Source organism: Bombina bombina, chromosome 6 (assembly GCF_027579735.1).
Source record: "Bombina bombina isolate aBomBom1 chromosome 6, aBomBom1.pri, whole genome shotgun sequence".
Classification (NCBI taxonomy): Eukaryota; Metazoa; Chordata; class Amphibia; order Anura; family Bombinatoridae; genus Bombina; species Bombina bombina.
This window is the reverse complement of record NC_069504.1, coordinates 382862689-383006867: the sequence shown is the minus strand read 5'-3', so window position 1 is coordinate 383006867 and position 144179 is coordinate 382862689.

The window sequence follows — 144179 nt, the reverse complement described above, 5'->3', positions numbered from 1 at the left end:
AATCCTCTTCCAGCATTGCTGCAGGTCCAGCAAACAATGCTGATAAGGCTGTTTCTGGTGGTGATGGTGACCACAACCCTTCCTCTTCCTCTTCACGCTCACCTACGGCCTGATCCAGCACTCTTCGAAGGGCACGCTCCAGGAAGAAAACAAATATGATGTATGGTATGATGTCGCTGATGGTGCCTTCGGTGCAACTGACTAGGTTTGTCACCTCCTCAAAAGGACGCATGAGCCTACAGGCATTGCGCATGAGCGTCCAGTAACGTGGCAAAAAATTCCCAGCTCCGCAGAGACTGTCCTAGCACCCCAGTCATACAAATAGTCGTTAACGGCTTTTTCTTGTTGTCGGGCTGTCGCAAATCAAGCACCTCACTGGCATGTTGTTTCGCCGCTGGATATCTGAAAAGTGCACCATGGCCGTGTAGCAATGCCTGAAATGGCCACACACCTTCCTGGCCTGCTTCAGGACGTCCTGTAAGCCTGGGTACTTATGCACAAAGCGTTGTACGATCAGATTACACACATGTGCCATGCATGGCACATGTGTCAACTTGCCCAAATTCAATGCCGCCAAAAAATTTCTTCCATTGTCACAAACCACTTTGCCGATCTCCAGTTGCTGCGGAGTCAGCCACTGATCCACTTGTGTGTTCAGGGCGGACAGGAGTGCTGGTCCAGTGTGACTCTCTGCTTTCAGGCAAGTCAACCCCAAGACGACGTGACATTGCTGTACCCGGGATGTGGAATAGTACCTGGGGAGCTGGGGGGGTGCCGTTGATGTGGAGAAAGACGCAGCAGCAGAAGAGGACTCACCCGAGGAGGTTATGGAAGAGGATGGAGTAGGAGGAGTAGAGGAGGTGGCAGCAGGCCTGCCTGCAAGTCGTGGCGGTGTAACCAACTCCTCTGCAGAAACACGCATTTCATGGTTGGCAGCCGTCAGCAGGTTTACCCAATGCGCAGTGTAGGTGATATACGTGCCTTGACCATGCTTTGCAGACCAGGTATTAGTGGTCAGATGGGCTCTTGCCCCAACACTGTGTGCCAGATGTGCCATTACTTCCTTTTGCACAATCGAGTACAGGTTGGGGATTGCCTTTTTTGCAATGAAATTTCGGCTGGGTACCTTCCACTGCGGTGTCCCAAAAGCTACAAATCTTTGGAACGCCTCAGACTCCACCAGCTTGTATGGTAAAAGCTGGCAGGCTAAGAGTTCAGACAAGCCAGCTGTCAGATGCCAGGCAAGGGGGTGACTTTGTGACATTGGCTTCTTATGCTCAAACATGTGCTTGACAGACACCTGACTGTGAGACGGGGTGGTGGATGGTTGAGAGGGGTCAAGGAGGACAGCAATGGTTGACGTGGCTGAAGATGCTGGACCAGGAGGAGGATGGCGGCTTTGAGTTTGTGTGCTGCTTGTACTCATGTGTTGATCCCATAGGCGTTTGTGATGTGCGATCATGTGTCTTCGCAAAGCAGTTGTACCTAGGTGGGTGTTAGACTTCCCATGACTCAGTTACTTTTGGCCCAGGTTGCAAATGGCATTGCTGTTGTCAGAGGCAGACACACAAAAAAATGCCACACTGCTGAGCTCTGCAATGACGGCATTCTTGTGGTGGCAACAGCATGCATTGATTGGCGTGCTGTCTGGCTGACCTGGGGTGCCGATGCATGCTGTCTGACTGTGCCACTAGCTCCTTGCGATGACCTCCCCCTGCTTCCAACTCGTCTCCTTCTCCTCTCTGTCTCCACATCTGAACTTTCCCCCTGTTCTTCTTCTCTTCTAGAGGGCACCCACGTGACATCCATGGACGCATCGTCATCATCAACCGCTTCACTTGTATCTGACAACTCAGCAAAGGAAGCAGCAGCGGGTACAACATCATCATCATCATCACACCGTACGTCCATGTGTGTAATGCTGCCTGACTGAGACATATCCCTGTTATCTACATCCTCTGGCAATAATGGTTGCACGTCACTCATTTCTTCCAACTGTTGTGTAAATAACTCCTCTGACAGATTAATTAAAGTGGCTGTGGTGCTAGTGTTGGTTGTGGCAGCAGGCAGGTGAGTAGTAACTTGAGAGGTGCCCGAAGCTAAGCTGGAGGAGGATGGTGCGTCAAGGTTCTGAGCGGAAGCTGTCGAAGATTGGGTGTCCTGTGTTAGCCAGTCAACTATGTCCTCAGAACTTTTCGAGTTCAGGGTACATGGCCTCTGAACACTGGGCATTATTCTAGGGCCAAAGGGAATCACAGCACCATGACCACGAGAGTAGACGCTGTAGGCCTGACACACACGCTTGCAGACAACTAACTAACTGCTATTCAATCTATTACAGTCAAAATTGTATTTTTTTTTAAATGTACACTACTGTTACACCAGATATGAGTTGCACTGGTGTGACACTGTGCCCTGGCAGGCCCTGAAACGCACACGTGTGAAGGAAACTGACTGCTATTATTTCCCAGACAAATTTCTAGTTTTCTTTTTAATGTACACTACTGTTACACAAGATATGAGTTGCACTGGTGTGACACTGTGCCCTGGCAGGCCGTAAAACGCACACGCGTGAAGGAAACTGACTGCTATTATTTCACAGTCAAATTTCTATTTTTTTTTTAATGTACACTACTGTTACAACAGATATGAGTTGCACTGGTGGGACACTGTGCCCTGGCAGGCCCTGAAACGCACACGTGTGAAGGAAACTGACTGCTATTATTTCACAGTCAAAAAAGTGTTGTTTTTTTTTTTAAATGTACACTACTGTTACACCAGATATGAGTTGCACTGGTGTGACACTGTGCCCTGGCAGGCCCTGAAACGCACACGTGTGAAGGAAACTGACTGCTATTATTTCACAGTCAAATTTCTAGTTTTTTTTTTAATGTACACTACTGTTACACCAGATATGAGTTGCACTGGTGTGACACTGTGTCCTGGCAGGCCCTGAAATGCACACATGTGAAGGAAACTGATTGCTATTATTTCACAGACAAAAAAGTGTTGTTTTTTTTTTTTAAATGTACACTACTGTTACACCAGATATGAGTGGCGGCACTGGGCAAGTGGGTACAGTATACGCTGTGAGCCTGACACACACACACACGCTGGCAGGCAGGCAGGCAACTGCAATTAGATTACACAGGAAAAAAAAAAAAAGCAGACTGATGTTCTAGCCCTAAAAAGGGCTTTTTGGGGTGCTGTCCTTACAGCAGAGATCAGATGAGTCCTTCAGGACTGTAGTGGACACTGAATACACTAGCCTAGCTATTGATTTCCCTATTAAATCAGCAGCAGCTACGCTGTCCCTCCTCTCACTAAGAATGCAGCTTCCGAATGAATCTAAAATGGATGCTGTTCAGGAGGTGGGAGGGTCTAGGAGGGAGGGTCTGCTGATGATTGGCTGGAATGTGTCTGCTGACTGTGAGGTACAGGGTCAAAGTTTACTCAATGATGATGAATAGGGGCAGACCGAACATCGTATATGTTCGCCCGCCCGCTGTGAATGCGAACATGCTATGTTCGCAGGGAACTATTCACCGGCGAACTATTCGCAACATCTCTATTTGTAACCCCTTTGTTTGAATCTTGCTGTCATCTCATCCAGTTGTGTTCATCTCTGTGGGTCTGTATTATTTCTAATCACTCTCTGATATTGGGCTTTCGGAATGTTTCGTATCAATGAAGGTGGATGGCAGCTTTTTTGCCTGGAGGATTGAGTTTCTGTTGGCACTTTTTCTATATAAAGTTGTACCTAGTCTGTTGCAATCTTTAAACACCCTGACATCTAGAAAGTCAATCATCTCTAAATTAGCCTGAAGTTGGAACCTGATTGTGCTGTCAATATTATTCAGGTCATTGACCAAAGAGGTAAGCAATTGTTCATCACCATCCAACACAAGGAACAGATTGTTGATATAGCGACAATAAAAACTAATCTGTTTATTAGAAATTCGCTAAAGACATTTGACCCTATCACGGTCGTGAGATCTGGAGATAGTAGGGTTTTTTTGAAGACAAAGTAGTTTTTTGACAAACAGTCAGTGAATAACTCAATCAGAACATCTTTGATAGGTCCCACATATGGGATACGTCTGAGACATCTCCTGACTGTGGCAATCCCAAGATCCTGTGGGATTACTGTGTAAAGGATGGAGACATCAAGAGTCACAAGGAGATCAGTAGCTCTTATGTTAGTGAGTGTTGTGATCAATTTGATGGAGGATGAATCCTGAATTTAAAACTGCATCTGTTTAACCCAGGGTTGGAGATGAAAGTCTACAAACTGTGCCAAAGTTTGTAGCAGGGACCCTCTGGCCAAGACTATGGGTCTCCCTGGTGGTTTGTGGTCATCCTTGTGCACTTTAGGTAGCGTGTAAAGCACTGGCATTATGGGATGATCTTGTTTAAGAAATTTCAATTCATGATCTGCGATCCAATCCAATTGGAGCCACATATTGGAGTTTATGATCAATCTCCTGTTTGAATGTCATAGTCAGATCTTTCGGCAGAATGCTTTGTCATCCTTCAATTGGCATAATACCTCTTCTCTGTAATCAGAGAGGTCCATAATTACCACTGTACCACCTTATTGGCCGGTCTGATCACTATGGCCAATCTTTCATTAGTGGTGAGATAATCATTCCAAGGGATCTTGTTTGTTTCAAGATCTGTTGGGTCAGGAAGTTGGTAATGGTAGAAAAAATGAAGGTGGATGGCAGCTCTCTATCCGGAGGATTGAAATAGAAGGATTTTGAGTATTTGGATCAAAATAACCTCTCACCCTGAAAGGGGATGGATCAGAAGCGTCATCTTTAAAGAATTCTTTGAGTCTCAAGTTCTTACCAAATCTTTGGACATCAATAAAAGTATATTTTTTAATGTACATGATAAACCTATTTCTCCCACCTCCGCACCTGTAGAAATCTCCACACTGTGGATCCTCTCCAACTTTCTAACCTTATTCAAAAATATTATGTATATTGAGCAATTAAATAGTAGTAAGCATGTAAAGCTCATCCAATTTCTTGCATGACCAATTGTGCATGAGAAGGGACTTGCATTCCCCCCTGAGTGAACAAGCTCTCTGTGATTTATCTTTGTCACCTCTAATAATTGATGCTTTTTACATTGCGGGAAGTAGGCTCGCATGTGCGAACCTGCCCCACAAGGGCTCCGTAGCACCTTACATGGAGCCATAAATGTCACTTCCTCTTGAATGATGTTGTACCTTCCTAATTGCTAATACTTTCTTTATGAATTTAGGATCTGAATTGTGTTTCATTTTAAAATGTTGGGATGCTGTTTTTTTTTTTTTTTTAAAAGCCCTTCTTAATATTGTAGACGTGTTCTTCCAAGCAATCTATTAGTGGTCTTGATGAGCGACTTACATATTGTAGTATGCAAGAACACTCTAATAGATAAATTAAATTTTTAAGTATTGCAGGTCAACATTTGGTTAATATCAAACATTTTCTTGCCCGCACAAGACATGAAGGTCTGAGTACTTTTTACATCATAACCAAATTATCTGCAACCAAGACAGCTTCCACATTTAAAAATGCCTAAAAGAATATTAATTAACCAAGTTAAGTTTTTATTTGTATCCTTTAGATAACTTTTAGTTAATTTATCTTTCAAATTGGGAGCTTTTTTAAATATTATGTCACCTTTAACTTCAGATTAGGGTTGCACTTTAGAACCCTAAAGTGCAACCATGATACAGTTCATGATACAGCAGACATGAAAAGTATCAGGAAGAACACCATGACAAAAAAAAGAGGCATTACATAAAAATTAAAAATACATAATCACATTCTCAAGTACATAACATAAAGAAATACACATGACTCCTAGTCAATTATCTCAAGATAAACTTAATCACAAAACCTAAAACCAAATGACATAATCAGGAACTTTGTGCTGAAACTTGATTTCTCTCTTGTGTCAGGGTTCGATTAAACCTGGCTAAACCTTACTCATGAAATGGAAGTTTTCAGAAGTATATAATAAAATAAAAAAAATAATAATAATAAATAAGGGGGAGGAGGAGAAAATGATTTACATACCTAAATTCCTGGTTGCCCCCAATGTGGAGGATGACAATTTAAAAGTATCAGCTGGAGAGGAGAGGCACAGAGTGGATACAAAATCTGTGACTGAGTATCTAAAGGGAGAGACATGATGACATTTTCCCATTTAGCCAAGAAGGTTCTTAATTTATCATCTAAATGAACCAAAGGGTCTTGTTGATCTACTGCTAGCTGAAATAACTTATTCTTAATAAATGCTTCTTGTTGGTATTCTATACAATTAGGTCTTTCTGGATTTTTTATGTATCATGTATATTTATTCTTTAATTGATTGGCTAACTGTATCTCTCTTCTCCCAATATTTTAATTTTCATTTTGGATATGTAGGCATTAATCTCTCCTTTGAGAAAGGCTTTTGCCATCTACCAGAAGATTTCAGTTTTTGGGAGATAATCTTTGTAAAAATGTTTAAACTCCCTCCATTTGTGAGGTAACCAGTTTCTAAATCTTGTATTGGTAAGTAGGTATGAGGAAAAAAAAAAAGTTCCCATATTGATTCTTCCAGTTCTGACTAACTAGTATAGTTAATAAAATAATTGCATGGTCTGAGATCTGAATATTAAGAATATTAGATGAGATTTCCACTCCCAGAAGAGATTCACTCACCAAGAACATATCAATTCTGGATAGAGTCTTATATGACCTTGATTTACACGTATACAATTGTTCATTTGGGTTCTGCAGCATATATCTTTTAATTTTAGATTTTTAGTAAAATTAGTTATAGTCCTAGATTCTTTTTTATATCTATTTACTTTTAATGTTTTGAGACGATCTAGGCAGGGATTGAATACACTATTAAAATCTCCCACCCTACTATCACTTGCGAGTCTATGTAGTTTACAAGGTTGGAGTAAAAGTTTTCCCAAAAAGCTGGTTCATCATATTCATTATGAGAATACAGATTGCAGAGTATATAAACAAGACCATTTATTTCTATTTCCACATTTAAAAATCTCCCTTCTTTATCCTTGTGCTTAGAGATGAACTTATATTCTAAAAACACATGCCACCCCTCTCTTCCTCCCAACTGCAGGGGTAGAAATCACCACTCTGATTCATCCAAATCTTAATTTATCTGCCTCAACACTGTTTAATTGTGTTTCTTGTAAAAAGACAATATCTTGAGATAATTTTTTGAGATATTGTACAATTATCTTCCTTTTTTTTTACGAGAGAAGATTGGGGGAAATGTCAATAGACAGGGTAATATTATAGGAGAGGGAGGGGTAGGTAAGAAAAAAAAAAGGGAGCAAACCACTAAAAGTAGTACAATTCACCATGTGTTTTAGATAAAAAAAAAAGAGAATGTATACTGAGTGCCCCCAATAATGAGAGTAGTTTGACCTAATATAACACAAAAATGAGTCAATGTATAAAAATATATAGACATGTATCAATATATACAAAAAGTATCAACATCAATATGGTAAAACAAAATATAAGGCACAAAGTAACAAATTATACAATGTGCTGATCTTTATTCAATCAGACAGTGAGTATAAATAAAGCCCAACTATTGTAGGATCTGTAGTCAATAGAAGTGTGACTGTATAAAGTAAATTACCCCCAGTGTTCATAGGGTGATTCTCAAAGGTTAATAAGTCCTTCCCGTTGCTGGATCAAAATTGTTTTTTGTGCTGTCCTTCAAGTATGGTTATGAAAAAACCCAGGGAAGCTGCTTCATCCTTAAGGAGACTTTCATTGATGTATCCTTAAGGACAAAGCAGCTATCCTGGGTCTTTTCACAACCATACTTGAAGGACAGCACAAAAACAATTTTGATGTCCTGGTGTTCTCCTCTGATGTCAGTCCGCCATGAGAAGCTGTTCATCTGGAAGCTACAGGATCTGTGGTTTGCACTAAACCAAATGGACAGCCAAGTTACTCAGCGTCTGATGCGGACGCGAGAACCAGAGCACATGACTCGTGACCTTTGGCCTCTACGTGTTTTGTCTGGCAATGTCCAGACTTTCTCAAGAGGAAATTTAGATTCAACAATCTTAAAATAAATTTTAATTTTAACTAGTCCATTCTCAATGTATATTCCAAAATTTAAAAAAGGTTAAAGATGTTTTGACTACAATCCCAAATTTGTCAATCATTATCATTCAAATAATTCATGTATGTTTCTAACTCAGTTTTTTCCCCTTGCCATATGAAAAACAAAATCAGCTATGTATCTGCTATGGGTCACCAAATTTGTACTCCAGCCATGCCAATTAAAGTCTTGATGCAAATCTAGTGTCCATAGAAGTACCATTTGTTTGGAGATAATATTCATCTCCATACCAGAAAAAGTTAACCTCTTCTATTAGTTGGATCCCTTCTAAAATAAAATTAATTTGTGTTTTTGATAAAGTGGCTTCTTTGCTTAACAACCGTTTATGTTCTTGCATAGGGTTAAATTTCGGTTTATAGTTTATATGTACTCTCATCTTTTAATCGCTTTACACATTCTACTTCATATTTATTTCTATCCATAATAACTAACTCCCTCCCTTGTCTGCATATTTTATTTCTTTGTTTTTGTGTAATTTATTTAATTATTCCCTCTTGTTATTTGTTAAAATTAAGTTTATAACTTTTTAGATTTTACGAATATCTTAATTTATGAGTTTAAGAAACATTTCCATGAGGGACGATCTCAAACTCACAGAATAGACCTTAAGCTTATTTTTCAAATCTACATGTTTAACTTCTGAATGTATCTGATATTTTGGTTGAATGTTTTAATGTGATTCTTTTGAAAGCATTTTTAATAGTTAAACTTTGCACAAACTTATTGAGTACAAATTTAAGACCCTTTTCAAAACCTTCTCCTGACTATTAGTATGTTTGTTATTATTTGAATACTTATTTTCACTTTCAATTGTTATCTTTCTCTTCTGTAATTCATTTCATTGTTGATTTTTTCCTGGGAGTATATTCCTTCTTCCTCACTAATTTCTTTTTGCCTCTCTCTCTAAAAAAAGTTCTTTTTAATTAGTTACTTGTTTGAATTTTAAATCTTTCTTCCTCAAACTTACTTTGCAGATACTTATCAGTCTTCATATTATTCCTATCTTGTCTCCTTGTAACAATCTCCTATCCATCATTTTTAGATTTTAATTCATCTCTGTTTCTTCTTGTCCCTTCCTGTTTGTTTTAACTTTGAACACAGTTTGAATCCTAAATTCATAACAGATATGTTAGCAATGAGGAGATTGGAGAGGAAGTGACATTAAGAATGATTTAGGAAAGACAGAAATGAAATTAATCTATATATTGGGAGCATTAATTCCAGTATATATATATATACATTTGATTCTAAATTATTTATCTAAATCCACTGATGTATTTATCATTCTGTTTTTTTTGTTTTTTTTTATTTCTGTTTTTAAAATACACTTATACTAAGTGATTTAAATCTGTTGTGTAAGGAGTTTAATGGACAGACTAATGAGACTGTGCATTGACATAAAAATACTGAATGGATCCGGGGGGGCGGAGCTACGCCGTGCTGGTGCATGGACGCACTGTAAAGGAGCTCCGGAGCTGTTTGGGGCCTTTGGGCAACTAGAATGGCATTTCAGCTACCAACTACCACTTTTATTTTGCCTTAATCAGTGCCTTACTATCCTGGCACATCGCTCACTATGCGGATCTAGAGGAAGAGCTCTAGGCAGAGATTTCCCGAAGTCACTAACACAGAAGTTACGGCCGCCATCTTGCCATCACATAGACCCATCTCGCAGAGCCTCAGTCAGCGAAACTCATCGCCTTCTCTGTTAGACCTGAAAAACTTTTCTTCATACCCCACACAGGATCCAATCTTCACAGAATACCTGCTATCTTCTCCCCAAGCAGCCATACTCGCAACGGCCTCCCACGTGGCACCAGGTATCAAACAAAAGTGAACCCAGCCTGAGAACTGTGTTATCCCTGGGGACAGACCCTACTCTCCTAAAACCCTTTATCACCGGGGGCAATCTTATCTCACCCACACATACAACATTTGCATAACATTTTAAAACGGATCTGTTTCCTTTTTCATTATCCCAGTGTGGCCAGCATACTTTGACTTTCTCTGGGGACACGCCACATCCTATTGCTACCAAGACCATCTATATACCTGTGAAACATTACGGCACCACATTTGACTATTACACATGTTCTAGCCTTTGTTTATTGGGCCCTTGTGTCAGACCTTTGCTTACACTAAATGGGCCTGTGCCGCGGCCTGCGGCCCACCTGACACCCTAACACAAAGGGCTGCTCCTATTTGCAGACAGCGGGTACTAGAGATTGCTGATTAAAAAGGCACCTACTGGTGAGGCCACACTATCCCCATATACCTAACATCTAAACCGTGCTCTGTTGTTCTGTGTGGGAGCTACCAGGAAAATGCTCTCTTATCCCAAGCCTATACTACTATAGACTCTCCATCATTACAATAACCTCTCTCGATATGGCAAGCAGGAAAGGGAGTAAATCTGATAAACCTATAAAACCACTACCTCTGGGCCCCTCAGTAACATCGTATTTCCACCCCCATGAGGCTGTGACTATGGACAATACACAATCTCCAGAGCCACCCTCCACCAACCTTAATCCCACCTCATCCCAAGATTCTCTGCAATCTATTCAATCCCAGATAGCGGGACTCCCCTCTAAATCTGACATAGAGTCCTTGAAAAAATTTATTAAGGATGAGATTAAGGATCTTAAAAAGACCTTAATGAATTAGGCTCCAGAATGGAATTTCTAGAAGATGGACAGGATCATCTAAATAACATGGTCAGCACCAACACTCAACAATTATCACTGCATGACTCCATGATCCAGAACCTAAACGACAAAATTGAAGACCTCGAAAATCGAGGAAGAAGGAATAACCTACGTCTGAGAGGGATCCCAGAGGATATTTCTGCTGAACAACTCAGGGCCTACGTTACAGAGTTTTTTCATTTCCTCTTGCCACAAACCCCACCACTCCAGAATGAGGAAATTGAGAGAGTCCACAGGGCTCTTAGACCCCCAGCTAAACCTCCCGCCCCACCCAGGGATGTTATCCTCCGATTCCTTAAATACACCACGAAAGAGGAGATCTGGCAATCCGCCAGAACCAGACGGTCCATTCAATTCCACAATCACTCCCTGCAGGTATATCAAGATCTTTGCCCACAGACGATCCAACGCAGGAGAGAAGTCCGCTTTATCACCAAAACATTGCAAGAAAACAACATCAGGTACCGTTGGGGCTTTCCATTCAGCCTTGTCATCTCTCATAATGGTGGCCAAATTGTTTATAAAAACTTTTCGGATTTGGATCACATTTCCAAGAAACTCAACCTTACATTTGAACATCCTCCTGAGAAGATCATCAATGCCCCACGTCACCTGATGCAATCGAATGAAGAGACACCAAAAGAACAAAGACCTGAATGGTCCAGAGTGGAATCTAAGAGACGCAAAACAGGCTCAGCCTCCACATCCTCCGGATCCTGATCTGTCCACCTAATTATGCACCACCGAAATCCTCCTATTTGCCCCATTCCCAGGTTCACCGAACCTTGGACACACTCCTTGCCATGTAGCCTTTGAAGTGTTCTTTTTGAGTCCTCTCCTTCGAAGACAATCCGCAAGTGACTTTCACACTGGACTGGTACAGTATAGCCCCATTACACCAAGGCTTTTAGTTATCTACCCTTCAGCCTTTCATCATATGCTGATTAGCCCATGTGTGTGTTATGTCTATGTTCTAATATGCCATCAATTTATGATTACAAATCAAAGTTTCTCCCCTTAGGTTCCCTAACATCATTCCACCCCCCTGGTTTACTGCTGTGGCCTGGATCAGGTTGTTTGTTTTTTCTTCTTGATGTTTATTCAGTTTACTTTTTCAAGATTTACTGTAAATGTTTATGTCTGTTTTTGCATGCCTTGTTCTAGAAATATTATGTTCAATTCCACACGCATTCACTGTATTATTATGGGTCATTATGGTTGTGTCATTATCACCTCTATCCAAGTTCCCTCCAGATACATCAGGGTGGTAGAGGTTCACACATATCATTTTGTTTTACAATGTAAACCTAACCCCTCTTTCGCCACCTTCCCCTCCTTATGTCATCGGCTCCTTGTAGTCTTCCTATATTGCTTTTACAACAGACTTGTCCCCCTGGACCCAATTCTCCTACTTTTGACTTCAGCACATATCTTTACTCATAGACATGGATAAGACCCCCAGATCCATTACCATCGTTTTCCACAATGTCAAGGGCCTTAATATCCCCCAGAAAAGGTCAAGGGCTATGAGGGAATTTCAAAAACTCAAATATGATATCATCTTGCTCCAAGAAACCCACTTCAGGAAACTCATCGCCTTCTCTGTTAGACCTGAAAAACTTTTCTTCATACCCCACACAGGATCCGATCTTCACAGAATACCTGCTATCTTCTCCCCAAGCAGCCATACTCGCAACGGCCTCCCACGTGGCACCAGGTATCAAACAAAAGTGAACCCAGCCTGAGCCCTGTGTTATCCCTGGGGACAGACCCTACTCTCCTAAACCCCTTTATCACCGGGGGCAATCTTATCTCACCCACACATACAACATTTGCATAACATTTTAAAACGGATCTGTTTCCTTTTTCATTATCCCAGTGTGGCCAGCATACTTTGACTTTCTCTGGGGACACGCCACATCCTATTGCTACCAAGACCATCTATATACCTGTGAAACATTACGGCACCACATTTGACTATTACACATGTTCTAGCCTTTGTTTATTGGGCCCTTGCGTCAGACCTTTGCTTACACTAAATGGGCTTGTGCCGCGGCCTGCGGCCCACCTGACACCCTAACACAAAGGGCTGCTCCTATTTGCAGACAGCGGGTACTAGAGATTGCTGATTAAAAAGGCACCTACTGGTGAGGCCACACTATCCCCATATACCTAACATCTAAACCGTGCTCTGTTGTTCTGTGTGGGAGCTACCAGGAAAATGCTCTCTCATCCCAAGCCTATACTACTATAGACTCTCCATCATTACAATAACCTCTCTCGATATGGCAAGCAGGAAAGGGAGTAAATCTGATAAACCTATAAAACCACTACCTCTGGGCCCCTCAGTAACATCGTATTTCCACCCCCATGAGGCTGTGACTATGGACAATACACAATCTCCAGAGCCACCCTCCACCAACCTTAATCCCACCTCATCCCAAAATTCTCTGCAATCTATTCAATCCCAGATAGCGGGACTCCCCTCTAAATCTGACATAGAGTCCTTGAAAAAATTTATTAAGGATGAGATTAAGGATCTTAAAAAGACCTTAATGAATTAGGCTCCAGAATTGAATTTCTAGAAGATGGACAGGATCATCTAAATAACATGGTCAGCACCAACACTCAACAATTATCACTGCATGACTCCATGATCCAGAACCTAAACGACAAAATTGAAGACCTCGAAAATCGAGGAAGAAGGAATAACCTACGTCTGAGAGGGATCCCAGAGGATATTTCTGCTGAACAACTCCGGGCCTACGTTACAGAGTTTTTTCATTTCCTCTTGCCACAAACCCCACCACTCCAGAATGAGGAAATTGAGAGAGTCCACAGGGCTCTTAGACCCCCAGCTAAACCTCCCGCCCCACCCAGGGATGTTATCCTCCGATTCCTTAAATACACCACGAAAGAGGAGATCTGGCAATCCGCCAGAACCAGACGGTCCATTCAATTCCACAATCACTCCCTGCAGGTATACCAAGATCTTTGCCCACAGACGATCCAACGCAGGAGAGAAGTCCGCTTTATCACCAAAACATTGCAAGAAAACAACATCAGGTACCGTTGGGGCTTTCCATTCAGCCTTGTCATCTCTCATAATGGTGGCCAAATTGTTTATAAAAAGTTTTCGGATTTGGATCACATTTCCAAGAAACTCAACCTTACATTTGAACATCCTCCTGAGAAGATCATCAATGCCCCACGTCACCTGATGCAATCGGATGAAGAGACACCAAAAGAACAAAGACCTGGATGGTCCAGAGTGGAATCTAAGAGACGCAAAACAGGCTCAGCCTCCACATCCTCCGGATCCTGATCTGTCCACCTAATTATGCACCACCGAAATCCTCCTATTTGCCCCATTCCCAGGTTCACCGAACCTTGGACACTCTCCTTGCCATGTAGCCTTTGAAGTGTTCTTTTTGAGTCCTCTCCTTCGAAGACAATCCGCAAGTGACTTTCACACTGGACTGGTACAGTATAGCCCCATTACACCAAGGCTTTTAGTTATCTACCCTTCAGCCTTTCATCATATGCTGATTAGCCCATGTGTGTGTTATGTCTATGTTCTAATATGCCATCAATTTATGATTACAAATCAAAGTTTCTCCCCTTAGGTTCCCTAACATCATTCCACCCCCCTGGTTTACTGCTGTGGCCTGGATCAGGTTGTTTGTTTTTTCTTCTTGATGTTTATTCAGTTTACTTTTTCAAGATTTACTGTAAATGTTTATGTCTGTTTTTGCATGCCTTGTTCTAGAAATATTATGTTCAATTCCACACGCATTCACTGTATTATTATGGGTCATTATGGTTGTGTCATTATCACCTCTATCCAAGTTCCCTCCAGATACATCAGGGTGGTAGAGGTTCACACATATCATTTTGTTTTACAATGTAAACCTAACCCCTCTTTCGCCACCTTCCCCTCCTTATGTCATCGGCTCCTTGTAGTCTTCCTATATTGCTTTTACAACAGACTTGTCCCCCTGGGCCCAATTCTCCTACTTTTGACTTCAGCACATATCTTTACTCATAGACATGGATAAGACCCCCAGATCCATTACCATCATTTTCCACAATGTCAAGGGCCTTAATATCCCCCAGAAAAGGTCAAGGGCTATGAGGGAATTTCAAAAACTCAAATATGATATCATCTTGCTCCAAGAAACCCACTTCAGGAAGGGTAGGGAACCCTTGCTATCCCTCAGGAAATATGGCCAGGTATATTTATCCTCAAACACAACAAAACATAACGGGGTGGGCATACTGATAAGAAAACAAATCCCTTTTACCCCCTCCAATGTCTACAGGGATAAAGAAGGTAGATTGGTGATTATCACTGGTCGGCTCTTTAATAAAGTTGTCACCATAGCCAACATGTATGCCCCCAACTCCAACCCTACCAGATTTTTCCACCAGTCCTGTAACATCATATCAGAACTATCCAGAGGCACCTTGATAGTGGGAGGTGATTTTAATGTAGCTTTTGACCCTGGTCTTGATTGCTCGTCTGGCCTCTCATCAATCCCCCAGAAAACCCTAAAATCTGTGAAGTCCTCCCTGTCAAAACTTAACTTACATGACACGTGGAGGATCTACCATCCCCAAGAAAAGGATTTCTCATTTTATTCATACCCTCATCAAAGCTACTCACGTATCGACTATATAATGATTGACGTCTCTAGTTTGGCATTAGTGCAATCTACTAAAATCTCCCCTATAACTTGGTCCGATCATGCTATGATTAGTTGCACATTGTCATGGCCCACCTCCCAGAGACAAGACCGCACTTGGAAAATAGATGAGTCCCTATTGTCCGACCCTATGGCTAAATTACAAATACAAGATAAACTGGAAACCTATTTCAGATTAAATTCCACACCAGGGGTCTCCCCCCTTACTATCTGGGAGGCACATAAGTGCATCATCAGAGGTGACCTTATTGCGCTTAAAGCAGACAAAAAGAGACAACACTCATTAATTCTCAAGAATTTACTAGAGGAGCTGACAAAGCTTCAAGACTCCCATAAGAGACACCCCAAATCCCACTCCCTTCTCGAACATATCCAGCATAAACAAAAACAGCTAGACCTTCTTTTGGGAGGTGAGGCTAAACGTAGGGCCCTCTTCCTTAGGAGGAGATTCTATGAGGGTGGGAATAAGCAAGGTAGAATGTTAGCGAGGCTCCTTCGTAATAAATCCTCTAAGAAATATATCATGCACATAAAAGATTCTAGAGGACATACTTGGCACGCCACTTCTGACATTGCTGACAAATTTAGAGCCTACTATGAGGAGTTATACAATCTACACAGAGGGTCTGAGACCCCTCCACAGGAAGCCATCATAGAGTATTTACAATCCATTGGTCTCCCCTCCCTTTCTATAGACCAAAAATCTGACCTAGACTCCCCTTTTACTTTGAAAGAACTACAGTCGGCCATTCGCTCCTTCCCTTCCGGTAAGGCTCCTGGCCCAGATGGATTTACACACTCATACTACTCTAAATTTATAGATATCCTGGCCCCTCCCCTTCTGGCTCACTTCTTAGATATTGACAACGACGCCTCCTTCCCACCCCTGTCCCTCCAGGCCCATATCTCTGTTATCCCAAAACCTAATAAGTCCCCTGACAGCATTTCCAACTATAGACCAATATCCCTATTGAATGCAGATATTAAAATCTATGCGAAATTGATAGCCACTAGATTAAATCACTATCTCCCAGATCTAATCCACCAAGATCAGGTTGGCTTCATCCCCCACAGAGAGGCAAGAGACAATACTGTCTGTAACCTCTTCCTCCTTTGGCACACTGAAAAACAAAATCTCCCCTCAATATTTCTCTCCACCGACGCGGAGAAAGCTTTTGACCGCATCGTTTGGCCGTTTCTCAGAGCCACCCTCCAATCCCTGGGCATTGGAGATTCTATGCTTCATAGAATCTTTGCCCTATACAACCGCCCAAGTGCCCGAATATCCATCAACAATACTCTCTCCTCCCCCTTCCAGATTTCAAACGGTACCAGACAAGGGTGCCCCTTGTCCCCCTTATTATTTGTTTGCCTCTTGGAAACATTTGCAACCAGAATTCGGCAGAATCCAAATATCCAGGGTATTACGATCAGAGATGAAACCTACAAACTTTCCCTGTTTGCGGATGATGTGCTATTCACCCTCACTAATCCTATAACATCCATCCCCGCCCTCCTAGAGGAACTTACACTCTTTAATAATCTGTCCAACTTCCTGATTAATCACTCCAAATCGGAATATATAGGTGTAGCCCTCCCACCTGTCCTTAGTCAACAACTTAGCTCGTCCTGTCCCTTCCGCCACTGCACAACTCACCTAAAATATTTAGGTACCTTCCTCACCGATGAGATAGACTCCATATACGACTTAAATTTCACCCCTTTAAAGCTCTCCCTAGAACGTGAACTATCATCCTGGCACTCCAGACACCTCTCCTGGATAGGTAGAATCAATGCCATAAAAATGACTGCCTTCCCCAAAATTCTTTATTTACTGCAAACCCTTCCTATTCCTCTCCCTCCCCGATTTCTCACCAACCTACAAAAATTATTTACTTCCTTCATCTGGGGGGGAAAACATTCAAGAATTAATGAGAAAGTCATGTTGAATCCCCGTATCCATGGCGGCCTGGGCGTTCCAGACTTAAGTCAATATAATCATGCCATTTTTATCCAGAGAATTCTAGACTGGAGACTCCACAGATCCCAGAAAAGATGGGTTGTTCTGGAGGAACTCATTAATACTGGGCTTAACTTACAGTCTTGTTGCTGGGACCCGGGTGGCGGGGTCGGGCTGGGGGGGATTGATAACCCAATTACCAATGAGACCCTGTCCCAATGGGAAAAGGTCAATAGACTCAACCCCTACCTCTCTTCTAGGCCTTCTCCGCTGACCTCCCTACTTTTTAATCATGAGTTTTCTCTGACAAATTGTGAAAGACTCTCAGTGACCCCCTTTCCCCCGGCAGATGTTTCCATACACCACATTTCTGAAAACGAACACCTTCTGTCACAAGCACAACTTATTGATTTAGGTTACACCTGGGCCCTAAACTGGTTCTCCTACAGGAGACTCCAGCATTACATTATGACTCACAACCACCACCTTAATATGCTGAGACCCCTGACCAACTTAGAAAAATTATTCTCTGCTACTTCTACACTCAGTCACACCCTTTCCAAAATATACTCCATTTTAACCTATCCCCCCCCAGGCAGCTTGCCTCCCTCTGTGGAATCCTGGGAGAGGGAGTTGGGGGTCATTATCCTCCCGCAGATGGCCTCCTCTATGTTTATTAATACTAAATCCTCCTCCTCATCTGCCGGCTTATTAGAACTGAATTATAAAGTACTTCATAATTGGTATCTCACGCCACGTAGACTGCATAAACTGTACCCCACGACCACTAACCGCTGTTGGCGCTGTGGACATGTAGGCAGTGGTATGGGTCACATGTGGTGGTGGTGCAGTGCTATCAACTCCTTTTGGAGATCTATCATTGGGGAAATAGAGTCAGTTTTCCAAAAAGTACTACCCTGCGACCGATTACTATTTCTCTTAAATAAAAATATCAAGCTTCCCTCCAAATCACACATTACCCTGTTTCGCATCTTCACGAACAGTGCCAAATCCCTTATTGCTAAAAATTGGAAGTCCCCAGACCCACCCACTCTTATACAATGGAGAGCTAAAGTTTCAGACCTTTTAGAACTAGAGGAATACAGGGCATACATACTAGACAACAGAGACCATTTTATAATCGCTCAAAACATGTGGGAACAGTACCTTAATCCCATTTTTGACACAACAGTTGCACACGATGACACGGCTCTACCACCCCCCAACAATTTATCTATTGAGACCTAACCACGATTTTACATTTTTTGACTCAGACACAATCTTAACCCCAACCCCAACAACTTTGTATGACCTTTGCTGATACAGATGTGAACTAATAACATCTATACCTTATTTTATTTAATCTTGTGTATACTTTTCCTCCCGCCCCTCTCCTCCCCCTCTCTATTTTCGTTTTTATCCATCTACCCCCTCTCTTTTTTGCCAGCCTTACATGTATATTGGTTATTTGTATTCTGATATTGTACATGATCCAGACTGTTTGTACCAATTTTATATTGGCTGATTATGTTATGTATGTTTTTTCTAACTTCCTTAATAAAAAAGAACTTGGAATAGAAATACTGAATGGATCCAAATAGAGTATCCTTGAAAAAGCCATTGGACATTGGATTATGCACAGAGGAACGTGATGTGGAAAGGTGAATACCAGTCAAGATATAAGCACTGTAGGAATACTGTAACATTGTTGGAACATGTATAAATGGTTCTTTAGATGTATACATTGTATATGAATAGAGATTATTTTTAAAGTTATATCTGTTAACTAGACCCTCTTGTGATTGTTAAAGCCTCCTTTAAAATTCAATTTTTATTATTTATATTTTGAGAAGATATCTGAATTGCCAGTGGATTGTTATAATGCTTTGAACGCAGAGCTATAATTGCTCTGATTAATGTGAGTGCCAGCTGCTTTTTTTTCTAGAATATATATTGAAACAATATTTCACTATGTTTCTGCTTTTTTTTTCTTTGAGGAAATGCTACTAATTGGAAGATCATAGTGAATAAATTGGACTTTTTCTTCTGCCTAATAGTACTCTGTGATAATTGTATTTATACTTATTATTTGGTGCATTGTGTTTTGTTACTTTTACACATTTTTCACAGGGTGAATTACACTATATTTTTTATATTCACACGTACACACACACGCACATATATATATGTGTGTATATGTATACGTGTGTGTATATATATATATATATATATATTTATATATATATATATATATATATATATATATACACACGCACACACTTTGGAGTCCTTTCCACTCAAATACCTTAAAAACTTACAAACCATTTTTATTAATTTTTCATATTTATTTAATGTGTTTTACTATGTATTTAAAGTACATATTTATTTATGCATATTAATATATACATGTCTATATAGGAATAAGAAGGTGGTAGCGATATCCGAAGACCTTTGTTTAGTGAACATCGGGTTTTGCTTGCGTGCAAAACTTTTCCTTGTAGTATGAGCACTATCTCTCACACACAAAAAGTTTACATCTGAAGGTGTTAGAGCTCGAGCAAAAAGTGTTAATTAATGCTCGACTCTGGAACTTCATGTGTTAAGAAAATAAATCAATTTCACCTCTACTTTACCCAATGAGAAGGCAAGGTAACCCCCTTGCCTTTGTGGCAATACTGTCCTAATTCCCATATACATAATAATTTATTAAAGGATTTTATTAAATACTCCCCTAAAATGTTCAGTTAAGATATGTTTAGTAAATCTTTCTTTTAATGTTGTTAACATGTTTCTGAATCCTAATGGATAAATTCCTTGTAGTACATCACACATACTGTCACATTTTTGTATGTAATAAATTAATTAGGCAATTGTTATTGTTTTAGTTAAATAAACTGTGGTGCAATAACTTCAATATATAGATAAATTATATATCAATTAGAAAGAGAATTAATTGTGTTTTTTTCCATCTTTTTAGTATCCAATATGATACAAATCTATAATTTTAGGAATATTTGCTAAATATACAGTGCATCTATGCAGTATAAAGATAAATGTAAAGATAATGATAAATGTAATTATTCTTTAACTTTTAGTCTGCAAATCAGCCACCTTTTAAATGTCAAATATAATCTTATTCTATAGCTAAATGTAATAGATTAAGATGCTCAATCCATCTTTGATGGACAATCAAATATTAAAGATAGCACAAAATAAGCACAAATGCAAACAATATGTGAGGACCTATTCATATTAAGTCTTCTTTAAAAGAAGAGCAAACAAAAAAATATTATTCTTTGCCATTTTTTTCCTTTTAATTGTAATATAAGAACCAAAGTAGGACAACAAATATGTCAAAAACGTCTATGTTTAATGTCAGATAATGATGTAAGCACATTCTTACAGTATATATAAGGTTGTTCTAGATGGGCTTTTCACATCAGAACCTTAGATCCTTGTGTTCTTCAACTGAAGAAGATTATTAACAATCTCCTTCAAAATGAAATTTGCTGTTGTATTTTTCTTTATGGCCATAAGCTCCTGCTTTGGTAAGTTAATATCTGAACATCTAGTATAACAAGATATTTTTACAAAACGATAACCCATTAAATCTGACTGGATAACAAATAATGGGATGCTCTTTGTTAAACAGTATTGTATATAAAAGTACAATACTGGGTTTATAAATAAGACTACATATAAAACTTAAGCTGAAAATATTCCATCATAGATAATAATATAGTGTGACTGTCAATATATATTATGAATTTGACTATATTCATATACTTAAACATAAAAAAATAATAAAATGCTGCAATTTACATTTTCATTAACTCAATAACTTTTACATAGTACAAAATATATATGTAAAATACTATTATAGAATCATGATTTTTTTAAAACATTTAACTTTGTGTTGTAGGACCTTCCACTGCCTTAAAGCTTAACATCAAAACAGAATGTCTTCAAAAACTACTGCAGGTATGTTAATTTATATTTAATATTTCCTTTTGAATTTAAATGCATTCCAGGAGCAGAAATGATATAAACTATGATATAAAAAATAATTAATCCATCAATTAATTAAATCTTAACTGACTCTCAAAATCAAATTAGCTGTAGATGTGCAAATAAAGGCATGCATCATAAATACTGTATGTCAAACATTTCAGCTTAATAATAGTTTTAGTTTTTAATTTGTATTTTTTTTGTGTGTTTATTAGAGATTTCCTTTGTATTTTTGAATATACGATTTATTTTAAGCAACAAACAATAATGCAAACTTGATAAATTATATTTTTGAGTATGGTACATGAGTTATGCTTTTATGTGTTTGTATAAAAGAAAACAATGCTGTATTTTTTTTTTTTACACAAATAATATTAAATATGCATCTTTTGTATCAAATATAGAATATGCCTCAAAGTGGCTAGTTACTGTTTCTCTAATCATATCACATTCTATAAAGAGATATGATTTTTTTTTATAATATCGATCCAATGTAATGCAAAATGTCATTGTTTTTTCTTTCCCTTTCTTGTTTTATAGACTGATCTTCCCCAAACTCTAATTAGAGTTCATGATCTGCTTTGTTTATATGTTCAAGGAAAGGTAATACATATTATTATTTTTGTCATCTACATATTTTTTTTTTATAAAACAACAAACATAAAATGTACTCAGAAGTTCAATACTTTGCTTTATTGTTAACTATGACCGAATGCAAATTAAATTTTGTAGCTTATTTTTATATCTTGACAATACAATGTGACGGCTAAAATCAGCAATTACCTGAAATTGATTGATTATGACCAAGACTGGAGGATAATCATGTAGTATTTTTTTAATATGTATTAGATATCCTTTACATAGATTGTTTTAGTTAATACTTTATTTGAAAAAAAAATATAAGATAACTCCAGATAATATCTGTTTTACAGGGTTAACAGAAAATACTGGATATAGACAAATAGAAATATTAATTGTTGCTTTCTGTGTTATTATGTAAAACAAAACTATTGACATATGGTCAATAATATTTATATATGAGATGCCAGAATGACTAAACAGTTATCATTAAATATACATTATTAAATCACATTCTTGAGCTATTCCACTATTATTGGCAGATTTTGAGGTAGAATATACAATATATATGGTAGAAGGAGCTAATTATATTTTTATAACTATATTTACAGGATGCACATAATGAAGTACTATACAAACGATTTCTAAAGGAGCTCAATGAAGTTTTGGTAACAAATGTCTTTTTTTCCCATTATCCTAATTTAAGTTTTTATAATTAAATTTGAGTCCCCTTCGGAAGAAAAACGTAGAATTATTTCAAATTGTATTAAAACTTTAGTAGTATTGTAAATATAATTTTCTTCAAAATTTATTTTGATAAATATTATTAAGAAATACTTCATATCTGGTTTAAAAATAATTGTTAACATTTAGAGTTAAACAGTTTATAAAAGATAATATCCTTGTTTTGTGATACCTCATGTTAATATATTGTTTTGTCCTTTCTAGAAAGATGCAGGCTGTACACTTGATGAGCTTCTGAACACAAAAAATGCATTGGTAATATTTATATTATAATTTATATAAAGTTGGGAGCTTTGGGTGTTTGGTAGATTTTTGGGGATACCAGGTTCATATTATGAGCAGTATATATATATATATATATATATATATATATATATATATATATATATATATATATATATATATATATATATATAAACACATATGAACAAATTATTGATTGTAAAAGGGATAGCTTGGAAAAATATAATCATACTAATAAGCTCATATTCTTACTTTTAATCTTGTTTGAAATGAAATGGGGAAATATGTTTATGCCATTATCATATGTATTTATTATCATTTGTAAAAAATTATATTTTATATATTTCTCAAGTGAAAGCCTCCATATTAATTGCTAATTTGCAATTTAATTCAAGTTTACTCTTACCATAGCAATACTAAATGGTTTTATATAGAAATGCAATTCTACTAAAGGAAACAAACAACACAATGAGGCTAAAATGCCTGTGAAGATTATTTTTCATTTGTTTATTCTTCTCATGATCCACTATCTGTGCTACCTGTGATGGTCATTATTTTTATAATTTCAATTAAAGATATAGGGTCATTTATATATTAAAATAGCACACTTATTGAGCAATAACATTCTAATTGCCAGCTTTTTGCACAATCTTTATTACTAAAATAATCATTATATTTACAAAAGGAAAGCATATATTATACTTTTTTGCATATCACATTGTCTTTTATTCTTCTTCTTACATATCATACATATCAATATTTGCCCTGTTGTAGATACCAGGGGGAGAACATTACTCCTTCATTTATTAGTTATAGGGATTCTCCACTAGCCTGACAGCTAATACGACAGTATTGTGAATACAGTCACTTTATGAATTTCTGATACATATTTACACATTTTTTTATACTGGGAAACTATTTATTTGAACTATGAAGTTAATGAATTTAGTAAAGCATTTGTGGTTTAATAAATATGCTTTTAATAATTAAATCCACTAACACAAAAAAGATTTTGGAAATTCAGTGATTTATAAATATTTAGTTTGTCCTTAATTGTTTAAATGTCAACAAAGGCCTTTCTGGAAAATTTCTTTAAAACCAACATAAAATTTGCTTTACTAGATTGGTCTTTTTTTTTTTGGTTTGGTCATTTTTTTTTAGCACTATCTTTTAATTTGTCTAGGCTTTTTTTTCAGTAGGTGTTAACGTATATTCCTTAAACATTTACATTTATAATATATATATATACAATTGTGTGTGGAAATATTAGTTCTTTAGGAGCAACGTTATTTGGCTTAGCTCATTTTGACTCAATTTTATGTTTACCTAAATAGTAAATAGATTTGAGTCCCACATCATTAGACGTCAATAGAATCTAAATAATTGTCATACAACCTACTTTTACAATACAAAGTAAATGTAATCTTGAAGTGAATTATCTTTATATACATATCCTTCTCTCTTTCAGGAAACACTTGGTGATGAAATTGGAAAAGTTGCTGATCAAGTTGCCTTTGAAATTCTTAAAACTGTGGTATGAAACCTCAATAGAAATAATTATATTGTGGGTATATTGGTTATACTGGTTTAATTTTTATATAAACTTTATTCGCTGAATTAAGCTTAATTTATTAAATACGTATGATTGAGAAACAAAGCAACATTTAAATTTACATTACGTTAATGGGCAATCACTACAATCAACATCCGATGTACTGTATCAAACTTCTTATGCATATAGAAATACATTAATAGTTTAATTACTAATTGTGTTCTTCTTCATATGGGAATGCATACATTTAATCCATTAGATAAAGTGAGAAAAAAATAATAACACATCATAAGCAGTGGAGGTTTTAATTCATATAAATAATACATATTAAATAAAGAAATAGAATTATGTTCAAGGCACAAACATATTTCCTTGTCCAAATGAAAAAGTGATATAATGTTCCACATTTAATTCCCAGTATCCAAAAGCCACATTTAGGTTCATTGCAGATAAAAAACAATAATTAATGAACCAATCAATAAAGACTTAATCATCTAGATATAGATACACAAATATTTTATCTCAGTTCTTTTGACAGACTTGCATTTTAGCCAACTAATGCTTATTTCTAGGTAACTCCATGGGAATTAGCACTAACTCTGTTTAGCAGTTCAAAGGTTTCAATACGCAAAGGCTTAGAAATTAGTATATTAGCCTACCTAGGTTTAGCTTTTAACAAAGAATACCAAGAGAACAAAGCAAATTTAAAAATTGGAAAGTTGTTTACAATTGCATGCCCTGTCAATTGAAACCAATTTATATGTGAAGTTTATCCATTCTGCTATTCCTTCAAAATATTAAGTTCATTAGTTATTTAATGAATGCTAACTTGTATTTCTGGTTGAATTCTTGTAATTGCACTTTTTTACATTTTAGGATGATCTTGAAATAACAGGGAAAGTACTTGACCTTGGATGCCAATTAGTGGTAAGAAAATATTAAATTTTACGTTTATTAGAAAACAAAATAAAATAATATTAAAATAATAAACAATAAAAATATACTGAATATCATATTGATTTTATCTTATTAGTATTATAATTGTTTAAATAATTTATTTTATAATGTATTGTATAATATTCCATAGAAATATCCACTGTAATTTAACTTTATTTTCATGCTTTATTAGGGGAAAACTCTCATTTCTTTGAGTGATGCACTGGTAAGAGATACTTGAACATTTTTACTTTGATACTTTAAAATAAATATTAATATATAAATACGTGAATCATAAAATCATTTAAAATGTTAAAGCAATAACATTTCCTTTCTTAAATATTTTTTCTAATTTAAACTCAGTACTCAAATCAAATCATTAAAACAAAAGTTCAAAGAAACCAAACAAAACAAAAATAAATAAATCAATTTTAATTGAAGAAATATACAATAACATTCATTTGATAGATGCAGATTGCTATTCCTAAATGCTTTGAGAGGCAAAGGAAAGAAAACATAAATAAATTATATAATACCAGACATTTGGGTCTAGATTACAAGAGGTACACTATTGTATTGTAAGCGTGGGTGCAATGTTGCAATAAAGCACCCACAATAATTGTGCATGTTTTGCAAGTTGAAAGTAAACATGACCGCAAGGGTGTTTAAAGTCCTCACGTAAAGGATTAGGGCTAAATAAAAATGTGCATTTATGTGTATATATGTATATACTTACCTTAATGCACATTTAAACACACATATATATATATATATATATATATATATATATGCACATACACATGTATACACATATATGCATTAGTATATATACTTTGGATCCCTTTGTACTAAAATAACTAAAACCAAGATTTTTTTTTTTAATATGAATTATGTTTTTTTTATGTAAATGTTTTACATTCTAATAGTCTTCCCTTAGATTAGTTTTAAATGTTTATATATATATATAAATATATATATATATATATATATATATATATATATATATAAATAAAAAAAAATCTGTATGTATATCTATACCTGTATATATACCTGTATTTATTTACTTATACACAAAGTAAAACAGACTATTAATACTGTGTTATTAAGCACATTTGTGTGTTGAGTTACCTTTGTATTAATATTAATTAACACAAAAGTAATATTAATATACAAAATTAAACAGGTGGTAGAAAAAAATGACCTTCACTTGTGCACTGCATCCCTTAACTGCAAAATAAACTGGACATCTTCCTAATTGAAGATGTCCTGTTCATTTTGCAGTTAATTGATACAGTGCACACGTGAAGGTCATTTTTTTCTACCCCCTGTTTAATTTTGAAAGTATGAAAAACTGTCAAATGCATTAAAATAAGAAGCGGTCTTCAAGGACTTAGAAATTAGCATATGAGCCTACCTAGGTTTAAACTAAGTATACCAAGAGAACAAAGCAAATTATGTGATACAAGTGAAATGGAAAGTTGTTTAAAATTGCATGCCCTAGCTGAATCATAAAAGTTTATTTTTGACTAGACTGTCTCTTCAATATGCCTTAACCAAAAAGAGTGTAATTGAACTATTAATAGATTCAGATCATATCATTTTATGTTATTGTTTTTTTTTTAATTGCAAACAAAAATAATTTCAGTAAAAAATGTATAACTCCAAATAAAAAATCTAAATGCAATACTTAATATTTCTGTACAACATTAAATTAAATTAAATGAACATTTCGGACATTAATTTGAAAACAATGTGTAATATTTATTTCTAGTCATAAATCTTTTTTTATCTGTATAATTCAGGTTGTCGTTCCCCCCCCCCCCAAAATATTAATATGCCAAAAATAAGGAAATTAAAAAATATTTCCCCAAAAATGAATGATAAATAAGTAACAGGATGCTGAGTTTACCGGCAGTGTTGTATCAATAAACACTTTGTAGACTTTTAACTAATATGTAGCTGAATCCTTTTGTCTAACTGAACTTTTTTCTTTCTAATATCTCTATAGAGCAAGTTAAATTTGCTCCCTGTGAAAAATGTTGTTGGAAAAGTTCTGAAATTGTAAAGCAGTTAAGCAGCTTTGGTATGCAGTTTTGTTTCATTTATACTTTTTCTAGTATATATTCTACTGTGTTCCTCTTGTCGTCTGTGTGTGTGTTTGTGCGTGTCTGTGTGTATTCAGATTGAGTTTTGATTGTAATGTCATTAGTGTGTAATTTAATATTGACTTTCTTTTTGTTTTTGTTCTATTTTAGGAAATGTACGGAACCACAGATTTCCTAAGTTTCAAATCTCATTTTTCACTTGTTCTGGATTTTCGATAAGGTGTTTCATCTTCATTCATTAAGCAGATTCAGGAATCTATAACTAAGTAATCCTTTGTAGAATTACTTCAATAAATCAACTATATAGCAAACTTCTTTTTGTTTATTTAATTATTGTAATTGTATTAAAAGCTTTAGTCTTTAACTGTGGGGTAGATTCTCTAAACAAATTGTCCATCATCTTGTAGACTTTATAAGGGACAGAGCTCACTGAATACTCAGAGAAAAGGGTCTAAACCTTGAAGTCCCAGCAATCTGTGAGCTACCTCCATTGAAAGTAATGAAGCTCCCTGTAAAGCAGAATCAGGGGAGAGTCAGTTTACCTGGAAGCAAAAACAAATCACATTTAGCAGAATAGACTTAGGTTTATATGAGAGCAAAACACAAATCTTACAAGGGATAGTGAGTTTAACATGGGAGCAAACAAATTATATTGTAGTGTTTTCAGAATGTTTTAATGTCTAATTTAACCAGTTTTTCTTTTCTACCATGTAAATGTGTGTATTGGGAAATTACACAGCAAACAGTTGCAAAGATAAATCAGTATGACTGCAGGTGTAAAATATTAAATAATATATTATATAAAGTTCATAAGTGCAGGTTGGAAGGCTGTAACTCCCAATGATAAACCAAATATTAAAAAGTCCACAGCACTTAAAAATGTATTCAAACATATGACTGCAGATACACATGAATATGCAATGTTTCAGGCTCATAGGTCACTTTTTATGCAAGGTTCATAATTACACCTGTGTCTCTTTTAAACATAAATCAACCAATGACAACCAATATTAAATGAATCCCTTAAACACCACAGTAAAACATAGAGTGCTAGATTACAAGCGGAGCACAAATTTATCATGCGTCTGTGAACAGGGCAAATTTGCAAGATAAATAACCAGCCACACCAAGTGATGGTTAATGTTACCGCGAACTCGTGGTAGCAAATTAGAGCTCTAAAAATTAACCAGAGATCAGATCTCTGGCTTATTTTAAAAATGGCCCCCAATTGCCCTCAAACTTAAGTGTGAGGTTCCTTATAAATTAAAAAATAGTAGCATCTTTAATTTTTTTTTTTAAATTTACCACACAAAGCAGTTTTTTGGGGTTGAAGTGTGCGGATGTGTGGTGTTAGAAAAGAAAATAACACTAAAAAGTGCCTTTACATTGTGGTCTATGGGGACTGTTTGTTTACTGTAAATATATACGTATATGCATATATAATTTATTTTTATGTGTTAATATGTGTATATACACATATAAACACATAAATATATATGTATATGTTCATATATATTTACCTTTGTTGACCATTGTCGCACAACTTACACCCTTCTCTGTTCTAGGTTCCCTGCTGTGTTTCAAAGCATGAGAACGAGGCTCCCATATGTAAGGGTGCTTTTATGAGCGCAAAGCTTCCATGCATTGTGAACATGAGCTTGCATTTGCATTGCTCTTCACTTTTAATACCAGTACATGTGCTGGTATTACAAGTGCAGCACAAATATTGCACAAGCATAAGTGCAATTTTGCACTTTACTGATTTAAAAGAACTTTAGCAAGGAATTACTTTTCCAGGCCATTGGGTTTTCTTGCCCTGTCCATTCTATGAAACATTGAATTTCATTTAACATGGGGATTTTATTTATTTATATTTTTAAAGATAAACTGGTTATATAATATTTCAAAATGGCACAGAAATATATATAATTACAGTGAGAATATTAACAACCTAAATGCATTGCTATATGCAGTGTATAAAATGCATAGAATAAAATTATGCATTAAAGCAAAAAGTAAAAATAAAGAAAAAATAAAATACAAATACCTAACTTACAATTCAAATGGTAATGATTGCTCAAGACATCTTAGTTTTCATTTAGATTTTTAATTATAGACTGATTGGGTATTACAAGTCTAAGAAGACTTTCATACATGTTGTATCATGTTTCAAACCTCCTATGCTTATATTGTGAAGTGCCAATTAGCATTCTAGCTACAATTTCCTTTATATTAACATTGTTTGCCAATTGCACATCATAATTACCTAAAATATTGCCATTGAAAAGCTGGTATAAACTGTTCCCATTAATTATAGCAGTCTCTATCTGCACTTATGTACACCTAACCACTATTTATAGCTACCTAATCTGCAACAATTAATATTACAACCCCCTATACTATAAACACTACAACCCTTATTCAACTAAAAAACTCTTGTGGCTAAACCACCTAATCCATACCTTAAACCACCACAAACTCCCAATGCAACCCCAATGGTTAAATCAATAAACCGCTGCATTTTACCATTTGCCATAAAGCAGGACAGATAGGTCCAGAAACTCATCTATCCGCTGCATAGTACATAGGGCCCATAGTAGTTATAAGTGCTGTGCAAAGACCTTTTAGCTTTCTCCCCTGTCACAACCTGCCATTGTATAGCTTTTATAAGGCTTTACTGAAGGATATCTTTTTCTCATTGGCTAATAGGAAACTTAAGGAAAATTAATAATGGTAAGGTGCTAATCTTCCAAATTTCTATAATATAAATAAAAGTTAAGTAGGTGATTTACAACCCTTAATTACCAACTGAATGGTTTTAGCAAAAATGTACTCACTGATATGACATGATAATGAGGAAAACATTTTAAAGCGACACTCAAGTCAAAATTAAACTTTCATTATTCAGTTAGAGCATGCAATTTTAAAAAACTTTCCAGTTTACTGCCATTAAAAAAAGTGCACAGTCTTTTTATATTTAAACTATTTTTGAGTCACCAGCTCCTACTGAACATGTACAAGCATTCACAAAATAAGTGTATATGCATTTGTGATTGGCTGATGGCTATCACATGGTACATATATGCATTTGTGATTGGCTGATGGCTGTCACATGGTACAGGGGGAGTGGACATAGACAAAAATATCTACTATTCATTTGAAGTTCAGACTGTGTTATTGCATTATCTTGTTATCTTGCATTTGTTGATTATGCAAATCTACTGTGTTGACTTGTCCTTTAACTATTGTCTCCTCGTGAAGGAACATGTCTTTTCCTGATGAGAATAGTAGCATTTTCTTCTATTATTTAAGACATTTATTAAATTTATTATGAAGACACATTTAGAACTTTGGAAATAAAATGTTTTTAAGCATTCAAATATGATAGTGGTAGTGGTAGGTAAAATGTAGACATAAGAAAATGTTAAGGCAGGCTATTTATACATATTTATATAAGCACTCTCTGGACTTCAGTCAACAGTAAATCCAAAGTGAACTTTATTGTGATGTTTCAGGGCAAAAGAACCCCTTCCTCTGACAAACAAATGATGTGCAAACCAAACTTATAAAGGCCTGATGAGCCCTCTTACTACATTCTACCAATCAAAAAACAGTGTGTGCAAAAAAAAAAAAACATGTGTAAATCAATTACAATGTTAAAACATAATAAATGTGTAAAGTGTCATCAGTAAATTATGTTGGTGAATGTGCTATGTCTCAAGATTCCCCATAGTAAAAGTAACACGTAAAGAAGTCACATATAAGATACAAATCAAATGTAACAATATGCCAAACAATCTGGCAAAAAGTGTCTAAGAAAAACATAGCCGTCATCCTACTATTCTCATTGGTGGATAGACACACAGCCTCAAAAACTGGAAGGGCGAAAATTCAAACAACTAGAACACAAATAACATTAACACCAAAAGGTTCAAAAACTGCCAAGGACATTAAGCCTTTGTATCAATAATTATGAATGTCAGCAGGAATAAACAAATCAATCGATTCAGTTTGACAGCTGCCCGCAAGATATAAACATTACAATGAAAAACTCTCACTGCTATAGGTCGCCGAAAACACACCCTCCAGAAATCCTATACTCTGATAGGCTAAGTGGATATCAAGCTTAAAAAACACCTAAACATAAACAGCTTATATTCGCTAACAAAAATAACAAGCAGATTGCAGTGAACACAATGGATCAATAAATCAGCAGCCAAATATGCTACCACTCTGAGTTGTTTCAGAAATAACTGTCATACTCGTACAGTCTGTAACCAAGGAAACGGGAAAATACAAATACACAGACAAATGGTGTAGTAGAAAACGAACACATCTCATAGCAACAAGGATAAAGGAAACAACTGATCAATATGTAGACTTAACACAAAAACAAAAAAAGGGCCAGAGCCCTACTGGCCCTACTACGATCAAAGTCACCCTATATCAACAAAGCAAATCGTATATCATTAAAAGGATCATATCAAACTAAGAGATGCGCTGCTCACAACACATAGGGCAGCGCCCCCACCACAGCAAGCAAATCGCAAAGTAGCATGCATCATCTTGTAAAAGGAGGTGTGGCACCGCCACCCAATCAGATCAATCAAGTAGATCACAGACATAAAATTACTCAAAGAAAATATACAAAAGATATGTGTATACCCACAATGCATCATCTGCATTAATAATGTGTTAAACTACACAAATTGTGTTACTCTGCGCAGGGAAGCACAATATCAATAAGCCAGTGGGTAAAGGAGATTCCCCTATCTCCAGACAGTACACAAAAACACAATAATATCCTATTCACAAGTAAAAAGGATACTAAAAACCCACAGCACTGTAAAGTACAGCTTAAATCAGTGACTAGATATAATATAGGTCCAGTGTCAGAGGAGATATGAATTCAAATGTAAAAATGAATGAAAATAAATAATATAGTAAAAATGGGTCCCAAAGAAAATAATAATAAGCTAAGGAGTGATACAAAAATGATAATTTATTACATATATTAACATAAAAACATCAATAAAATACGCTGATCAGACGTATTGCAAACTAAATGAAAGTGCAGTATCTAACAATCTAAATAAAAATGAAAAACAATAAATATACATTCACAACCATTAAAATAATAAATGAATGAAGAAAAAGGAATCCGAAGTCAGATTAATTGGATATCCACATCGACAGCAAATTTCCTTTGGTGTCAGGGGAAGCTGGAACGAGAATGATTCCAAATCAAAAACAAGCAGAGAGCCACATTTAAGGTGTTCACTTTTACTTACACCATCGTAGGGTAACCGAGTGCGCCTCTTTGCTTTAAGGAACAGGTATCAAGTAAACCACTTCACTCTAGGAATCCAGTGAAGCCAAACAATGGAAGACGGTCAGGAACAGCTGAGCAATGACTAGTGGGCGGAGCAACGCGTTTCAGCCCGTTCTGGGCCTTTGTCAAGCTCCGGATAGAAGAGATGCAAGGACTTTTAAACTATCAAACTTTGTTATAATTGGTTAATCCAGACAAATAGGCGTGTCTTACACACATGGAAACATTTTTGTCATTTGATTGCGATGATTTGAAATATATAACATTGTAACTACAAGTACCCAATATAAATTTATAGTAACAATATAAAGGATATAGTTAAAATAAATTACATTTAAAAACGAATTTCATTGAAAAACGGTAGAATAATATTCCCACCGCTTTACTCTCTTAAAATTTAAATGACACTTTCTTTAACAAATACTGTGAGCAGAATTTGTTAGTTGATAAATTAATAAAAACACAATTAATAATGTGTACCAACATGATAAGGGGCTCCAAAGTGCATAGACAAAACACCAACAAGTGAACAAAAATTTTAAAAATTTAAAAACAACATCGGTAAGGATCAATGAAATAAACCTTAAAAAAAGAGACTGTTATACGACATAATATCAAAAATAAGCAGAAAATACAAAGAGGACTAACAAGTACATCTTAACAAGGGAGATTTAAACACCATTTCTCATAGCTCTCATTAGATGGAAAAGGCTCTCATGATGGAACAAAATATATTATGGATCATGCAAACACAAAAAAAGAAAAACAGAGCGCAACCCACTCTAAAAGTAAAACTGTTTATTACAGGGTATAGAAGGGTATGAAAAACACATATGGTACAAACACGTACATAAAACAAATAAAATGCAGGCACTAAAAAGTCACCACAGGGTAATGTCATCCGTCAGTCCCCAGACAGGACCGTTCCTTCTCTTACTCCTCTGAGGTCCTTCGGAGCAGATGTATGGAAAAATAGAATGCCACCAGAAGTGGCTACGATACCAAGATCGTAACGGACCCACGGCCTTGAATTGCCAAAAGTTACTCAGCTGTAGCCGGATATGAAGAGGACTCTACGTGTTTCATCGGGTTTGTCAAGAGGTAATATATCGTTGTGAATATTTCCTTTTTAATTTGGCGGGGTTGACACGTCTCTGTGCAAGCTGCGATTTGGTTGGTTGTTACTCCTTAATCAGAGCAGTGATCGTTCTTGTCCATTTTAGCAATGTCCATCATATATCATTTGTGTGAAAGACACACATGCACAGTCCATATGCTGTATAAAAGGATCAAATAGATACATAGAGGCCACATATTAAAAATAACATCTTGAGGGAGCACATATTAAAACAAGGACATATTACAAAGTGATAGCGTATAAATAATAGTGACATATAAAACAATTAATATCAAGTACATAATTCATTAGTTTGATTGGGTTAACAAGTAAAAACACTTCCTATATACCAAACTGTGTAAATTCATCCATTACTACAAAAATTGATACAATACACGTCCCAAGAATCCAATAGAAAAATATTATAACTTAGTTGCTAGTTTTTAGTCATGTGTATACCATATGTATACCAGTGCACACTTACACAGAAATGATAATAATAATAAATAAATATATATATAAAGTTAATGTTTATTTATTTATGTGTATTGTACCACAATATTCAAAACACAGGAATGGGATGGAGAAAATCAAGGGGAACTTCTACTAGTAAAGAAACATCTGATCAGTCTATAGACCCTCAACCCTGATGTATGCGTACCACATACCTAATGTTGGAAATAAAAAAGGGGGAGAGGGGAAAATATTGTCAGCTAATATATCTTGGAGATGGAGAGCCTACATGGAGCACCTGATATATAATTAGATGTAAATAAATTATTAATAAATTATTAAGCACATAAAGTCTACATGAAAGCCTGGAGGTCTAAATCAATGTTGAGACCTTTAGGATTGTCAGTGTTGAGGGTTCTGAGTTTGTGAATCCAAAACCAAAACGTTTCACGTTGTCTCAGACTCCTCAACCTGTTTTTAGAACAATTAGGAGGGATCCAATCTAGAACCATGATTTTTAATCCACTATTTTTAGCACCATGAAAATGTTTAAAGTGGAAAGGAACACAATGGTTCTCTATTTTATTTTTAATGTTACCCAGATGTTCATTAAACCTGCTCCTGACAATTCTTTTAGTGCAACCTATATAATAACAATTGCAGTCGCATCTCAGAAGGCACACCACAAAGATAGATTTACAAGAAAATTTCTCTTTAATTTTATATGATTTGGTTTTATCAGTATTTTTAAAAGTATCCCCTCTAATAATGTGACTGCACATGTTACAATTTTTTACCCCACAAGGCCAGGTTCCATTCTGTTTACTAAGCCAATGGTTGTTCATGCTATTAGTAGGAGGTTTGACGGATACAAATTTAGATAGAGCCAAAGTATTCTTTAAATCCTTATTTTTTCTAAAGGTAATAGTGGGCTGATCAGGCAATATATCTCCTAAGATAGGATCCGAGGTCAAAATCCTCCAATGTTTTTTTAGAATGTTACCTATTTCTTTAATTCCTTGACTATAGGTAGTAATAAATCTAATTTCATTTTTCCCAGCAAAGGAAACCTTGTTCCTTAAGGTGAGCTCTAACATTGCTCCCCTATTCATATTCAATACTTTTTTCTTTGACTGTGGTCAAGAGGGTACTGTCATACCCCTTCTCTGTGAATCTATGATCTAGGGAAGTTGACTCCTTAAGAAAATCCTCAAAGTATGTACAATTTCTGCGAACTCTCTGGTATTGTCCAAGGGGAATATTATTTTTCCACCTCGGAAAATGTCCGCTGTTCGCATTTAGGAATCCATTCTTATCAGTTGGCTTCCTAAAATTCTTCACAGCAATGCAATTGCTCTGATATACAAACAGTACTAGGTCTAAAAATTCAATTTCATTTCTATGTACCTTACTGGTAAATTTGAGATTCATGTTCATGTTCATGTCATTGTTTTTGTGTTTGCAGTTTCATCCTTGGGAGCAGGAGCAGTTTTTGCATCCCCTAAAAGAGCGGCATCCACTCCTCTTGCTACACTTCCATCACAATTTGGGAAGTATTTTTTTCACTATGCACTATATATTTTACTGTGTGTGTGGTTTGTTACATTTCAAATTTGTGTGCTGTTTGCCATATTTCTATACATCACTTTGGTTAACCAGAACTGTGATAGATTGATAAAAATTTGAGTTCTAAATTGCACAACTTTTTTGGCGTAACAAGAATCTGTGAATAACAACTCGCTGTTGGGGTACATTATTTAAGTCTGTACTAATTGTGCTTAACAACAAGAGCTTTGATCCGGAGTAAGAGAAGCGCAGTCTAATGATTAGTCTTTTATATTACGGATCATGAATACCCATTGAATGAATATTATTGTAAGTAGCATTACCATCTTGTGTTGACATTCAGTCCCTTGGGAGACAATGTACCCAGTTCAAAAAGCCATTGTGTTTCTTTTTGAAGCAATATCTTCTTCCTGTTGCCTCCTCCTTGCAAGTGGGGGACATGAACAATTATTCTAAACCTAAGGTCCTTCAATGAATGTTTAGCCTCAAGGAAGTGCCGTGCCACCGGTTGATCGGCTTTGCCAGATTGTAGTGCTTGGCATATTGTTGAACCATAATTAGCCATCCTGGTATGTGCATCTTCACAAGTTTTCCCGGTGTAGAATTTGCAACATGAACAATGTAGCAATTAGATGATGTAGACTGTAGCGCAGGTAAGAAAAGAGTTGATAAAATATTTTTTCTTTTTATCAGGATGTTGAAATGAAGCACCTGGCATCATGCTGTTGCAAGTGACACAACTAGTGCACCGAAAGCAACTTTTCTTCTTTTTAAGCCATGTGCGAGATGTATCATCACTGAGTAAGTTCTTACAAGAAAGTCCCTTAGATTACACCCTCTCTTATATGCAACTCTTGGAGTACCCCAGTGTGTGAATAGGAGATAGGGATCAGACCGGATAAGTTTCCATTCATCACGGATGGCCTTAACGATCCAATATTTATCCTGCGTATAGGATGTTACAAAGGTGAGTCGTTGTTGAATATCCTGTATGGAAGATTAAGTTGTGTCAAATTCAGCTTGTCTACACTTATTGAGTAATGTTGGTTTGTAACTAGTGATGTCGCGAACATAAAATTTTCCGTTCGCGAACGGCAAACTTCCACAAAAGTTTGCGAACCGGGCGAACCGCCATAGACTTCAATAGGCAGGCGAATTTTAAAACCCACAGGGACTAATTCTGGCCACAATAGTGATGGAAAAGTTGTTTCAAGGGGACTAACACCTGGACTGTAGCATGCCGGAGGGGTATCCATGGCAAAACTCCCACGGAAAATTACATAGTTGATGCAGAGTCTGGTTTTAATCCATAAAGGGCATAAATCACCTAACATTACTAAATTGTTTGGAATAACGTGCTTTAAAACATCAGGTATGATGTTGTATCGATCAGGTAGTGTAAGGGTTACGCCCGCTACACAGTGACAGACCAAACTCCCCATTTAACGCACCGCAAACAACCGCAAACAGTCCATTTGCACAACCGCAAACTCCCCATTTGCACAAGGTTGGATACCAAGCTAGCCAAGTCCCGTTCCTTGTCCTCACTGATGTCATTGAAGATCTCTTCCTCCACCCAGCCACGTACAACACCAAGGGTCCCCGAAACAACAAGCCCCCTGGTACGCCTGCTGTTTTTGGTTTTCCACCTCCTCAAAGCCACCTTCCTCCACTGACTCCTCTTCTTCAGACTCCTCTCTCTGCGTTGCCTCTCTCTGCATTATTATAAGGTGTGTTAAGTAGTACTATTCCTATCAGTTTAATCCCTGTTATGTGCCTTTTTTTTTTGTTTGGTTTTTGAAGCCACAGTGCAGCACCAGAGGCCAGAAAAATTAGGCATGTACACATGCCTGAAAAATTAGTTATTGTTGCAGCCGCTGCTGTAGCAGCGGCCAAAAAAAATTGATGTTTGTTTCCCAGGCAGAAAGTGCCCTTAAACATTGCGGCTTGAACCCTAGTTGGTGGCAGATAAGTCACGCAAGTCATCTGGCATTCAGAGATAAAATACAGCAGCGTGTGGCCCATTTTTAGCCCAAAGCAGCTCATCTCATCAGGCCTTTTTTAATCGAATGTATCGCCCACTGTCAGCCCTTCGAGATCCATCCCTCATTCATCTTAATAAAGGTGAGGTAATCTAGACTTTTTTGACCTAGGCGACTTCTCTTCTCAGTGACAATACCTCCTGCTGCACTGAAGGTCCTTTCTGACAGGACACTTGAAGCGGGGCAGGCCAGAAGTTCTATCGCAAATTGGGATAGCTCAGGCCACAGGTCAAGCCTGCACACACAGTAGTCAAGGGGTTCATCACTCCTCAGAGTGTCGATATCTGCAGTTAAGGCGAGGTAGTCTGCTACCTGTCGGTCAAGTCGTTCTCTGAGGGTGGACCCCGAAGGGCTGTGGCGATGCGTAGACGCTGTGTAAAGCATACTTTTTAATTTATTTTGGAACTGCTGCATCCTTTCCGACTTGCGGTAATTCGGTAACATTTCAGGCACTTTATGCTTATACCGGGGGACTAGTAGCGTGGACACCCAGTACAGGTCATTCTCCTTCAACCTTTTTATACGAGGGTCCCTCAACAGGCACGACAGCATGAAAGACCCCATTTGCACAAGGTTGGATGCCGAGCTACTCATGTCCCGTTCCTCGTCCTCAGTGATCTCACTGAAGGTATGTTCTTCCCCCCAGCCACGTACAACACCACGGGTACCAGAAAGGTGACAACAAGCACCCTGGGATGCCTGTTGTGGTTGGTCTTCCTCCTCCTCCTCAAAGCCACATTCCTTCTCTGACTCCTCTTCCTCAAAATCCTCTTCCAGTGTTGCCACAGGTCCAGCAAGCGATGCTGATAAGGCTGTTTCTGGTGGTGATGGTGACCACAACTCTTCCTCTTCATGCTCATCTACAGCCTGATCCAGCACTCTTCGCAGGGCACGCTCCAGGAAGAAAACAAACGGTATGATGTCGCTGATGGTGCCTTCAGTGCGACTGACTAGGTTTTTCACCTCCTCAAAAGGACGCATGAGCCTACAGGCATTGCGCATGAGCGTCCAGTAATGTGGCAAAAAATTCCCAGCTCCGCAGAGACTGTCCTAGCACCCCGGTCATACAAATAGCCGTTAACGGCTTTTTCTTGTTGGAGCAGGCGGTCGAACAATAGGAGTGTTGAATTCCAACGTGTCGGGCTGTCGCAAATCAAGCGCCTCACTTTCATGTTGTTTCGCCGCTGGATATCTGAAAAGTGCGCCATGGCCGTGTAGGAATGCCTGAAATGGCCACACACCTTCCTGGCCTGCTTCAGGACATCCTGTAAGCCTGGGTACTTATGCACAAAGCGTTGTACAATCAGATTACACACATGTGCCATGCACGGCACATGTGTCAACTTGCCCAAATTCAATGCCGCCAACAAATTTCTTCCATTATCACAAACCACTTTGCGGATCTCCAGTTGGTGCGGAGTCAGCCACTGATCCACCTGTGTTTTCAGGGTGGACAGGAGTGCTGGTCCAGTGTGACTCTCTGCTTTCAGGCAAGTCAACCCCAAGACGACATGACACTGTTGTATCCGGGATGTGGAATAGTACCTGGGGAGCTGGGAGGTGCCGTTGATGTGGAGCAAGACGCAGCAGCAGAAGAGGACTCAGCCGAGGAGGTTATGGAAGAGGATGGAGTAGGAGGAGTAGAGGAGGTGGCAGCAGGCCTGCCTGCAAGTCGTGGCGGTGTCACCAACTCCTCTGCAGAGCCACGCATTCCATGGTTGGCAGCCATCAGCAGGTTTACCCAATGTGCAGTGTAGGTGATATTTGGGCCCTGACCATGCTTTGCAGACCAGGTATTAGTGGTCAGATGGGCCCTTGCTGCAACACTGTGTGCCAGACATGCCATTACTTCCTTTTGCACAATTGAGTACAGGTTGGGCATTGCCTTTTGTGCAAAGAAATTTCGGCCGGGTACCTTCCACTGCGGTGTCCCAATAGCTACAAATTTTTGGAATGCCTCAGACTCCACCAGCTTGTATGGTAAAAGCTGGCAGGCTAAGAGTTCAGACAAGCCAACTGTCAGATGCCAGGCAAGGGGGTGACTTTGTGACATTGGCTTCTTACACTCAAACATGTCCTTGACAGACACCTGACTGTGGGCAGATTAGCAGGAATTGCTCAAGGTGAGAGACGGAGTGGCGGATGGTTGAGAGGGGGCAAGGAGGACAGCAGTGGTTGACGTTGCTTAAGATGCTGGACCAGAAGGAGGAAGGCGGCTTTGAGTTTGTGTGCTGCTTGTACTCATGTGTTGATCCGATAGGCATTTGTGATGTGTGATCATGTGCCTTCGCAAAGCAGTTGTACTTAGGTGGGTGTTGGACTTCCCACGACTCAGTTTTTTTTGGCACAGGTTGCAAATGGCATCGCTGTTGTCAGAGGCAGACACATAAAAAAATGCCACACTGCTGAGCTCTGCAATGACAGCATTCTGGTGGTGGCAACAGAATGCGTTGATTGGCGTGCTGTCTGGCTGACCTGGGGTGCCGATGCATGCTCTCTGACTGTGCCACTAGCTCCTTGCGACGACCTCCCCCTGCTTCCAACTCGTCTCCTCCTCCTCTCTGTCTCCCCATCTGAACTTTCCCCCTGTTCTTCTTCTCTTCTAGTGGGCACCCACATGACGCATCGTCATCATCAACCGCTTCACTTGTATCTGACAACTCAGCAAAGGAAGCAGCAGCGGGTACAACATCATCATCATCATCACACCATACGTCCATGTGTGTAATGCTGCCTGACTGAGACATATCCCTGTTATCTACATCCTCTGGCAACAATGGTTGCGCATCACTCATTTCTTCCAACTGATGTGTAAATAACTCCTCTGACAGATCAAGTAAAGTGGCTATGGTGCTAGTGTTGGTTGTGGCAGCAGGCGGGCGAGTGGTAACTTGAGAGGTGCCCGAAGCTAAGCTGGAGGAGGATGGTGCGTCAAGGTTCTGAGCGGAAGCTGTCAAAGATTGGGTGTCCTGTGTTAGCCAGTCAACTATGTCCTCAGAAATTTTCGAGTTCAGGATACATGGCCTCGGAACACTGGGTTTATTCTAGGGCCAAAGGGAATCACAGCACCACGACCACGACGGCCCCTGTGGGGTGGCCTGCCTCTGCCTGTCATTTTTTTTCCGATTAGTGGTACTATGGGTGCAAGCTACAGTGACAACAGATATGAGTGGCACTGTGCACTGGCAGAAGTTGGCAGAGTAGATGCTGTAGGCCTGACACACATGCTTGCAGACAACTAACTGCTATTCAATCTATTACAGTCAAAATTGTATTTTTTTAAATGTACACTACTGTTACACCAGATATGAGTTGCACTGGTGTGACACTGTGCCCTGGCAGGCCCTGAAATGCACACGTGTGAAGGAAACTGACTGCTATTATTTCACAGTCAAATTTCTAGTTTTTTTTTTTAATTTACACTACTGTTACACCAGATATGAGTTGCACTGGTGTGACACTGTGCCCTGGCAGGCCCTGAAACGCACATGTGTGAAGGAAACTGACTGCTATTATTTCACAGTCAAAAAAGTGTTGTTTTTATTTTAATGTACACTACTGTTACACCAGATATGAGTTGCACTGGTGTGACACTGTGCCCTGGCAGGCCCTGAAACGCACACGTGTGAAGGAAACTGACTGCTATTATTTCACAGTCAAATTTCTAGTTTTTTTTTAATGTACACTACTGTTACACCAGATATGAGTTGCACTGGTGTGACACTGTGCCCTGGCAGGCCCTGAAACGCACACGTGTGAAGGGAACTGAATGCTATTATTTCACAGTCAAAAAGTGTTGTTTTTTTTTAAATGTACACTACTGTTACACCAGATATGAGTTGCACTGGTGTGACACTGTGCCCTGGCAGGCCCTGAAACGCACACGTGTGAAGGAAACTGACTGCTATTATTTCACAGTCAAAAAAGTGTTGTTTTTTTAAATGTGCACTACTGTTACACCAGATATAAATTGCACTGGTGTGAACTACTTTTTTTGCAAACTGGGTACCGGCACACAGCTGCCAGTACCCAAGATGGCCGCCAATAAGGCAGATGGGGAGGGTTAGAGAGCTGTTTTGGGGGGAATCAGGGAGGTTGGGGGCTAAGTTGGGATGCTACACCACAGCATATGTAAATATGCTAAAAAAAAACATTACAATTTTTTAAAAACCTTTTATTTTAGTACTGGCAGACTTTCTGCCAGTACTTAAGATGGCGGGAGAATTGTGGGGTGGGGGAGGTAAGGGAGCTGTTTGGGAGGGATCAGGGGGTCTGGTGTGTCAGGTGGGAGGTTGATCTCTACATTAAAGCTAAAATTAACCCTGCAAGCTCCCTACAAACTACCTAATTAACCCCTTCACTGCTAGCCATAATGCACGTATGATGCGCAGCAGCATTTAGCGGCCTTCTAATTAGCAGAAAGCAACGCCAAAGTCATATATGTCTGCTATTTCTGAACAAAGGGGATCCCAGAGAAGCATTTACAACCATTTGTGCCATAATTGCACAAGCTGTTTGTAAATAATTTCAGTGAGAAACCTAAAATTGCGAAACAATTTAAGTTTTTTTTAAATTTGATCGCATTTGGCGGTGAAATGGTGGCATTAAATATACCAAAATGGGCCTAGATCAATACTTTGGGTTGTCTACTACACTACACTTAAGCTAAAATTAACTCTACAAGCTCCCTACATGCTCCCTAATTAACCCCTTCACTGCTGGGCATAAAACACGTGTGGTGCGCAGTGGCATTTAGCAGCCTTCTAATTACCAAAAAGCAACGCCAAAGCCATATAAGTCTGCTATTTCTGAACAAAGGGGATCCCAGAGAAGCATTTACAACCATTTATGCCATAATTGCATAAGTTGTTTGTAAATAATTTCTGTGAGCAACCTAAAGTTTGTGAAAAAGTGAACAATTTTCTTTTATTTGATCGCATTTGGCGGTGAAATGGTGGCATATAATATACCAAAATGGGCCTAGATCAATACTTTGGGATGTCTTCTAAAAAAATATGTACATGTCAAGGGATATTCATGTATTCCTGACAGATATCAAGGTTCCAATGTAACTAGCGCTCATTTTGAAAAAAAGGGGTTTTGAAATAGCATAGTGCTTCTTGTATTTATTTCCCTATAACTTGCAAAAAAAGCAAAGAACATGTTAACATTGGGTATTTCTAAACTCAGGACAAAATTTAGAAACTATTTAGCATGTTTTTTTTTTGGTGGTTGTAGATGTGTAACAGATTTGGGGGTCAAAGAAAGAAAAAGTGTGTTTTTTTTTTCATTTTTTCCTCATATTTTATAATATTTTTAATAATAAATTATAACATATGATAAAAATAATGGTATCTTTAGAAAGTCCATTTAGTGGCGACAAAAATGGTATATAATATGTGTGGGTACAGTAAATGAGTAAGAGGAAAATTACAGCTAAACACAAACACCGCAGAAATTTAAAAATAGCCCTGGTCTTTAAGGGAAAGAAATTGAAAAATGGCATTGGTCCTTAAGGGGTTAATGTGCACTACTGTTACACCAGATATGAGTTGCACTGGTGTGACACTGTGCCCTGGCAGGCCCTGAAATGCACACGTGTGAAGGAAACTGACTGCTATTATTTCACAGTCAAAAAAGTGTTGTTTTTATTTTAATGTACACTACTGTTACACCAGATATGAGTTGCACTGGTGTGACACTGTGCCCTGGCAGGCCCTGAAACGCACACGTGTGAAGGAAACTGACTGCTATTATTTTACAGTCAAATTTCTAGTTTTTTTTTAATGTACACTACTGTTACACCAGATATGAGTTGCACTGGTGTGACACTGTGCCCTGGCAGGCCCTGAAACGCACACGTGTGAAGGAAACTGACTGCTATTATTTCACAGTCAAAAAGTGTTGTTTTTTTTAAATGTACACTACTGTTACACCAGATATGAGTGGTGGCACTGGGCAAGTGGGCACAGTATATGCTGTGAGCCTGACACACACGCTGGCAGGCAGGCAACTGCAATTAAATTACACAGGAAAAAAAAAATGGTGCTGTCCTTACAGCAGAGATCAGATGAGTCCTTCAGGACTGTAGTGGACACTGAATACACTAGCCTAGCTATTGATTTCTCTATTAAATCAGCAGCAGCTACACTGTCCCTCCTCTCACTAAGAATGCAGCTTCCAAATGAATCTAAAATGGATGCTGTTCAGGAGGTGGGAGGATCTGGGAGGAAGGGTCTGCTGCTGATTGGCTGGAATGTGTCTGCTGACTGTGAGGTACAGGGTCAAAGTTTACTCAATGATGACGACTAGGGGCGGACCGAAGATCTCATATGTTCGCCAGTCACTGCCAATGCGAACATGCTATGTTCGTCGGGAACTATTCGCCGACAAACTATTCGCCACATCTCTATTTGTAACCCCTTTGTTTGAATCTTGCTGTCATCTCATCCAGTTGTGTTCATCTCTGTGGGTCTGTATTATTTTTAATCACTCTCTGATATTGGGCTTTCGGAATGTTTGGTATCAATGAAGGTGGATGGCAGCTTTTTTGCGCAGAGGATTGAGTTTCTGTTGGCACTTTTTCTATATAAAGTTGTACCTAGTCTGTTACAATCATTAAACACCCTGACATCTAGAAAGTAAATCATCTCTAAATTAGCCTGAAGTTGGAACCTGATTGTGCTGTCAATATTATTCAGGTCATTGACCAAAGAGGTAAGCAATTGTTCATCACCATCCAACACAAGGAACAGATTGTTGATGTAGCGACAATAAAAACTAATCTGTTTATTAGAGATTCGCTAAAGACATTTGACCCTATCACGGTCCTGAGATCTGGAGATAGTAGGTTTTTTTGAAGACAAAGTAGTTTTTTGACAAACAGTCAGTGAATAACTCAATCAGAACATCTTTGATAGGTCCCACATATGGGACACTTTTGGGACATCTCCTGACTGTGGCAATCCCAAGATCCTGTGGGATTACTGTGTAAAGGATGGAGACATCAAGAGTCACAAGGAGATCAGTAGCTCTTATATAAGTGAGTGTTGTGATCAATTTGATGGAGGATGAATCCTGAATTTAAAACTGCATCTGTTTAACCCAGGTTTGGAGATGAAAGTCTACAAACTGTGTCAAAGTTTGTAGCAGGGACCCTCTGGCCGAGACTATGGATCTCCTTGGTGGTTTGTGGTCATCCTTGTGCACTTTAGGTAGCGTATAAAGCACTGGCATTATGGGATGATCTTGTTTAAGAAATTTCAATTCATGATCTGCGATCCAATCCAATTGGAGCCACATATTGAGTTTATGATCAATCTCCTGTTTGAATGTCATAGTCAGATCTTTCGGCAGAATGCGGTATGTTTTGTCATCCTTCAATTGGCATAATACTTCTTCTCTGTAATCACAGAGGTCCATAATTACCACTGCACCACCTTATTGGCCGGTCTGATCACTATGGCCAATCTTTCATCCTTGGTGAGATAATCATTCCAAGGGATCTTGTTTGTTGCAAAGATCTGTTCCTTCATGAAGTTGGTAATGGTAGAAAAAATGAAGGTGGATGGCAGCTCTCTGTCCGGAGGATTGAAATAGAAGGATTTTGAGTATTTGTATCAAAAGAACCTCTCACCATGAATGGGGATGGATCAGAAGCATCATCTTTAAAGAATTCTTTGAGTCTTAAGCTCTTACCAAATTTTGGACATCAATAAAAGTATATTTTTTAATGTACATGATAAACCTATTTCTCCCACCTCCGCACCTGTAGAAATCTCCACACTGTGGATCCTCTCCAACTTTCTAACCTTATTCAAAAATATTATGTATATTGAGCAATTAAATAGTAGTAAGCATGTAAAGCCCACCCAATTTCTTGCATGACCAATTGTGCATGAGAAGGGACTTGCATTCCCCCCTGAGCGAACAAGCTCTCTGTGATTTCTCTTTGTCACCTCTAATAATTGATGCTTTTTACATTGCGGGAAGTAGGCTCGCATGTGCGAACCTGCCCCACAAGGGCTCCGGAGCACCTTACATGGAGCCATAAATGTCACTTCCTCTTGAATGATGTTGTACCTTCCTAATTGCTAATACTTTCTTTATGGATTTAGGATCTGAATTGTGTTTCATTTTAAAATGTTGGGATACTTGTTTTTTTTTAAAAGCCCTTCTTAAAATTGCAGACATGTTCTTCCAAGCAATCTATTAGTGGTCTTGATGTGCGACTTACATATTGTAGTATGCAAGAACACTCTAATAGATAAATTACATTTTAAGTATTGCAGGTCAACATTTGGTTAATATCAAAAATTTTCTTGCCCGCACAAGACATGAAGGTCTGAGTACTTTTTACATTATAACCAAATTATCTGCAACCAAGACAGCTTCCCCATTTATAAAAACCTAAATGAATATTGATTAACCAAGTAAACCTTTTATTTGTATCCTTTAGATAACGTTTAGTTAATTTATCTTTCAAATTGGGAGCTTTTTTAAATATTATGTCACCTTTAACTTCAGATTAGGGTTGCACTTTAGAACCCTAAAGTGCAACCATGATACAGCAGACATGAAAAGTATCAGGAAGAACACCATGACAAAAAAAGAGGCATTACATAAAAATGAAAAATACATAATCACATTCTCAAGTACATAACATAAAAGAAATACACATGACTCCTAGTCAATTATCTCAAGATAAACTTAATCACAAAACCTAAAACCAAATGACATAATCATGAACTTTGTGCTGAAACTTGATTTCTCTCTTGTGTCAGGGTTCGATTAAACCTGGCTAAACCTTACTCATGAAATGGAAGTTTTCAGAAGTATATAATAAAATAAAAAAATTAAAAAAGAGAAAAAGAAGGGAAAGAAAAGAAAGAGAAATAGAAAAATATAATAATAATAATAAATAAGGGGGAGGAGGAGAAAATGATTTAAATACCTAAATTCCTGGTTGCCCCCAATGTGGAGGATGACAATTTAAAAGTATCAGCTGGAGAGGACTGAGTATCTAAAGGGAGAGACATGATGACATTTTCCCATTTAGCCAAGAAGGTTCTTAATTTATCATCTAAATGAATCAAAGGGTCTTGTTGATCTACTGCTAGCTGAAATAACATATTCTTAATAAATGCTGCTTGTTGGTATTCTATACAATTAGGTCTTTCTGGATTTTACACTATTAAAATCTTCCACCCTACTATCACTTGCGAGTCTATGTAGTTTACAAGGTTGGAGTATAAGTTTTCCCAAAAAGCTGGTTGATATTCATTAGGAGAATACAGATTGCAGAGTATATAAACATGACCATTTATTTCTATTTCCACAATTAAAAATCTCCCTTCTTTATCTTTGTGCTTAGAGATGAACTTATATTCTAAAAACACATGCCACCCCTCTCTTCCTCCCAACTGCAGGGGTATAAATCACCGCTCCGATCCATCCAAATCTTAATTTATCTGCCTCAACACTGTTTAAGTGTGTTTCTTTTAAAAAGACAATATCTTGAGATAGTTTTTTGAGATATTGTACAATTATCTTCCTTTTTTTTACGAGAAAAGATTGGGGGAAATGTCAATAGACAGGGTAATATTATAGGAGAGGGAGGGGTAGGTAAGAAAAAAAAAGGGAGCAAACCACTAAAAGTAGTACAATTCACCATGTGTTTTAGATTAAAAAAAAGAGAATGTATACTGAGCGCCCCAATAATGAGAGTAGGTTGACCTAATATAACACAAAAATGAGTCAATGTATAAAAATATATAGACATATATCAATATATACAAAAAGTATCAACATCAATATGGTAAAACAAAACATAAGACACAAAGTAACAAATTATACAATGTGCTGATAGTGATTCAATCAGACAGTGAGTATAAATAAAGTCCAACTACTGTAGGATCTGTAGTCAATAGAAGTGTGACTGTATAAAGTAAATTACCCCCAGTGTTCATAGGGTGATTCTCAAAGGTTAATAAGTCCTTCCAGTTGCTGGATCAAGATTGTTTTTTTGTGCTGTCCTTCAAGTATGGTTATGAAAAGACCCAGGGGAGCTGCTTCATCCTTAAGGAGCCTCTCATTGATGTATCCTTAAGGACAAAGCAGCTATCCTATGTCTTTTCACAACCATACTTCAAGGACAGCACAAAAACAATTTTGATGTCCTGGTGTTCTCCTCTGATGTCAGTCCGCCATGAGAAGCTGTTCATCTGAAAGCTACAGGATCTGTGGTTTGCACTAAACCAAATGGACAGCCAAGCTACTCAGCGTGTGATGCGGACGCGAGAACCAGAGCACATGACTCGTGACCTTTGGCCTATACGTGTTTTGTCTGACAATGTCCAGACTTTCTCAAGAGGAAATTTTAGATTCAACAATCTTAAAATAAATTTTAATTTTAATTAGTCCATTCTCAATGTATATTTCAAAATTTAAAAAAGGTTAAAGAGGTTTTGACTACAATCCCAAATTTGTCAATCATTATCATTCAAATAATTCATGTATGCTTCTAACTCAGTTTTTTCCCCTTGCCATATGAAAAACAAAATCAGCTATGTATCTGCTATGGGTCACCAAATTCGTACTCCAGGCATGCCAATTAAAGTCTTGATGCAAATCTAGTGCCCATAGAAGTACCATTTGTTTGGAGATAATATTCATCTCCATACCAGAAAAAGTTAACCTCTTATATTAGTTGGATCTCTTCTAAAATAAAATTAATTTGTGTTTCTGATAAAGTGGCTTCTTTGTTAACAACCATTTAACACCTGTTACACCTTTAGTTTATGTTCTTGCATAGGGTTAAATTTCGGTTTATAGTTTATAGTTTATAAGTACTCTCATCTTTTAATCGCTTTACACATTCTACTTCATATTTATTTCTATCCATAATAACTAACTCCCTCCCTTGTCTGCATATTTTATTTCTTTGTTTTTGTGTAATTTATTTAATTATTCCCTCTCTTTATTTGTTAAAATTAAGTTTATAACTTTTTAGATTTTACCAATATCTTAATTTATGAGTTTAAGAAACATTTTCATGAGGCACAATCTCAAACTCACAGGATAGACCTTAAGCTTATTTTTCACATCTACATGTTTAACTTTTGAATGTATCTGATATTTTGGTTGAATGCTTTAATGTGATTCTTTTGAAAGCATTTTTAATAGTTAAACTTTGCATAAACTTATTGAGTACAAATTTAAGACCCTTTTCAAAACCTTCTCCTGACTATTCATATGTTTGTTATTATTTGAATACTTATTTTCACTTTCAATTGTTATCTTTCTCTTATGTAGTTCATTTCATTGTTGATTTTTTTCCTGGGAGTATATTCCTTCGTCCTGACTAATTTCCTTTTGCCTATCTCTCTAAAAAAAGTTCTTCTTCAAATTAGTTACTTGTTTGAATTTTAAATCTTTCTTCCTCAAACTTACTTTGCAGATACTTATCAGCCTTCATATTATTCCTATCTTGTCTCCTTGTAACAATCTCCTATCCATCATTTTTAGATTTTAATTCATCTCTGTTTCTTGTCCCTTCCTGTTTGTTTTAACTTTGAACACAGTTTGAATCCTAAATTCATAACAGATATGTTAGCAATTAGGAGATTGGAGAGGAAGTGACATTAAGATAGAATGATTTAGGAAAGACAGCAATGAAATTAATCTATATATTGGGAGCATTAATTCCAGTATATATATATACATTTGATTCTAAATTATTTATCTAAATCCACTGATTTATTTATCATTCTGTTTTTTTTTGTTTTTTTTTTTAATTTCTGTTTTTAAAATACAATAATACTAAGAGATTTAATTCTGTTGTGTAAGGAGTTTAATGGACAGACTAATAAGACTGTGCATTGACTTATAAAAACACTGAATGGATCCAAATAGAGTATCCTTGAAAAAGCCGCCTGGATCAGTGAAACGGACATTGGATTATGCACAGAGGAACGTGATGTGGAAAGGTGAATACCAGTCAAGTTATAAGCACTGTAGGAATACTGTAACATTGTTGGAACATATATAAATGGTTCTTTAGATGTATACATTGTATATGATTAGAGATTTTTTTTTAAAGTTATATCTGTTAACTAGACCCTCTTGTGATTGTTAAAGCCTCCTTTAAAATTCAATTTTTATTATTTATATTTTGACAAGATATCTGAATTGCCAGTGGATTGTTATAATGCTTTGAACTCAGAGCTATAATGGCTCTGATTACTGTGAGTGCCAGCTGCTTTTTTTCTAGAATATATATTGAAACAATATTTCACTATGTTTCTGCTTTTTTTTTCTTTGAGAAAATGCTACTAATTGGAAGATCATAGTGAATAAATTGTACTTTTTCTTCTGCCTAATAGTACTCTGTGATAATTGTATTTATACTTATTATTTGGTGAATTGTGTTTTGTTACTTTTACACATTTTTCACAGGGTGAATTACACTATATTTTTTATATTCACACGTACACACACACACACACACACACACATATATATATGTGTGTATATGTATCGTGTGTATATATATATATATATATATATATATATATATATATACACACGCACACACTTTGGAGTCCTTTCCACTCAAATACCTTAAAAACTTACAAACCATTTTTATTCATTTTTCATATTTATTTAATGTGTTTTACTATGTATTTAAAGTACATATTTATTTATGCATATTAATATATACATGTCTATATTTGAATAAGAAGTTGGTAGCGATATCCAAAGACCTTTGTTTAGTGAACATCGGGTTTTGCTTGCATGCAAAATTTTTCCTTGTAGAATGGGCACTATCTCTCACACACAAAAAGTTGAAGTCTGAAGGTGTTAGAGCTTGAGCAAAAAGTGTTGAATAATGCTCCACTCTGGCACTTCATGTGTTAAGACAATAAATCAATTTCACCTCTACTTTACCCAATGAGAAGGCAAGGTAACCCCCTTGCCTTTGTGGCAATACTGTCCTAATTTCCATATACATAATAATTTATTAAAGGATTTTATTAAGTACCCCCCTAAAATGTTCAGTTAAGATATGTTTAGTAAATCTTTCTTTTAATGTTGTTAACATGTTTCTGAATCCTAATGGATAAATTCCTTGTAGTACATCACACATACTGTCACATTTTTGTATGTAATAAACTAATTAGGCAATTGTTATTGTTTTAGTTAAATAAACTGTGGTGCAATAACTTCAATACTTCAATATATAGATAAATTATATATCAAATAGAAAGGGAATTGATTGTGGGTTTTTTTTTCATCTTTTTAGTATCCAATATTGTACAAATCTATAATTTTAGGAACATTTGCTAAATACACAGTGCATCTATGCAGTATAAAGATAAATGTAAAGGTAATGATAAATGTAATTATTCTTAAACTTTTAGTCTGTAAATCAGCCACCTTTTAAATGTCAAATATAATCTTATTCTATAGCTAAATGTAATAGATTAAGATGCTCAATCCATCTTTGATGGACAATCAAATATTAAAGATAGCACAAAATAAGCACAAATGCAAACAATATGTGAGGACCTATTCATATTAAGTCTTCTTTAAAAGAAGAGCAAACAAAAAATATTATTCTTTGCCATTTTTTTCCTTTTAATTGTAATATAAGAACCAAAGTAGGACAACAAATATGTCAAAAACGTCTATGTTTAATGTCAGATAATGATGTAAGCACATTCTTACAGTATATATAAGGTTGTTCTAGATGGGCTTTTCACATCAGAACCTTAGATCCTTGTGTTCTTCAACTGAAGATTATTATTAACAATCTCATTCAAAATGAAATTTGCTGTTGTATTTTTCTTTATGGCCATAAGCTCCTGCTTTGGTAAGTTAATATCTGAACATCTAGTATAACAAGATATTTTCACAAAACAATAACCCATTAAATCTGACTGGATAACAAATAATGGGATGCTCTTTGTTAAACAGTATTGTATATATAAAAGTACAATACTGGGTTTATAAATAAGACTACATATAAAACTTAAGCTGAAAATATTCCATCATAGATAATCACATTTTAATATTGTGTGACTGTCAATATATATTATGAATTTGACTATATTCATATACTTAAACATAAAAAAATAATAAAATGCTGTAATTTACATTTTCATTAACTCAATAACTTTTACATAGTACAAAATATATATGTAAAATACTATTATAGAATCATGATTTTTTAAAACATTTAACTTTGTGTTGTAGGACCTTCCACTGCCTTAAAGCTTAACATCAAAACAGAATGTCTTCAAAAACTACTGCAGGTATGTTAAGTTATATTTAATATTTCCTTTTGAATTTAAATGCATTCCAAGAGCAGAAATGATATAAACTATAGTATAAAAAATAATTAATCCATCAATTAATTAAATCTTAACTGACTCTCAAAATCAAATTAGCTGTAGATATGTGCAAATAAAGGCATGCATCATAAATACTGTATGTCAAACATTTCAGCTTAATAATAGTTTTAGTTTTTAATTTGTATTTTTTTTGTGTTTATTAGAGATTTCCTTTGTATTTTTGAATATACGATTTATTTTAAGCAACAATCAATAATGCAAACTTGATAAATAATATTTTTGAGTATGGTACATGAGTTATGCTTTTATGTGTTTGTATAATAGAAAACAATGCTGTATTCTTTTTTATTTTTACACAAATAATATTAAATATGCATCTTTTGTATCAAATATAGAATATGCCTCAAAGTTGCTAGTAACTGGTTCCCTAATCATATCACATTCTATAAAGATTTATGATTTTTTTTTTATGATATCGATCCATTATAATGCAAAATTGCATTGTTTTTTTCTTTCCCTTTCTTGTTTTATAGACTGATCTTCCCCAAACTCTAGTTAGCGTTCATGATCTGCTTTGTTTATATGTTCAAGGAAAGGTAATACATATTATTATTTTTGTTATCTACATATTTTTTTTTATAAAACAACAAACATAAAATGTACTCAGAAGTTCAATACTTTGCTTTATTGTTAACTATGACCGGATACAAATTAAATTTTGTAGCTTATTTTTATATCTTGACAATACAATGTGATGGCTAAAATCAGCAATTACCTGAAATGTATTGATTATGACCAAGAGTGGAGGATAATAATGTATTTTTTTTATTATGTATTAGATATCCTTTACATAGATTGTTTTAGTTAATACTTTATTTGAAAAAAATATAAGATAACTCCAGATAATATCTGTTTTACATGGTTAACAGAAAATACTGGATATAGACAAATAGAAATATTAATTGTTGCTTTCTGTGTTATTATGTAAAACAAAACTATTGACATATGGTCAATAATATTTATATATGAGATGCCAGAATGACTAAACAGTTATCATTAAATATACATTATTAAATCACACTTTTTAGCTATTCCACTATTATTGGCAAATTTTGAGGTAGAATATACAATATATATGGTAGAAGGAGCTAATTATATTTTTATAACTATATTTACAGGATGCACATAATGAAGTACTATACAAACGATTTCTAAAGGAGCTCAATGAAGTTTTGGTAACAGACGTCTTTTTTTCCCATTATCCTAATTTAAGTTTTTATAATTTAATTTGAGTCCCCTTGGGAAGAAAAACGTAGAATTATTTCAAATACTTTAGTAGTATTGTAAATATAATTTTCTTCAAAATTTATTTTGATAAATATTATTAAGAAATACTTCATATCTGGTTTAAAAATAATTGTTAACATTTAAAGAGTTCACAGTTTATAAAAGATAATATCCTTGTTTTGTGATACCTCATGTTAATATATTGTTTTGTCCTTTCTAGAAAGATGCAGGCTGTACACTTGATGAGCTTCTGAACACAAAAAATGCATTGGTAATATTTCTATTATAATTTATATATAGTTGGGAGCTTTGGGTGTTTGGTAGATGTGTGGGGATACCAGGTTCATATTATGAGCAGTATATATATATATATATATATATATATATATATATATATATATATATATATATATATATATATATATATATATATATAAATATAAACACATATGAACAAATTATTGATTGTAAAAGGGATAGCTTGGAAAAATATCATCATTCTAATAAGCTCATATTCTTACTTGTAATCTTGTTTGAAATGAAATGGGGAAATATGTTTATGCCATTATCATATGTATTTATTATCATTTGTAAAAAAATATATTTTATATATTTCTCAAGTGAAAGCCTCCATATTAATCGCTAATTTGCAATTTAATTCAAGTTTACTCTTACCATAGCAATACTAAATGGTTTTATATAGAAATGCAATTCTACTAAAGGAAACAAACAACACAATGAGGCTAAAATGCCTGTGAAGATTATTTTTCATTTGTTTATTCTTCTCATGATCCACTATCTGTGCTACCTGTGATGGTCATTATTTTTATAATTTCAATTAAAGATATAGGGTCATTTATATATTAAAATAGCACACTTATTGAGCAATAAAATTGTAATTGCCAGCTTTTTGCACAATCTTTATTACTAAAATAATCATTATATTTATGAAAGGAAAGCATATATTATACTTGTTTTGCATATCACATTGTCTTTTATTCTTCTTCTTACATATCATACATATCAATATTTGCCCTGTTATAGATACCAGGGGGAGAACATCACTCCTTCATTTATTAGTTATAGGGATTCTCCACCAGCCTGACCGCTAATATGACAGTACTGTGTTTCTGAAACATATTTACAAAAGGAAAGCATATATTATACTTTTTTGCATATCACATTGTCTTTTATTCTTCTTCTTACATATCATACATATCAATATTTGCCCTGTTGTAGATACCAGGGGGAGAACATCACTCTCCTTCATTTATTAGTTATAGGGATTCTCCACCAGCCTAACTGCTAATATGACAGTACTGTGAATACAGTCACTATATGAATTTCTGAAACATATTTACACATTTTTTATACTGGGAAACTATTTATTTTAACTATGAAGTTAATGAATTTAGTAAAACAATTGTGGTTTAATAAATATGCTTTTAATAATTAAATCCACTAACACAAAAAAGATTTTGGAAATTCAGTGATCTATAAATATTTAGTTTGTCCTTAATTGTTTAAATGTCAACAAAGGCCTTTCTGGAGAATTTCTTTAAAACCAACATAAAATTTGCTTTACTAGATTGGTCTTTTATTTTGGCACTATCTTTTATTTTGTCTAGGCTTTTTTTCAGTAGGTGTTAACTTATATTCCTTAAACATTTACATTTATAATATATATATATATATATACAATTGTGTGTGGAAATATTAGTTCTTTAGGAGCACCGTTATTTGGCTTAGCTCATTTTGACTCAATTTTATGTTTACCTAAATAGTAAATAGATTTGAGTCCCACATCATTAGACGTCAAAAGAATCTAAATAATTGTCATACAACTTACTTTTGCAATACATAGTAAATTTAATCTTGAAGTGAACTATCTTTACATACATAGCCTTCTCTCTTTCAGGAAACACTTGGTGATGAAATTGGAAAAGTTGCTGATCAAGTTGCCTTTGAAATTCTTAAAACTGTGGTATGAAACCTCAATAGTAATAATTATATTGTGGGTATATTGGTTATACTGGTTTAATTTTTATATAAACTTTATTCGCTGAATTAAGCTTAATTGATTAAATACTTATGATTGAGAAACAAAGCAACATTTAAATTTACATTACGTTAATGGGCAATCACTACAATCAACATCCGATGTACTGTATCAAACTGCTTATGCATATAGAAATACGTTAATAGTTTAATTACTAATTGTGTTCTTCTTCTTCATATGGGAATGCATATATTTAATCCATTAGGTAAAATGAGAAAAAAATAATAACACATCATAAGCAGTGGAGGGTTTAATTCATATAAATAATACATATTAAATAAAGAAATAGAATAATGTTCAAGGCACAAACATATTTTCTTGTCCAAATGAAAAAGTGATATAATGTTCCACATTTAATTCCCAGTATCCAAAAGCCACATTTAGGTTCATTGCAGATAAAAAATAATAATTAATGAACCAATCAATAAAGACTTAATCATCTAGATATAGATACACAAATATTTTATCTCAGTTCTTTTGACAGACTTGCATTTTAGCCAACTAATGCTTATTTCTAGGTAACTCCATGGGAATTAGCACTAACTCTGTTTAGCAGTTCAAAGGTTTCAATACGCAAAGGCCTAGAAATTAGTATATTAGCCTACCTAGGTTTAGCTTTTAACAAAGAATACCACGAGAACAAAGCAAATTTAAAAATTGGAAAGTTGTTTACAATTGCATGCCCTGTCAATTGAAAACAATTTATATGTGATGTTTATCCATTCTACTATTCCTTCAAAATATTAAGTTCATTAGTTATTTAATGAATGCTAACTTGTATTTCTGGTTGAATTCTTGTAATTGCACTTTTTTACATTTTAGGATGATCTTGAAATAACAGGACAAGTACTTGACCTTGGATGCCAATTAGTGGTAAGAAAATATTAAATTTTACGTTTATTAGAAAACTAAATCAAATAATATTAAAATAATAAACAATACAAATCTACTGTATATCATATTGATTTTATCTTATTAGTATTATAATTGTTTAAATAATTTATTTTATAATGTATTGTATAATATTACATAGAAATATCCACTGTAATTTAACTTTATTTTCATGCTTTATTAGGGGAAAACTCTCATTTCTTTGAGTGATGCACTGGTAAGAGATATTTGAACATTTTTACTTTGATACTTTAAAATACATATTAATATATAAATATGTGAATCATATAATCATTTAAAATGTAAAAGCAATAACATTTCCTTTCTTAAATATTTTTTCTAATTTAAACTCAGTACTCAAATCAAATAATTAAAACAAAAGTTCAAAGAAACCAAACAAAACAAAAATAAATAAATCAATTTTAATTGAAGAAATATACAATAACATTCATTTGATAGATGCAGATTGCTATTCTTAAATGCTTTGAGAGGCAAAGGAAAGAAAACATAAATAAATTATATAATATCAGACATTTGGGTCTAGATTACAAGAGGTACATTATTGTATTGTAAGCGTGGGTGCAATGTTGCAATAAAGCACCCACATTAATGTGTATTTATGTGTATATATGTATATACATACCTTAATGCACATTTAAACACATATATATGTGTGTATATATATATATATATATATATATATATATATATACACATACACATGTATACACATATATACATTAGTATATATACTTTGGAGCCCTTTGTACTAAAATAACTAAAACCAAGATTTTTTTTTTTTAATATTAATATGAATTATGTTTTTTTATGTAAATGTTTTACATTCTAATAGTCTTCCCTTAGATTAGTTTTAAATGTTTATATATATATATATATATATATATATATATATATATATAAATAAAAATAAATCTGTATGTATATCTATAACTGTATATATATCTGTACTTATTTACTTATACACAAAGTAAAACAGACTATTAATACTGTGTTATTAAGCACATTTGTGTGTTGAGTTACCTTTGTATTAATATTAATTAACACAAAAGTAATATTAATATACAAAATTAAACAGGTGGTAGAAAAAAATGACCTTCACTTGTTCACTGCATCCCTTAACTGCAAAATAAACAGGACATCTTCCTAATTGAAGATGTCCTGTTCATTTTGCAGTTAATTGATACAGTGCACACGTGAAGGTCATTTTTTTCTACCCCCTGTTTAATTTTGAAAGTATGAAAAACTGTCAAATGCATTAAAATAAGAAGGGGTCTTCAAGGACTTAGAAATTAGCATATGAGCCTACCTAGGTTTAAACTAAGTTTACCAAGAGAACAAAGCAAATTATGTGATACAAGTGAAATGGAAAGTTGTTTAAAATTGCATGCCCTAGCTGAATCATAAAAGTTAAATTTTGACTAGACTGTCTCTTCAATATGCCTTAACCAAAAATAGTGTAATTGAACTATTAATAGATTCAGATCATATCATTTTATGTTATTGTTTTTTTTTAATTGCAAACAAAAATAATTTCATTAAAAAATGTATAACTCGAAATAAAAAATCTAAAGGCAATACTTAATGTTTCTGTACAACATTAAATTAAATTAAATGAACATTTCTGACATTAATTTGAAAACAATGTGTAATATTTATTTCTAGTGATAAATCTTTTTTTATTTGTATAATTCAGGTTGTCGTTTTTTTGCCCCAAAAATATTAATATGCCAAAAATAAGGAAATTAAAAAATATTTCCCCAAAAATGAATGATAAATAAGTAACAGGATGCTGAGTTTACCGGCAGTGTTGTATCAATAAACACTTTGTAGAAATTTAACTAATATGTAGCTGAATCCTTTTGTCTAACTGAACTTTTTTCTTTCTAATATCTCTATAGAGCAAGTTAAATTTGCTCCCTGTGAAAAATGTTGTTGGAAAAGTTCTGAAATTGTAAAGCAGTTAAGCAGCTTTGGTATGCAGTTTTGTTTAATTTATACTTTTTCTAGTATATATTCTACTGTGTTCCTCTTGTCGTCTGTGTGTGTGTTTGTGTGTGTCTGTGTGTATTCAGATTGAGTTTTGATTGTAATGTCATTAGTGTGTAATTTAATATTGACTTTCTTTTTGTTTTTGTTCTATTTTAGGAAATGTACGGAACCACAGATCTCCTAAGTTTCAAATCTCATTTTTCACTTGTCCTGGATTTTTGATAAAGTGTTTCATCTTCATTCATTAAGCAGATACAGGAATCTATAACTAAGTAATCCTTTGTAGAATTACTTCAATAAATCAACTATATAGCAAACTTCTTTTTGTTTATTTAATTATTGTAATTGTATTAAAAGTTTAGTCTTTAACTGTGGGGTAGATTCTCTAAACAAATTGTCCATCATCTTGTAGACTTTATAAGGGACAGAGCTCACTGAATACTCTGAGAAAAGGGTCTGAACCTTGAAGTCCCAGCAATCTGTGAGCTACCTACATTGATAGTAATAAAGCTCCCTGTAAAGCAGAATCAGGGGAGAGTCAGTTTACCTGGAAGCAAAAACAAATCACATTTAGCAGAATAGACTTAGGTTTACATGAGAGCAAAACACAAATCTTACAAGGGATAGTGAGTTTAACATGGGAGCAAACAAATTATATTGTAGTGTTTACAGAATGTTTTAATGTCTAATTTAACCAGTTTTTCTTTTCTACCATGAAAATGTGTGTATTGGGAAATTACACAGCAAACAATTGCAAAGATAAATCAGTTCCAACAGCAAGTTACTGTTCAGCACTCTGTGAGGTTTTTTATCCGTGCAAGCTGCCTGGGTCCATACCAAAAACCCAATAATAAATAGAAAGTTCAGGCTGCAGCAGCACTGTGTAAAAAGATTTTTATTAAAGCCAAAAAGTTAATACAACGTTTTGGACCAACTGTCCTTAATCATGTATAAAATCACACTGACACATACAGGCTTAAAATACCCTTAACCCCTCCCACTCAATTGCAATACACACCTGTGGTCATCTATCTACATCAATTAATTTGTCAACTCCCCCTAATGTGCATAAACCTCTTTTTTTATTCACATACTCTTTGAATAGAATAGAGATTCTCATGTAAATTCATAGTTGTTTTATCATTATATGTACACAATATAGACATTCTAAACCAAAGATGCCTATTCATTTATAGGGGATTATAAGAAAGCACTGGAGTGTACTAAGTGAGTGTAATCCTAAAGTGGAAGATTTCCAAGTACCGCCAATGCCTGCATACAGGAGGGGTAAAAATCTTAAAGATACCCTGGTTAGGGCCGATATAGGATCAGGTAAAACAAAAGTACAGAGATATATTGACAAAAAGAACAATGGTTGATTTCCCGGCCTAAATTGTACTAACTGTAACAATATGGTGCGGGGCTCTACATTTTCCTACCCACGTACAGGCAAGAAATTTTTGATTAGGGGTTATTTTACCTGTAACACAGAATATGCTGTGTATCTAATCAAATGCCCATGTGGGTGGGGCTATGTAGGAGAGACCACCCGTAAGGTGCGTGAGAGGCTGAATCAGCACAAGAGTAGTATAAGAACGGGAGATGTAGATGCACCTGTGGCTCACCATTTTTTGACAGCTGGGCATAGTCTGAGTCAAATAAGATTTCAGATTATAGATCATGTTGAGAAACTTAGGAGGGGGGGCAACAGAGAGAAAAAACTTCAGCAAAAAGAATTGTTTTGGATCTATACATTAGGTACTATGTGGCCAGGAGGTATGAATAGAGAGATGGACTGGAGTGTTTTTTGATTACTGTCCCTTTAATTTATGAGAGAAAGACAATAAAAAGGTCTAGTAATAAAAATTATTGGGGCTAATAAATGAATAGGCATCTTTGGTTTAGAATGTCTATATTGTGTACATATAATGATAAAACAACTATGAATTTACATGAGAATCTCTATTCTATTCAAAGAGTATATGAATAAAAAAAGAGGTTTGTGCACATTAGGGGGAGTTGACAAATTAATTGATGTAGATAGATGACCACAGGTGTGTATTGCAATTGAGTGGGAGGGGTTAAGGGTATTTTAAGCCTGTATGTGTCAATGTGATTTTATACATGATTAAGGACAGTTGGTCCGAAACGTTGTATTAACTTTTTGGCTTTAATAAAAATCTTTTTACACAGTGCTGCTGCAGCCTGAACTTTCTAAAGATAAATCAGTATGACTGCAGGTGTAAAATATTAAATAATATATTTAATTATATATAAAGTTCATAAGTGCAGGTTGGAAGGCTGTAACTCCCAATGATAAACCAAATATTAAAAAGTCCACAGCACTTAAAAATGTATTCAAACATATGACTGCAGATACACTTGAATATGCAATGTTTCAGGCTCATAGGTCCCTTTTTATGCAAGGTTTATAATTACACCTGTGTCTCTTTTAAACATAAATCAACCAATGACAACCAATATTAAATTAACCCCTTAAACACCACAGTAAAACATAGAGTGCTAGATTACAAGCGGAGCACAAATTTATCATGCGTCTTGGAACAGGGCAAATTTGCAAGATAAATAACCAGCGACACAAAGTGATGGTTAATGTTACCGCGAACTCGTGGTAGCAAATTAGAGCTCTGATCAGATCTCTGGTTTATTTGAAAAATGTCCCCCAATTGCCCTCAAACTTAAGTGTGAGGTTCCTTATAAGTTAATAAATAGTAGCATCTTTAATTTTTTTTTTAAATTTACTACACAAAGCAGTTTTTAGGGGCTGAAGTGTGCGGATGTGTGGTGTTAGAAAAGAAAATAACACTAAAAAGTGCCTTTACATTGTGGTCTATGGGGACTGTTTGTTCACTGTAAATATATATGTATATGCTTATATAATTTATATTTATGTGTTAATATGTGTATATAGACATATAAACACATAGATATATATGTATATGTTCATATATATTTACCTTTGTTGACCATCCCCGCACGACTTACACCCTTCTCTGTGCTAGGTTCTCTGCTGTGTTTCACAGCATGAGAACGAGGCTCCCATATGTAAGTGTGCTTTTATGAGCGCAGAGCTTCCATGCATTGTGAACATGAGCTTGCATTTGCATTGCTCTTCACTTTTAATACCAGTACATGTGCTGGTATTACAAGTGCAGCACAAATATTGCACAAGCATAAGTGCAAATTTGCACTTTACTGATTTAAAAGAACTTTAGTAAGGAATTACTTTTCCAGGCCATTGGGGTTTCTTGTCCTGTCCATTCTATGAAACTTTGAATTTCATTTAACATGGGGATTTTTTTTATTTATTTTTTTAAAGTTAAACTGAATATAATATATAAAAATGGCACAGAAATATATAATTACAGTGAGAATGGTAACAACCTAAATGCATTGCTATATGCAGTGTATAAAATGCATAGTATAAAATTATGCATTAAAGCACAAAGTAAAAATAAAGAAAAAATAAAATACAAATACCTAACTTACAATTCAAATGGTAATGATTGCACAAGACATCTTAGTTTTAATTCAGTTTATAATTATAGACTGATTGGGTATTACAAGTCTAAGAAGACTTTCATATATGTTGTACCATGTTTCAAACCTCCTATGCTTATATTGTGAAGTGCCAATTAGCATTCTAGCTACAATTTCCTTGATATTAACATTGTGTGCCAATTGCACATAATAATTACCTAAAATAGTACCATTGAAAAGCTGGTATAAACTGTTCCCATTAATTACAGATTACAGTCTCCATCTGCACTTATATACACCTAACCACTATTTATAGCTACCTAATCTACAAACAATTAATATTACAACCCCCTATACTATAAACACTACAACCCTTATTCAACTAAAAATCTCTTGTGGCTAAACCACCTAATCCATACCCTAAACCACCACAAACTCCCAATGCAACCCCCATGGTTAAACTAATAAACCTCTGCATTTTACCGTTTGCCATAAAGCTGGACAGATAGGTCCAGAAACTCATCTATCCGCTGCATAGTACATAGGGCCCATAGTAGTTATAAGTGCTGTGCAAAGACCTTTTAGCTTTCTCCCCTGTCAGAAGCCATTGTATAGCTTTTATAAGGCTTTACTGAAGGATATCTTTTTCTCATTGGCTTATAGGAAACTTAAGGAAAATTAATAATGGTAAGGTGCTAATCTTCCAAATTTCTATAATATAAATAAAAGTTAAGTAGGTGATTTACAACCCTTAATTACCAACTGAATGGTATTAGCAAATATTTTGCTTAATAATTGTTTAAGTTAATTTACTCACTGAAATGATATGATAATGAGGAAAACTTTTTAAAGGGACACTCAAGTCAAAATTAAACTTTCATTATTCAGATAGAGCATGCAATTTTAAACAACTTTCATATTTACTGCCATTAAAAAAAGTGCACAGTCTTTTTATATTTAAACTATTTTTGAGTCACCAGCTCCTACTGAACATGTGCAAGCATTCACAGAATAAGTGTATATGCATTTGTGATTGGCTGATGGCTATCACATGGTACGTGTATGAATTTGTGATTGGCTGATGGCTGTCACATGGTACAGGGGGAGTGGACATAGACAAAAATATCTACTATTCATTTGAAGTTCAGACTGTTTTATTGCATTATCTTGTTATCTTGCATTTGTTGATTATGCAAATCTACTGTGTTGACTTGTCTTTTAACTATTGTCTCCTAGTGAAGGAACATGCCTTTTCCTAATCAGAATAGTAGCATTTTCTTCTATTATTTAAAACATTTATTAAATTTATTATGAAGACACATTTAGAACTTTGGAAATAAAATGTTTTTAAGCATTCAAATATGATAGTGGTAGTGGTAAAATGTAGACATAAGAAAATGTTAAGGCAGGCTATTTATACATATTTATATAAGCACTCTCTGGTCTTCAGTCAACAGTAAATCCAAAGTGAACTTTATTGTGACGTTTCGGGGCAAAAGAACCCCTTCCTCTGAAAAATAAATGATGTGCAAACCACACTTATAAAGGCCTGATGAGCCCTCTTACTACATTCTACCAATCAAAAAACAGTGGCCTAGATTTGGAGTTTGGCGGTAAAAGGGCTGTTAACGCTCCGCGGGCTTTTTTCTGGCCGCACCATAAATTTAACTCTGGTATCGAGAGTTCAAACAAATGCTGCGTTAGGCTCCAAAAAAGGAGCGTAGAGCATTTTTACCGCAAATGCAACCCTCGATACCAGCGGTGCTTACGGACGCGGCCAGCCTCAAAAACGTGCTCGTGCACGATTCTCCCATAGGAAACAATGGGACTGTTTGAGCTGAAAAAAAACCTAACACCTGCAAAAAAGCAGCGTTCAGCTCCTAACGCAGCCCCATTGTTTCCTATGGGGAAACACTTCCTACGTCTGCACCTAACACTCTAACATGTACCCCGAGTCTAAACACCCCTAACCTTACACTTATTAACCCCTAATCTGCCGCCCCCGCTATCGCTGACACCTGCATTTTGTTTTTAACCCCTAATCTGCCGCTCCGTAAACCGCCGCAACCTACGTTATCCCTATGTACCCCTAATCTGCTGCCCCTAACACCGCCGACCCCTATATTATATTTATTAACCCCTAATCTGCCCCCCACAACGTCGCCGACACCTGCCTACACTTATTAACCCCTAATCTGCCGAGCGGACCTGAGCGCTACTATAATAAAGTTATTAACCCCTAATCCGCCTCACTAACCCTATCATAAATAGTATTAACCCCTAATCTGCCCTCCCTAACATCGCCGACACCTAACTTCAATTATTAACCCCTAATCTGACGACCGGAGCTCACCGCTATTCTAATAAATGTATTAACCCCTAAAGCTAAGTCTAACCCTAACACTAACACCCCCCTAAGTTAAATATAATTTACATTTAACGAAATTAATTAACTCTTATTAAATAACTTATTCCTATTTAAAGCTAAATACTTACATGTAAAATAAATCCTAATATAGCTACAATATAAATTATAATTATATTATAGCTATTTTAGGATTAATATTTATTTTACAGGCAACTTTGTAATTATTTTAACCAGGTACAATAGCTATTAAATAGTTAAGAACTATTTAATAGTTACCTAGTTAAAATAATAACTAATTTACCTGTAAAATAAATCCTAACCTAAGATATAATTAAACCTAACACTACCCTATCAATAAAATAATTAAATAAACTACCTACAATTACCTACAATTAACCTAACACTACACTATCAATAAATTAATTAAACACAATTCCTACAAATAAATACAATTAAATAAACTAGCTAAAGTACAAAAAATAAAAAAGAACTAAGTTACAAAAAATAAAAAAATATTTACAAACATAAGAAAAATATTACAACAATTTTAAACTAATTACACCTACTCTAAGCCCCCTAATAAAATAACAAAGACCCCCAAAATAAAAAATTCCCTACCCTATTCTAAATTAAAAAAGTTACAAGCTCTTTTACCTTACCAGCCCTGAACAGGGCCCTTTGCGGGGCATGCCCCAAAGAATTCAGCTCTTTTGCCTGTAAAAGAATAAATACAATACCCCCCCCCCAACATTACAACCCACCACCCACATACCCCTAATCTAACCCAAACCCCCCTTAAATAAACCTAACACTAAGCCCCTGAAGATCTTCCTACCTTGTCTTCACCATCCAGGTTCACCGATCCGTCCTGAAGAGCTCCTCCGATGTCCTGATCCAAGCCCAAGCGGGGGGCTGAAGAGGTCCATGATCCGGTCAAAGTCTTCATCCAAGCGGGGCAGAAGAGGATCTTCCATCCGATTGAAGTCATCATCCAGGCGGCATCTTCTATGGTCTTCCATCCGGAGCGAAGCGGCAGGATCCTGAAGACCTCCAGCGCGGAACATCCATCCGGACCGACGACTGAACGACGAATGACTGTTCCTTTAAGGGACGTCATCCAAGATGGCGTCCCTCGAATTCCGATTGGCTTATAGGATTCTATCAGCCAATCAGAATTAAGGTAGGAATTTTCTGATTGGCTGATGGAATCAGCCAATCAGAATCTAGTTCAATCCGATTGGCTGATCCAATCAGCCAATCAGATTGAGCTCGCATTCTATTGGCTGATCGGAACAGCCAATAGAATGCGAGCTCAATCTGATTGGCTGATTGGATCAGCCAATCGGATTGAACTTGATTCTGATTGGCTGATTCCATCAGCCAATCAGAAAATTCCTACCTTAATTCCGATTGGCTGATAGAATCCTATCAGCCAATCGGAATTCGAGGGACGCCATCTTGGATGACGTCCCTTAAAGGAACCGTCATTAGTCGGGAGACAACGGAAGAAGAGGATGGATCCGCGTCGCCTGCTTCAAGATGGACCCGCTCCGCACCGGATGGAAGAAGATCGAAGATGCCGCTTGGAGAAGATGTTTGCCGGTCCGGATGTCCTCTTCTTGCCGGATAGGAGGAAGACTTTGGAGCCTCTTCTGGACCTCTTCAGCACCGGATGATGGATCGCCAACCCCCGCTTGGGTTGGATGAAGATGTTGGAGCCAGGACGGATCGGTGAACCTGGTATGGAGAAGACAAGGTAGGAAGATCTTCAGGGGCTTAGTGTTAGGTTTATTTAAGGGGGGTTTGGGTTAGATTAGGGGTATGTGGGTTGTGGGTTGTAATGTTGGGGGGGGGGGTATTGTATTTATTCTTTTACAGGCAAAAGAGCTGAAATTCTTGGGGCATGCCCCGCAAAGGGCCCTGTTCAGGGCTGGTAAGGTAAAAGAGCTTGTAACTTTTTTAATTTAGAATAGGGTAGGGACTTTTTTATTTTGGGGGGCTTTGTTATTTTATTAGGTGGCTTAGAGTAGGTGTAATTAGTTTAAAGTTGTTGTAATATTTTTCTTATGTTTGTAAATATTTTTTTATTTTTTGTAACTTAGTTCTTTTTTATTTTTTGTACTTTAGCTAGTTTATTTAATTGTATTTATTTGTAGCAATTGTGTTTAATTAATTTATTGATAGTGTAGTGTTAGGTTAATTGTAGGTAATTGTAGGTAGTTTATTTAATTATTTTATTGATAGGGTAGTGTTAGGTTTAATTATATCTTAGGTTAGGATTTATTTTACAGGTAAATTTGTTATTATTTTAACTAGGTAACTATTAAATAGTTCTTAACTATTTAATAGCTATTGTACCTGGTTAAAATAAATACCAAGTTGCCTGTAAAATAAATATTAATCCTAAAATAGCTACAATGTAATTATAATTTATATTGTAGCTATATTAGGATTTATTTTACAGGTAAGTATTTAGCTTTAAATAGGAATAATTTATTTAATAAGAGTTAATTTATTTTGTTAGATGTAAATTATATTTAAGTTAGGGGGGTGTTAGTGTTAGGGTTAGACTTAGCTTTAGGGGTTAATCAATTTATTAGAATAGCGGTGAGCTCCGGTCGTCAGATTAGGGGTTAATAATTGAAGTTAGGTGTCGGCGATGTTAGGGAGGGCAGATTAGGGGGTTAATACTATTTATTATAGGGTTAGTGAGGCGGGTTAGGGGTTAATAACTTTATTATAGTAGCGCTCAGGTCCGCTTGGCAGATTAGGGGTTAATAAGTGTAGGCAGGTGTCGGCGACGCTGAGGGGGGCAGATTAGGGGTTAATAAATATAATATAGGGGTCGGCGGTGTTAGGGGTAGCAGATTAGGGGTACATAGGGATAACGTAGGTGGCGGCGCTTTGCGGTCGGAAGATTAGGGGTTAATTATTTTAAGTAGCTGGCGGCGACGTTATGGGGGGCAGATTAGGGGTTAATAAAAATAATACAGGGGTCGGCGGGGTTAGGGGCAGCAGATTAGGGGTACATAAGTATAACGTAGGTGGCGGTCGGCAGATTAGGGGTTAAAAATTTTAATCGAGTGGCGGCGATGTGGGGGGGCCTCGGTTTAGGGGTACATAGGTAGTTTATGGGTGTTAGTGTACTTTAGGGTACAGTAGTTAAGAGCTTTATGAACCGGCGTTAGCCAGAAAGCTCTTAACTCCTGCTATTTTCAGGCGGCTGGAATTTTGTCGTTAGAGCTCTAACGCTCACTTCAGAAACGACTCTAAATACCGGCGTTAGAAAGATCCCATTGAAAAGATAGGATACGCAAATGGCGTAGGGGGATCTGCGGTATGGAAAAGTTGCGGCTGAAAAGTGAGCGTTAGACCCTTTAATCACTGACTCCAAATACCAGCGGGCGGCCAAAACCAGCGTTAGGAGCCTCTAACGCTGGTTTTGACGGCTACCGCCGAACTCCAAATCTAGGCCAGTGTGTGCAAAAAAAAAACAACATGTGTAAATCAATTACAATGTTAAAACATAATAAATGTGTAAAGTGTCATCAGTAAATTATGTTGGTGAATGTGCTATGTCTCAAGAGTCCCCATAGTAAAAGTAACACATAAAGAAGTCACATATAAGATACAAATCAAATGTAACAATATGCCAAACAATCTGGCAAAAATTGTCTATGAAAAACATAGCCGTCATACTACTATTCTCATTGGTGGATAGACACACAGCCTCAAAAACTGGAAGGGCGAAAATTCAAACAACTAGAACACAAATAACATTAACACCAAAAGGTTCAAAAACTGCCAAGGACATTAAGCCTTTGTATCAATAATTATGAATGTCAGCAGGAATAAACAAATCAATCGATTCAGTTTGACAGCTGCCCGCAAGATATAAACATAACAATGAAAAACTCTCACTGCTATAGGTCGCCGAAAACACACCCTCCAGAAATCCTATACTCTGATAGGCTAAGTGGATATCAAGCTTAGAAAACACCTAAACATAAACAGCTTATATTCGCTAACAAAAATAACAAGCTCGCAGTGAACACAATGGATCAATAAATCAGCAGCCAAATATGCTACCACTCTGAGTCGTTTCAGAAATAACTGTCATACTCGTACAGTCTGTAACCAAGGAAACGGGAAAATACAAATACACAGACAAATGGTGTAGTAGAAAACGAACACATCTCATAGCAACAAGGATACAGGAAACAACTGATCAATATGTAGATTTAACACAAAAACAAAAAAAGGGCCAGAGCCCTACTGGCCCTACTACGATCAATGTCACCCTATATCAACAAAGCAAATCGTATATCATTAAAAGGATCATATCAAACTAAGAGATGCGCTGCTCACAACACATAGGGCAACGCCCCCACCACAGCAAGCAAATCGCAAAGTAGTGTACATCATCTTGTAAAAGGAGGTGTGGCACCGCCACCCAATCAGATCAATCAAGTAGATCACAGACATAAAATTACTCAAAGAAAATATACAGAAGATATGTGTATACCCACAATGCATCATCTGCATTAATAATGTGTTAAACTACACAAATTGTGTTACTCTGCGCATGGAAGCACAATACCAATAAGCCAGTGGGTAAAGGAGATTCCCCTATCTCCAGACAGTACACAAAAACACAATAATATCCTATTCACAAGTAAAAAGGATACTAAATACCCACAGCGCTGTAAAGTACAGCTTAAATCAGTGACTAGATAAAATATAGGTCCAGTGTCAGAGGAGATATGAATTCAAATGTAAAAATGAATGAAAATAAATAATATAGTAAAAATGGGTCCCAAAGAAAATAATAATAAGCTAAGGAGTGATACAAAAATGATAATTTATTACATATATTAACATAAAAACATCAATAAAATACGCTGATCAGACGTATTGCAAGCTAAATGAAAGTGCAGTATCTAACAATCTAAATAAAAATGAAAAACAATAAATATACATTCACAACCATTAAAATAATAAATGAATGAAGAAAAAGGAATCCGGTGTCAGATTAATTAGATATCCACATCGACAGCAAATTTCCTTTGGTGTCAGGGGAAGCTGGAACGAGAATGATTCCAAATCAAAAACAAGCAAAGAGCCACATTTAAGGTGTTCACTTTTACTTAAACCATCGTAGGGTAATCGAGTGTGCCTCTTTGCTTTAAGGAACCGGTATTGAGTAAACCACTTTGCTCTAGGAATCCAGTGAAGCCAAACAATGGGAGACGGTCAGAAACAGCTGAGCAATGACTAGTGGGCGGAGCAACGCGTTTCAGCCCATTCTGGCCCTTTGTCAAGCTCCGGGTAGAAGAGATGCAAGGACTTTTAAACTATCAAACTTTGTTATAATTGGTTAATCCACACAAATAGGCGTGTCTTACACACATGGAAACATTTTGGTCATTTGAGTGCAATGATTTGAAATATATAACATTGTAACTACAAGTACCCAATATAAATTTATAGTAACAATATAAAGGATATAGTTAAAATAAATTACATTTAAAAACGAATTTCATTGAAAAATGGTAGAATAATATTCCCACCGCTTTAATTTCTTAAAATTTAAATGACACTTTCTTTAACAAATACTGTGAGCAGAATTTGTTAGTTGATAAATTAATAAAAACACAATTAATAATGTGTACCAACATTATAAGGGGCTCCAAAGTGCATAGACAAAACACCAACAAGTGAACAAAAAGTTTAAAAAAATTAAAAACAACATCGGTAAGGACCAATGAAATAAACCTTAAAAAAAGAGACTGTTATACGACATAATATCAAAAATAAGCAGAAAATACAAAGAGGACTAACAAGTACATCTTAACAAGGGAGATTTAAACACCATTTCTCATAGCTCTCATTAGATGGAAATAGGCTCTCATGATGGAACAAAATATATTATGGATCATGCAAACACAAAAAAAGAAAAACAGAGCACAACCCACTCTAAAAGTAAAACTGTTTATTACAGGGTATAGAAGGGTATGAAAAACACATACGGTACAAACACGTACATAAAACAAGTAAAATGCAGGCACTAAAAAGTCACCACAGGGTAATGTCATCCGTCAGTCTCCAGACTGGACCGTTCCTTCTCTTACTCCTCTAAGGTCCTTCGGAGCAGATGTATGGAAAAGTAGAATGCCACCAGAAGTGGCTACGATACCAAGATCGTAACGGACCCACGGCCTTGAATTGCCAAAAGTTCACATGCACAGTCCATATGCTGTATAAAAGGATCAAATAGATACATAGAGGCCACATATTAAAAATAGCATCTTGAGGGAGCACATATTAAAACAAGGACATATTACAAAGTGATAGCGTATAAATAATAGTGACATATAAAACAATTAATATCAAGTACATAATTCATTAGTTTGATTGGGTTAACAAGTAAAAACATTTACTATATTCCAAACTGTGTAAATTTGTCCATTACTACAAAAATTGATACAATACACGTCCCAAGAATCCAATAGAAAAATATTATAACTTACTTGCTAGTTTTTAGTCATGTGTATACCATATGTATACCAGTGCACACTTACACAGAAATGATAATAATAATAAATAAATATATATATAAAGTTAATGTTTATTTATTTATGTGTATTGCACCACAATATTCAAAACACAGCAATGGGATGGAGAAAATCAAGGGGAACTTCTACTAGTAAAGAAACATCTGATCAGTTTATAGACCCTCAACCCTGATGTATGCGTACCACATACCTAATGTTGGAAATAAAAAAGGGGGAGAGGGGAAAATATTGTCAGCTAATATATCTTGGAGATGGAGAGCCTACATGGAGCACCTGATATATAATTAGATGTGAATAAATTATTAATAAATTATTAAACACATAAAGTCTACATGAAAGCCTGGAGGTCTAAATCAATGTTGAGACCTTTAGGATTGTCAGTGTTGAGGGTTCTGAGTTTGTGAATCCAAAACTAAAACATTTCACGTTGTCTCAGACTCCTCAACCTGTTCTTAGAACAATTAGGAGGGATCCAATCTAGAACCATGATTTTTAATCCACTATTTTTAGCACCATGAAAATGTTTAAAGTGGAAAAGAAAACTATGGTTCTCTATTTTATTTTTAATGTTACCCAGATGTTCATTAAACCTGATTCTGACCATTCTTTTAGTGCAACCTATATAATAACAATTGCAGTCGCATCTCAGAAGGCACACCACAAAGATAGATTTACAAGAAAATGTCTCTTTAATTTTATATGATTTGGTTTTATCAGTATTTTCAAAAGTATCCCCTCTAATAATGTGACTGCACATGTTACAATTTTTTACCCCACAAGGCCAGGTTCCATTCTGTTTACTAAGCCAATGGTTGTTCATGCTATTAGTAGGAGGTTTGACGGATACAAATTTAGATGGAGTCAAAGTATTCTTTAAATCCTTATTTCTTCTAAAGGTAATAGTGGGCTGATCAGGCAATATATCTCCTAAGATAGGATCCGAGGTCAAAATCCTCCAATGTTTTTTTTAGAATGTTACCTATTTCTTTACTTCCTTGACTATAAGTAGTAATAAATCTAATTTCCTTTCTCCCAGCAAAGGAAACCTTGTTCCTTAAGGTGGGCTCTAACATTGCTCCCCTATTAATATTAGATACTTTTTCTTTGACTGTGGTCAAAAGGGTACCGTCATACCCCTTCTCTGTGAATCTATGATCTAGGGAAGTTGACTCCTTAAGAAAATACTCAAAGTGTGTAAAATTTCTGCGAACCCTCTGGTATTGTCCAAGGGGAATATTATTTTTCCACCTCGGAAGATGTCCGCTGTTCGCATTTAGGAATCCATTCTTATCAGTTGGCTTCCTAAAATTCTTCACAGCAATGCAATTGTTCTGATCTACAAACAGTACTAAATCTAGAAATTCCATTTCATTTCTATGTACCTTACTGGTAAATTTGAGATTCATGTTCATGTTCATGTCATTGTTTTTGTGTTTGCAGTTTCATCCTTGGGAGCAGGAGCAGTTTTTGCATCCCCTAACAGAGCGGCATCCACTCCTCTTGCTACACTTCCATCACAATTTAGGAAGTATTTTTTTCACTATGCACTATATATTTTAATGTGTGTGTGGTTTGTTACATTTCAAATTTGTGTGCTGTTTGCCATATTTCTATACATCACTTTGGTTAACCAGAACTGTGATAGATTGATAAAAATTTGAGTTCTAAATTGCACAACTTTTTTGGCGTAACAAGAATCTGTGAATAACAACTCGCTGTTGGGGTACATTATTTAAGTCTGTACTAATTGTGCTTAACAACAAGAGCTTTGATCCGGAGTAAGAGAAGCGCAGTCTAATGATTAGTCTTTTATATTACGGATCATGGATACCCATTGAATGAATATTATTGTAAGTAGCATTACCATCCTGTGTTGACATTCAGTCCCTTGGGAGACAATGTACCCAGTTCAAAAAGCCATTGTGTTTCTTTTTGAAGCAATATCTTCTTCCTGTTGCCTCCTCCTCGCAAGTGGGGGACATGAACAATTATTCTAAACGTAAGGTCCTTCAATGAATGTTTAGCCTCAAGGAAGTGCCGTGCCGCCGGTTGATCGGCTTTGCCAGATTGTAGTGCTTGGCATATTGTTGAACCATAATTAGCCATCCTGGTATGTGCATCATCACAAGTTTTCCCGGTGTAGAATTTGCCACATGAACAATGTAGCAATTAGATGATGTAGACTGTAGCGCAGGTAAGAAAAGAGTTGATAAAATATTTTTTCTTTTTATCAGGATGTTGAAATGAAGCACCTGGCATCATGCTGTTGCAAGTGACACAACTAGTGCACCGAAAGCAACCTTTCTTCTTTTTAAGCCATGTGCGAGATGTATCATCACTGAGTATGTCAGTTCTTACAAGAATGTCCCTTAGATTACACCCTCTCTTATATGCCACTCTTGGAGTACCCCAGTGTGTGAATAGGAGATAGGGATCAGACTGGAAAAGTTTCCATTCATCACGGATGGCCTTAACGATCCAATATTTATCCTGCGTATAGGATGTTACAATGGTGAGTCGTTGTTGAATATCCTGTATGGAAGATTAAGTTGTGTCAAATTCAGTTTGTCTACACTTATTGAGTAATGTTGGTTTGTAACTAGTGATGTCGCGTACATAAAATTTTCCGTTTGCGAACGGCGAACGCGAACTTCTGCAAAAGTTCGCGAACCGGGCAAACCGCCATAGACTTCAATAGGCAGGCGAATTTTAAAACCCACAGGGACTCTTTCTGGCCACAGTAGTGATGGAAAAGTTGTTTCAAGGAGATTAACACCTGGACTGTAGCATGCCGGAGGGGGATCCATGGCAGAACTCCCATGGAAAATTACATAGTTGATGCAGAGTCTGGTTTTAATCCATAAAGGGCATAAATCACCTAACATTCCTAAATTGTTTGGAATAACGTGCTTTAAAACATCAGGTATGATGTTGTATCGATCAGGTAGTGTAAGGGTTACGCCCGCTACACAGTGACAGACCAAACACCCATTTAACACACCGCAAACATCCGCAAACAGTCCATTTGCACAACTGCAAACTCCCCATTTGCACAAGGTTGGATACCAAGCTAGCCATGTCCCGTTCCTTGTCCTCACTGATGTCATTGAAGGTCTCTTCCTCCACCCAGCCACGTACAACACCAAGGGTCCCCGAAAGGTGACAACAAGCCCCCTGGGACGCCTGCTGTTTTTGGTCTTCCACCTCCTCAAAGCCACCTTCCTCCTCTGACTCCTCTTCTTCAGACTCCTCTCTCTGCATTGCCTCTCTCTGCATTATTATAAGGTGTGTTAAGTAGTACTATTCCTATCAGTTTAATCCCTGTTATGTGCCTTTTTTTGGTTTGGTTTTTGAAGCCACAGTGCAGCACCAGAGGCCAGAAAAATTAGGCATGTACACATGCCTGAAAAATTAGGTATTGTTGCAGCCGCTGCTGTAGCAGCAACCAAAAAAATTTATGTTTGTTTCCCAGGCAGAAAGTGCCCTAAAACATTGCGGCTTGAACCCTAGTTGGTGACGGATAAGTCACGCAAGTCATCTGGCATTCAGAGATAAAATACAGCAGCGTGTGGACCATTTTTAGCCCAAGGCAGCTCATCTCATCAGGCCTTTTTTAATCGAATGTATCGCCCACTGTCAGTCCCTTCGAGATCCATCCCTCCTTCATCTTAATAAAGGTGAGGTAATCTAGACTTTTTTTACCTAGGCGACTTCTCTTCTCAGTGACAATACCTCCTGCTGCACTGAAGGTCCTTTCTGACAGGACACTTCAAGCGGGGCAGGCCAGAAGTTCTATCACAAATTGGGATAGCTCAGGCCACAGGTCAAGCCTGCACACCCAGTAGTCAAGGGGTTCATCGCTCCTCAGAGTGTCGATATCTGCAGTTAAGGCGAGGTAGTCTGCTACCTGTCGGTCAAGTCATTCTCTACAAGGGCTGTGGCAATGCGTAGGACTTAAAAAGCTCTGCATGTACTCCATCAACAACACGTCTGTAAAGTGTCCTGTCCTTGCCGGCGTGGTCGTGGGAGGAGGAGGATTACTTTCACCTCTTCCCCTGTTATATTCCCGTGACATCACCCTTATACGCTGTGTAAAGCATACTTTTTAATTTATTTTGGAACTGCTGCATCTTTTCCGACTTGCAGTAATTCGGTAACATTTCAGGCACTTTATGCTTATACCGGGGGACTAGTAGCGTGGACACCCAGTACAGGTCGTTCTCCTTCAGCCTTTTTATACGAGGGTCCCTCAACAGGCACGACAGCATGAAAGACCCCATTTGCACAAGGTTGGATGCCGAGCTACTCATGTCCCGTTCCTCGTCCTCAGTTATCTCACTGAAGGTATGTTCTTCCCCCCAGCCACGTACAACACCACGGGTACCAGAAAGGTGACATCAAGCACCCTGGGATGCCTGTTGTGGTTGGTCTTCCTCCTCCTCCTCAAAGCCACATTCCTCCTCTGACTCCTCTTCTCACAATCCTCTTCCAGCGTTGCCGCAGGTCCAGCAAGCAATGCTGATAAGGCTGTTTCTGGTGGTGATGGTGACCACAACTCTTCCTCTTCCTCTTCACGCTGATCTACAGCCTGATCCAGCACTCTTCGCAGGGCACACTCCAGGAAGAAAACAAACGGTATGATGTCGCTGATGGTGCCTTCGGTGCGACTGACTAGGTTTGTCACCTCCTTAGAAGGACGCATGAGCCTACAGGCATTGCGCATGAGCGTCCAGTAACCTGGCAAAAAAATTCCCAGTTCCGCAGAGACTGTCCTAGCACCCCGGTCATACAAATAGTCTTTAACGGCTTTTTCTTGTTGGAGCAGGAGGTCGAACAATAGGAGTGTCGGGCTGTCGCAAATCAAGCGCCTCACTGGCATGTTGTTTCACCGCTGGATATCTGAAAAGTGCGCCATGGCCATGTAGGAATGCCTGAAATGGCCACACACCTTCCTGGCCTGCTTCAGGACATCCTGTAAGCCTGGGTACTTATGCACAAAGCGTTGTACGATCAGATTACACACATGTGCCATGCACGGCACATTTGTCAACTTGCCCAAATTCAATGCCGTCAACAAATTTCTTCCATTGTCACAAACCACTTCGCCAATCTCCAGTTGGTGCGGAGTCAGCCACTGCTTCACCTGTGTTTTCAGGGTGGACAGGAGTGCTGGTCCAGTGTGACTCTCTGCTTTCAGGCAAGTCAACCCCAAGACGACATGACACTGCTGTATCCGGGATGTGGAATAGTACCTGGGGAGCTGGGGGGTGCAGTTGATGTGGAGCAAGACACAGCAGCAGAAGAGGACTCAGCCGAGGAGGTTATGGAAGAGGATGGAGTAGGAGGAGTAGAGGAGGTGGCAGCAGGCCTGCCTGCAAGTCGTGGCTGTGTCAACAACTCCTCTGCAGAGCCACGCATTCCATGGTTGGCAGCCATCAGCAGGTTTACCCATTGCGCAGTGTAGGTGATATACGTGCCCTGATCATGCTTTGCAGACCAGGTATTAGTGGTCAGATGGGCCCTTGCCCCAACACTGTGTGCCAGACATGCCATTACTTCATTTTGCACAATCGAGTGCAGGTTAGGGATTGCCTTTTGTGCAATGAAATTTCGGCCGGGTACCTTCCACTGCGGTGTCCCAATAGCTACAAATTTTTGGAACGCCTCAGACTCCACCAGCTTGTATGGTAAAAGCTGGCAGGCTAAGAGTTCAGACAAGCCAGCTGTCAGATGCCAGGCAAGGGGGTGACTTTGTGACATTGGCTTCTTACGCTCAAACATGTCCTTGACAGACACCTGATTGTGGGCAGATGAGCAGGAATTGCTCAAGGCGAGAGACGGAGTGGCGGATGGTTGAGAGGGGGCAAGGAGGACAGCAGTGGTTGACGTGGCTTAAGATGCTGGACCAGGAGGAGGAAGGCGGCTTTGAGTTTGTGTGCTGCTTGTACTCATGTGTTGATCCCATAGGCGTTTGTGATGTGCGATCATGTGCCTTCGCAAAGCAGTTGTACTTAAGTGGGTGTTGGACTTCCCACGACTCAGTTTCTTTTGGCACAGGTTGCAAATGGCATTGCTGTTGTCAGAGGCAGACACACAAAAAAAATGCCACACTGCTGAGCTCTGCAATGACGGCATTCTGGTGGTGACAACAGAATGTGTTGATTGGAGTGCTGTCTGGCTGACCTGGGGTGCCGATGCATGCTGTATGACTGTGCCACTAGTTCCTTGCGACGACCTCTTCCTGCTTCCAACTCGTCTCCTCCTCCTCTCTGTCTCCCCATCTGAACTTTCCCCCTGTTCTTCTTCTCTTCTAGTGGGCACCCACATGACGCATCGTCATCATCAACCGCTTCACTTGTATCTGACAACTCAAAAAGGAAGCAGCAGCGGGTACAACATCATCATCATCATCATCATCATCATCATCACACCGCACGTCCATGTGTGTAATGCTGCCTGACTTAGACATATCCCTGTTATCTACATCCTCTGGCAACAATTGTTGCGCATCACTCATTTCTTCCAACTGATGTGTATATAACTCCTCTGACAGATCAAGTAAAGTGGCTGTGGTGCTAGTGTTGGTTGTGGCAGCAGGCGGGCGAGTGGTAACTTGAGAGGTGCCCGAAGCTAAGCTGGAGGAGGATGGTGCGTCAAGGTTCTGAGCGGCAGCTGTCGAAGATTGGGTGTCACTGTGACACTGTGCCCTGGCACACCCTGAAACGCACACGCGTGAAGGAAACTGACTGCTATTAATTCACAGTCAAATTTCTAGTTTTTTTTTTAATGTACACTACTGTTACACCAGATATGAGTTGCACTGGGGTGACACTGTGCCCTGGCAGGGCCTGATATGCACACGTGTGAAGGAAACTGACTGCTATTATTTCACAGTCAAATTTCTAGTTTTTTTTTTAATGTACACTACTGTTACACCAGACATGAGTTGCACTTATGTGACACTGTGCCCTGGCAGGCCCTGAAACGCACACGTGTGAAGGGAACTGACTGCTATTATTTCACAGTTAAAAAAGTGTTGTTTTTTTTAAATGTACACTACTGTTACACCAGATATGAGTTGCACTGGTGTGACACTGTGCCCTGGCAGGCCCTGAAACGCACACGTGTGAAGGAAACTGACTGCTATTATTTCACAGTCAAAAAAGGTTTTTTTTTTTTAAATGTACACTACTGTTACACCAGATATGAATTGCACTGGTGTGAACTACTTTTTTTTGCAAACTGGGTACCGGCAGACATGCAGATGGGGAGGGTTAGAGAGCTGTTTTGGGGGGGATCAGGGAGGTTGGGGGCTAAGTTGAAATGCTACACCACAGCATATGTAAATATGCTATAAAAAATGTAAAAAATTTTAAAAACCTTTTATTTTAGTACTGGCAGACTTTGTGCCAGTACTTAAGATGGTGGGGACAATTGTGGGGTGGGGGAGGGAAGGGAGCTGTTTGAGAGGGATCAGGGGGTCTGGTGTGTCAGGTGGGAGGCTGATCTCAACATTAAAGCTAAAATTAACCCTGCAAGCTCCCTACAAACTGCCCATTAACCCCTTTACTGCTAGCCATAATACACGTATGATGCGCAGCAGCATTTAGCGGCCTTCTAATTAGCAAACGCCAAAGTCATATATGTCTGCTATTTCTGAACAAAGGGGATCCCAGAGAAGCATTTACAACCATTTGTGCCATAATTGCACAAGCTGTTTGTAAATAATTTCAGTGAGAAACCTAAAATTGCGAAACAAAATTAAGTTTTTTTTAAATTTTATCGCATTTGGCGGTGAAATGGTGGCATTAAATATACCAAAATGGGCCTAGATCAATACTTTGGGTTGTCTACTACACTACACTTAAGCTAAAATTAACTCTTCAAGCTCCCTATATGCTCCCTAATTAACCCCTTCACTGCTGGGCAAAAAACACGTGTGGTGCGCAGTGGCATTTAGCAGCCTTCTAATTACCAAAAAGCAATGCCAAAGCCATATAAGTCTGCTATTTCTGAACAAAGGGGATCCCAGAGAAGCATTTATTACCATTTATGCCATAATTGCATAAGTTGTTTGTAAATAATTTCTGTGAGAAACCTAAAGTTTGTGAAAAAGTGAACAATTTTCTTTTATTTGATCGCATTTGGAGGTGAAATGGTGGCATATAATATACCAAAATGGGCCTAGATCAATACTTTGGGATGTCTTCTAAAAAAAATATGTACATGTCAAGGGATATTCAGGTATTCCTGACAGATATCAGGGTTCCAATGTAACTAGCGCTCATTTTGAAAAAAAGTGGTTTTGAAAAAGCAAAGTGCTTCTTGTATTTATTTCCCTATAACTTGCAAAAAAAGCAAAGAACATGTTAACATTGGGTATTTCTAAACTCAGGACAAAATTTAGAAACTATTTAGCATGTTTTTTTTTTTGGTGGTTGTAGATGTGTAACAGATTTGGGGGTCAAAGAAAGAAAAAGTTTGTTTTTTTCCATTTTTTCCTCATATTTTATAATATTTTTAATAATAAATTATAACATATGATAAAAATAATGGTATCTTTAGAATGTCCAATTAGTGGCGACAAAAACGGTATATAATATGTGTGGGTACCGTAATTGAGTAAGAGGAAAATTACAGCTAAACACAAACACCGCAGAAATAAAAAATAGCCCTGGTCTTTAAGGGAAAGAAATTGAAAAATGGCCTTGGTCCTTAAGGGGTTAATGTACACTACTGTTACACCAGATATGTGTTGCACTGGTGTGACACTGTGCCCTGGCAGGCCCTGAAATGCACACGTGTGAAGGAAACTGACTGCTATTATTTCACAGTCAAAAATGTTTAGTTTTTTTAAATGTACACTACTGTTACACCAGATATGAGTTGCACTGGTGTGACACTGTGCCCTGGCAGGCCCTGAAACGCACACGTGTGAAGGAAACTGACTGCTATTATTTCACTGTCAAAAAGTGTTGTTTTTTTTTTAAATGTACACTACTGTTACACCAGATATGAGTGGTGGCACTGGGCAAGTGGGCACAGTATACGCTGTGAGCCTGACACACACGCTGGCAGGCAGGCAACTGCAATTAAATTACACAAGAAAAAAAAAAAACAGACTGATGTTCTAGCCCTAAAAAGGGCTTTTTGTTGTGCTGTCCTTACAGCAGAGATCAGATGAGTCCTTCAGGACTGTAGTGGACACTGAATACACTAGCTTAGAAATTGATTTCCCTATTAGATCAGCAGCAGCTACACTGTCCCTCCTCTCACTAAGAATGCAGCTTCCAAATGAATCTAAAATGGATGCTGTTCAGGAGGTGGGAGGATCTGGGAGGAAGGGTCTGCTGCTGATTGGCTGATATGTGTCTGCTGACTGTGAGGTACAGGGTCAAAGTTTACTCAATGATGATGAATAGGGGGCGGACCGAACATCTCATATGTTCGCCAGCCACTGCGAATGCGAACATGCTATGTTCGCTGGGAACTATTCGCCGGCAAACTATTCGCAACATCTCTATTTGTAACCCCTTTGTTTGAATCTTGCTGTCATCTCATCCAGTTGTGTTCATCTCTGTGTGTCTGTATTATTTCTAATCACTCTCTGATATTGGGCTTTCGGAATGTTTCGTATCAATGAAGGTGGATGGCAGCTTTTTTGCGCGGAGGATTGAGTTTCTGTTGGCACTTTTTCTATATAAAGTTGTACCTAGTCTGTTACAATCTTTAAACACCCTGACATCTAGAAAGTCAATCATCTCTAAAATAGCCTGAAGTTGGAACCTGATTGTGCTGTCAATATTATTCAGGTCATTGACCAAAGGTAAGCAATTGTTCATCACCATCCAACACAAGGAACAGATTGTTGATGTAGCGACAATAAAAACTAATCTGTTTATTAGAGATTCGCTAAAGACATTTGACCCTATCACAGTCCTGAGATCTGGAGATAGTAGGTTTTTTTGAAGACAAAGTAGTTTTTTGACAAACAGTCTGTGAATAACTCAATCAGAACATCTTTGATAGGTCCCACATATGGGACATGTCTGGGACATCTCCTGACTGTGGCAATCCCAAGATCCTGTGGGATTACTGTGTAAAGGATGGAGACATCAAGAATCACAAGGAGATAAGAAGCTCTTATGTTAGTGATTGTTGTGATCAATTTGATGGAGGATGAATCCTGAATTTAAAACTGCATCTGTTTAACCTAGGGTTGGAGATGAAAGTCTACAAACTGTGCCAAAGTTTGTAGCAGGGACCCTCTGGCCGAGACTATGGGTCTCCCTGGTGGTTTGTCGTCATCCTTGTGCATTTTAGGTAGCGTATAAAGCACTGGCATTATGGTATGATCTTGTTTAAGAAATTTCAATTCATGATCAGCGATCCAATCCAATTGGAGCCACATATTGAGTTTATGATCAATCTCCTGTTTGAATGTCATAGTCAGATCTTTCGTCAGAATGCGGTATGTTTTGTCATCCTTCAATTGGCATAATACTTCTTCTCTGTAATCACAGAGGTCCATAATAATCACTGCACCACCTTATTGTCCGGTCCGATCACTATGGCCAATCTTTCATCCTTGGTGAGATAATCATTCCAAGGGATCTTGTTTGTTGCAAAGATCTGTTGGGTCAGGAAGTTGGTAATGGTAGAAAAAATGAAGGTGGATGGCAGCTCTCTGTCCGGAGGATTGAAATAGAAGGATTTTGAGTATTTAGATCAAAAGAACCTCTCACCCTGAATGGGGATGGATCAGAAGCGTCATCTTTAAAGAATTCTTTGAGTCTTAAGCTCTTACCAAATTTTGGACATCAATAAAAGTATATATTTTTAATGTACATGATAAACCTATTTCTCCCACCTCCGCACCTGTAGAAATCTCCACACTGTGGATCCTCTCCAACTTTCTAACCTTATTCAAAAATATTATGTATATTGAGCAATTAAATAGTAGTAAGCATGTAAAGCCCACCCAATTTCTTGCATGACCAATTGTGCATGAGAAGGGACTTGCATTCCCCCCTGAGCGAAAAAGCTCTCTGTGATTTCTCTTTGTCACCTCTAATAATTGATGCTTTTTACATTGCGGGAAGTAGGCTCGCATGTGCGAACCTGCCCCACAAGGGCTCTGGAGCACCTTACATGGAGCCATAAATGTCACTTCCTCTTGAATGATGCTGTACCTTCCTAATTGCTAATACTTTCTTTATGAATTTAGGATCTGAATTGTGTTTCATTTTAAAATGTTGGGATACTGGTTTTTTTTTAAAAGCCTTTCTTAAAATTGTAGACGTGTTCTTCCAAGCAATCTATTAGTGGTCTTGATGTGCGACTTACATATTGTAGTATGCAAGAACACTCTAATAGATAAATTACATTTTAAGTATTGCAGGTCAACATTTGGTTAATATCAAACATTTTCTTGCCCGCACAAGACATGAAGGTCTGAGTACTTTTTACATTATAACCAAATTATCTGCAACCAAGACAGCTTCCACATTTATAAAAACCTAAATGAATATTGATTAACCAACTGAAGTTTTTATTTGTATCCTTTAGATAACTTTTAGTTAATTTATCTTTCAAATTGGGAGCTTTTTTAAATATTATGTCACCTTTAACTTATAGATTAGGGTTGCACTTTAGAACCCTAAAGTGCAACCATGATACAGTTCATGATACAGCAGACATGAAAAGTATCAGGAAGGACACCATGACAAAAAAAGAGGCATTACATAAAAATGAAAAATACATAATCACATTCTCAAGTACATAACATAACAGAAATACACATGACTCCTAGTCAATTATCTCAAGATAAACTTAATCACAAAACCTAAAACCAAATGACATAATCATGAACTTTGTGCTGAAACTTGATTTCTCTCTTGTGTCAGGGTTCGATTAAACCTGGCTAAACCTTACTCATGAAATGGAAGTTTTCAGAAGTATATAATAAAATAAAAAAAATAAAAAAGAGAGAAAGAAGGGAAAGAAAAGAAAGAGAAATAGAAAAATATAATAATAATAATGAATAAGGGGGAGAAGGAGAAAATGATTTAAATACCTAAATTCCTGGTTGCCCCCAATGTGGAGGATGACAATTTAAAAGTATCAGCTGGAGAGGAGAGGCACAGAGAGGATACAAAATCTGTGACTGAGTATCTAAAGGGAGAGACATGATGACATTTTCCCATTTAGCCAAGAAGGTTCTTAATTTATCATCTAAATGAATCAAAGGGTCTTGTTGATCTACTGCTAGCTGAAATAACATATTCTTAATAAATGCTACTTGTTGGTATTCTATACAATTAGATCTTTCTGGATTTTTAATGTATCATGTATATTCATTCTATAATTGATTGGCTAACTGTATCTCTCTTCTCCCAATATTTTAATTTTCATTTTGGATATGTAGGCTTTAATCTCTCCTTTGAGAAAGGCTTTCGCCATCTACCAGAAGATTTCAGTTTTTGGGAGATAATCTTTGTAAAAATGTCTAAACTCCCTCCATTTGTGAGGTAACCAGTTTCCAAATCTGGTATTGGTAAGTAGGTATGAGGAAAAAAAAAAAAAGTTCCCAGATTGATTCTTCCAGTTCTGACTAACTAGTATAGTTAATAAAATAACTGCATGGTCTGAGATCTGAATATTAAGAATATTAGATGAGATTTCCACTCCCAGAAGAGATTCACTCAACAAGAACATATCAATTCTTGATAGAGTCTTATATGACCTTGATTTACACATATAAAATTGTTCATCTAGGTTCTGCAGCATATATATTTGAATTTTAGATTTTTAGTAAAATTAGTTATAGCCCTAGATTCTTTTTTATATCTATTTACTTTTAATGTTTTGAGACGATATAGTCAGGGATTGAGTACACTATTAATATCTCCCACCCTACTATCACTTGCGAGTCTATGTAGATTACAAGGTTGGAGTATAAGTTTTCCCAAAAAGCTAGCTGATATTCATTAGGAGAATACAGATTGCAGAGTATATAAACAAGACCATTTATTTCTATTTCCACAATTAAAAATCTCCCTTCTTTATCCTTGTGCTTAGAGATGAACTTATATTCTAAAAACACATGCCATCCCTCTCTTCCTCCCAACTGCAGGGGTAGAAATCACTGCTCTGATCCATCCAAATCTTAATTTATCTGCCTCAACACTGTTAAGTGTGTTTCTTGTAAAAAGACAATATCTTGAGATAGTTTTTTGAGATATTGTACAATTATCTTCCTTTTTTTACGAGAAAAGATTGGGGGAAATGTCAATAGACAGGGTAATATTATAGGAGAAGGAGGGGTAGGTAAGAAAAAAAAGGGAGCAAACCACTAGAAGTAGTACAATTCACCATGTGTTTTAGATTAAAAAAAGAGAATGTATACTGAGCGCCCCCAATAATGAGAGTAGGTTGACCTAATATAACACAAAAATGAGTCAATGTATAAAAATATATAGACATGTATCAATATATACAAAAAGTATCAACATCAATATGGTAAAACAAAACATAAGACACAAAGTAACAAATTATACAATGTGCTGATAGTGATTCAATCAGACAGTGAGTATAAATAAAGTCCAACTACTGTAGGATCTGTAGTCAATAGAAGTGTGACTGTATAAAGTAAATTACCCCCAGTGTTCATAGGGTGATTCTCAAAGGTTAATAAGTCCTTCCCGTTGCTGGATCAAAATTGTTTTTTTGTGCTGTCCTTCAAGTATGGTTCTGAAAAGACCAAGGGGAGCTGCTTCATCCTTAAGGAGACTTTCATTGATGTATCCTTAAGGACAAAGCAGCTATCCTAGGTCTTTTCACAACCATACTTCAAGGACAGCACAAAAACAATTTTGATGTCCTGGTGTTCTCCTCTGATGTCAGTCTGCCATGAGAAGCTGTTCATCTGAAAGCTACAGGATGTGTGGTTTGCACTAAACCAAATGGACAGCCAAGCTACTCAGCGTGTGATGCGGATGCGAGAACCAGAGCACATGACTCGTGACCTTTGGCCTCTACGTGTTTTGTCCGGAAATGTCCAGACTTTCTCAAGAGGAAATTTTAGATTCAACAATCTTAAAATAAATTTTAATTTTAATTAGTCCATTCTCAATGTATATTCCAAAATGTAAAAAAGGTTAAAGAGGTTTTGATTACAATCCCAAATTTGTCAATCATTATCATTCAAATAATTCATGTATGCTTCTAACTCAGTTTTTTCCCCTTTCCATATGAAAAACAAAATCAGCTATGTATCTGTGATGGGTCACCAAATTCGTACTCCAGGCATGCCAATTAAAGTCTTGATGCAAATCTAGTGCCCATAGAAGTACCATTTGTTTGGAGATAATATTCATCTCCATACCAGAAAAAGTTAACCTCTTATATTAGTTGGATCTCTTCTAAAATAAAATTAATTTGTGTTTCTTATAAAGTGGCTTCTTTGCTTAACAACCATTTAACACCTGTTACACCTTTAGTTTATGTTCTTGCATAGGGTTAAATTTTGGTTTATAGTTTATAGTTTATATGTACTCTCATCTTTTAATCGCTTTACACATTCTACTTCATATTTATTTCTATCCATAATAACTAACTACCTCCCTTGTCTGCATATTTTATTTCTTTGTTTTTGTGTAATTTATTTAATTATTCCCTCTCTTTATTTGTTAAAATTAAATTTATAACTTTTTAGATTTTACCAATATCTTAATTTATGAGTTTAAGAAACATTTCCATGAGGGACGATCTCAAACTCACAGGATAGACCTTAAGCTTATTTTTCACATCTACGTGTTTAACTTTTGAATGTATCTGATATTTTGGTTGAATGCTTTAATGTGATTCTTTTGAAAGCATTTTTAATAGTTAAACTTTGCACAAACTTATTGAGTACAAATTTAAGACCCTTTTCAAAACCTTCTCCTGACTATTAGTATGTTTGTTATTATTTGAATACTTATTTTCACTTTCAATTGTTATCTTTCTCTTCTGTAGTTCATTTCATTGTTGATTTTTTTCCTGGGAGTATATTCCTTCGTCCTGACTAATTTCCTTTTGCCTCTCTCTCTAAAAAAAGTTCTTCTTCAAATTAGTTATTTGTTTGAATTTTAAATCTTTCTTCCTCAAACTTACTTTGCAGATACTTATCTGCCTTCACATTATTCCTATCTTGTCTCCTTGTAACAATCTCCTATCCATCATTTTTAGATTTTAATTCATCTCTGTTTCTTGTCCCTTCCTGTTTGTTTTATCTTTGAACACAGTTCGAATCCTAAATTCATAACAGATATGTTAGCAATTAGGAGATTGGAGAGGAAGTGACATTAAGATAGAATGATTTAGGAAAGACAGAAATTAAATTAATCTATATATTGGGAGCATTAATTCCAGTATATATATGTATATATATATATATATATATATATATATATATATATATACATTTGATTCTAAATTATTTATCTAAATCCACTGATTTATTTATCCTTTTTTTTTTATTATTTATTTCTGTTTTTAAAATACACTAATACTAAGTGATTTAATTCTGTTGTGTAAGGAGTTTAATGGACAGACTAAAGAGACTGTGCATTGACTTATAAAAACACTGAATTGATCCAAATAGAGTATCCTTGAAAAAGCCGCCTGGATCAGTGAAACGGACATTGGATTATGCACAGAGGAACGTGATGTGGAAAGGTGAATACCAGTCAAGTTATAAGAACTGTAGAAATACAGTACTGTAACATTGTTGGAACATGTATAAATGGTTCTTTAGATGTATACATTGTATATGATTAGAGATTTTTTTTTAAAGTTATATCTGTTAACTAGAGCCTCTTGTGATTGTTAAAGCCTCCTTTAAAATTCAATTTTTATTATTTATATTTTGAGAAGATATCTGAATTTCTAGTGGATTGTTATAATGCTTTGAACTCAGAGCTATAATGGCTCTGATTAATGTGAGTGCCAGCTGCTTTTTTTTTCTAGAATATATATTGAAACAATATTTCCCTATGTTTCTGCTTTTTTTTTTCTTTGAGGGAATGCTACTAATTGGAAGATCATAGTGAATAAATTGGACTTTTTCTTCTGCCTAATAGTATAATTGTATTTATACTTATTATTTGGTGCATTGTGTTTTGTTACTTTTACACATTTTTCACAGGGTGAATTACACTATATTTTTTATATTCACACGTACACACACACACCCATATATATATATATATATGTATATGTATATGTGTGTGTGTATATATATATATATATATATATATATATATATATATACACACGCAAACACTTTGGAGTCCTTTCCACTCAAATACCTTAAAAACTTACAAACCATTTTTATTCATTTTTCATATTTATTTAATGTGTTTTACTATGTATTTAAAGTACATATTTATTTATACATATTAATATATACATGTCTATATAGGAATAAGAAGTTGGTAGCGATATCCGAAGACCTTTGTTTAGTGAACATCGGGTTTTGCTTGCGTGCAAAACTTTTCCTTGTAGAATGAGCACTATCTCTCACACACAAAAAGTTTACATCTGAAGGTGTTAGAGCTCGAGCAAAAAGTGTTAAATAATGCTCCACTCTGGCAGTTCATGTGTTAAGAAAATAAATCGATTTCACCTCTACTTTACCCAATGAGAAGACAAGGTAACCCCCTTGCCTTTGTGGCAATACTGTCCTAATTCCCATATACATAATAATTTATTAAAGGATTTTATTAAGTACTCCCCTAAAATGTTCAGTTAAGATACGTTTAGTAAATCTTTCTTTTAATGTTGTTAACATGTTTCTGAATCCTAATGGATAAATTCCTTGTAGTACATCACACATACTGTCACATTTTTGTATGTAATAAATTAATTAGGCAATTGTTATTGTTTTAGTTAAATAAACTGTGGTGCAATAACTTCAATACTTCAATATATAGATAAATTATATATCAATTAGAAAGGGAATTAATTTTGTTTTTTTTTTCATCTTTTTAGTATCCAATATGATACAAATCTATAATTTTAGGAACATTTGCTAAATACACAGTGCATCTATGCAGTATAAAGATAAATGTAAAGATAATGATAAATGTAATTATTCTTAAACTTTTAGTCTGTAAATCAGCCACCTTTTAAATGTCAAATATAATCTTATTCTATAGCTAAATGTAATAGATTAAGATGCTCAATCCATCTTTGATGGACAATCAAATATTAAAGATAGCACAAAATAAGCACAAATGCAAACAATATGTGAGGACCTAATCATATTAAGTCTTCTTTAAAAGAAGAGCAAACAAAAAAATATAATTCTTTGCCATTTTTTTCCTTTTAATTGTAATATAAGAACCAAAGTAGGACAACAAATATGTCAAAAACGTCTATGTTTAATGTCAGATAATGATGTAAGCACATTCTTACAGTATATATAAGGTTGTTCTAGATGGGCTTTTCACATCAGAACCTTAGATCCTTGTGTTCTTCAACTGAAGAAGATTATTAACAATCTCCTTCAAAATGAAATTTGCTGTTGTATTTTTCTTTATGGCCATAAGCTCCTGCTTTGGTAAGTTAATATCTGAACATCTAGTATAACAAGATATTTTTACAAAACGATAACCCATTAAATCTGACTGGATAACAAATAATGGGATGCTCTTTGTTAAACAGTATTGTATATATAAAAGTACAATACTGGGTTTATAAATAAGACTACATATAAAACTTAAAGGGACAGTATACACTCATTTTCATATAACTGCATGTAATAGACACTACTATAAAGAATAAGATGCACAGATACCGATATAAAAATCCAGTATAAAACTGTTTAAAAACTTACTTAGAAGCTTTCAGTTTAGCTTTGTTGCAAAGGTAGCTGGAAAGCCCACTTCAAGTGGGAAATAAGACACTTTTCCCCCCTCCCCCTTCTTTTGCATATGAAAAGACCCTTTACACAAACAGGAGCAAGCTGGAGAAGGTATACATCAGTACTTACATAAAACTTTGGGGCTTGGTTAGGAGTCTGAAAATCTGAGCAATGCTATTTAAAAATAAGCAAAACTAAACTTTTTTTTAAAAAAAAAAACTTCATGGGCTATATAAATAAATCATCTACAAAACATTTATGCAAAGAAAAAATTAGTGTATAATGTCCCTTTAAGCTGAAAATATTCCATCATAGATAATCACATTTTAATATTGTGTGACTGTCTATATATATATATTATGAATTTGACTATATTTATATACTTAAACATAAAAAAAAAAAAAATGCTGTAATTTACATTTTCATTATCTCAATAACTTTTACATAGTACAAAATATATATGTAAAATACTATTTTAGAAACATGATTTTTTTTAAAACATTTAACTTTGTGTTGTAGAACCTTCCACTGCCTTAAAGCTTAACATCAAAACAGAATGTCTTCAAAAACTACTGCAGGTATGTTAATTTATATTTAAGATTTCCTTTTGAATTTAAATGCATTCCAGGAGCAGAAATGATATAAACTATAGTATAAAAAATAATTAATCCATCAATTAATTAAATCTTAACTGACTCTCAAAATCAAATTAGCTGTAGATATGTGCAAATAAAGGCATGCATCATAAATACTGTATGTCAAACATTTCAGCTTAATAATAGTTTTAGTTTTTAATTTGTATTTTTTTTTGTGTTTATTAGAGATTTCCTTTGTATTTTTGAATATACGATTTATTTTAAGCAACAAACAATAATGCAAACTTGATAAATTATTTTTTGAGTATGGTACATGAGTTATGCTTTTATGTGTTTGTATAATAGAAAACAATGCTGTATTCTTTTTTATTTTTACACAAATAATATTAAATATGCATCTTTTGTATCAAATATAGAATATGCCTCAAAGTGGCTAGTTACTGTTTCTCTAATCATATCACATTCTATAAAGTGATATGATTTTTTTTATGATATTGATCCAATGTAATGCAAAATGTCATTGTTTTTTCTTTCCCTTTCTTGTTTTATAGACTGATCTTCCCCAAACTCTAATTAAAGTTCATGATCTGCTTTGTTTATATGTTCAAGGAAAGGTAATACATATTATTATTTTTGTCATCTACTTATTTTTTTTTTTATAAAACAACAAACATAAAATGTACTCAGAAGTTCAATACTTTGCTTTATTGTTAACTATGACCGGATGCAAATTAAATTTTGTAGCTTATTTTTATATCTTGACAATACAATGTGATGGCTAAAATCAGCAATTACCTGAAATTTATTGATTATGACCAAGACTGGAGGATAATCATGTAGTTTTTTTTAATATGTATTAGATATCCTTTACATAGATTGTTTTAGTTAATACTTTATTTGAAAAAAAATATAACAAAACTCCAGAAAATATCTGTTTTACATGGTTAACAGAAAATACTGGATATAGACAAATAGAAATATTAATTGTTGCTTTCTGTGTTATTATGTAAAACAAAACTATTGACATATGGTCAATAATATTTATATATGAGATGCCAGAATGACTAAACAGTTATCATTAAATATACATTATTAAATCACATTTTAGAGCTATTCCACTATTATTGGCAAATTTTGAGGTAGAATATACAATATATATGGTAGAAGGAGCTAATTATATTTTTATAAATATATTTACAGGATGCACATAATGAAGTACTATACAAACGATTTCTAAAGGAGCTCAATGAAGTTTTGGTAACAGACGTCTTTTTTACCCATTTTCCTAATTTAAGTCTTTATAATTTAATTTGAGTCCCTTTGGGAAGAAAAACGTAGAATTATTTCAAATTGTATTAAATAGTATTTACAGTAGTAGTATTGTAAATATAATGTTCTTCAAAAGTTATTTTGATAAATATTATTAAGAAATACTTCATATCTGGTTTAAAAATAATTGTTAACATTTATAGAGTTAAACAGTTTATAAAAGATAATATCCTTGTTTTGTGATACCTCATGTTAATATATTGTTTTGTCCTTTCTAGAAAGATGCAGGCTGTACGCTTGATGAGCTTCTGAACACAAAAAATGCATTGGTAATATTTATATTATAATTTATATATAGTTGGGAGCATTGAGTTTTTGGTAGATGTGTGGGGATACCAGGATCATATTATGAGCAGTCTATATATATATATATATATATATATATATATATATATATATATAAACACATATGAACAAATTATTGATTGTAAAAGGGATAGCTTGGAAAAATATCATCATACTAATAAGCTCATATTCTTACTTGTAATCTTGTTTAAAATGAAATGGGGAAATATGTTTATGCCATTATCATATGTATTTTTTATCATTTGTAAAAAAATATATTTTATATATTTCTCAAGTGAAAGCCTCCATATTAATCGCTAATTTCCAATTTAATTCAAGTTTACTCTTACCATAGCGATACTAAATGGTTTTATATAGAAATGCAATTCTACTAAAGGAAACAAACAACACAATGAGGCTAAAATGCCTGTGAAGATTATTTTTCATTTGTTTATTCTTCTCATGATCCACTATCTGTGCTACCTGTGATGGTCATTATTTTTATAATTTCAATTAAAGATATAGGGTCATTTATATATTAAAATAGCACACTTATTGAGCAATAAAATTGTAATTGCCAGCTTTTTGCACAATCTTTATTACTAAAATAATCATTATATTTACAAAAGGAAAGCATATATTATACTTTTTTTGCATATCACATTGTCTTTTATTCTTCTTCTTACATATCATACATATCAATATTTGCCCTGTTGTAGATACCAGGGGGAGAACATTACTCTCCTTCATTTATTAGTTATAGGGATTCTCCACTAGCCTGACAGCTAATATGACAGTACTGTGAATACAGTCACTATATGAATTTCTGATACATATTTACACATTTTTTTATACTGGGAAACTATTTATTTTAACTATGAAGTTAATGAATTTAGTAAAGCAATTGTGGTTTAATAAATATGCTTTTAATAATTAAATCCACTAACACAAAAAAGATTTTGGAAATATTTAGTTTGTCCTTAATTGTTTAAATGTCAACAAAGGCCTTTCTGGAGAATTTCTTTAAAACCAACATAAAATTTGCTTTACTAGATTGGTCTTTTTTTTTTTGTTTGGTCATTTTTTTTTTAGCACTATCTTTTATTTTGTCTAGGCTTTTTTTTCAGTAGGTGTTAACGTATATTCCTTAAACATTTACATTTATAATATATATATATACAATTGTGTGTGGAAATATTAGTTCTTTAGGAGCACCGTTATTTGGCTTAGCTCACTTTGACTCAATTTTATGTTTACCTAAATAGTAAATAGATTTGAGTCCCACATCATTAGACGTCAATAGAATCTAAATAATTGTCATACAACTTACTTTTACAATACATAGTACATTTAATCTTGAAGTGAATTATCTTTACATACATAGCCTTCTCTCTTTCAGGAAACACTTGGTGATGAAATTGGAAGAGTTGCTGATCAAGTTGCCTTTGAAATTCTTAAAACTGTGGTATGAAACCTCAATAGAAATAATTATATTGTGGGTATATTGGTTATTTTGGTTTAATTTTTATATAAACTTTATTCGCTGAATTAAGCTTAATTGATTAAATACTTATGATTGAGAAACAAAGCAACATTTAAATTTACATTACATTAATGGGCAATCACTACAATCAACATCCGATGTACTGTATCAAACTTCTTATGCATATAGAAATATGTTAATAGTTTAATTACTAATTGTGTTCTTCTTCATATGGGAATGCATATATTTAATCCATTAGATAAAGTGAGAAAAAAAGAATAACACATCATAAGCAGTGGAGGGTTTAATTCATATAAATAATACATATTAAATAAAGAAATAGAATAATGTTCAAGGCACAAACATATTTCCTTGTCCAAATGAAAAAGTGATATAATGTTCCGCATTTAATTCCCAGTATCCAAAAGCCACATTTAGGTTCATTGCAGATAAAAAACAATAATTAATGAACCAATCAATAAAGACTTAATCATCTAGATATAGATACACAAATATTTTATCTCAGTTCTTTTGACAGAGTTGCATTTTAGCCAACTAATGCTTATTTCTAGGTAACTCCATGGGAATTAGCACTAACTCTGTTTAGCAGTTCAAAAGTTTCAATACGTAAAGGCTTAGAAATTAGTATATTAGCCTACCTAGGTTTAGCTTTTAACAAAGAATACCAAGAGAACAAAGCAAATTTAAAAATTGGAAAGTTGTTTACAATTGCATGCCCTGTCAATTGAAACCAATTTATATGTGAAGTTTATCCATTCTACTATTCCTTCAAAATATTAAGTTCATTAGTTATTTAATGAATGCTAACTTGTATTTCTGGTTGAATTCTTGTAATTGCACTTTTTTACATTTTAGGATGATCTTGAAATAACAGGGAAAGTACTTGACCTTGGATGCCAATTAGTGGTAAGAAAATATTAAATTTTACGTTTATTAGAAAACAAAATAAAATAATATTAAAATAATAAACAATAAAAATCTACTGAATATCATATTTATTTTATCTTATTAGTATTATAATTGTTTAAATAATTTATTTTATAATGTATTGTATAATATTCCATAGAAATATCCACTGTAATTTAACTTTATTTTCATGCTTTATTAGGGGAAAACTCTCATTTCTTTGAGTGATGCACTGGTAAGAGATACTTGAACATTTTTACTTTGATACTTTAAAATAAATATTAATATATAAATACGTGAATCATATAATCATTTAAAATGTTAAAGCAATAACATTTCCTTTCTTAAATATTTTTTCTAATTTAAACTCAGTACTCAAATCAAATAATTAAAACAAAAGTTCAAAGAAACCAAACAAAACAAAAATAAATAAATCAATTTTAATTGAAGAAATATACAATAACATACATTTGATAGATGCAGATTGCTATTCCTAAATGCTTTGAGAGGCAAAGGAAAGAAAACATAAATAAATTATATAATACCAGACATTTGGGTCTAGATTACAAGAGGTACACTATTGTATTGTAAGCGTGGGTGCAATGTTGCAATAAAGCACCCACAATAATTGCGCATGTTTTGCAAGTTGAAAGTAAACATGACCGTAAGGGTGTTTAAAGTCCTCACGTAAAGGATTAGGGCTAAATAAAAATGTGCATTTATGTGTAAATATGTATATTCATACCTTAATGCACATTTAAACACATATATATGTATATATATATATATATATATATATATATGCACATACACATGTATACACATATATGCATTAGTATATACACTTTGGATCCCTTTGTACTAAAATAACTAAAACCAAGATTTTTTTTTTTAATATGAATTATGTTTTTTTATGTAAATGATTTACATTCTAATAGTCTTCCCTTAGATTAGTTTTAAATGTTTATATATATATATATATATATATATATATATATATATATATATATATATAAATAAATAAAAATCTGTATGTATATCTATACCTGTATATATACCTGTATTTATTTACTTATACACAAAGTAAAACAGACTATTAATACTGTGTTATTAAGCACATTTGTGTGTTGAGTTACCTTTGTATTAATATTAATTAACACAAAAGTAATATTAATATACAAAATTAAACAGGTGATAGAAAAAAATGACCTTCACTTGTGCACTGCATCCCTTAACTGCAAAATAAACAGGACATCTTCCTAATTGAAGATGTCCTGTTCATTTTGCAGTTAATTGATACAGTACACACGTGAAGGTCATTTTTTTCTACCCCCTGTTTAATTTTGAAAGTATGAAAAACTGTCAAATGCATTAAAATAAGAAGCGGTCTTCAAGGACTTAGAAATTAGCATATGAGCCTACCTAGGTTTAAACTAAGTATACCAAGAGAACAAAGCAAATTATGTGATACAAGTGAAATGGAAAGTTGTTTAAAATTGCATGCCCTAGCTGAATCATAAAAGTTTATTTTTGACTAGACTGTCTCTTCAATATGCCTTAACCAAAAATAGTGTAATTGAACTATTAATAGATTCAGATCATATCATTTTATGTTATTGGTTTTTTTTTAATTGCAAACAAAAATAATTTCAGTAAAAAATGTATAACTCGAAATAAAAAATCTAAATGCAATACTTAATGTTTCTGTACAACATTAAATTAAATTAAATGAACATTTCGGACATTAATTTGAAAACAATGTGTAATATTTATTTCTAGTCATAAATCTTTTTTTATCTGTATAATTCAGGTTGTCGTTTCCCCCCCCCCAAAATATTAATATGCCAAAAATAAGGAAATTAAAAAATATTTCCCCAAAAATGAATGATAAATAAGTAACAGGATGCTGAGTTTACCGGCAGTGTTGTATCAATAAACACTTTGTAGACTTTTAACTAATATGTAGCTGAATCCTTTTGTCTAACTGAACTTTTTTCTTTCTAATATCTCTATAGAGCAAGTTAAATTTGCTCCCTGTGAAAAATGTTGTTGGAAAAGTTCTGAAATTGTAAAGCAGTTAAGCAGCTTTGGTATGCAGTTTTGTTTCATTTATACTTTTTCTAGTATATATTCTACTGTGTTCCTCTTGTCGTCTGTGTGTGTGTTTGTGTGTGTCTGTGTGTATTCAGATTGAGTTTTGATTGTAATGTCATTAGTGTGTAATTTAATATTGACTTTCTTTTTGTTTTTGTTCTATTTTAGGAAATGTACGGAACCACAGATTTCCTAAATTTCAAATCTCATTTTTCACTTGTCCTGGGTTTTTGATAAGGTGTTTCATCTTCATTCATTAAGCAGATTCAGGAATCTATAACTAAGTAATCCTTTGTAGAATTACTTCAATAAATCAACTATATAGCAAACTTCTTTTTGTTTATTTAATTATTGTAATTGTATTAAAAGCTTTAGTCTTTAACTGTGGGGTAGATTCTCTAAACAAATTGTCCATCATCTTGTAGACTTTATAAGGGACAGAGCTCACTGAATACTCAGAGAAAAGGGTCTGAACCTTGAAGTCCCAGCAATCTGTGAGCTACCTACATTGATAGTAATGAAGCTTCCTGTAAAGCAGAATCAGGGGAGAGTCAGTTTACCTGGAAGCAAAAACAAATCACATTTAGCAGAATAGACTTAGGTTTAAATGAGAGCAAAACACAAATATTACAAGGGATAGTGAGTTTAACATGGGAGCAAACAAATTATATTGTAGTGTTTTCAGAATGTTTTAATGTCTAATTTAGCCAGTTTTTCTTTTCTACCATGTAAATGTGTGTATTGGGAAATTACACAGCAAACAGTTGCAAAGATAAATCAGTATGACTGCAGGTGTAAAATATTAAATAATATATTATATAAAGTTCATAAGTGCAGGTTGGAAGGCTGTAACTCCCAATGATAAACCAAATATTAAAAAGTCCACAGCACTTAAAAATGTATTCAAACATATGACTGCAGATACACATGAATATGCAATGTTTCAGGCTCATAGGTGCCTTTTTATGCAAGGTTCATAATTACACCTGTGTCTCTTTTAAACATAAATCAACCAATGACAACCAATATTAAATTAACCCCTTAAACACCACAGTAAAACATAGAGTGCTAGATTACAAGCGGAGCACAAATTTATCATGCGTCTGTGAACAGGGCAAATTTGCAAGATAAATAACCAGCCATACCAAGTGATGGTTAATGTTACCGCAAGCTCGTGGTTGCAATTAGAGCTCTAAAAATTAACCAGAGATCAGATATCTGGCTTATTTTAAAAATGGCCCCCAATTGCCCTCAAACTTAAGTGTGAGGTTCCTTATAAATTAAAAAATAGTAGCATCTTTAATTTTTTTTTTAAATTTACCACACAAAGCAGTTTTTTGGGGTTGAAGTGTGCGGATGTGTGGTGTTAGAAAAGAAAATAACACTAAAAAGTGCCTTTACATTGTGGTCTATGGGGACTGTTTGTTCACTGTAAATATACATGTATATGCATATATAATTTATATTTATGTGTTAATATGTGTATATACACATATAAACACATAGATATATAAGTATATGTTCATATATATTTACCTTTGTTGACCCTCCCCGCACAACTTACACCCTTCTCTGTTCTAGGTTCCCTGCTGTGTTTCAAAGCATGAGAACGAGGCTCCCATATGTAAGGGTGCTTTTATGAGCGCAAAGCTTCCATGCATTGTGAACATGGGCTTGCATTTGCATTGCTCTTCACTTTTAATACCAGTACATGTGCTGGTTTTACACGTGCAGCACAAATATTGCACAAGCATAAGTGCAAATTTGTGCTCCACTGATTTAAAAGAACTTTAGCAAGGAATTACTTTTCCAGGCCATTGGGTTTTCTTGTCCTGTCCATTCTATGAAACATTGAATTTTATTTAACATGGGGATTTTATTTATTTATATTTTTAAAGATAAACTGGTTATATAATATTTCAAAATGGCACAGAAATATATATAATTACAGTGAGAATGGTAACAACCTAAATGCATTGCTATATGCAGTGTATAAAATGCATAGAATAAAATTATGCATTAAAGCAAAAAGTAAAAATAAAGAAAAAATAAAATACAAATACCTAACTTACAATTCAAATGGTAATGATTGCTCAAGACATCTTAGTTTTCATTTAGATTTTTAATTATAGACTGATTGGGTATTACAAGTCTAAGAAGACTTTCATACATGTTGTATCATGTTTCAAACCTCCTATGCTTATATTGTGAAGTGCCAATTAGCATTCTAGCTACAATTTCCTTTATATTAACATTGTTTGCCAATTGCACATCATAATTACCTAAAATATTGCCATTGAAAAGCTGGTATAAACTGTTCCCATTAATTATAGCAGTCTCTATCTGCACTTATGTACACCTAACCACTATTTATAGCTACCTAATCTGCAACAATTAATATTACAACCCCCTATACTATAAACACTACAACCCTTATTCAACTAAAAAACTCTTGTGGCTAAACCACCTAATCCATACCTTAAACCACCACAAACTCCCAATGCAACCCCAATGGTTAAATCAATAAACCGCTGCATTTTACCATTTGCCATAAAGCAGGACAGATAGGTCCAGAAACTCATCTATCCGCTGCATAGTACATAGGGCCCATAGTAGTTATAAGTGCTGTGCAAAGACCTTTTAGCTTTCTCCCCTGTCACAACCTGCCATTGTATAGCTTTTATAAGGCTTTACTGAAGGATATCTTTTTCTCATTGGCTAATAGGAAACTTAAGGAAAATTAATAATGGTAAGGTGCTAATCTTCCAAATTTCTATAATATAAATAAAAGTTAAGTAGGTGATTTACAACCCTTAATTACCAACTGAATGGTTTTAGCAAAAATGTACTCACTGATATGACATGATAATGAGGAAAACATTTTAAAGCGACACTCAAGTCAAAATTAAACTTTCATTATTCAGTTAGAGCATGCAATTTTAAACAACTTTCCAGTTTACTGCCATTAAAAAAAGTGCACAGTTTTTTTATATTTAAACTATTTTTGAGTCACCAGCTCCTACTGAACATGTGCAAGCATTCACAAAATAAGTGTATATGCATTTGTGATTGGCTGATGGCTATCACATGGTACATATATGCATTTGTGATTTATGCAAATCTACTGTGTTGACTTGTCCTTTAACTATTGTCTCCTCGTGAAGGAACATGTCTTTTCCTGATGAGAATAGTAGCATTTTCTTCTATTATTTAAGACATTTATTAAATTTATTATGAAGACACATTTAGAACTTTGGAAATAAAATGTTTTTAAGCATTCAAATATGATAGTGGTAGTGGTAGGTAAAATGTAGACATAAGAAAATGTTAAGGCAGGCTATTTATACATATTTATATAAGCACTCTCTGGACTTCAGTCAACAGTAAATCCAAAGTGAACTTTATTGTGATGTTTCAGGGCAAAAGAACCCCTTCCTCTGACAAACAAATGATGTGCAAACCAAACTTATAAAGGCCTGATGAGCCCTCTTACTACATTCTACCAATCAAAAAACAGTGTGTGCAAAAAAAAAAAAAAAATGTGTAAATCAATTACAATGTTAAAACATAATAAATGTGTAAAGTGTCATCAGTAAATTATGTTGGTGAATGTGCTATGTCTCAAGATTCCCCATAGTAAAAGTAACACGTAAAGAAGTCACATATAAGATACAAATCAAATGTAACAATATGCCAAACAATCTGGCAAAAAGTGTCTAAGAAAAACATAGCCGTCATCCTACTATTCTCATTGGTGGATAGACACACAGCCTCAAAAACTGGAAGGGCGAAAATTCAAACAACTAGAACACAAATAACATTAACACCAAAAGGTTCAAAAACTGCCAAGGACATTAAGCCTTTGTATCAATAATTATGAATGTCAGCAGGAATAAACAAATCAATCGATTCAGTTTGACAGCTGCCCGCAAGATATAAACATTACAATGAAAAACTCTCACTGCTATAGGTCGCCGAAAACACACCCTCCAGAAATCCTATACTCTGATAGGCTAAGTGGATATCAAGCTTAGAAAACACCTAAACATAAACAGCTTATATTCGCTAACAAAAATAACAAGCAGATCGCAGTGAACACAATGGATCAATAAATCAGCAGCCAAATATGCTACCACTCTGAGTTGTTTCAGAAATAACTGTCATACTCGTACAGTCTGTAACCAAGGAAACGGGAAAATACAAATACACAGACAAATGGTGTAGTAGAAAACGAACACATCTCATAGCAACAAGGATAAAGGAAACAACTGATCAATATGTAGACTTAACACAAAAACAAAAAAAGGGCCAGAGCCCTACTGGCCCTACTACGATCAAAGTCACCCTATATCAACAAAGCAAATCGTATATCATTAAAAGGATCATATCAAACTAAGAGATGCGCTGCTGACAACACATAGGGCAGCGCCCCCACCACAGCAAGCAAATCGCAAAGTAGCGTGCATCATCTTGTAAAAGGAGGTGTGGCACCGCCACCCAATCAGATCAATCAAGTAGATCACAGACATAAAATTACTCAAAGAAAATATACAAAAGATATGTGTATACCCACAATGCATCATCTGCATTAATAATGTGTTAAACTACACAAATTGTGTTACTCTGCGCAGGGAAGCACAATATCAATAAGCCAGTGGGTAAAGGAGATTCCCCTATCTCCAGACAGTACACAAAAACACAATAATATCCTATTCACAAGTAAAAAGGATACTAAAAACCCACAGCACTGTAAAGTACAGCTTAAATCAGTGACTAGATATAATATAGGTCCAGTGTCAGAGGAGATATGAATTCAAATGTAAAAATGAATGAAAATAAATAATATAGTAAAAATGGGTCCCAAAGAAAATAATAATAAGCTAAGGAGTGATACAAAAATGATAATTTATTACATATATTAACATAAAAACATCAATAAAATACGCTGATCAGACGTATTGCAAACTAAATGAAAGTGCAGTATCTAACAATCTAAATAAAAATGAAAAACAATAAATATACATTCACAACCATTAAAATAATAAATGAATGAAGAAAAAGGAATCCGAAGTCAGATTAATTGGATATCCACATCGACAGCAAATTTCCTTTGGTGTCAGGGGAAGCTGGAACGAGAATGATTCCAAATCAAAAACAAGCAGAGAGCCACATTTAAGGTGTTCACTTTTACTTACACCATCGTAGGGTAACCGAGTGCGCCTCTTTGCTTTAAGGAACAGGTATCAAGTAAACCACTTCACTCTAGGAATCCAGTGAAGCCAAACAATGGAAGACGGTCAGGAACAGCTGAGCAATGACTAGTGGGCGGAGCAACGCGTTTCAGCCCGTTCTGGGCCTTTGTCAAGCTCCGGATAGAAGAGATGCAAGGACTTTTAAACTATCAAACTTTGTTATAATTGGTTAATCCACACAAATAGGCGTGTCTTACACACATGGAAACATTTTTGTCATTTGATTGCGATGATTTGAAATATATAACATTGTAACTACAAGTACCCAATATAAATTTATAGTAACAATATAAAGGATATAGTTAAAATAAATTACATTTAAAAACGAATTTCATTGAAAAACGGTAGAATAATATTCCCACCGCTTTACTCTCTTAAAATTTAAATGACACTTTCTTTAACAAATACTGGCCTAGATTTGGAGTTCGGCGGTAAAAGGGCTGTTAACGCTCCGCGGGCTTTTTTCTGGCCGCACCATAAATTTAACTCTGGTATCGAGAGTTCAAACAAATGCTGCGTTAGGCTCCAAAAAAGGAGCGTAGAGCATTTTTACCGCAAATGCAACTCTCGATACCAGAGTTGCTTACGGACGCGGCCGGCCTCAAAAACGTGCTCGTGCACGATTCTCCCATAGGAAACAATGGGGCTGTTTGAGCTGAAAAAAAACCTAACACCTGCAAAAAAGCAGCGTTCAGCTCCTAACGCAGCCCCATTGTTTCCTATGGGGAAACACTTCCTACGTCTGCACCTAACACTCTAACATGTACCCCGAGTCTAAACACCTTTTATCTTACCAGCCCTGAACAGGGCCCTTTGCGGGGCATGCCCCAAGAATTTCAGCTCTTTTGCCTGTAAAAGAATAAATACAATACCCCCCCCCAACATTACAACCCACCACCCACATACCCCTAATCTAACCCAAACCCCCCTTAAATAAACCTAACACTAAGCCCCTGAAGATCTTCCTACCTTGTCTTCACCATACCAGGTTCACCGATCCGTCCTGGCTCCAACATCTTCATCCAACCCAAGCGGGGGTTGGCGATCCATCATCCGGTGCTGAAGAGGTCCAGAAGAGGCTCCAAAGTCTTCCTCCTATCCGGCAAGAAGAGGACATCCGGACCGGCAAACATCTTCTCCAAGCGGCATCTTCAATCTTCTTCCATCCGGTGCGGAGCGGGTCCATCTTGAAGCAGGCGACGCGGATCCATCCTCTTCTTCCGTTGTCTCCCGACGAATGACGGTTCCTTTAAGGGACGTCATCCAAGATGGCGTCCCTCGAATTCCGATTGGCTGATAGGATTCTATCAGCCAATCGGAATTAAGGTAGGAATTTTCTGATTGGCTGATGGAATCAGCCAATCAGAATCAAGTTCAATCCGATTGGCTGATCCAATCAGCCAATCAGATTGAGCTCGCATTCTATTGGCTTTTCCGATCAGCCAATAGGGGGATCTGCGGTATGGAAAAGTCGCGGCTGAAAAGTGAGCGTTAGACCCTTTAATCACTGACTCCAAATACCAGCGGGCGGCCAAAACCAGCGTTAGGAGCCTCTAACGCTGGTTTTCACGGCTACCGCCGAACTCCAAATCTAGGCCACTGTGAGCAGAATTTGTTAGTTGATAAATTAATAAAAACACAATTAATAATGTGTACCAACATGATAAGGGGCTCCAAAGTGCATAGACAAAACACCAACAAGTGAACAAAAAGTTTAAAAAATTAAAAACAACATCGGTAAGGATCAATGAAATAAACCTTAAAGACTGTTATACGACATAATATCAAAAATAAGCAGAAAATACAAAGAGGACTAACAAGTACATCTTAACAAGGGAGATTTAAACACCATTTCTCATAGCTCTCATTAGATGGAAAAGGCTCTCATGATGGAACAAAATATATTATGGATCATGCAAACACAAAAAAAGAAAAACAGAGCGCAACCCACTCTAAAAGTAAAACTGTTTATTACAGGGTATAGAAGGGTATGAAAAACACATATGGTACAAACACGTACATAAAACAAATAAAATGCAGGCACTAAAAAGTCACCACAGGGTAATGTCATCCGTCAGTCCCCAGACTGGACCGTTCCTTCTCTTACTCCTCTGAGGTCCTTCGGAGCAGATGTATGGAAAAATAGAATGCCACCAGAAGTGGCTACGATACCAAGATCGTAACGGACCCACGGCCTTGAATTGCCAAAAGTTACTCAGCTGTAGCCGGATATGAAGAGGACTCTACGTGTTTCATCGGGTTTGTCAAGAGGTAATATATCGTTGTGAATATTTCCTTTTTAATTTGGCGGGGTTGACACGTCTCTGTGCAAGCTGCGATTTGGTTGGTTGTTACTCCTTAATCAGAGCGGTGATCGTTCTTGTCCATTTTAGCAATGTCCATCATATATCATTTGTGTGAAAGACACACATGCACAGTCCATATGCTGTATAAAAGGATCAAATAGATACATAGAGGCCACATATTAAAAATAGCATCTTGAGGGAGCACATATTAAAACAAGGACATATTACAAAGTGATAGCGTATAAATAATAGTGACATATAAAACAATTAATATCAAGTACATAATTCATTAGTTTGATTGGGTTAACAAGTAAAAACACTTCCTATATACCAAACTGTGTAAATTCATCCATTACTACAAAAATTGATACAATACACGTCCCAAGAATCCAATAGAAAAATATTATAACTTACTTGCTAGTTTTTAGTCATGTGTATACCATATGTATACCAGTGCACACTTACACAGAAATGATAATAATAATAAATAAATATATATATAAAGTTAATGTTTATTTATTTATGTGTATTGTACCACAATATTCAAAACACAGGAATGGGATGGAGAAAATCAAGGGGAACTTCTACTAGTAAAGAAACATCTGATCAGTCTATAGACCCTCAACCCTGATGTATGCGTACCACATACCTAATGTTGGAAATAAAAAAGGGGGAGAGGGGAAAATATTGTCAGCTAATATATCTTGGAGATGGAGAGCCTACATGGAGCACCTGATATATAATTAGATGTAAATAAATTATTAATAAATTATTAAACACATAAAGTCTACATGAAAGCCTGGAGGTCTAAATCAATGTTGAGACCTTTAGGATTGTCAGTGTTGAGGGTTCTGAGTTTGTGAATCCAAAACCAAAACGTTTCACGTTGTCTCAGACTCCTCAACCTGTTTTTAGAACAATTAGGAGGGATCCAATCTAGAACCATGATTTTGAATCCACTATTTTTAGCACCATGAAAATGTTTAAAGTGGAAAGGAACACAATGGTTCTCTATTTTATTTTTAATGTTACCCAGATGTTCATTAAACCTGCTCCTGACAATTCTTTTAGTGCAACCTATATAATAACAATTGCAGTCGCATCTCAGAAGGCACACCACAAAGATAGATTTACAAGAAAATTTCTCTTTAATTTTATATGATTTGGTTTTATCAGTATTTTTAAAAGTATCCCCTCTAATAATGTGACTGCACATGTTACAATTTTTTACCCCACAAGGCCAGGTTCCATTCTGTTTACTAAGCCAATGGTTGTTCATGCTATTAGTAGGAGGTTTGACGGATACAAATTTAGATAGAGCCAAAGTATTCTTTAAATCCTTATTTTTTCTAAAGGTAATAGTGGGCTGATCAGGCAATATATCTCCTAAGATAGGATCCGAGGTCAAAATCCTCCAATGTTTTTTTAGAATGTTACCTATTTCTTTAATTCCTTGACTATAGGTAGTAATACATCTAATTTCATTTTTCCCAGCAAAGGAAACCTTGTTCCTTAAGGTGGGCTCTAACATTGCTCCCCTATTCATATTCGATACTTTTTTCTTTGACTGTGGTCAAGAGGGTACTGTCATACCCCTTCTCTGTGAATCTATGATCTAGGGAAGTTGACTCCTTAAGAAAATCCTCAAAGTATGTACAATTTCTGCGAACCCTCTGGTATTGTCCAAGGGGAATATTATTTTTCCACCTCGGAAAATGTCCGCTGTTCGCATTTAGGAATCCATTCTTATCAGTTGGCTTCCTAAAATTCTTCACAGCAATGCAATTGCTCTGATATACAAACAGTACTAGGTCTAAAAATTCCATTTCATTTCTATGTACCTTACTGGTAAATTTGAGATTCATGTTCATGTTCATGTCATTGTTTTTGTGTTTGCAGTTTCATCCTTGGGAGCAGGAGCAGTTTTTGCATCCCCTAACAGAGAGGCATCCACTCCTCTTGCTACACTTCCATCACAATTTGGGAAGTATTTTTTTCACTATGCACTATATATTTTACTGTGTGTGTGGTTTGTTACATTTCAAATTTGTGTGCTGTTTGCCATATTTCTATACATCACTTTGGTTAACCAGAACTGTGATAGATTGATAAAAATTTGAGTTCTAAATTGCACAACTTTTTTGGCGTAACAAGAATCTGTGAATAACAACTCGCTGTTGGGGTACATTATTTAAGTCTGTACTAATTGTGCTTAACAACAAGAGCTTTGATCCGGAGTAAGAGAAGCGCAGTCTAATGATTAGTCTTTTATATTACGGATCATGAATACCCATTGAATGAATATTATTGTAAGTAGCATTACCATCCTGTGTTGACATTCAGTCCCTTGGGAGACAATGTACCCAGTTCAAAAAGCCATTGTGTTTCTTTTTGAAGCAATATCTTCTTCCTGTTGCCTCCTCCTTGCAAGTGGGGGACATGAACAATTATTCTAAACCTAAGGTCCTTCAATGAATGTTTAGCCTCAAGGAAGTGCCGTGCCACCGGTTGATCGGCTTTGCCAGATTGTAGTGCTTGGCATATTGTTGAACCATAATTAGCCATCCTGGTATGTGCATCATCACAAGTTTTCCCGGTGTAGAATTTGCAACATGAACAATGTAGCAATTAGATGATGTAGACTGTAGCGCAGGTAAGAAAAGAGTTGATAAAATATTTTTTCTTTTTATCAGGATGTTGAAATGAAGCACCTGGCATCATGCTGTTGCAAGTGACACAACTAGTGCACCGAAAGCAACTTTTCTTCTTTTTAAGCCATGTGCGAGATGTATCATCACTGAGTAAGTTCTTACAAGAAAGTCCCTTAGATTACACCCTCTCTTATATGCAACTCTTGGAGTACCCCAGTGTGTGAATAGGAGATAGGGATCAGACTGGATAAGTTTCCATTCATCACGGATGGCCTTAACGATCCAATATTTATCCTGCGTATAGGATGTTACAAAGGTGAGTCGTTGTTGAATATCCTGTATGGAAGATTAAGTTGTGTCAAATTCAGCTTGTCTACACTTATTGAGTAATGTTGGTTTGTAACTAGTGATGTCGCGAACATAAAATTTTCCGTTCGCGAACGGCAAACTTCCACAAAAGTTTGCGAACCGGGCGAACCGCCATAGACTTCAATAGGCAGGCGAATTTTAAAACCCACAGGGACTAATTCTGGCCACAATAGTGATGGAAAAGTTGTTTCAAGGGGACTAACACCTGGACTGTAGCATGCCGGAGGGGTATCCATGGCAAAACTCCCACGGAAAATTACATAGTTGATGCAGAGTCTGGTTTTAATCCATAAAGGGCATAAATCACCTAACATTCCTAAATTGTTTGGAATAACGTGCTTTAAAACATCAGGTATGATGTTGTATCGATCAGGTAGTGTAAGGGTTACGCCCGCTACACAGTGACAGACCAAACTCCCCATTTAACGCACCGCAAACAACCGCAAACAGTCCATTTGCACAACCGCAAACTCCCCATTTGCACAAGGTTGGATACCAAGCTAGCCATGTCCCGTTCCTTGTCCTCACTGATGTCATTGAAGATCTCTTCCTCCACCCAGCCACGTACAACACCAAGGGTCCCCGAAAGGTGACAACAAGCCCCCTGGTACGCCTGCTGTTTTTGGTTTTCCACCTCCTCAAAGCCACCTTCCTCCTCTGACTCCTCTTCTTCAGACTCCTCTCTCTGCGTTGCCTCTCTCTGCATTATTATAAGGTGTGTTAAGTAGTACTATTCCTATCAGTTTAATCCCTGTTGTGTGCCTTTTTTTTTTTGTTTGGTTTTTGAAGCCACAGTGCAGCACCAGAGGCCAGAAAAATTAGGCATGTACACATGCCTGAAAAATTAGGTATTGTTGCAGCCGCTGCTGTAGCAGCGGCCAAAAAAAATTGATGTTTGTTTCCCAGGCAGAAAGTGCCCTTAAACATTGTGGCTTGAACCCTAGTTGGTGGCGGATAAGTCACGCAAGTCATCTGGCATTCAGAGATAAAATACAGCAGCGTGTGGCCCATTTTTAGCCCAAAGCAGCTCATCTCATCAGGCCTTTTTTAATCGAATGTATCGCCCACTGTCAGCCCTTCGAGATCCATCCCTCATTCATCTTAATAAAGGTGAGGTAATCTAGACTTTTTTGACCTAGGCGACTTCTCTTCTCAGTGACAATACCTCCTGCTGCACTGAAGGTCCTTTCTGACAGGACACTTGAAGCGGGGCAGGCCAGAAGTTCTATTGCAAATTGGGATAGCTCAGGCCACAGGTCAAGCCTGCACACCCAGTAGTCAAGGGGTTCATCGCTCCTCAGAGTGTCGATATCTGCAGTTAAGGCGAGGTAGTCTGCTACCTGTCGGTCAAGTCATTCTCTACAAGGGCTGTGGCGATGCGTAGGACTTAAAAAGCTCTGCATGTACTCCATCAACAACACGTCTGTAAAGTGTCCTGTCCTTGCTGGCGTGGTCGTGGGAGGAGGAGGATTACTTTCACCTCTTCCCCTGTTATATTCCCGTGACATCACCCTTATACACTGTGTAAAGCATACTTTTTAATTTATTTTGGAACTGCTGCATCTTTTCCGACTTGCGGTAATTCAGTAACATTTCAGGCACTTTATGCTTATACCGGGGGACTAGTAGCGTGGACACCCAGTACAGGTCGTTCTCCTTCAGCCTTTTTATACGAGGGTCCCTCAACAGGCACGACAGCATGAAAGACCCCATTTGCACAAGGTTGGATGCCGAGCTACTCATGTCCCGTTCCTCGTCCTCAGTGATCTCACTGAAGGTATGTTCTTCCCCCCAGCCACGTACAACACCACGGGTACCAGAAAGGTGACATCAAGCACCCTGGGATGCCTGTTGTGGTTGGTCTTCCTCCTCCTCCTCAAAGCCACATTCCTCCTCTGACTCCTATTCTCACAATCCTCTTCCAGTGTTGCCGCAGGTCCAGCAAGCAATGCTGATAAGGCTGTTTCTGGTGGTGATGGTGACCACAACTCTTCCTCTTCACGCTGATCTACAGCCTGATCCAGCACTCTTCGCAGGGCACGCTCCAGGAAGAAAACAAACGGTATGATGTTGCTGATGGTGCCTTCGGTGCGACTGACTAGGTTTGTCACCTCCTCAGAAGGACGCATGAGCCTACAGGCATTGCGCATGAGCGTCCAGTAACCTGGCAAAAAAATTCCCAGTTCCGCAGAGACTGTCCTAGCACTCCGGTCATACAAATAGTCTTTAACGGCTTTTTCTTAATGGAGCAGGAGGTCGAACAATAGGAGTGTTGAATTCCAACGTGTCGGGCTGTCGCAAATCAAGCGCCTCACTGGCATGTTGTTTCACCACTGGATATCTGAAAAGTGCGCCATGGCCATGTAGGAATGCCTGAAATGGCCACACACCTTCCTGGCCTGCTTCAGGACATCCTGTAAGCCTGGGTACTTATGCACAAAGCATTGTACGATCAGATTACACACATGTGCCATGCACGGCACATTTGTCAACTTGCCCAAATTCAATGCCGTCAACAAATTTCTTCCATTGTCACAAACCACTTCGCCAATCTCCAGTTGGTGCGGAATCAGCCACTGCTTCACCTGTGTTTTCAGGGTGGACAGGAGTGCTGGTCCAGTGTGACTCTCTGCTTTCAGGCAAGTCAACCCCAAGACGACATGACACTGCTGTATCCGGGATGTGGAATAGTACCTGGGGAGCTGGGGGGTGCAGTTGATGTGGAGCAAGACACAGCAGCAGAAGAGGACTCAGCCGAGGAGGTTATGGAAGAGGATGGAGTAGGAGGAGTAGAGGAGGTGGCAGCAGGCCTGCCTGCAAGTCGTGGCTGTGTCACCAACTCCTCTGCAGAGCCACGCATTCCATGGTTGGCAGCCATCAGCAGGTTTACCCATTGCGCAGTGTAGGTGATATACGTGCCCTGATCATGCTTTGCAGACCAGGTATTAGTGGTCAGATGGGCCCTTGCCCCAACACTGTGTGCCAGACATGCCATTACTTCATTTTGCACAATCGAGTGCAGGTTGGGGATTGCCTTTTGTGCAATGAAATTTCGGCCGGGTACCTTCCACTGCGGTGTCCCAATAGCTACAAATTTTTGGAACGCCTCAGACTCCACCAGCTTGTATGGTAAAAGCTGGCAGGCTAAGAGTTCAGACAAGCCAACTGTCAGATGCCAGGCAAGGGGGTGACTTTGTGACATTGGCTTCTTACGCTCAAACATGTCCTTGACAGACACCTGATTGTGGGCAGATGAGCAGGAATTGCTCAAGGCGAGAGACGGAGTGGCGGATGGTTGAGAGGGGGCAAGGAGGACAGCAGTGGTTGACGTGGCTTAAGATGCTGGACCAGGAGGAGGAAGGCGGCTTTGAGTTTGTGTGCTGCTTGTACTCATGTGTTGATCCCATAGGCGTTTGTGATGTGCGATCATGTGCCTTCGCAAAGCAGTTGTACTTAGGTGGGTGTTGGACTTCCCACGACTCAGTTTCTTTTGGCACAGGTTGCAAATGGCATTGCTGTTGTCAGAGGCAGACACACAAAAAAAATGCCACACTGCTGAGCTCTGCAATGACGGCATTCTGGTGGTGGCAACAGAATGCGTTGATTGGAGTGCTGTCTGGCTGACCTGGGGTGCCGATGCATGCTGTATGACTGTGCCACTAGTTCCTTGCGACGACCTCTTCCTGCTTCCAACTCGTCTCCTCCTCCTCTCTGTCTCCCCATCTGAACTTTCCCCCTTTTCTTCTTCTCTTCTAGTGGGCACCCACTTGACGCATCCATCATCATCAACCGCTTCACTTGTATCTGACAACTCAAAAAGGAAGCAGCAGCGGGTACAACATCATCATCATCATCATCATCACACCGCACGTCCATGTGTGTAATGCTGCCTGACTTAGACATATTCCTGTTATCTACATCCTCTGGCAACAATTGTTGCGCATCACTCATTTCTTCCAACTGATGTGTATATAACTCCTCTGACAGATCAAGTAAAGTGGCTGTGGTGCTAGTGTTGGTTGTAGCAGCAGGCGGGCGAGTGGTAACTTGAGAGGTGCCCGAAGCTAAGCTGGAGGAGGATGGTGCATCAAGGTTGTGAGCGGCAGCTGTCAAAGATTGGGTGTCACTGTGACACTGTGCCCTGGCACACCCTGAAACGCACACGCGTGAAGGAAACTGACTGCTATTATTTCACAGTCAAATTTCTAGTTTTTTTTTTAATGTACACTACTGTTACACGAGATATGAGTTGCACTGGTGTGACACTGTGCCCTGGCAGGCCCTGAAACGCATATGTGTGAAGGAAACTGACTGCTATTATTTCAGTCAAAAAAGTGTTGTTTTTTTTAAATGTACACTACTGTTACACCAGATATGAGTTGCACTGGTGTGACACTGTGCCCTGGCAGGCCCTGAAACGCACACGTGTGAAGGAAACTGACTGCTATTATTTCACAGTCAAAAAAGTGTTTTTCTTTTTTTAAATGTACACTACTGTTACACCAGATATGAATTGCACTGGTGTGAACTACTTTTTTTTGCAAACTGGGTACCGGCAGACAGGCAGATGGGGAGGGTTAGAGAGCTGTTTTGGGGGGGATCAGGGAGGTTGGGGGCTAAGTTGGGATGCTACACCACAGCATATGTAAATATGCTATAAAAAATTTAAAAAATGTTAAAAACCTTTTATTTTAGTACTGGCAGACTTTGTGCCAGTACTTAAGATGGTGGGGACAATTGTGGGGTGGGGGAGGGAAGGGAGCTGTTTGAGAGGGATCAGGGGGTCTGGTGTGTCAGGTGGGAGGCTGATCTCTACATTAAAGCTAAAATTAACCCTGCAAGCTCCCTGCAAACTACCCAATTAACCCCTTCACTGCTAGCCATAATACACGTATGATGCGCAGCAGCATTTAGCGGCCTTCTAATTAGCAGAAAGCAACGCCAAAGTCATATATGTCTGCTATTTCTGAACAAAGGGGATCCCAGAGAAGCATTTACAACCATTTGTGCCATAATTGCACAAGCTGTTTGTAAATAATTTCAGTGAGAAACCTAAAATTGCGAAACAAAATTAAGTTTTTTTTAAATTTTATCGCATTTGGCGGTGAAATGGTGGCATTAAATATACCAAAATGGGCCTAGATCAATACTTTGGGTTGTCTACTACACTACACTTAAGCTAATATTAACTCTACAAGCTCCCTATATGCTCCCTAATTAACCCCTTCACTGCTGGGCATAAAACACGTGTGGTGCGCAGTGGCATTTAGCAGCCTTCTAATTACCAAAAAGCAATGCCAAAGCCATATAAGTCTGCTATTTCTGAACAAAGGGGATCCCAGAGAAGCATTTATTATGCTATAATTGCATAAGTTGTTTGTAAATAATTTCTGTGAGAAACCTAAAGTTTGTGAAAAAGTGAACAATTTTCTTTTATTTGATCGCATTTGGAGGTGAAATGGTGGCATAAAATATACCAAAATGGGCCTAGATCAATACTTTGGGATGTCTTCTAAAAAAATATGTACATGTCAAGGGATATTCAGGTATTCCTGACAGATATCAGGGTTCCAATGTAACTAGCGCTCATTTTGAAAAAAAGTGGTTTTGAAAAAGCAAAGTGCTTCTTGTATTTATTTCACTATAACTTGCAAAAAAAGCAAAGAACATGTTAACATTGGGTATTTCTAAACTCAGGACAAAATTTAGAAACTATTTAGCATGTTTTTTTTTTGGTGGTTGTAGATGTGTAACAGATTTGGGGGTCAAAGAAAGAAAAAGTTATTTTTTTTCCATTTTTTCCTCATATTTTATAATATTTTTAATAATAAATTATAACATATGATAAAAATAATGGTATCTTTAGAAATTCCAATTAGTGGCGACAAAAACGGTATATAATATGTGTGGGTACCGTAAATGAGTAAGAGGAAAATTACAGCTAAACACAAACACCGCAGAAATAAAAAATAGCCCTTGTCTTTAAGGGAAAGAAATTGAAAAATGGCCTTGGTCCTTAAGGGGTTAATGTACACTACTGTTACACCAGATATGAGTTGCACTGGTGTGACACTGTGCCCTGGCAGGCCCTGAAATGCACACGTGTGAAGGAAACTGACTGCTATTATTTCACAGTCAAAATTTTTTAGTTTTTTTAAATGTACACTACTGTTACACCAGATATGAGTTGCACTGGTGTGACACTGTGCCCTGGCAGGCCCTTAAACGCACACGTGTGAAGGAAACTGACTGCTATCATTTCACAGTCAAAAAAGTGTTGTTTTTTTTAAATGTACACTACTGTTACACCAGATATGAGTGGTGGCACTGGGCAAGTGGGCACAGTATACGCTGTGAGCCTGACACACACGCTGGCAGGCAGGCAACTGCAATTAAATTACACAAGAAAAAAAAAAAAACAGACTGATGTTCTAGCCCTAAAAAGATCAGCAGCAGCTACACTGTCCCTCCTCTCACTAAGAATGCAGCTTCCAAATGAATCTAAAATGGATGCTGTTCAGGAGGTGGGAGGATCTGGGAGGAAGGGTCTGCTGCTGATTGGCTGGAATGTGTCTGCTGACTGTGAGGTACAGGGTCAAAGTTTACTCAATGATGATGAATAGGGGGCGGACCGAACATCTCATATGTTCGCCAGCCACTGCGAATGCGAACATGCTATGTTCGCTGAGAACTATTCGCCGGCAAACTATTCGCAACATCTCTATTTGTAACCCCTTTGTTTGAATCTTGCTGTCATCTCATCCAGTTGTGTTCATCTCTGTGGGTCTGTATTATTTCTAATCACTCTCTGATATTGGGCTTTCGGAATGTTTCGTATCAATGAAGGTGGATGGCAGCTTTTTTGCGCTGAGGATTGAGTTTCTGTTGGCACTTTTTCTATATAAAGTTGTACCTAGTCTGTTACAATCTTTAAACACCCTGACATCTAGAAAGTCAATCATCTCTAAATTAGCCTGAAGTTGGAACCTGATTGTGCTGTCAATATTATTCAGGTCATTGACCAAAGGTAAGCAATTGTTCATCACCATCCAACACAAGGAACAGATTGTTGATGTAGCGACAATAAAAACTAATCTGTTTATTAGAGATTCGCTAGAGACATTTGACCCTATCACAGTCCTGAGATCTGGAGATAGTAGGTTTTTTTGAAGACAAAGTAGTTTTTTGACAAACAGTCTGTGAATAACTCAATCAGAACATCTTTGATAGGTCCCACATATGGGACATGTCTGGGACATCTCCTGACTGTGGCAATCCCAAGATCCTGTGGGATTACTGTGTAAAGGATGGAGACATCAAGAATCACAAGGAGATAAGTAGCTCTTATGTTAGTGAGTGTTGTGATCAATTTGATGGAGGATGAATCCTGAATTTAAAACTGCATCTGTTTAACCTAGGGTTGGAGATGAAAGTCTACAAACTGTGCCAAAGTTTGTAGCAGGGACCCTCTGGCTGAGACTATGGGTCTCCCTGGTGGTTTGTCGTCATCCTTGTGCACTTTAGGTAGCGTATAAAGCACTGGCATTATGGGATGATCTTGTTTAAGAAATTTAAATTCATGATCAGCGATCCAATCCAATTGGAGCCACATATTGAGTTTATGATCAATCTTCTGTTTGAATGTCATAGTCAGATCTTTCGTCAGAATGCGGTATGTTTTGTCATCCTTCAATTGGCATAATACTTCTTCTCTGTAATCACAGAGGTCCATAATAATCACTGCACTACCTTATTGTCCGGTCCGATCACTATGGCCAATCTTTCATCCTTGGTGAGATAATCATTCCAAGGGATCTTGTTTGTTGCAAAGATCTGTTGGGTCAGGAAGTTGGTAATGGTAGAAAAAATGAAGGTGGATGGCAGCTCTCTGTCCGGAGGATTGAAATAGAAGGATTTTGAGTATTTAGATCAAAAGAACCTCTCACACTGAATGGGGATGGATCAGAAGCGTCATCTTTAAAGAATTCTTTGAGTCTTAAGCTCTTACCAAATTTTGGACATCAATAAAAGTATATTTTTTAATGTACATGATAAACCTATTTCTCCCACCTCCGCACCTGTAGAAATCTCCACACTGTGGATCCTCTCCAACTTTCTAACCTTATTCAAAAATATTATGTATATTGAGCAATTAAATAGTAGTAAGCATGTAAAGCCCACCCAATTTCTTGCATGACCAATTGTGCATGAGAAGGGACTTGCATTCCCCCCTGAGCGAAAAAGCTCTCTGTGATTTCTCTTTGTCACCTCTAATAATTGATGCTTTTTACATTGCGGGAAGTAGGCTCGCATGTGCGAACCTGCCCCACAAGGGCTCCGGAGCACCTTACATGGAGCCATAAATGTCACTTCCTCTTGAATGATGTTGTACCTTCTTAATTGCTAATACTTTCTTTATGAATTTAGGATCTGAATTGTGTTTCATTTTAAAATGTTGGGATACTGTTTTTTTTTTTAAAAGCCTTTCTTAAAATTGTAGACGTGTTCTTCCAAGCAATCTATTAGTGGTCTTGATGTGCAACTTACATATTGTAGTATGCAAGAACACTCTAATAGATAAATTACATTTTAAGTATTGCAGGTCAACATTTGGTTAATATCAAACATTTTCTTGCCCGCACAAGACATGAAGGTCTGAGTACTTTTTACATTATAACCAAATTATCTGCAACCAAGACAGCTTCCACATTTATAAAAACCTAAATGAATATTGATTAACCAACTGAAGTTTTTATTTGTATCCTTTAGATAACTTTTAGTTAATTTATCTTTCAAATTGGGAGTTTTTTTAAATATTATGTCACCTTTAACTTTTAGATTAGGGTTCCACTTTAGAACCCTAAAGTGCAACCATGATACAGTTCATGATACAGCAGACATGAAAAGTATCAGGAAGAACACCATGACAAAAAAAGAGGCATTACATAAAAATGAAAAATACATAATCACATTCTCAAGTACATAACATAACAGAAATACACATGACTCCTAGTCAATTATCTCAAGATAAACTTAATCACAAAACCTAAAACCAAATGACATAATCATGAACTTTGTGCTGAAACTTGATTTCTCTCTTGTGTCAGGGTTCGATTAAACCTGGCTAAACCTTACTCATGAAATTGAAGTTTTCAGAAGTATATAATAAAATAAAAAAAATAAAAAAGAGAGAAAGAAGGGAAAGAAAAGAAAGAGAAATAGAAAAATATAATAATAATAATGAATAAGGGGGAGGAGGAGAAAATGATTTAAATACCTAAATTCCTGGTTGCCCCCAATGTGGAGGATGACAATTTAAAAGTATCAGCTGGAGAGGAGAGGCACAGAGAGGATACAAAATCTGTGACTGAGTATCTAAAGGGAGAGACATGATGACATTTTCCCATTTAGCCAAGAAGGTTCTTAATTTATCATCTAAATGAATCAAAGGGTCTTGTTGATCTACTGCTAGCTGAAATAACATATTCTTAATAAATGCTACTTGTTGGTATTCTATACAATTAGGTCTTTCTGGATTTTTTATGTATCATGTATATTCATTCTATAATTGATTGGCTAACTGTATCTCTCTTCTCCCAATATTTTAATTTTCATTTTGGATATGTAGGCTTTAATCTCTCCTTTGAGAAAGGCTTTCGCCATCTACCAGAAGATTTCAGTTTTTGGGAGATAATCTTTGTAAAAATGTCTAAACTCCCTCCATTTGTGAGGTAACCAGTTTCCAAATCTGGTATTGGTAAGTAGGTATGAGGAAAAAAAAAAAGTTCCCAGATTGATTCTTCCAGTTCTGACTAACTAGTATAGTTAATAAAATAACTGCATGGTCTGAGATCTGAATATTAAGAATATTAGATGAGATTTCCACTCCCAGAAGAGATTCACTCAACAAGAACATATTAATTCTTGATAGAGTCTTATATGACCTTGATTTACACATATAAAATTGTTCATCTGGGTTCTGCAGCATATATCTTTGAATTTTAGATTTTTAGTAAAATTAGTTATAGCCCTAGATTCTTTTTTATATCTATTTACTTTTAATGTTTTGAAACGATATAGTCAGGGATTGAATACACTATTAATATCTCCCACCCTACTATCACTTGCGAGTCTATGTAGTTTACAAGGTTGGAGTATAAGTTTTCCCAAAAAGCTAGCTGATATTCATTAGGAGAATACAGATTGCAGAGTATATAAACAAGACCATTTATTTCTATTTCCACAATTAAAAATCTCCCTTCTTTATCCTTGTGCTTAGAGATGAACTTATATTCTAAAAACACATGCCATCCCTCTCTTCCTCCAAACTGCAGGGGTAGAAATCACTGCTCTGATCCATCCAAATCTTAATTTATCTGCCTCAACACTGTTAAGTGTGTTTCTTGTAAAAAGACAATATCTTGAGATAGTTTTTTGAGATATTGTACAATTATCTTCCTTTTTTTTAACGAGAAAAGATTGGGGGAAATGTCAATAGACAGGGTAATATTATAGGAGAAGGAGTTGTAGGTAAGAAAAAAAGGGAGCAAACCACTAGAAGTAGTACAATTCACCATGTGTTTTAGATTAAAAAAAAGAGAATGTATACTGAGCGCCCCCAATAATGAGAGTAGGTTGACCTAATATAACACAAAAATGAGTCAATGTATAAAAATATATAGACATGTATCAATATAAACAAAAAGTATCAACATCAATATGGTAAAACAAAACATAAGACACAAAGTAACAAATTATACAATGTGCTGATAGTGATTCAATCAGACAGTGAGTATAAATAAAGTCCAACTACTGTAGGATCTGTAGTCAATAGAAGTGTGACTGTATAAAGTAAATTACCCCCAGTGTTCATAGGGTGATTCTCAAAGGTTAATAAGTCCTTCCCGTTGCTGGATCAAAATTGTTTTTTTGTGCTGTCCTTCAAGTATGGTTCTGAAAAGACCAAGGGGAGCTGCTTCATCCTTAAGGAGACTTTCATTGATGTATCCTTAAGGACAAAGCAGCTATCCTAGGTCTTTTCACAACCATACTTCAAGGACAGCACAAAAACAATTTTGATGTCCTGGTGTTCTCCTCTGATGTCAGTCTGCCATGAGAAGCTGTTCATCTGAAAGCTACAGGATGTGTGGTTTGCACTAAACCAAATGGACAGCCAAGCTACACAGCGTGTGATGCGGATACGAGAACCAGAGCACATGACTCGTGACCTTTGGCCTCTACGTGTTTTGTCCGGCAATGTCCAGACTTTCTCAAGAGGAAATTTTAGATTCAACAATCTTAAAATAAATTTTAATTTTAATTAGTCCATTCTCAATGTATATTCCAAAATTTAAAAAAGGTTAAAGAGGTTTTGACTACAATCCCAAATTTGTCAATCATTATCATTCAAATAATTCATGTATGCTTCTAACTCAGTTTTTTCCCCTTTCCATATGAAAAACAAAATCAGCTATGTATCTGCTATGGGTCACCAAATTCGTACTCCAGGCATGCCAATTAAAGTCTTGATGCAAATCTAGTGCCCATAGAAGTACCATTTGTTTGGAGATAATATTCATCTCCATACCAGAAAAAGTTAACCTCTTATATTAGTTGGATCTCTTCTAAAATAAAATTAATTTGTGTTTCTTATAAAGTGGCTTCTTTGCTTAACAACCATTTAACACCTGTTACACCTTTAGTTTATGTTCTTGCATAGGGTTAAATTTTGGTTTATAGTTTATAGTTTATATGTACTCTCATCTTTTAATCGCTTTACACATTCTACTTCATATTTATTTCTATCCATAATAACTAACTCCCTCCCTTGTCTGCATATTTTATTTCTTTGTTTTTGTGTAATTTATTTAATTATTCCCTCTCTTTATTTGTTAAAATTAAATTTATAACTTTTTAGATTTTACCAATATCTTAATTTATGAGTTTAAGAAACATTTCCATGAGGGACAATCTCAAACTCACAGGATAGACCTTAAGCTTATTTTTCACATCTACATGTTTAACTTTTGAATGTATCTGATTTTTTGGTTGAATGCTTTAATGTGATTCTTTTGAAAGCATTTTTAATAGTTAAACTTTGCACAAACTTATTGAGTACAAATTTAAGACCCTTTTCAAAACCTTCTCCTGACTATTAGTATGTTTGTTATTATTTGAATACTTATTTTCACTTTCAATTGTTATCTTTCTCTTCTGTAGTTCATTTCATTGTTGATTTTTTTCCTGGGAGTATATTCCTTCGTCCTGACTAATTTCCTTATATATACATTTGATTCTAAATTATTTATCTAAATCCACTGATTTATTTATCATTCTTTTTTTTTTTTATTTATTTCTGTTTTTAAAATACAATAATACTAAATTAATTCTGTTGTGTAAGGAGTTTAATGGACAGACTAAAGAGACTGTGCATTGACTTATAAAAACACTGAATTGATCCAAATAGAGTATCCTTGAAAAAGCCGCCTGGATCAGTGAAACGGACATTGGATTATGCACAGAGGAACGTGATGTGGAAAGGTGAATACCAGTCAAGTTATAAGAACTGTAGAAATACAGTACTGTAACATTGTTGGAACATGTATAAATGGTTCTTTAGATGTATACATTGTATATGATTAGAGATTTTTTTTTAAAGTTATATCTGTTAACTAGACCCTCTTGTGATTGTTAAAGCCTCCTTTAAAATTCAATTTTTATTATTTATATTTTGAGAAGATATCTGAATTGCTAGTGGATTGTTATAATGCTTTGAACTCAGAGCTATAATGGCTCTGATTAATGTGAGTGCCAGCTGCTTTTTTTTCTAGAATATATATTGAAACAATATTTCACTATGTTTCTGCTTTTTTTTTTCTTTGAGGGAATGCTACTAATTGGAAGATCATAGTGAATAAATTGGACTTTTTCTTCTGCCTAATAGTATAATTGTATTTATACTTATTATTTGGTGCATTGTGTTTTGTTACTTTTACACATTTTTCACAGGGTGAATTACACTATATTTTTTATATTCACATGTACACACACACACCCATATATATATGTGTGTATATGTATATGTGTGTGTGTATATATATATATATATATATATATATATATATATATATATATACACACACGCAAACACTTTGGAGTCCTTTCCACTCAAATACCTTAAAAACTTACAAACCATTTTTATTCATTTTTCATATTTATTTAATGTGTTTTACTATGTATTTAAAGTACATATTTATTTATACATATTAATATATACATGTCTATATAGGAATAAGAAGTTGGTAGCGATATCCGAAGACCTTTGTTTAGTGAACATCGGGTTTTGCTTGCGTGCAAAACTTTTCCTTGTAGAATGAGCACTATCTCTCACACACAAAAAGTTTACATCTGAAGGTGTTAGAGCTCGAGCAAAAAGTGTTAAATAATGCTCCACTCTGGCACTTCATGTGTTAAGAAAATAAATCAATTTCACCTCTACTTTACCCAATGAGAAGACAAGGTAACCCCCTTGCCTTTGTGGCAATACTGTCCTAATTCCCATATACATAATAATTTATTAAAGGATTTTATTAAGTACCCCCCTAAAATGTTCAGTTAAGATATGTTTAGTAAATCTTTCTTTTAATGTTGTTAACATGTTTCTGAATCCTAATGGATAAATTCCTTGTAGTACATCACACATACTGTCACATTTTTGTATGTAATAAATTAATTAGGCAATTGTTATTGTTTTAGTTAAATAAACTGTGGTGCAATAACTTCAATACTTCAATATATAGCTAAATTATATATCAATTAGAAAGGGAATTAATTTTGGGGTTTTTTTTCATCTTTTTAGTATCCAATATGATACAAATCTATAATTTTAGGAACATTTGCTAAATACACAGTGCATCTATGCAGTATAAAGATAAATGTAAAGATAATGATAAATGTAATTATTCTTAAACTTTTAGTCTGTAAATCAGCCACCTTTTAAATGTCAAATATAATCTTATTCTATAGCTAAAAGTAATAGATTAAGATGCTCAATCCATCTTTGATGGACAATCAAATATTAAAGATAGCACAAAATAAGCACAAATGCAAACAATATGTGAGGACCTATTCATATTAAGTATTAAGAAGAGCAAACAAAAAATATAATTCTTTCCCATTTTTTTCCTTTTAATTGTAATATAAGAACTAAAGTAGGACAACAAATATGTCAAAAATGTCTATGTTTAATGTCAGATAATGATGTAAGCACATTCTTACAGTATATATAAGGTTGTTCTAGATGGGCTTTTCACATCAGAACCTTAGATCCTTGTGTTCTTCAACTGAAGAAGATTATTAACAATCTCCTTCAAAATGAAATTTGCTGTTGTATTTTTCTTTATGGCCATAAGCTCCTGCTTTGGTAAGTTAATATCTGAACATCTAGTATAACAAGATATTTTTACAAAACGATAACCCATTAAATCTGACTGGATAACAAATAATGGGATGCTCTTTGTTAAACAGTATTGTATATATAAAAGTACAATACTGGGTTTATAAATAAGACTACATATAAAACTTAAGTTGAAAATATTCCATCATAGATAATCACATTTTAATATTGTGTGACTGTCTATATATATATATATATATTATGAATTTGACTATATTCATATACTTAAACATAAAAAAATAATAAAATGCTGTAATTTACATTTTCATTAACTCAATAACTTTTACATAGTACAAAATATATATGTAAAATACTATTATAGAATCATGATTTTTTAAAACATTTAACTTTGTGTTGTAGGACCTTCCACTGCCTTAAAGCTTAACATCAAAACAGAATGTCTTCAAAAACTACTGCAGGTATGTTAATTTATATTTAATATTTCCTTTTGAATTTAAATGCATTCCAGGAGCAGAAATGATATAAACTATAGTATAAAAAATAATTAATCCATCAATTAATTAAATCTTAACTGACTCTCAAAATCAAATTAGCTGTAGATATGTGCAAATAAAGGCATGCATCATAAATACTGTATGTCAAACATTTCAGCTTAATAATAGTTTTAGTTTTTAATCTGTATTTTTTTGTGTTTATTAGAGATTTCCTTTGTATTTTTGAATATACGATTTATTTTAAGCAACAAACAATAATGCAAACTTGATAAATTATTTTTTGAGTATGGTACATGAGTTATGCTTTTATGTGTTTGTATAATAGAAAACAATGCTGTATTCTTTTTTATTTTTACACAAATAATATTAAATATGCATCTTTTGTATCAAATATAGAATATGCCTCAAAGTGGCTAGTTACTGTTTCTCTAATCATATCACATTCTATAAAGAGATATGATTTTTTTTATGATATTGATCCAATGTAATGCAAAATGTCATTGTTTTTTCTTTCCCTTTCTTGTTTTATAGACTGATCTTCCCCAAACTCTAATTAAAGTTCATGATCTGCTTTGTTTATATGTTCAAGGAAAGGTAATACATATTATTATTTTTGTCATCTACTTATTTTTTTTTTTATAAAACAACAAACATAAAATGTACTCAGAAGTTCAATACTTTGCTTTATTGTTAACTATGACCGGATGCAAATTAAATTTTGTAGCTTATTTTTATATCTTGACAATACAATGTGATGGCTAAAATCAGCAATTACCTGAAATTTATTGATTATGACCAAGACTGGAGGATAATCATGTAGTTTTTTTTAATACGTATTAGATATCCTTTACATAGATTGTTTTAGTTAATACTTTATTTGAAAAAAAATATAACAAAACTCCAAAATATCTGTTTTACATGGTTAACAGAAAATACTGGATATAGACAAATAGAAATATTAATTGTTGCTTTCTGTGTTATTATGTAAAACAAAACTATTGACATATGGTCAATAATATTTATATATGAGATGCCAGAATGACTAAACAGTTATCATTAAATATACATTATTAAATCACATTTTAGAGCTATTCCACTATTATTGGCAAATTTTGAGGTAGAATATACAATATATATGGTAGAAGGAGCTAATTATATTTTTATAAATATATTTACAGGATGCACATAATGAAGTACTATACAAACGATTTCTAAAGGAGCTCAATGAAGTTTTGGTAACAGACGTCTTTTTTACCCATTTTCCTAATTTAAGTCTTTATAATTTAATTTGAGTCCCTTTGGGAAGAAAAACGTAGAATTATTTCAAATTGTATTAAATAGTATTTACAGTAGTAGTATTGTAAATATAATGTTCTTCAAAAGTTATTTTGATAAATATTATTAAGAAATACTTCATATCTGGTTTAAAAATAATTGTTAACATTTACAGAGTTAAACAGTTTATAAAAGATAATATCCTTGTTTTGTGATACCTCATGTTAATATATTGTTTTGTCCTTTCTAGAAAGATGCAGGCTGTACGCTTGATGAGCTTCTGAACACAAAAAATGCATTGGTAATATTTATATTATAATTTATATATAGTTGGGAGCATTGGGTTTTTGGTAGATGTGTGGGGATACCAGGTTCATATTATGAGCAGTATATATATATATATATATATATATATATATATATATATATATATATATATATATATATATATATATAAAAAAAAACACATATGAACAAATTATTGATTGTAAAAGGGATAGCTTGGAAAAATATCATCATGCTAATAAGCTCATATTCTTACTTGTAATCTTGTTTAAAATGAAATGGGGAAATATGTTTATGCCATTATCATATGTATTTTTTTTCATTTGTAAAAAAATATATTTTATATATTTCTCAAGTGAAAGCCTCCATATTAATCGCTAATTTGCAATTTAATTCAAGTTTACTCTTACCATAGCGATACTAAATGGTTTTATATAGAAATGCAATTCTACTAAAGGAAACAAACAACACAATGTGGCTAAAATGCCTGTGAAGATTATTTTTCATTTGTTTATTCTTCTCATAATCCACTATCTGTGCTACCTGTGATGGTCATTATTTTTATAATTTCAATTAAAGATATAGGGTCATTTATATATTAAAATAGCACACTTATTGAGCAATAAAATTGTAATTGCCAGCTTTTTGCACAATCTTCATTACTAAAATAATCATTATATTTACAAAAGGAAAGCATATATTATACTTTTTTTGCATATCACATTGTCTTTTATTCTTCTTCTTACATATCATACATATCAATATTTGCCCTGTTGTAGATACCAGGGGGAGAACATCACTCCTTCATTTATTTGTTATAGGGATTCTCCACTAGCCTGACAGCTAATATGACAGTACTGTGAATACAGTCACTTTATGAATTTCTGATACATATTTACACATTTTTTTATACTGGGAAACTATTTATTTTAACTATGAAGTTAATGAATTTAGTAAAGCAATTGTGGTTTAATAAATATGCTTTTAATAATTAAATCCACTAACACAAAAAAGATTTTGGAAATATTTAGTTTGTCCTTAATTGTTTAAATGTCAACAAAGGCCTTTCTGGAGAATTTCTTTAAAACCAACATAAAATTTGCTTTACTAGATTGGTCTTTTTTTTTTTTGTTTGGTCATTTTTTTTTTAGCACTATCTTTTATTTTGTCTAGGCTTTTTTTTTCAGTAGGTGTTAACGTATATTCCTTAAACATTTACATTTATAATATATATATACAATTGTGTGTGGAAATATTAGTTCTTTAGGAGCACCGTTATTTGGCTTAGCTCATTTTGACTCAATTTTATGTTTACCTACATAGTAAATAGATTTGAGTCCCACATCATTAGACGTCAAAAGAATCTAAATAATTGTCACACAACTTACTTTTGCAATACAAAGTAAATGTAATCTTGACGTGAATTATCTTTACATACATAGCCTTCTCTCTTTCAGGAAACACTTGGTGATGAAATTGGAAAAGTTGCTGATGAAGTTGCCTTTGAAATTCTTAAAACTGTGGTATGAAACCTCAATAGAAATAATTATATTGTGGGTATATTGGTTATACTGGTTTAATTTTGATAAAAACTTTATTCGCTGAATTAATCTTAATTGATTAAATACTTATGATTGAGAAACAAAGCAACATTTAAATTTACATTACATTAATGGGCAATCACTACAATCAACATCCGATGTACTGTATCAAACTTCTTATGCATATAGAAATACGTTAATAGTTTAATTACTAATTGTGTTCTTCTTCATATGGGAATGCATACATTTAATACATTAGATAAAATAAGAAAAAAATAATAACACATCATAAGCAGTGGAGGATTTAATTCATATAAATAATACATATTAAATAAAGAAATAGAATAATGTTCAAGGCACAAACATATTTCCTTGTCCAAATGAAAAAGTGATATAATGTTCCACATTTAATTCCCAGTATCCAAAAGCCACATTTAGGTTCATTGCAGATAAAAAAATAATAATTAATGAACCAGTCAATAAAGACTTAATCATCTAGATATAGATACACAAATATTTCATCTCAGTTCTTTTGACAGACTTGCATTTTAGCCAACTAATGCTTATTTCTAGGTAACTCCATGGGAATTAGCACTAACTCTGTTTAGCAGTTCAAAAGTTTCAATACGCAAAGGCTTAAAAATTAGTATATTAGCCTACCTAGGTTTAGCTTTTAACAAAGAATACCAAGAGAACAAAGCAAATTTAAAAATTGGAAAGTTGTTTACAATTGCATGCTCTGTCAATTGAAAACAATTTATATGTGAAGTTTATCCATTCTACTATTCCTTCAAAATATTAAGTTCATTAGTTATTTAATGAATGCTAACTTGTATTTCTGGTTGAATTCTTGTAATTGCACTTTTTTACATTTTAGGATGATCTTGAAATAACAGGGAAAGTACTTGACCTTGGATGCCAATTAGTGGTAAGAAAATATTAAATTTTACGTTTATTAGAAAACTAAATAAAATAATATTAAAATAATAAACAATACAAATCTTCTGTATATCATATTGATTTTATCTTATTAGTATTATAATTGTTTAAATAATTTATTTTATAATGTATTGTATAATATTACATAGAAATACCCACTGTAATTTAACTTTATTTTCATGCTTTATTAGGGGAAAACTCTAATTTCTTTGAGTGATGCACTGGTAAGAGATACTTGAACATTTTTACTTTGATACTTTATAATAAATATTAATATATAAATATGTGAATCATACATTCCTTTAAAATGTAAAAGCAATAACATTTCCTTTCTTAAATATTTTTTCTAATTTAAACTCAGTACTCAAATTAAATCATTAAAACAAAAGTTCAAAGAAACCAAACAAAACAAAAATAAATCAATTTTAATTGAAGAAATATACAATAACATTCATTTGATAGATGCAGATTGCTATTCTTAAATGCTTTGAGAGGCAAAGGAAAGAAAACATAAATAAATTATATAATATCAGACATTTGGGTCTAGATTACAAGAGGTACACTATTGTATTGTAAGCGTGGGTGCAATGTTGCAATAAAGCACCCACAATAATTGCGCATGTTTTGCAAGTTGAAAGTAAACATGACCGTAAGGGTGTTTAAAGTCCTCACGTAAAGGATTAGGGCTAAATAGAAATGTGTATTTATGTGTATATATGTATATACTTACCTTAATGCACATTTAAACACATATATACATGTGTGTGTATATATATATATATATATATATATATATACACACACACACACATGTATACACATATATGCATTTGTATATATACTTTGGAGCCCTTTGTACTAAAATAACTAAAACCAAGATTTTTTTTTTTTTAATATTAATATGAATTATGTTTTTTTATGTAAATTTTTTACATTCTAATAGTCTTCCCTTAGATTAGTTTTAAATATATATATATATATATATATATATATATATATATATATATATATATATATATATATATATATATATATATATATACTGTATATATAAATAAATCTGTATGTATATCTATACCTGTATATATACCTGTACTTATTTACTTATACACAAGTAAAACAGACTATTAATACTGTGTTATTAAGCACATTTGTGTGTTGAGTTACCTTTTTAATTAACACAAAAGTAATATTAATATACAAAATTAAACAGGTGGTAGAAAAAAATGACCTTCACTTGCGCACTGTATCCCTTAACTGCAAAATAAACAGGACATCTTCCTAATTGAAGATGTCCTGTTCATTTTGCAGTTAAGGGATACAGTGCACAAGTGAAGGTAATTTTTTTCTACCCCCTGTTTAATTTTGAAAGTATGAAAAACTGTCAAATGCATTAAAATAAGAAGCGTCCTTCAAGGACTTAGAAATTAGCATATGAGCCTACCTAGGTTTAAAATAAGTATACCAAGAGAACAAAGCAAATGATGTGATACAAGTGAAATGGAAAGTTGTTTAAAATTGCATGCCCTAGCTGAATCATAAAGGTTTAATTTTGACTAGACTGTCTCTTCAATATGCCTTAACCAAAAAGAGTGTAATTGAACTATTAATAGATTCAGATCATATCATTTTATGTTATTGGTTTTTTTTTAATTGGAAACAAAAATAATTTCTGTAAAAAATGTATAACTCCAAATAAAAAATCTAAAGGCAATACTTAATGTTTCTATGCAACATTAAATTAAATTAAATGAACATATCGGACATTAATTTAAAAACAATGTGTAATATTTATTTCTAGTGATAAATCTTTTTTTATTTGTATAATTCAGGTTGTCGTTTTTTCCCCCCCAAAATATTAATATACCAAAAATAAGGAAATAAAAAAATATTTCCCCAAAAATGAATGATAAATAAGTAACAGGATGCTGAGTTTACCGGCAGTGTTGTATCAATAAACACTTTGTAGACTTTTAACTAATATGTAGCTGAATCCTTTTGTCTAACTGAACTTTTTCTTTCTAATATCTCTATAGAGCAAGTTAAATTTGCTCCCTGTGAAAAATGTTGTTGGAAAAGTTCTGAAATTGTAAAGCAGTTAAGCAGCTTTGGTATGCAGTTTTGTTTCATTTATACTTTTTCTAGTATATATTCTACTGTGTTCCTCTTGTCATCTGTGTGTGTGTTTCTGTGTGTCTGTGTGTATTCAGATTGAGTTTTGATTGTAATGTCATTAGTGTGTAATTTAATATTGACTTTCTTTTTGTTTTTGTTCTATTTTAGGAAATGTACGGAACCACAGATCTCCTAAGTTTCAAATCTCATTTTTCACTTGTTCTGGATTTTTGATAAGGTGTTTCATCTTCATTCATTAAGCAGATTCAGGAATCTATAACTAAGTAATCCATTGTAGAATTACTTCAATAAATCAACTATATAGCAAACTTCTTTTTGTTTATTTAATTATTGTAATTGTATTAAAAGCTTTAGTCTTTAACTGTGGGGTAGATTCTCTAAACAAATTGTCCATCATCTTGTAGACTTTATAAGGGACAGAGCTCACTGAATACTCAGAGAAAAGGGTCTGAACCTTGAAGTCCCAGCAATCTGTGAGCTACCTCCATTGAAAGTAATGAAGCTCCCTGTAAAGCAGGGGAAAGTCAGTTTACCTGGAAGCAAAAACAAATCACATTTAGCAGAATAGACTTAGGTTTATATGAGAGCAAAACACAAATCTTACAAGGGATAGTGAGTTTAACATGGGAGCAAACATATTATATTGTAGTGTTTTCAGAATGTTTTAATGTCTAATTTAGCCAGTTTTTCTTTTCTACCATGTAAATGTGTGTATTGGGAAATTACACAGCAAACAATTGCAAAGCTAAATCAGTATGACTGCAGGTGTAAAATATTAAATAATATATTATATAAAGTTCATAAGTGCAGGCTGGAAGGCTGTAACTCCCAATGATAAACCAAATATTAAAAAGTCCACAGCACTTAAAAATGTATTCAAACATATGACTGCAGATACACATGAATATGCAATGTTTCAGGCTCATAGGTCCCTTTTTATGCAAGGTTCATAATTACACCTGTGTCTCTTTTAAACATAAACCAACCAATGACAACCAATATTAAATGAATCCCTTAAACACCACAGTAAAACATAGAGTGCTAGATTACAAGCGGAGCACAAATTTATCATGCGTCTGGGAACAGGGCAAATTTGCAAGATAAATAACCAGCCACACCAAGTGATGGTTAATGTTACCGCAAGCTTGTGGTAGCAATTAGATCTCTGAAAATTAACCAGAGATCAGATCTCTGGTTTAGTTTAAAAATGGCCCCCAATTGCCCTCAAACTTAAGTGTGAGGTTCCTTATAAATTAATAAATAGTAGCATCTTTAATTTTTTTTTTAAATTTACTACACAAAGCAGTTTTTAGGGGCTGAAGTGTGCGGATGTGTGGTGTTAGAAAAGAAAATAACACTAAAAAGTGCCTTTACATTGTGGTCTATGGGGACTGTTTGTTCACTGTAAATATACATGTATATGCCTATATAATATATATTTATGTGTTAATATGTGTATATACACATATAAACACATAGATATATAAGTATATGTTCATATATATTTACCTTTGTTGACCATCCCCGCACGACTTACCCCCTTCTCTGTGCTAGGTTCTCTGCTGTGTTTTACGGCATGAGAACGAGGCTCCCATATGTAAGTGTGCTTTTATGAGCGCAAAGCTTCCATGCATTGTGAACATGGGCTTGCATTTGCATTGCTCTTCACTTTTAATACCAGTACATGTGCTGGTCTTACAAGTGCAGCACAAATATTGCACAAGCATAAGTGCAATTTTACACTCCACTGATTTAAAAGAACTTTAGCAAGGAATTACTTTTCCATTGGGTTTTCTTGCCCTGTCCATTCTATGAAACATTGATTTTCATTTAACATGGGGATTTTTTTTTTTTTTTTTTTTAAAGTTAAACTGAATATAATGTATAAAAATGGCACATAAATATATACAGTAATTACAGTGAGAATGGTAACAACCTAAATGCATTGCTATATGCAGTGTATAAAATGCATAGTATAAAATTATGCATTAAAGCACAAAGTAAAAATAAAGAAAAAATAAAATACAAATACCTAACTTACAATTCAAATGGTAATGGTTGCACAATACATCTTAGTTTTCATTCAGTTTATAATTATAGACTGATTGGGTATTACAAGTCTAAGAAGACTTTCATATATGTTGTACCATGTTTCAAACCTCCTATGCTTATATTGTGAAGTGCCAATTAGCTACAATTTCCTTGATATTAACATTGTGTGCCAATTGCACATGATAATTACCTAAAATATTGCCATTGAAAAGCTGGTATAAACTGTTCCCATTAATTATAACAGTCTCCATCTGCACTTATGTACACCTAACCACTATTTATAGCTACCTAATCTGCAACAGTTAATATTACAACCCCCTATACTATAAACACTACAACCCTTATTCAACAAACAAACTCTTGTGGCTAAACCACCTAATCCATACCCTAAACCAGCACAAACTCCCAAAGCAACCCCTATGGTTAAACCAATAAACTGCTGCATTTTATCAATTGCCATAAAGCTGGACAGATAGGTCCAGAAACTCATCTATCCGCTGCATAGTACATAGGGCCTATAGTAGTCTTATATAAGTGCTGTGCAAAGACCTTTTAGCTTTCTCCCCTGTCACAACCTGCCATTGTATAGCTTTTATAAGGCTTTACTGAAGGATATCTTTTTCTCATTGGCTTATAGGAAACTTAAAGGGACATAATACTCATATGCTAAATCACTTGAAACTGATGCAGTCTAACTGTAAAAAGCTGACAGGAAAATATCACCTAGGCATCTCTTGTAAAAAAGGAAAATATTTTACCTCACAATCTCCTCAGCTCAGCAGAGTAAGTTCTGTGTAAAAAGTAATACTCAGCTGCTCCCAGCTGCAGGTAAAAAAATTAAAAAATGAAGAAATGAACAGCAGCCAATCAGCATCAGCAGTGCTGAGGTCATGAACTCTTACTGTGATCTCATGAGATTTGACTTAACTCTCATGAGATTTCATAGTAAGCTTCCTTTACCTGATTGGTGAAATAATATGAGAGTGCACGAAGCTCATCCTTTCAGTTGTCCCGGGACAGACATACCAATATGCTGCTTAGAAATCCTTCACAATGGGAGGTGGCTACTGAGGAACTTTTGAGGTAAAATATCTTTCTTTTTTACATAGGGATGTTCAGGAGATATTTTCTAATCAGCTTTTTACAGCTATGCTGCATCACTTTCAAGTGTTTAAACATTTGGGTATTATGGCCCTTTAAGGAAAATTAATAATGGTAAGGTGCTAATCTTCCAAATTTCTATAATATAAATAAAGGTTAAGTAGGTGACTTACAATCCTTAATTACCAACTGAATGGTATTAGCAAATATTTTGCTCAATTATTGTTTAAGTTAAGCTACTCACTGATATGACATGATAATGAGGAAAACATTTTAAAGGGACACTCAAGTCAAAATTAAACTTTCATTATTCAGATAGAGCATGTAATTTTAAACAACTTTCCAATTTACTTCCATTAAAAAAAGTGCACAGTCTTTTTATATTTAAACTATTTTTGAGTCATCAGCTCCTACTGAACATGTACAAGCATTCACAGAATAAGTGTATATGCATTTGTGATTGGCTGATGGCTATCACATGGTACGTGTATGCATTTGTGATTGGCTGATGGCTGTCACGTGGTACAGGGGGAGTGAAAATAGACATAAAAAAATCTACTATTCATTTGAAGTTCAGACTGTGTTATTGCATTATCTTGTTATCTTGCATTTGTTGATTACGCAAATCTACTGTGTTGACTGGTCCTTTAACTATTGTCTCCTCGTGAAGGAACATGTCTTTTCCTGATGAGAATTGTAGCATATTCTTCTATTATTTAAGAATTTTTTTTAATTTATTATGAATACTCATTTAGAACTTTGGAAATAAAATGTTTTTAAGCATTCAAATATGATAGTGGTAGTGGTAAAATGTAGACATAAGAAAATGTTAATATATAATGCTATTTATACATATTATATAAGCGCTCTCTGGTCTTCAGTCAACAATAAATCCAAAGTGATCTTTATTGTGACGTTTCAGGGCAAAAGAACCCCTTCCTCTGACAAACAAATTATGTGCAAACCAAACTTATAAAGACCTGATAAGCCCTCCTACTACATTCTACCAATCAAAAAACAGTGTGTGCAAAAAAAAAAACAACATGTGTAAATCAATTATAATGTTAAAACATAATAAATGTGTAAAGTGTCATCAGTAAATTACTGTATGTTGGTGAATGTGCTATGTCTCAAGAGTCCCCATAGTAAAAGTAACACATAAAGAAGTCACACATAAGATACAAATCAAATGTAACAATATGCCAAACAATCTGGCAAAAAGTGTCTAAGAAAAACATGGCCGTCATCATACTATTCTCATTGGTGGATAGACACACACCCTTAAAAACTGGAAGGGCAAAAATTTAAACAACTAGAACACAAATAACATTAACACCAAAAGATTCAAACACTGCCAAGGACATTAAGCCTGTGTATCAATAATTATGAATGTCAGCAGGAATAAACAAATCAATCGATTAAGTCTGACAGCTGCCCGCAAGATATGAACATAACAATGAAAAACTCTCACTGCTATAGGTTGCCGAAAACACACCCTCCAGAAATCCTATATTCTGATAGACTAAGTGGATATCAAGCTTAGAAAACACCTAAACAGCTTATATTCACTAACAAAAATAACAAGCAGATCGCAGTGAACACAATGGATCAATAAATCAGCAGCCAAGTCGTTTCAGAAATAACTGTCATACTCATATAGTCTTTAACCAAGGCAATGGGAAAATACAAATACACAGGCAAATGGTGTAGTAGAAAATGAACACATCTCATAGCAACAAGGATAAAGGGAACAACTGATCAATATGCAGACTTAACACGAAAACAATAAAAAGGCCAGAGCCCTACTACGATCAATGTCACCCTATATCAACAAAGCAAATCGTATATCATTAAAAGGATCATATCAAACTAAGAGATGTGCTGTTCACAACACATAGGGCAACGCCCCCAACACACCATGCAAATCGCAAAGTAGCGTACATCATCTTGTAAAAGGAGGTGTGGCACTGCCAACCAATCAGATCAATCAAGTAGATCACAGACATAAAATTACTCAAAGAAAATATACAAAAGATATGTGTATACCCACAATGCATCATCTGCATTAATAATGTGTACCAACATTATAAGGGGGCTCCAAAGTGCATAGACAAAACACAAACAAGTGAACAAAAAGTTTAAAAAATTAAAAACATCGTTAAGGACCAATGAAATAAACCTTAAAAAAGAGACTGTTATATGACAGAATATCAAAAATAAGCAGAAAATACAAAGAGGACTAACAAGTACATCTTAACAAGGGAGATTTAAATACCATTTATTATAGCTCTCATTAAATGGAAATAGGCTCTCATGATGGAACAAAATATATTACGGATCATGGATACCCATCAAATGAATATTATTGTAAGTAGCATTACCATCCTGTGTTGACATTCAGTCCCTTGGGAGACAATGTACCCAGTTCAAAAATCCATTGTGTTTCTTTTTGACGCAATATCTTCTTCCTGTTGACTCCTCCTCGCAAGTGGGGGACATGATCAAGATCCCCTTACGCCAATTGCGTATCCTATCTTTTCAATAGGATCTTTCTAACGCTGGTATTTAGAGTCTTGGCTGAAGTGAACGTTAGAACTGTAAAGACAAAACTCCAGCCACAGAAAAAAGTCAGGAGTTAAGAGCTTTATGGGCTAACGCCTGGTCCATAAAGCTCTTAACTATTGTGCTCTAAAGTACACTAACACCCATAAACTACCTATGTACCCCTAAACCGAGGTCCCCCCACATCGCCACCACTATAATTAAATTTTTTAACCCCTAATCTGCCGACCGCACACCGCCGCAACCTACATTTTACCTATGCACCCCTAATCTGCTGCCCCTAGCATCGCAGACACCTACATAATATTTATTAACCCCTAATCTGCCCCCCCCCCAATGTGGCCGCTACCTACCTACACTTATTAACCCCTAATCTGCTGACCAGACCTCGCCACCACTATAATAAATGTATTAACCCCTAAAGCTAAGTCTAACCCTAACACCACCCTAAGTTAAATATAATTTAAATCTAACAAAATAAAATAAATCTTATTAATTAAATAAATTAATCCTATTTAAAGCTAAATACTTACCTGTAAAATAAACCCTACTGTAGCTACAATATAATGAATCATTATATTGTAGCTATTTTAGGATTTATATTTATTTTAACTAGGTACAATAGCTATTAAATAGTTAAAATAATTACAAAATTACCTGTAAAATAAATCCTAACCTAAGTTACAATTAAACCTAACACTACACTATCAATAAATTAATTAAATAAACTACCTACAATTATCTACAATTAAATCAACTAAACTAAATTACAAAAAAAAACCAAACACTAAATTACAAAAACTAAAAAAAGATTACAAGAATTTTAAACTAATTACACCTACTCTAAGCCCCCTAAAAAAATAACAAAGCCCCCCAAAATAAAAAAATGCCCTACCCTATTCTAAAATAAAAAGTTAACAGCTCTTTTACCTTACCAGCCCTTAAAAGGGCCTTTTGCGGGGCATGCCCCAAAGTAAACAGCTCTGTTGCATTTTAAAAAAACATTCAATACCCCCCCCAACATTACAACCCACCACCTAACGCACCCCTTTGGCCGCAAAACTCTAAATCTAGCCGTTAGTATTAGTGTATTTTAAAAACAGAAATTAAAAAAAAAAAAAAAAAAAAAAAACAGAATTATAAATAAATCAGTGGATTTAGATAAATAATTTAGAATCAAATGTATATATATATATATATATATATATATATATATATATATATATATATATATATATTGAAATTAATGCTCTCAATATATAGATTCATTTCATTTCTGTCTTTCCTAAATCATTCTAAGGGCTCCATGTACTAAGCCGTCAATTCATCCGTCATTTTAGACTCGGATAAACTCGCCGTTACTCGCCGCGGGCGAAATGGTGTCCGCTGTCACTATGTACTAATAATCCCCCAATAAATAGACAAGTCTAGCCCGCCGCGAGCAGTGGCGGATTATTGATAAATTTGACGCCTCGCTCGCCGCGACTAAGCTGATGTACTTAACTTTCAGTTGAATTGTCTGGCCAATTATTAACACGTGACATGCAAGGTGTCACGAACATCATAGTAGTCCCGGGAATAGAATTTTGCTCCTATAAAAGTTCAACTTATCTAAACAACTTTATTATTGTTCAAAAATTTTTGAAGAGTGATAACAGAGCGTTATTTTTGTAATATTTATTTACAATTTGGATATGGCTTCATCTGGATCTGATAATATATAAATATTAATATAAAAATAATTATAAAGATTGACAACTATACAATACAAATTTAAAATATAGATTACTCTTTAATTACAGTCGACAAATTTGGCGCAATTTATGTACATGGAAATGAGAGACAAATTAGACGCCAGTTATGCTGTACAACGCTGATATTACTGCCTTTTATATATGTCTAGACTGGCGTCTAGATTGACTTTCCTATTGTTTTGTACCTTGCCCGCCACCTAAAAGGTGGCGAGGCAAAAATAACGAGGTGGGAGCGGAAATTGTAGCGAGCGGACAAATAGATTTTTTAGTACATTCGTTTTTGGCGAGTTGGTGGTCAAATGTGTCTAATTACAGTGAAAAATGGAGAAATTTTAAAGATGCGAGTTTGAACATAGTTGACGACTTTGTACATATCAGTTTGCGAGTTTTGACGCGAGATTTGTTGCGGGTAGCTCGCTGACTGCTTAGTACATGGAGCCCTATGTCACTTCCTCTCCAATCTCCTAATTGCTAACAAATCTGTTATGAATTTAGGATTCAAACTGTGTTCAAAGATAAAACAAACAGGAAGGGACAAGAAGAAACAGAGATGAATTAAAATCTAAAAATGATGGATAGGAGATTGTTACAAGGAGACAAGATAGGAATAATATGAAGGCTGATAAGTATCTGCAAAGTAAGTTTGAGGAAGAAAGATTTAAAATTCAAACAAATAACTAATTTGAAGAAGAACTTTTTTTAGAGAGAGAGGCAAAAGGAAATTAGTCAGGACGAAGGAATATACTCCCAGGAAAAAATCAACAACGAAATGAACTACAGAAGAGAAAGATAACAATTGAAAGTGAAAATAAGTATTCAAATAATAACAAACATACTAATAGTCAGGAGAAGGTTTTTAAAAGGGCCTTATATATAATGGCTCTGATTAATGTGAGTGCCAGCTGCTTTTTTTCTAGAAAATATATTGAAACAATATTTCACTATGTTTCTGCTTTTTTTTTTTTCTTTAAGGAAATGCTACTAATTGGAAGATCATAGTGAATAAATTGGACTTTTTCTTCCGCCTAATAGTACTCTGTAATGATTGTATTCATACTTATTATTTGGTGCACTGTGTTTTGTTACTTTTACACATTTTTCACAGGGTGAATTAAACTATATTTTTTATTTTCACACGTACACACACACGCACATATATATATGTGTGTATATGTATCGTGTGTATATATATATATATATATATATATATATATATATATATATACAAGCACACACTTTGAAGTCCTTTCCACTCAAATACCTTAAAAATTGACAAACCATTTTGATTAATTTTTCATATCTATTTAATGTGTTTTACTATGTATTTAAAGTACATAATTATTTATATATATTAATATATACATGTCTATATAGGAATAAGTAGGTGGTAGCAATATTTGAAGACCTTTGTTTAGTGAACACCGGGTTTTGCTTGCGTGCAAAACTTTTCCTTGTAGAATGAGCACTATCTCTCACACACAAAAAGTTTACATCTGAAGGTGTTAGAGCTCGAGCAAAAAGTGTTAAATAATGCTCCACTCTGGCACTTCATGTGTTAAGAAAATAAATCAATTTCACCTCTACTTTACCCAATGAGAAGACAAGGTAACCCCCTTGCCTTTGTGGCAATACTGTCCTAATTCCCATATACATAATAATTTATTAAAGGATTTTATTAAGTACCCCCCTAAAATGTTCAGTTAAGATACGTTTAGTAAATCTTTCTTTTAATGTTGTTAACATGTTTCTGAATCCTAATGGATAAATTCCTTGTAGTACATCACACATACTGTCACATTTTTGTATGTAATAAACTAATTAGGCAATTGTTATTGTTTTAGTTAAATAAACTGCTGTGCAATAACTTCTTATAAAGATACATTATATATCAATTAGAAAGAGAATTGATTATGGTTTTTATCATCTTTTTAGTATCCAGTATGATACAAATCTTTAGTTTTACGTATATTTGCTAAATACACAGTGCATCTATGCAGTATAAAGATAAATGTAAAGATAATGATAAATGTAATTATTCTTAAACTTTTAGTCTGTAAATCAGCCACCTTTTAAATGTCAAATATAATCTTATTCTATAGCTAAATGTAATAGATTAAGATGCTCAATCCATCTTTGATGGACAATAAAATATTAAAGATAGCACAAAATAAGCACAAATGCAAACAATATGTGAGGACCTATTCATATTAAGTCTTCTTTAAAAGAAGAGCAAACAAAAAAATATTATTCTTTGCCATTTTTTTCCTTTTAATTGTAATATAAGAACCAAAGTAGGACAACAAATATGTCAAAAACGTCTATGTTTAATGTCAGATAATGATGTAAGCACATTCTTACAGTATATATAAGGTTGTTCTAGATGGGCTTTTCACATCAGAACCTTAAATCCTTGTGTTCTTCAACTGAAGATTATTAACAATCTCCTTCAAAATGAAATTTGCTGTTGTATTTTTCTTTATGGCCATAAGCTCCTGCTTTGGTAAATTAATATCTGAACATCTAGAATAACAAGATATTTTCACAAAACGATAACCCATTAAATCTGACTGGATAACAAATAATGGGATGTTCTTTGTTAAACAGTATTGTATATAAAAGTACAATACTGGGTTTATAAATAAGACTACATATAAAACTTAAGCTGAAAATATTCCATCATAGATAATTACATTTTAATATTGCGTGACTGTCAATATATATTATGAATTTGACTATATTCATACACTTAAACATAAAAAAATAATAAAATGCTGTAATTTACATTTTCATTAACTCAATAACTTTTACATAGTATAAAATATATATGTAAAATACTATTAACAAAACATGATTTTTTAAAACATTTAACTTTGTGTTGTAGAACCTTCCACTGCCTTAAAGCTTAACATGAAAACAGAATGTCTTCAAAATCTAATGCAGGTATGTTAATTTATATTTAATATTTCCTTTTGAATTTAAATGCAGTCCAGGAGCAGAAATGATATAAACTATAATATAAAAAATAATTAATCCATCAATTAATTAAATCTTAATTGACTCTCAAAATCAAATTAGCTGTAGATATGTGCAAATAAAGGCATGCATCATAAATACTGTATGTCAAACATTTCAGCTTAATAATAGTTTTAGTTTTTAATTTGTATTTTTTTTGTGTTTATTAGAGATTTCCTTTGCATTTTTGAATATACGATTTATTTTAAGCAACAAACAATAATGCAAACTTGATAAATTATTTTTTGAGTATGGTACATGAGTTATGCTTTTATGTGTATGTATAATAGAAAACAATGCTGTATTCTTTTTTATTTTTACACAAATAATATTAAATATGCATCTTTTGTATCAAATATAGAATATGCCTCAAAGTTGCTAGTAACTGATTCCCTAATCATATCACATTCTATAAAGATATATGATTTTTTTTATGATATCGATCCATTATAATGCAAAATTGCATTGTTTTTTCTTTCCCTTTCTTGTTTTATAGACTGATCTTCCCCAAACTCTAGTTAGCGTTCATGATCTGCTTTGTTTATATGTTCAAGGAAAGGTAAAACATATTATTATTTTTGTTATCTACATATATTTTTTTTATAAAACAACAAACATAAAATGTACTCAGAAGTTCAATACTTTGCTTTATTGTTAACTATGACTGGATGCAAATTAAATTTTGTAGCTTATTTTTATATCTTGACAATACAATGTGACGGCTAAAATCAGCAATTACCTGAAATTTATTGATTATGACCAAGACTGGAGGTTAATCATGTAGTTTTTTTAATATGTATTAGATATCCTTTACATAGATTGTTTTAGTTAATACTTTATTTGAAAAAATATAAGAAAACTCCAGATAATATCTGTTTTACATGGTTAACAGAAAATACTGGATATAGACAAATAGAAATATTAATTGTTGCTTTATGTGTTATTATGTATATTAAAACTATTGACAAATGGTCAATAATATTTATATATGAGATGCCAGAATGACTAAACAGTTATCATTAAATATACATTACTAAATCACATTTTTGAGCTATTCCACTATTATTGGCAAATTTTGAGGTAGAATATACAATATATATGGTAGATGGAGCTAATTATATTTTTATAACTATATTTACAGGATGCACATAATGAAGTACTATACAAACAATTTCTAAAGGAGCTCAATGAAGATTTGGTAACAGACGTCTTTTTTCCCATTATCCTAATTTAAGTTTTTATAATTTAATTTGAGTCCCCTTGGGAAGAAAAACGTAGAATTATTTCAAATTGTATTAGTAGTATTGTAAATATAATTTTCTTCAAAATTTATTTTGATAAATATAATTACAAAATATTTCATATCTGGTTTAAAAATAATTGTTAACATTTATAGAGTTAAACAGTTTATAAAAGATGATATCCTTGTTTTGTGATACCTCATGTTAATATATTGTTTTGTCCTTTCTAGAAAGATACAGGCTGTACAGTTGATGAGCTTCTGAACACAAACAATGCATTGGTAATATTTCTATTATAATTTATATATAGTTGGGAGCTTTGGGTTTTTGGTAGATGTGTGGGGATACCAGGTTCATATTATGAGCAGTCTACATATATATGTATATATATATATATATATATATATATATATATATTTTAAACACATATGAACAAATTATTGATTGTAAAAGGGATAGCTTGGAAAAATATCATCATACTAATAAGCTCATATTCTTACATGTAATCTAGTTTTAAATGAAATGGGGAAATATATTTATGCCATTATCATATGTATTTATTATCATTTGTAAAAAATTATATTTTATATATTTCTCAAGTGAAAGCCTCCATATTAATCGCTAATTTGCAATTTAATTCAAGTTTACTCTTACCATAGCAATACTAAATGGTTTTATATAGAAATGCAATTCTACTAAAGGAAACAAACAACACAATGAGGCTAAAATGCCTGTGAAGATTATTTTTCATTTCTTTATTCTTCTCATGATCCACTATCTGTGCTACCTGTGATGGTCATTATTTTTTATAATTTCAATTAAAGATATAGGGTCATTTATATATTAAAATAGCACACTTATTGAGCAATAACATTGTTATTACCAGCTTTTTGCACAATCTTTATTACTAAAATAATCATTATATTTACAAAAGGAAAGCATATATTATACTTTTTTGCATATCACATTGTCTTTTATTCTTCTTCTTACATATCATACATATCAATATTTGCCCTGTTGTAGATACCAGGGGGAGAACATCACTCCTTCATTTATTAGTTATAGGGATTTTCCACTAGCCTGACCGATAATATGACAGTACTGTGAATACAGTCACTATATGAATTTCTGATACATATTTACACATTTTTTTATACTGGGAAACTATTTATTTTAACTATGAAGTTAATGAATTTAGTAAAACAATTGTGGTTTAATAAATATGCTTTTAATAATTAAATCCACTAACACAAAAAAGATTTTGGAAATTCAGTGATCTATAAATATTTAGTTTGTCCTTAATTGTTTAAATGTCAAAAAAGGCCTTCTTGAAAACCAACATACAATTTGCTTTACTAGATTGATCTTTTTTTTTTTTTTTTGTTTGGTCATTATTATTTTTTTGGCACTATCTTTTATTTTGTCTAGGCTTTTTTTTCAGTAGGTGTTAACTTATATTCCTTAAACATTTACATTTATAATATATATATATATACAATTGTGTGTGGAAATATTAGTTCTTTAGGAGCACCGTTATTTGGCTTAGCTCACTTTGACTCAATTTTATGTTTACCTAAATAGTAAATAGATTTGAGTCTCACATCATTAGTTATCAATAGAATCTAAATAATTGTCATACAACTTACTTTTGCAATACAAAGTACATTTAATCTTGAAGTGAACTATCTTTACATACATTGCCTTCTCTCTTTCAGGAAACACTTGGTGATGAAATTGGAAAAGTTGCTGATGAAGTTGCCTTTGAAATTCTTAAAACTGTGGTATGAAACCTCAATAGAAATAATTATATTGTGGGTATATTGGTTATACTGGTTTAATTTTTATATAAACTTTATTTGCTGAATTAAGCTTAATTGATTAAATACTTATGATTGAGAAACAAAGCAACATTTAAATTTACATTACGTTAATGGGCAATCACTACAATCAACATCCGATGTACTGTATCAAACTGCTTATGCATATAGAAATACGTTAATAGTTTAATTACTAATTGTGTTCTTCTTCAGATGGGAATGCATACATTTAATCCATTAGATAAAATGAGAAAAAAATAATAACACATCATAAGCAGTGGAGGGTTTAATTCATATAAATAATACATATTAAATAAAGAAATAGAATAATGTTCAAGGCACAAACATATTTCCTTGTCTAAATGAAAAAGTGATATAATGTTCCGCATTTAATTCCCAGTATCCAAAAGCCACATTTAGGTTCATTGCAGATAAAAAATAATAATTAATGAACCAATCAATAAAGACTTAATCATCTAGATATAGATACACAAATATTTTATCTCAGTTCTTTTGATAGACTTGGATTTTAGCCAACTAATGCTTATTTCTAGGTAACTCCATGGGAATTAGCACTAACTTTGTTTAGCAGTTCAAAGGTTTCAATACGTAAAGGCTTAGAAATTAGTATATTAGCCTACCTAGGTTTAGCTTTTAACAAAGAATACCACGAGAACAAAGCAAATTTAAAAATTGGAAAGTTGTTTACAATTGCATGCCCTGTCAATTGAAAACAATTTATATGTGAAGTTTTTCTATTCTAATATTCCTTCAAAATATTAAGTTCATTAGTTATTTAATGAATGCTAACTTGTATTTCTGGTTGAATTCTTGTAATTGCACTTTTTTACATTTTAGGATGATCTTGAAATAACAGGGAAAGTACTTGACCTTGGATGCCAATTAGTGGTAAGAAAATATTAACTTTTACGTTTATTAGAAAACTAAATCAAATAATATTAAAATAATAAACAATACAAATCTACTGTATATCATATTGATTTTATCTTATTAATATTATAATTGTTTAAATAATTTATTTTATAATGTATTGCATAATATTACATAGAAATACCCACTGTAATTTAACTTTATTTTCATGCTTTATTAGGGGAAACCTCTAATTTCTTTGAGTGATGCACTGGTAAGAGATAAATGAACATTTTTACTTTGATACTTTATAATAAATATTAATATATAAATATGTGAATCATATAATCATTTAAAATGTTAAAGCAATAACATTTCTTTTCTAAAATATTTTTACTAATTTAAACTCAGTACTCAAATCAAATCATTAAAACAAAAGTTCAAAGAAACCAAACAAAACAAAAATAAATCAATTTTAATTGAAGAAATAATCAATAACATTCATTTGATAGATGCAGATTGCTATTCCTAAATGCTTTGAGAGGCAAAGGAAAGAAAACATAAATAAATTATATAATATCAGACATTTGGGGCTAGATTACAAGAGGTACATTATCGTAACCGCGAGTGCAATGTTGCAATAAAGCACCCACAATAATTGCGCACGTTTTGCAAGTTGAAAGTAAACATGACCGCAAGGGTGTCTAAAGTCCTCACGTAAAGGGTTAGGGCTAAATAAAAATGTGCATTTATGTGTATATATGTATATACATACTTAATACACATTTAAACACATATGTATGTATATATATATATATATATATGTATATATATATATATATATATATATATATATATATACACACATACACATGTATACACATATATGCATTTGTATATATACTTTGGAGCCCTTTGTACTAAAATAACTAAAACCAAGAATTTTTTTTTTCTTAATATTAATATGAATTATGTTTTTTTATGTAAATGTTTTACATTCTAATAGTCTTCCCTTAGATTAGTTTTAAATGTTTATATATATATATATATATATATATATATATATATATTTTGTATCAATTGAAAAGAAAGAAAAAAAGGTTTATGATATAACCTCTTGAAAGACTGGGGTTTCAGCACTCTTTTTTATAGAAAATCACTAAAGCAACACAGTGTGCAGTTTAAAAGATAGTTTTTAATTCACGCACCTCGCCGGGTGCCGATTAGGTAAATAAATCAACAGAATGTGATATACAAACAACCTGTATCAAAAATAATAAAAAGTGCATACATGTACTGCACTAAAAATTGGACCGGTCCAAGTGACTAAATAACGCTAGTGATGAAGAAACTAACATAGTAAATACATATAGCATATGCAAATACACCACATTAATAATATATGGAATATATGAGAAACCAGCAAATTATGACACAGACAAAAAGTTTTAGTAAACTGTTTTTGCCGAGTATTTTCATATATGCAATATAGGATATATGTACACAGTATAATGCAGTTCAACAATCAATGAGATAAGTATCAAAATTATTGCTACAATTCTAGCTACAGTAGATAGCCACTGTCATGTTAAAATACATAGTCCCAATGTTGCTGATTCAACAGTTCCAATAACGTGCATATACTGTCCAAGTTGTGAGTTCAGTTAGAGCTATGGAAATAAACTGTAAAGAATAAAGCGATAGAGTCACAAAGTGAGCCAAAGCTAGCAATTAAGAGCAAAAGTCAAGCGGCACAGATTGAGACATGCAATGCAGCAAGCAGGAGCTTAAGGAGAAATGTAGCAGCTGTACAATCAAGCGGTATGCAGGAGGACTTTCAAATCAATAAACAAATCCCTCTGTCAACTGCAACCACTTGGACTCATAACTTCATGATCTTGCAACTTCAAAGTGTAAAACAAGGGCACTTATCAGGGATGTAGGAGAACGCCGGGCATGGACATCCGGTTCCCTCTGTCAACTACACCTTCTGGCGCCCTTCTGCTCTTTTCTTTTCTTTTCCAGAGTCGCTTAACTTTTCTTTCTCCAAATCGGTCTGTTTGAACCTCTTAGCACCTCTTAGCACTGATAATTTTGCTCATAAAAGTATCCAGACTCCAAGGTTTGCTTTACTCCAAGTTGGCAGCTCACCACGGCATACCGCTCTGTTCAATTCAACAACACTGCTTATCAGGTCACGTGGGACCGGTCAGCCATTGCCAATGCGC